Source organism: Aegilops tauschii, chromosome 5 (genome assembly GCF_002575655.3).
Source record: "Aegilops tauschii subsp. strangulata cultivar AL8/78 chromosome 5, Aet v6.0, whole genome shotgun sequence".
NCBI lineage: Eukaryota > Viridiplantae > Streptophyta > Magnoliopsida > Poales > Poaceae > Aegilops > Aegilops tauschii.
This window is the reverse complement of record NC_053039.3, coordinates 298,160,350-298,304,528: the sequence shown is the minus strand read 5'-3', so window position 1 is coordinate 298,304,528 and position 144,179 is coordinate 298,160,350.

Genomic DNA, 144,179 nt, shown 5'->3' with positions numbered 1-144,179 from the left:
GCTGTAACTTGGTGAGATGACCACTCAATGCACCCAGAGGCTGCCTGATTTTACTTGGAATTTTTGGAGAAGGTTTGGAATGAATTTCACCAAATTTGACAAATCTGGTCCAAACTTGCAGCAAGTGTAGTTTGAAAATTTTGAACTGAAGACCAGTGGATCTTCATGGTTCTAGGTTGAGGGTACAAAGGACCAGGGAGGAGAGTTGGTTTTGGGGCAAAAATCAAAACAGAAAATGGAGTTCCTTTGTAAATCTCCAAGTGGTAGAATAGAAGACAGAAATTTGTTTGAATATAATTTGAATGGAAATAATCACATGGGGAGGTTCAACTTGCTGGATTTGATGCAAATCATGATCCAGAGGTGAGGGAGTGGTTAGGAGAGAGGATTTGCACTAATGCCATGGCAAGAAGGAATTGTTGAAAGTGGCAAAGGATTTTCCAAAAGCCATAGTGCAAATTCAAAAAGGTTTTCAAAAGTTATTTTCCCCAAAAGAAAAAAAAACATTTTGTCTTGAGTCCAAATGAAAGGCAAGAACTTCCAAGACCAAAGGCAGATCTTGGGTGAATCCAAATAAAACTTTTGCCATAAGGAAATTTTTTTGAGAGTGAGAGTTCTCTTAAAGGAAAAAAATTTAAATTACTCCCCTCAAGTCAAGTAAAATCTTTTGAAAAAATCCAAATAAAAACTTGGGTGTCACAGAACTCGGGAGAAGCGAGTAGCCCGCCTCTCCATGGCGAAGGTGGCATCCAACACCAGAGCATAAGAACCGGGAGAAGGCATCACCTCCGGGTGGTCAGCTCTGCTCCAGCTGATGGGATTTTCAGATCAATGCATGAACTCGGGGGTCTCTGATGCTACTGCATTTACTTCTTGCTGCCGCTGCCGCCTGCTATGCTTATCGTCGGCCACGCTGGTGAACACGGCATAAGCTCCATGCTGTTTAGGATATTCTTCTTGTATCGCGCCGACTGGCCGAACCGCCGGCTGCTGGGGAGGAGGAGGAGGCGGCGGCCCGGCAGGCGGGGGAGGCAGGAGTCCATCGTCCTTGGCAATCCTAGTGAGCCAGTGGCATTTCCGAGTGGTGTGGTTGGACGGCTTCGCGCCGCTGTGGAACTTGCAGGGTGCATCTAGAGTCTGCTCATACGAGAAGGCGGGCAGCCAGTTGGGCTTGCTTCCCTACTGGCGTTTGGGAGGAGGGTGCCCTTTCGGCTGCTGGTCTTCAACTGTCGCCACGTGCCGGCTTGTGGAAGCCGGCTGCGTGGCCTTGCGCTTATGGTCATTTTGTTGCTTACGCCGAATGGTTTCACCAGCCGGGGTGCGAGGAGCTTGAGGGGCCACCTTGCCCGATGCGTCAACTTGGATCTCCGCCTTCATGGAGGAGTCGGCCGTGGCGTACTTGTCTGCTATGATCAGCAGTTCGTCGAGGGTCGTCGGCTCGTCGCAGAGTAGCTTGTGCTTGAGGAGGGTGCCTTCTCGGCACCCGGCTGTGAAGTACTCGATGGCTTGCACCTCGTGCACGCCCTCGCAAGAGTTGCACAGCTCGGCCCAGCGCGTGAGGTAGTCAAGAGTCGACTCGTTGGGGCCTTGGACGCACAAGGAGAGCTGGCGAGGCTTGGGTGGCCGCTTGTAGGTGCTGGTGAAGTTGCGGATGAAGGCTTTAGTGCAATCGACCCAGCTGTTGATGCTGCGGGGCCTCAGGCTGTTCAGCCATGTCCGGGCCGTGCCCTAGAGCATGAGCTGAACGTACTTCACAGCTACTCGCTTGTTGCCATTTGCTATGCTGACGGCCGTGGAGTAGTCGACCAGCCAGTCCTCCGGCTTCACGGTGCCGGTGTACTTGGGCGTATCTCTTGGGAGTGTGAACCCTTTGGGGAAGGGCTCATCTCGGATGCGGGGGCCAAAACAAGGCGGACCCAGCTCGTCTTCTTCCTCTAGTGCCAGGGATAGGTTGAGGCTGTCGATCCGGTGGCAGACGTCGTTCTCTCCGACTCCTTCTCAGCGACCAAGGCGGTCGCCAAGCATCGGGTGGTCAACAGGCGGCGGGGAAATGCGTCTCTCCCTGCGGGGAGGGGGAGGCGAACAGTCGTCTCGTTGTTGCACTGCTCTTGGGCGGCCGTCTTGGTCATGCTCGCTGGTGATGCGAGTCCCGCTATGGTTGGCAGCCGGCTCTTTGTCTCTTCTATCGTGGACACCACCAGTCGGCGTCCGAGATGTCGCGCCTTGCTCTCGGCGGGAAGGCGGGTCTTCGTTTCGCCGGTTGGGCGCCTCAGTGCGGCAGCCGGCTTCGTGCTGCTCGGCAACCGCATCGAGGAGCCCCTGGACGCGCTCCGTCATGTGGCGACGCTCGTCACCCTCGAGCTTGTCTAGCTCGTCTGCTGCCGCCTGGGCAGCTCGTATGTTTTCCGCGGGCGTGGCGTAGACGGGATGATCTGTCCCGAACATGCTGGCGATGGTCGCGCCACGCTGCCGGATCAGGCCAATGCGACTAGGCCCACCAGGAGCCGGCGTGTCGCCGACGACATGGTCCATCTCACGCTGGTAGGCCTCCGAAAGGCATCTCATGTTGGCCAGCCGGTTGGCGCTTTGGACGAGCTGGACACGGCGTGCCTCCAGCGTCTCGGCGTCGGCGTCTTCCGGGATGGACGCAGTCAGGTCTTGCAGCGCCGCCTGCAACGGATCCTGGCCACCTCCGCCAGAGTGCTCGCCATGGCTGATGATGAGCACCTGCATGACGGTGCTGCCGCCGCTGTCCGCGTGAGGAAGCGGTTCATCGTAGACCACCACATTGGTGGGGAACGCGTCAAGCGACGCTGTGTCGGAGTCGACAAGCATCGGGTCAGTGGAGCCAACCGACCCCAAGTCCGTAGCGGGCTCGCTGGCGACGTGGAGCTGATCAAGGAGGCTCACGAGGCGGCTCTCGGGGCCTTCTGTGCCCGCATCGGATGCGGGCTCGCCGAAGGGGCAGATCTCGCCAACAAGATCGGCGAGGCAGCTCGCCGCGTAAACGACCTCCGCGCCGCGCAGCGCATCGGTGCAGACGCCGTCTGGCGTGCCGGGCGGGCTGCACTCGCCAGGAAGGAACAAGGTTCCCGTCCCGAACAGGACTCCGGACGATGGTGCACCTCGCCCCACGATGGGCGCCAAATGTCGAGGGTTGGGTGCGACATATGCCAAAGGATGGCTTATCATGGTGGGAGCGAGTAGAACATCCCCGGTGCCCGGAAGCGGGATGAGGCATAGACACGAACGCCGGCATACTTTACCCAGGTTCGGGTCTCTCCTAGGAGATAACACCCCTAGTCCTGCTCTGCGGGGTCTCCGCATGATCACTAAGGCACTAGTGGATACAATGGTGCTCCTCGAGCTGTATGCTAGGGGTAGAAGAAGGCAGGCACGCTCTCTCCTTCCTCTAGGTATGAGTCTAGTTCTAATAGGTTGGGAACACTTTGCATGGGTTCCCTAGGGGGTTTATATAGGCCTACCCCCCAGGGGTACAATGGTAATATTGCCGGGTGTATGACCCGGCTGTCAGTGTCTCTGGTCGCCGGCTGCTGGGGCCCGCCGCCTGGTGGGCCCCGCCGACTGGTCTGGTATGGAGCCGACAGGCCGCTCCTGCCGCTCGCGGGTATTGCCGGCTGCAGATTACTGTAGCCCCGATGCTAATGATGCATGCTTGGTCAGGGGAGCGTGGCTACAGTCCCGCCGCCTGGTCGGAGATCACTATAGCCACACCGTGTCTGATCTGGTTAATGGCACACGGGCCCCGAGGAAGGAATGAGCAGCCTGCTGGAAGCCGGCCTCCCTCAGGTCCGACTAGTCAGGCTTCCGCCGTCTTCCAGGCTCTCGCTGCCTGGTAGCGCCCGCCGCCTGCAGGCCATACCGACAGGCCGTCGTGGGAGCAGGGCTCCGCCTGCCAGTAGTGACGTCAGGGGTGGAGTGGCAACACTGCCGCGCCGGGCGGAGATCTCCGCCTGTACGGAGCACTGTGGCCACGCCTGGCCCTGGATATGGGGGTGATGGGCTACATTGTAGCCTCACCATGTCTTATCTTCTTTAATGGGGGCACAGACTCTGAGGGCGCCATGGGCCGCCTGCTATGAGCCGGCCTCTCTGGAGGCCGCTTGCAAGGAGTCGGCCCGTCTTGGTGCCGCCTTCTGGAGCTTAGCCGCCTTCTGGCAGCCGGCCGCTTGGGCCAGCCGGCCATCAGAAGGCGGCACTTCATCTTGATATCCTAAGGGGCGCAGCCGGCACCGATGTCTTGAAAGGTTCAGGGACTCGGGTTAGGCTACCTGTGGCCCATTACTCCGACATCTTCCGCGATCCTGAGATCGGCAAGCAACCCCTCGTACTCAGCGGTGTTCTTTGTTGACATCTCCCTGGGAAAGTGCATCTGGACTACATACTTGAGGTGCTCTCCGGTGGGTGCGATGAGTAGCACACCAGCACTGGCGCCTTGCAGCGAGAAAGCCCTGTCAAAGTACATAATCCAGTCGTGACTTGCTTCCTTGCCGGGGAGGGCGGTCTCCTGAATCTCCTCGTCGGGCGTTGAGGTCCATTCCGCAATGAACTCCGCTAAGACTCTACTCTGAATTGTCGAAGTGCTTTCAAACTTCAACCCAAAGCTCGTCAGTTCCAAGGCCCATTCCACAATCCTCCCGGTGGGTTATGCAATATCCGTTGCAATGGGAGGCGGGTGACGGTGGTGATTTCGTGTGCTTGGAAGTAATGACGCAGCTTCCTCGAGGCCATAAGGAGGCCGAAGAGGAATTTCTCCACACCGGAGTACCTTGACCTAGCCCCCTGCAAGAGGGAGATGACAAAGTAAATCGGGTCCTGCATTATCTTCTTCTTCTGCACTGTCTCACTTGGTTGCGTCGCTTCTGCTTCGCCAGCGCCAGACTCTACCGGGGGCCTTGCCTTACCGGCATCAGGCCCTGCCGGGGGAGCTCTGGTTTGCCATCCGCCAGCCCTGCCGTTGCCACTGCCTCTTCGTCAACCTCCCTCTGCGCCACTAGCGCAGTGCTGACCACTTGGTTTGTTGCCGTTAGATATAGCAGCAATGGTTCTTGTGGTTTAGGCGCAACCAGTATTAGCGTAGAGGAGAGGTACTTCTTCAAATCCTGCAGGGCTGCCCCGGCCTCTGGGGTCAATTCCATTGGGCCCGCCTTCTTCAAGATTTTGAAAAAGGGAAGGGCACGCTCAGCTGACTTGGAGATGAACCTGCTCATGGTGGCAACGTAGCCAGTGAGCCGATGCACATCCTTGATCCGCCTAGGCGCCTCAATTTGCTCAATGGCCTTGATCTTGTCTGGATTCGCCTCGATCCCACGCTGTGACACAAAGAACCCGAGAAGTTTGCCGGACGGGACGCCGAAGACACACTTCTCAGGGTTCAGCTTGAGGTTGATCTTGCGCAAATTTGCAAACGTCTCTTCTAAATCTTGTACGAGTGTTGCCTTGTCCTTGGTTTTGACCACTATGTCATCCATATAAGCTTCCATATTTCTATGGAGCTGAGGCTCAAAACCAATTTGGACTGCTCTCGCAAACGTCGAGCCAGCGCTCTTCAACCCGAAAGGCATTCGCATGAAACAATACGTACCACATGGGGTGATGAACGCCGTCTTCTCTTCATCTTCTTTCGTCATGAAGATCTGGTGGTATCCCGAGTAAGCGTCAAGGAATGATAACAAGTTACACCCGGCCGTGGAGTCAACAATCTGGTCGATGCACGGTAACGAGAAAGGGTCCTTTGGACAAGCCTTATTGATGTCTGTGTAATCAATACACAGTCTCCACTTCCCATTTGCCTTGCGCACCACCACCGGATTGGCCAGCCACGTCGGATGGAGTACCCCTCTTACCAAGCCTGCCGCTTCCAACTTCCTGATTTCCTCTGGATGAACTCTTGCCGTTCGAGAGCCTACTTCCTGACCTTCTGCTTGACGGGTTGTGCATGGGGACAAACAACAAGATGGTGCTCAATCACCTCCCTGGGAACACCGGGGATGTCAGATGCTTGCCACGCAAACTCATCGACATTCGCCCGCAGGAAAGTGACGAGCGCGCCTTCCTATTTGCTGTCGAGGGTGGAGCTTATGGTAAAAGCCCCTCTCGTGCCATCCTCCTTGACGGACACCTTCTTGGTCTCTGGTGGTGCAGCTCTGGATTTCTTGCTCTTGACGGTGGAGCTCTCTGGCACGTCCTCGACGGGAGCACTACACTCCGAAGAGGTGCCCTTGCCGGAGTGGGTACGAGAGGTCCTGCCGGTCTTCTGCCCTCCCGGGGCTTCGGCAGCAGGAGCAAGTGCCTTGGCGGCAGTCGCTGCAACCGCCTCCCGGTAGAGTTGGTCAGCGCATCCTTCTTGTCGGAGAGGACGGTGATGATGGTCATCGGCCCAGGGATCTTCAGCGTGTTGTAGGCGTAATGTGAGGCCGCCATGAACTTGGCTAGTGCTGGGCGGCCGAGGATCCCGTTGTAGGGCAAGGGGATCTTGGCTACATCGAAAACAATCCTCTTCGTCCTATAGTTTAACTCGCCTCCAAACGTCATGGGCAGGGTGACCTTACCCTTCGGCTGACTCCTCCCTGGGTTGACCCCTGCCCGTCTCTTCGAGGTCTCCATCAGGGATCTGCAGCCTTTTGATCACAACAGGCGAGATCAAGTTCAGAACGGCCCTGCCATCAACTAGCATTTTTGTCACCTTGAGGTTGTGTATTGTTGGCGATACTAACAACGGCAAACACCCGACCGCAGTTGTGCGATCAGGGTGGTCCTCGGTGTAAAAAATGATAGGCGTGCTGGACCACTTCAGTGGCTTTTGAGCATCGAACGATGGTTCCGCTGCTGTGATCTCACGCGCCCACTGTTAAGCTGGCGGTGAGAGGTGTGCAGCGAGGCACCACCATCGACGCACATGGCCTCCATAGATTTTTGGAACTCATGCTCGCCGGACTCGTCGTCCTCGTCATGATCATCGTCTTCTTGCTTCTTGTCGGCCCCGAGCGGGCCTCTCTTGCTGGTTATCCTTGCCGCGGCGACCTCCTTGGCTGCCACGCTTCTTGCCAGATCCCTCGGCACCATCCTGACCCTTCTCCTTGTCCCGCCTCTCATACTCAACTTTTTGCTTCTCAGCAAGCAGCTCAACTTGCCGGCAGTTCTGGAGGTCGTGGCCCTTGGTGCGGTGGATCTTGCAGTATTGCTTGTTGGAGCCTCCTGGCTTGTCGGCAGCCGCCAAGGCCCGTCAAGTGGCGCACCGGCAATTTCCTTGCCGGGGTCGTCTGCCTTGGCCTTCTTGCGCTTGACGGCAAGCACGGTCTTGCCCTTGCGCTTCCTGTTGCGGCGCCGGCCCTTCTTCGTCGGGGCGACTGTGTCTTCGTCTGTGGAATCGGTTTCCACGCCAGCGTCCTCACCGGGGTACTTCCTCCCCTCTTCAGCTCGAGCGCACCTATCGGCCAAAACATAAAGTTCGGCCACATCTTTGACCTTGTTCATCGCCAGCTCTTCACGCATCTTGCGGTTGCGCACATTCTGATGGAATGCGCTAATCACGGCGGCGGGATGAACATCTGGTATGTTGTACTGCACCCGGCTGAACCTCTGTATGTACTTGCGCAGGGTTTCACCTTCCTTCTGGGGGATGATATGCAAATCGCTTGCCTGGCCATGAGCTTCATGGCCTCCGGTGAAGGCGCCAACGAACTCATGACACAAATCCGACCAAGAAAGAAATGGAATCCGCCGGCAAGTGCATCAACCATGACATGACATTGGGTTTAAGTGCCAACCGGGAAGTAATTGGCAAGCACCATGTCGTCGCGGGCTCCAGCAGCTTGCATCACAATGGTGTAGATGCTGAGGAACTCCGACGGGTGGGTCTTGCCATTGTACTTCTCGCCAACGTCGGGCTTTGTCGGTGTTCTGGGAACGGAGGTCCCCAGACATGCCTGCCTGCGGCCCACGGCGTGGCTAAGCTAGCGGGCCGTACGGCCCATCTTCATCAACAAGGCAATCAAGACCTTCGCGAGGGGCCAAGCCTCGCGAGGCGAACGACGCAAGACCTCCTCAGGAGCGGCCTAGCCAGGAAGGCTCACGAGGAGCGGAGATATCAAGGCGAGGCAAACCTCACGAGACTCTCGTGACATGAGCCATGACGATCGACACCAGGCGGGCGCCAGGCGGGTGCCAGGGCGCGTAGCGTCCTTGTTTCCTCTTTGGTGCTAAAGAAGCAGGCGCAGGCGCGGAGTACCGAAGTGTCAAGCAAAGGTTTCCATATCGGTGCAACGAGACCAAGACCAGCAGGACGGCAAGGCGGAGGTCACCATGGAGCCCAAGACGGCGTCATCATCAGAGCCTTTTGCAGGAGAAGACCGCTTTTGTCAGGATAGCTTGTACTAGCTGTCCCCTTTCAAATTTGACCACCGTTGTTGGCTCCCTTCCCGCTCAATATTTGGGGAGAGGACCAGGGCCTATATAAGTAGAGCTAGCCACCACAGTAGAGAGGAAAGGAAGTCGCGCTCTCACCGCACAAGTTCACTAAGCACAAGAACACCTCAACCTCAAGAGGCTGTTCTTCCCCTTGTACTACTCATCATCAGCCCAAGAGGCAATCCACCACCACACACTGGAGTAGGGTATTACACCACAACGGTGGCCCGAACCAGTATAAATCTCGTGTCTTTCTGTGTTGCGAGTTCGTCGAGTTCGTCCATGAGATCTTAGCAAGCTAGGGCGTGGAATGGTAGGAGGGAAAGAACTTCGCGCGCACCCCAGAGTTCGAACCTTAAGGGTTTTGCCGGATCCCAAGACCTGACATTTGGCGCGCCAGGTAGGGGTGTGCCGTAGCTTCCCTTTCATCGATCCGTCGTTTCCATGGCGGACGCTCGCCGCGCTCGAGCTGAGCGCCGGGTTGCCCTCACCGCCCGCGTTGCTCAGACGGCTCCCGTCGGCGGGCCACCTCGTCGTTCTCCGTCTCCCGCCGCCAACGCCGCCACCGGTCCGGCGGGGAACGAGCAGCAAGCGTCCTCGCTGCACCCATCGGTGCGGCAGGACAGCCGCACCGCCACTCCATCGCTGACACCGGCCGGTTCTTCGTCTCATGCACGCCGCACTCCCATGGATGCGCGGGCCGCGCTCCTTGCGGAAAATGAGCTCCTGCGCTACCGCCTGGTCGACGACCTCTACGAGGAGTGGCTCGACCACGTCGGCGAGCTTGTCCGCGCCGCAAGGGGCTCCCCGGTGCCGTCCCACTCTCTGCCTCACCCTCCGCCAGCCACGGGCGACGTGGCCCATGGCGTGCCTCCACCACCTCTGCCCCAAGACTACGCCTTGGCGCCAAGGCGCGCGGCCCCACAGCGCGATCCACCATGCCCAGTGCCCGCGCGCGAAGAGAGGAGCTGCCAAGAAATCCCTCGGCCGCGAGAAGCTGCACCTGCGCTCCCCGCGCCGCCTCGTCAAGACCGCGCGCTGCCTGCGGTGGCGGCGCGTGGACCTCATCAAGACCAGGGTCCACCTCTGAGGCGATCCCCGGCAACCACGGCCGGCTGTCACGCATTCACCCACGAGCTGCGTAGCGTCGCCTAGCCGGGCAAGTTCAAGCCGGATCTGCCCCCTCGTTACGACGGCACCGCCGACCCTGCGGAGTTCCTGCAGCTCTACGAGCTGAGCATCGAAGCAGCTAACGGCGACGAGAAAGTCATGGCAAACTGGTTCCCTATGGCTCTCAAGGATGGTGCCCGCTCCTGGCTCCTAAACCTACCGCACAGCTCGGTCTCCTCCTGGGACGAGATGCACGACCGCTTCGTCGCCAACTTCTAGGGCACCCGTGACCGCCCGCCGGCCGCAGGCGACCTGCGCCGCATCAAGCAACAACCACGAGAGACCCTCCAGAAGTACATCCAGTGCTTCAACAACACTCGCCTCAAGATCCCCAAGGTCATGGACAAGGCCATCATCTTTGCGTTCTCCGACGGCGTCTGTGACGTCAAGATGAAGGAAGAGCTCGCTATCCACGAGGAGCTGTGCACGTCTCAGGAGCTGTTCAACCTGGCAACCAAGTGCGCAAGAGCTGAGGAGGGGCGCCTTTCCCTCCTCGAGCTGCCAGCTGCGAGCGCAGAGGAAAAGAAGGCCAAGGCCAAGGACGTGAAGCGCAAGGAAGCGGCCGTGCTCGCAGCGGAGCCCGACACCAAGCGGGCAGAGATCAGCCCGAGTCATCCAAGAACAGCCGGCCGTTCTGCGCCTTCCACAACCTGAACACCCACAACACCAGTGACTGTCAAGAGCTCAGAGCGATCCGCGAGGGACGCTTCGGTCGACGCCTCGAACGCAGCGACCGTGGCTACGGCCGTGGAGGAGGACGTGGTGGTGGACGCTGGGACGACCGTGGCCCATGCCAGGAGTGGCGTGACCGTCCTCGTGAGGACCGCTGGCAGGATCATCCTCACGACGGCGCCTGGAGAGACCAGCCTCGCGAGGACCGCCCTCAGGGCAATGTCGGTCTTCCCCCGCTGCCACCACTGCCAAGGAGGAACGACGACCACCACCAAGACGAGGGGGTTGGGGGCTTCTAGGAGCCGCGTGCAATCGCATGTATCTTGGGCGGAGCTCAGGCCCCAGCCTCGCAGTGCATCTTCAAACAGTTTGCTCGTGAAGTGAACGCAGTCCTCCCCAAGCTCGAGGCCACGCGCCCACTCAAGTGGTCCCAGTGCGCCATCACCTTCAACTCGGCAGATCAGCTCAAGTGCGCAGCCACAGCTGGCGCCCTCCCGATGCTTTGTTCCCCAGTCATCAACAATGTGCAAGTTACCAAGACCCTCATCGACGGCGGCGCCGGACTCAACGTCCTGTCCGTCGACACGTTCGACAATCTTCAAGTACCCTATGACTAGCTTCAGCCTACCAAGCCTTTCTCAGGGGTGACCGACGGTTCCACCACACCAAATGGACATGTCCGCCTCCCTGTCACCTTCGGGGAACACAAGAACAACCGCACCGAGCTCATCGACTTCGACGTCGCCCACATCCGTCTGCCGTAAAATGCCATCCTCGGGTATCCAGCCCTGGCCAAGTTCATGGCCGTCACCCACCACGGCTACAACGTCCTCAAGATGCTAGGAAGCGGCGGAATCATCACGGTCCCATGTGAAGAAAGAGATGCGGTGTGCTCCCTCGAGCGCGCCTTCCAAGCTGCAGCAATCGGCGACCCCGACAGCAGAAGTGAGGGCCCTCCGGAGGCCATCCCCAAGAAGAAGCAGCAGCGCCATGCCGGGCCTCAGGAGGGTGGCATCACAGCTGGAACCTCGTCAGGATCAGCGCCCGCTCCAGGGGCGCCTCCCTCCGTCGCATAGGAAGGCGCGCCTGGCGCCCTCCTCGGGCAGGGCTCGGGGGCTTTCTTCTGGAAGGCCTCGGACCATGCCCACATCACGAGGGAGGCGCTTGGGCACCACTTGGAGGCGTGCTTCGCGGCACGTTTCCCTCAGGAGATCACAGGAAAGGGTGCGCCCACCGCTCAGGAGTTCGTCACCAAGACCACTCAGGAACTGCAAGACGCAAGGGTCATGCGCGGAGACCGCTGCCCACGAGGCACAGGCCCCCATCCAGGCGAGGATGCCGGGCTGCGTGTCTGCATCGACGTCCCAGGGCTCAACAGGGCCGCATCTCAGGAGCTCTTCTGGCCTTCGCGCATGGGGTGCTGCGAGGGTCCACCGCACAGCTACGTTCGCATGCCCTTTGGCCTGCCGAGCGTGTCGTCAGCCTATCAGCGCAACATGCGGCGCATCATGGCAGATCAGGAGGCCAGGCACCACGCCGTCCTGGCGGAGATGGAGAATGTCCTCAGGGAACCACCTGGGCCCCAGAGCCTCCCGAGGCTAAGGGCCCCGGTGGCTCGTAAGGAGCCATTCCTTCGACTCACGCCTTCAGTTGCACCAACTCTTCTTCGTCGACAGAACCAGGTGAAATTTTCCAAGTTCATTGAGCTAGGAGCGCCCCTCGGGCTGCATTATTCCTTGGCCGCGTGTGTCCGTGTCAGGACCGGGTTTTCGGGATATTAATTTCCCAGAAAACGGCCTTTGTGCTCACCAGCCCCAGGATTACTGTTAGCTGATGAGGCACCAACTTGATACAAGAATTCCAAGCAAAGTACAAAATATGAAGTACAAGACCATTGTGGCCTAGGAGTACAACACTTGGTTTCTAGTGGTTGATGGCGGAAGCGGTTTGTGGTACATCTGCGTTTATGGGACTCCATTTCCCACAAGAACAGCTGACCAGGATAACTCCTATCTTCGCGAGGCTGCTATCGTCATCGCATGGGTTCCGGGGCTGTCGTCGAAATGCTCTCTCCACGCAAGAAATCTGGCCAAGACAATAGCCAGGGACAAGCCAGTGAGTACGTTTGAATGTACTCACAAACATTATGAACACCGGTATAACATAACAGGGATAATCGTGCTCCGAAATATTTTATGATGATAACGTCTGTCACGAAATAAACAAAATCCGTGATGCACGCATGCGGGTAAAATATGAACATGCAATACGGGAGTAGAAATAGAATGCACTGATCGAGTGTCTGAAATGATTCCTCGGAAGGGTGCAAAAGAATTAACACTGCCGCAGTCGGGCGTCTGAGCGACACCACATAAAGGGCTTATGAATAATAAATAAATGACAAACATGCCGCAGTCGGGCGTCTGAGCGACGCCACATAAAGGGCTTATAAGAAATAATTAAATAATAAGTATGCCGCAGTCGGGCGTCTGAGCGACGCCACATAAAGGGCTTATAAGGGATAATAAAAAAAACAAGCATGCCGCAATCGGGCGTCTGAGCGACGCCACATAAAGGGCTTATATAAGAACAATCACAGTGAATATCCAGGAGGTAGAACCGTCCCAGGGATACTCAATAATTCAAGTAATGTAAATAGTTAGTCCATAATAATAATGAACATAATCCTCATACGTCACGGGTCAAAAACAATATCTAGTTTTAGCCGTTTCTCCATCCGAAGACCGTCACTAACATAATCATAATCCAATGATCTAGTCTAGCCGTTTTTCCATCCGAAGACCGTCACTATGCTCTAGTTTAGCCGTTTCTCCATCTGAAGACCGTCACTAGACCCATCTCAGACTGAAGTCCTTACCCATGAACATGGCTATCCGAATAGATATAACCTCTGCAGAGGGTGTACTTTTTTCCCAATAGTAACGGATTTATTTAGTCCATCGGGACTAATTCCGCCTACGGCCTTTTAATTGAAAACACGCCTGACCTGCACACACCAGCTTAACTTACCGGTGTCTGGAATCACCCACGACACCTGCCAAGCAAAACTCTAAGTGGGGAGGCTACAACCTCGACGTAGCATGGGATCAAATTTATATCGCGCGCTCTAAGGGGTGTCCCCCTCTCGGTCCCAACCGGAAACACCCATGCCCCCGGACCAGGTGGCATGCCTACCGGATGCATCCGGTATCTTCCACCGTGGCCTCTCTGTACGGTGTGTGCCTTGGTAAGGGGTTGACAACTTACTGAACCGTACCCCACCTGCGGCAGGGACAAGTGGTAGTACAAAACGAGTAGGGGGAAGTTACTATACAAGACTTGAGCTACGACCGACTCAGGAGGGGTCCAAGTATTCTCCGAAAGATTTGCATAACCAATATATTCCCGTGACAGACGGAATCACCGCTCATCAAACCTCATCATGCCATACCGGACACACTCGTCCCGACGAGGAACTAGGGACAAGCTCGTGTCTACCCAAGACCACGACTTTCCCGGCTTCCTGCCGGTATGCATGAAAAGCTCGCAAGAATGATCACTATCACCAGCATAGCCATTCTAATAGTAAAGCATCTCCAAGATGCACTCATGCGTGTGACTTTACCGTTACATAACGTATGCTCCAAGTTAAGGTGGTGTCGTAACCGTATCAAAACACCTCACGAAAATATAATGCCAGAGTTCAGAATGCTTGCCTTCAAGAGTATGCAAGGGGGTGCACTTTTTGAAAGTTTTCTTCCCTCTCCATTTCCTATTTTAAAAACATATACAAATAATAAATACTTCAAAAACAGTACAAAAAGTTGTCCCAAATATTTTTGAAATAAATCTTAAAATAAACTAGATGAAATTTGAGAGAGGTAGGAAAAAGAATCAACTCATTTGGAGTTTTATTTTAAAAGGTATAGCCAGTCAAAGTTTGGTCAAAGTTCTGTTTTTAATAAAACCAGAAAAGAAAACGTTTCGATACAGAATACGCTTTCGAAGCAGAGGAAACGTACTCAGGCGTTTACGTGACCACTTAAGTCAGCATGGGTAGCGCGGGGGTCACTGACAGTGGGTCCAGAGGGCCCACTGGTCAGGTTTGACCATTCCCCCCCTCTCCCTCCTCTTCTCTGCCCGAACGGGGCGGGACTCCGGCGATCGCCGTCGACGAACGGCGGCTCCTCGAGGGCACCTGAGGGCAGGGATGGACCCGCCAGACCGGGGCGGTCCTCCCGGTGGTCGTTGGGTCGACGGTGGTGGGAGGAGTCGCCGGCGGCGAGCTCCGCGGCGGAGGGGGCTACGGGAGTGAAGTGGGTTTTGGGCTCCGGTGGTTTCCGATCGAGGCTGAGGCACTGGGCAGCTCCGCAAGAACAAGGGGAAGCGAGTGGTGGCGCTGGATGGGCGGGGGAGTGTCTGGTTGCGACGAATGGCACCGGAAGGCAGCGGCGGCCGAATCGGCCGGAGGTGGGGGAGATGGCCTCTTCCGGTCAATCCACGGCTAGGGGAGCACTAGGGGGAAGGTCTGAGGTCGCCTGAGCGCTCGGAGGGGCTCGGGGTCTCCTTTTATAAGCGTTCGAGGCTGGTCCCGCGGCGGCCGTGGATAAGAACGCCGGCGACCGTCGCTCTGTAGCCGCAGGGCGACGTGGCGGCGACGAGCACGTGCCGACGGGCTCCAGGATAAGCTCGAGCTGTTCACAGGGGCAGCTGGCGCGCTGGGGTGGCTTGGGCGGCGCCGTCCATGGCAGGAGCTCACTGCCGACGCCGGCGAGCTGCCAAAGGCCCTGACGGAGGCGCTGCAGGGCGCCAGGGGCGGCTTGGCTGGTACTGGCGAGTGGGTGATGATAGTGCGTGGCTCTGCAGGCGAGCAAGGGCCAGGGGCGGGACGCGGCGAGGGCGGCAGTGCGACGCGGCGACTCGGTGCGCGCGCGTGCAAAACATGCACTCTGGGCGCGCCCAGAGCACGCACGGGACGTGCTCGACGAAATGCCAGGGCAGCCTAGAGTGCGAGAGGGAGGCTGGCAAATAACAGAACAAGGATAGGGATAGCTAGGAGCTTAGTGGACAAGGTTGCTGGGTTAGAGGATCAAATCCATAATGCAAACTAGAAAACATGCCAAAACTATCCATGAACACAAGGTGTTCGACATAATGCTAAGTGCATTTAGGCAACTCTTGGAGTGGCCAAAATCTCCAGATCAGGGTCTCTCTAGATGTAGGTGATGATGGCAAGATCATTTGGGCAAAACCAGAAACTTGCTAGTGCAAGTTTTGCAAAACTACAGTTTTGGGCAGAAAGAAAAACGTCTCATTGCATGCACTTAAAGTCCTCCAATGGGTCCACTCTCCTGGACTTAAGGGTTTTGTAGGGAGGGCTACAAGCAGGAAAAAGCTCATGGGCACTAGAGCAAAATAAAATAGGGTTGCAGTACAAATCACCAAACTGGACCAGAATGAAAAAGAGGTTGATTCACTCAAATTTTTCAAAGAACAACACTGGGTTTTTGCATGAAGTTGAATTATATGCATCTACTGACATCTCCAAACACTTGGAAGAATTTTTAAAGAAATATTTAAATAGGTTGCAGTGCAAAAATGCCTACTGGACCAGATTTGAAAAGTTGATGTAGAGCTCAAAATCTCCAATAACCAAAAGATATTTTTGCATAAAAGTGATGTGGAAACATCACATGACATCCCCAAATTTTGGTGGAAATTTTAAAAGCATTTGTCAAATGGTTGCAGTGCAAAACAGGCTCCAAATTTATGAAAGATCCTTTTAAAAGAGTAAAGCTCAAGAAAAGGCAAACCTTGCAATTAAATCCACTGACAAAGAATTGTTTCATGGATAGAGCATACAAATCCAATAATACTTTTGGAAAGTTTCCACTAGAGGTAAAAATCCACAATATCAAAAGGGTAAATCTAGACAAAATGGAAAAGTTTAATTTCCTGGCAAAAATTTTAATTAATAAAACAAGGTCAAAATTTTGGGGTGTCACAGTCAGCCCTGTGGCATGTATCCTTTGCTTATGTCTTTAGCTTACCTTGCTAGGGGCGCCCCTCGGGCTGCATCATCCCCAAGCCGCTCGGGCCTGACCCAGTGGCATGTATCTTTCTGCATTTACTTAAGCTGGTTTGCCTTCCATGCTTACTCTGCCTGATTACCACCTCCTCGATTGCCACCCACCACGGGTCCATTCATCCCGTGCAATTCGCTTGCGCGTTAAAAGGGGAGCTCCTGAGCATCGCGACTCAGGAGCTCTTAATGGCTCTCCAGTCCTCACCCCGTGGCCTTGACCACGGCATCGCGACCTGGCATACCAGCGGCGGCTGAGCTTGCTCGAGGGCCGGGACCTGAGGACGTAGACTGCTTGCACCTAACCGCATTGCAGGAACATACAGCCATCAAGACTCAAGACCAGGCACAACCCGCCTTGAGGTAGGGCCTCGCGAGTTCCGCGCTGGCTCACGAGTGCCCAGATACACCTCGCAGCTCTGCCGTGCAAGCCACGTGTCAGGGCGGGGTTGTACACGACCCGGGGGCTCCTCCCGGAGGGCCCCCCTCCCACGCACAAGTGGAAGCACCATGCTCCGTGCTGGCCGTCGACACTGCCGAGGAGCGGCTATGCCCATGCACAAGCGGAAGCACTATGCTCTGCGCTGGTGATAAACAACTGAGGGTGGCTCATGGTCGTACCAACCTCAGGGAGCCCTAGAGCTCAGCGTCCGGCCTCACCGCAACGCCTCCCCTCGGGAGAGCCGCGCGAGGGGGCTGGGCACGGGGGCTGCGCTCGCGTCACGCCCAAGCGCACGCCACCCAACCAGGTCTCCCGGACCTGGTCGTCGCACGCCCCTCCCGTGGCCTCAGCGAGGACAGGCATGGAAGCCGTTTGCACGTCAAGGGGGACTCCTGAGCATCGCGGCTCAGGAGCCTAACTGGTCACGTAGCCCCTCACTCCTTGGTCCGTCCTGGTCTCCGGTCGGCCCAATGGCGGTTGAGGTATGCGCGGGGCCGGGCTCTGCCGATGTAGAACATTAATCTATTCCCACGAACTCTCCTTATAAGCTGTTTGCGCGTTAAGGGGGACTCCTGAGCATTATGACTCAGGAGCCTAACTGGTCACGTAGCCCCTAACTCCTTGGTCCGTCCTGGTCTCCGGTCGGTCCAACGGCGGTTGAGGTATGCGCGGGGCCGGGCCCTGCCGACGCAGAACACAAAGCAAATAGGAAGGAAAGCACAAAATCTTGAAGCAAATATTACAAACATATTGTCCTCACAATATCAAATGAAAAGTCTAAACGCCTCCACGAGGCCTGATGCATGTTGCAGGAACGAAACAGGAAACTAGCCGCAGGTCACCCCTGAACACCGCCATCACCGGCGGAAGGTGCTCCTCCGTGGGTGATGTCGTCTTCACCTGCACCATCAGCCGCAGGATCGCCGAACAAGGGTGCGGAGACAAAGCCGCGGAACTTCTTCAGCAGGGCATCCACCTAACCTTGCACGGCTGCGGCTGCGCTGTGATCATCAGCCACGGGTTCCAGCAGCTCGTCAAGACAAGCGTTGGGGTCGCGGAGGTACAGATGGCTGAAGACGCGAGTCAATGTAGCTGAAGACAGGACGCGAGCTTCTGCCTCCGCCATGGGACCGACGCCATCAATGACTTCCTCGAGCGCCTTCACCAAGAGAGGAAGCAGCCGGGCGGGGCCGTCCTCATCGGTGGCCAGTGACTTCTCCAGGCCGTGCTCGTAGAGCGTCTTCAGTGCCTTGCGAGATCTCTTTTCGAGGTCGGCAAAGGCCACACGGTCCTCGGCCAGGACCCGCGCCTTGGCGTCAAGATCGGCCTCCCTCGCCTTCACCTTCCGCTCCAGCTCTTCCAACCGGATGCGCTCGGCGGCCTGTATCTTCCCCAGCTCCACCAGCTCAGCGTCACGGTTCTTGACGGCGTCTTCCCGGGCCTTCACCTCCTCCTCCTTTGCCAGGCGGCCGCGCGCTTCTTCAGCGTGGTTGTCGCGCAGGCTCTGCAACTCGTCCTCCAGCTCTTGGCAGCGGTCGCGGGCGGCCTTAGTGTCTTTCAGTGCCGCCTCACGATCGGCTGCAGCGTTGGTGGCACTCCGCTTCTCCTTCTCGGAAGATGCTGCGGCCTGGCTCAGGGCCGTGCGGACTGCCAAGTCAGAGTGAAGCCAGCCAGAGGCCAGCTCCAGACGCCCAGCCACCATGCGCGGGTCCGTGCTCAGGAGATCTGCCCGCAACTAGGTCATCTCCGAAAGAGCGCGTTCCAAAACAGCAGCAGGAGCAGAAGAACCTGGGAGTGGAGGTGTAACAGTGGGAGGAGGCGACGTCGTCACCAAGGCCTGGGAGGCTGCGGGATCCGGAGCAGCCAGGACCTCTCCAGCCAAGCCAGACACCAGCACCTCCGGAGCCAGTGGGGGCATGGGGGCTGATTCCACACGGCGATGCCCTTCTTGGCCTCGCGAGGTCGACCGGGTTGGGGAAGTGCGAGTGCTGCTGCTGCCTCGTTTCCCTGCGGAGGGAGGCGCGGCCGTCGCACCCTCCTTCCTTTTCTTTGCCGAGGGGACCGGCCTGATCAACCAAGGGTGAACGTCCGGAAATGACGAGTACAAGCAGGGACAAGACGAAGCTCAAGGGTCTTACCCATCCACCACGACGTATTCCACCTTCCTCTTGGGGAGCTTGAAGCCAGACAGTGTCGGGGCCTGAGAAGTGGGCGCGCGGGCCCCGGTGGCGGAAGGGCAGGAGCCAGCCTCAGGAGGCATCAAGACGGAGGCAGCATCCCGAGGAACCAATGACGACCTACCCCTTGTCGGGATGAGAGGTTGCTCCCTCTCCTCTTGGCGAGCGTCGGCCTCGGCGTCGTTAGGAAGGGCGCGGTGGATCTCGGCCTTGCTCCAAGGAGGAGTCTCCCGCACCTCCTCCAGAGTCTTCTCCGAGTCCACCTCTTCTTCCTCCTCCCCACGGGACTCGTCAGAGGACACCTCCACCGGATTCGGTGTTGCGGAAGCTCCGGCGAGCGCTGGCGGCACCAGCCCGCGCGCGTCAAAGGTCGGCCTGGAAACCACAAATGGTTCCCAGTCCTCGCGCAGGAACAAAGGAGTAAAGACGCTCGGCGGGTACATCTGGTTCTCCCCAACCAGAAGGCGCAGGACAGCGGCTAGGTCGACACCAGGAAGGGCCCCCTATCTCAGGCGGGTCTTGTCTTCATCATCTCCGAGCTCCCACAAGGGACGCGCACGCGCCTGAAGCGGGGCGATGCGCAGCACTAGGAACTCCCTCAGGAGCATGGCCCCTGTAACGTTCGCTGCCTTCGCGTTGCCAGGCTTCAGGTCCGCCTGCATCTACGCTAACACTGGCAATGCCCGCTCGTCGGCAAGATCTGCGCGGAGCCACCCCTTGTTGGACTGGGGCGCCTCCATCGGCAATACCAGGCGCGCTTAGCGTCCATCATGACCCATTTGGCCCGGATGTTGTCGGCCCTCTTCCCGGTGCTCGAGATTGAGTTGGCCTTGCCGGACGCGACGAAATTGGCACACCCGGAGACGTGTCCGTCACTGACGTGAAGGAGGAAGAAGTGGTGTAGGAGTGCCACGGACGACATCATGCCCAGATACGCCTCGCAGTAGTAGGCGAAGATGGACAGGAGGAGGACAGAGTTGGGATGGAGGTGCAGCGTCTGCAGCCTGCAATGGTCGAGGACCTCATAAAAGAAATCAGAGAAGGGAGGAACCAACCCGACGGCGACGCTGCTCGAGAAAAAGGGGAAGAAGGTGCTCCCCTTAGGCTCCGGCACGTCGGAGGCAAGCCGGAGCTCCGTCTTCCCCCAATCGTTGCTCTCCCCCGCCGTCAGCAGGCGCGTGGAAGCGAGGCTCTTTTCTGTGACGGTGGGCGCTTCGAGAGATGGCTCGTACCAAGCCGGCGCCGAGGAGGACTGGACCCTGCGCGGCGCCATCTGTCGCGGGTGCAGAACAAGATTGGAGCAGAGCTAGAGGTATCGATGGCGAGAAGCGAGAAAGGGGATCTGGAGCGAGGCGAGGAAGAAGCAATAAAGGCAAGCGCTGTCTGCGCCAGCCTTTTGTTAAGTTGGGCAGTTGCCGAGGCAGCGTGGGGAAGCGGAGACGCCCACGTCCAATCAACCGCCACGTGTCAACCGTGGTCGCGGGCTTTTGGGGCCCGCGGCGCTCCGTACTTGACCCTTGGCTTCGCCTCGAAGCCAAGCCCGAGCATGCCTTGGGCCCGGGGGCTACTGTCGGCGTTCTGGGAACGGGGGTCCCCAGACATGCCTGCCCGCGGCCCACGGCATGGCTAAGCAAGCGGGCCATACGGCCCATCTTCATCAACAAGGCAATCAAGACCTTCGTGAGGGGCCAAGCCTCGCGAGGCGGATGACGCAAGACCTCCTCAGGAGTGGCCTAGCCAGCTAGGCTCACGAGGAGCGGAGATATCAAGGCGAGGCAAACCTCACGAGGCTCTCGTGACGTGAGCCATGACGATCGACACCAGGCGGGCGCCAGGGCGTGCAGTGTCCTTGTTTCCTCTTTGGTGCTAAAGAAGCAGGCGCAAGCGCAGAGTACCGAGGCGTCAAGCAAAGGTTTCCATATCGATGCAACGAGACCAAGACCAGCAAGACGGCAAGGCGGAGGTCACCATGGAGCCCAAGACGGCGTCATCACCAGAGCCTTTTGCAGGCGAAGACCGCTTTTGTCAGGATAGCTTGTACTAGTTGTCCCCTTTCAAATTTGCCCGCCGTTGTTGGCTCCCTTCCCGCTCAATATTTGGGGAGAGGACCAGGGCCTATATAAGTAGAGCTAGCCACCACAGTAGAGAGGAAAGGAAGTCGCGCTGTCACCGCACAAGTTCGCCTAGCACAAGAACACCTCAACCTCAGGAGGTTGTTCTTCCCCTTGTACTGCTCATCATCAGCCCAAGAGGCAATCCACCACCACACACTGGAGTAGGGTATTACACCACAACGGTGGCCCGAACCAGTATAAATCTCGTGTCTTTCTGTGTTGTGAGTTCGTCGAGTTCGTCCGTGAGATCTTAGCAAGCTAGGGCGTGGATCGGTAGGAGAGAAAGAACTTCGCGCGCACCCCAGAGTTTGAACCTTAAGGGTTTTGCCGGAACCCGAGATCCGACATGCTTGAACGTGCGGTGGGAGGGCCACTAGAACTGCCGCAGCTCACAGGTAAAGGCTGGGCAACCCACCTCGTAGGGTAGGCCGCCAGAGCTTCTTGGTGTTGGGTGGTCCATAGTGGGCCCCGCCCGCCTATCTGACTGGTGGCGTGCTCCGCGCCGGCGCTCGATGGTGGTTCGAGCGTCTTCATGGGCTCGCTCCCGAAGAACTTGGCGCTGAACGCGGTCGGTCCGTGGGTCGGACGATGCTATGGTAATGTTATCACAAGCGTCATCACGATGGACCGACACCCGCGGTGGCTGGCATGGGGGAGGAGAGTGCACCGTGGCTGCAGCGCCTCCGGTCCTTCCACCACTGGCATGCGACAGCTTGACGGAGCGCCGGCCTGAGGGCCCCGCTGGTCGTGGCTCATCTTTGTTGGCAATGCTGACAATGCTCCGGGTGGTGGCTCTCCACTCGTCGAGCTTTTCCGCAGCAGGAGGAAAGTCGAGGAGCAACTGGGCGCGCGCCAAAGCTTCTGTCGGCATGGGTGGCAGTGAAAGCTGCGTGGACCATGACGCGCTCCGACGTCTAACCACGTTAGAAGGAGCTCTATCACGGCCTTGCGGCTGTGCGCCATTTTCGCCAGCACCTCGGCGTGCATGCTAGTCCTCTATGTCCCGCGAATGAGGCACAGAACTCTTCCCATGGCGGCGCCCGGGGTCACCAGCGTGGTGACGCTGCTCGTCGTGCACAACCTGGGAAGAACGCGTCGTGGGCACCGGCGTAGGCGTCTTGGAAGTCGCCGCGCCGCCCGTAGGTGGCACGATGCCGCCCTTGGAGGGCCCCGCGCCGCCTGCAGGGGGCCCGGCTCCGTCTTTGGATCTCGCGGCGTGCGGCCCGTCATCTCGTGCACGAACGACGCTGCTCACCAGGCTTTGACTGCCAGAGCGATGTGGGTGTTCGCGGGCCACGCCTCGGCTTCCGTCCGCGACCGCCCCACCACTCGCCCGCACTGGTATGGGCCATTCGGCTCCCGACGAACCGATCGCTGTGATCGTCTTCTTCTTGGGAGCCATGGCGATGAAGAACTGCTAAACTAACTGCTAGACCGGATTTTCACAACTGCGCCCCCTACCTGGCGTGCCAAAGATGTCGTTGGGAATGACACCTATGGGATCACTGGGATCCCTTCTACGGTTGGCGGGCGCGGGGTTGTGCAAAGAGCGGGTCTGGTAGTCAGCACAAGGATCGTTTACCCAGGCTCGGGCCGCGAAGATGCATAGTACCCTAGTCCTGCTTTGATGTATATTTGAATGTTCTTGAGCTCTTGAACTAGCTGCGGTGCGTGCGTAGTCCAAAAGATCCGAATCCCTCTCCAGTACGCCTCGGGCCTCCTTTTATAGACGAAAGGGGGTGCCACAGTGGCACCCAGGAGGTGGAAAGGTATACAGTGTACAAGCTTATCGCCTGTCATTACGGGACAAGGCGCATTAAATGTGCCCCTTAGGTGTCCCGTTGCTTTATTGGGGACGGCAACGAGGCCCGTCCCGTCCGTCGCCGCTCCGACACGCGTCCAGGCCAATGAGGCATGCAGCGCCACGTAGGCTGGCTGGCTGCTGAGATGGCGTGGTGGTAGGGTCTTCACGAAGATCTGCATGCCACCACATAGGTGCTTGTTGAGTTGGCCTGGAAGCCACATGTTGCCACGCAGGTGCCTTCCCAATTGGTTGGGCTGGCAGCTGTATGGGAACGGCTGTGTGTCTTGGCAGGCGTGGGTCTGGTTGTGGCCCCACAAGTGTCCTCGGCAAGGGTCTCGCCGGGGCCCCGGCAAGGGTCTTGTCGTGGAATCGCGGTCATCCCCGGCAAGATCTCTCGTGAATTTCCTCGGCAAGGATCTTGCCAAGGGTCGTCGTCTTCTGGTCTTCATCTGATCTCGTGTGCTTATGATCTTCACAAAGATCTGCATGCCACCACGGAGGTGCCCCTCGAGCCTTGGTTCCAATGTGGTTGACAGTGTTGGAACCCTTGGGCTCAGGGTGGCGCGCCCTGCTGGTGTTGGGCAACTTGCCCCGGCAAGGCTCTTGCCGGGGCCGCGGAGGCCGCCCCGACAAGGGTCTTGCCGGGAGAGTCCACTTCGCCCTCTTGCTCTTTGTGTCTCTGGTCTTAGCGTTGCTTTGCCTGTCTTGTGCTTTTGGCTGGAGCGCTGCTCTGGTATTCTTGTGCTTCTTCTCCCTCCCTTTGCCCTGCTAAGTGTGGCCGCAAGTGCGGCTCTTACTGCCCGTGCACAAGTAGAGGGGTAAAAAGGAGAGCCCCTACTTTTGTACACCGACAGTTTATGACTAATCCTTGATACTTCTCTAATGATGATGAACATATGTCTTGGATATACTTGTACCCTTGCATGCTATCTAACCCTTGTAGGTACTTGGATGAATCTAAATCTACGAGATTGCAACTCACTCACATCTTGAGCAATCTCTACATCACCAAGTCTCTACAAAATGGTGGTTGAAGTCAAGGAAGCATGAAACCTTTCAACATATCCTTTGACGATCTCTATATACCAAATTTTCATGTTTGTCATTTTGGATACACAAGTGCTCTTCCTTGCAAGACTAACCCATGTAGGTAGATGAACTCAAACTACAAGTGGTGCTCCCAACTCTTGATGTGCTACATCAACCTTGAGCATCCCACACAAGTTCAACTACATGATCAAGATCAACACCACCACCCAAGGTATGTTATTCCATCTTACAGAAGCTTTACCCCAAGACATGGGTCAAAGAAGCTCAACAAGATGTGAATACATCAAAATGATTAAACGAAAAATGACAACCCCATTTTGAGCTTAAATGATGAATATGACCTACGATCAAGTGTTCTCACTTGACTCCTCAGTCAATATACTCTAACATAGGTGACTTTGTCGCCGACCAATTCTAGATGAAGTTCTCTAGTGTTTTTCTGTGTTCTTGCATTTGTCTCCTGCATGTTTGTTTCAAAAAAAACTTCATCTAGATTTCTTTTCTTTTCTCTGTTATGTTCTGCATTCCCTGCGTCAAATTCCTTGCAAATCTTTCAGTTAATTCCTTGCAAATCCTTGTGAGATCCTATTTGCCTAGTGAGCTGAGATGACAATTGTTTTCTCTCTATGCTGAAATTGGCCTCACCGATTTGTTCTTCTCGGCCAAACTGAAACAACTCGATGCCACCGAAGCAAACAACATGGAGTAAGCAAATTCAATACTGAGAAAACACTTTGCCATTTGAATCCTGCATATTTGTTCCAGCTCCACTCGATGTTTCTTGTCCTCTACCAGCATCTTATATCACATGTTGTTTTGTACTGTGACTCAAGGACCAAACCTACTTGACTCATGCTCCAGAAGATCCCTTCTTGGATATTGATGTCAAAGGGGGAGAGAGAGCACATCAAATCTTATCACATAAGAGAGAATGCACACCTTAAGCTTCTCTATATGCTTATTATCCATAGAGGAGAGAAGTTACATGTCTTCAAGAGGGGAAAGACATGTTAGTATGTGTTATGTCTAAGTTTGATTGTTTTGCTCTGATTTTGTTCTGCTCTGATTTTCTTTTCCCTATCTTCTCCCATTATCCAATATAAGATTCAGGGGGAGAAAGACATCTAAGGAAGGGAAGGAAATCTTCGAATTCATTGCATATCTTTACTCTTTGGGGACATGCCTATACTCAAATAGAGTACCTACTACTCACTCTCTACATGTCATCCCAATCTTGGTACTCTTGTGGTTTCATGTTCTTGCATTGTTTAGTAGGTGTTCTTGTGTTATCTAACCCCATTTTCTCAAGTTCACCTTCTCCAAAGCCAGCTCAAGAACACAAGGTAAGTATATGCATCATACTCATGTGCATGATGATCTCTTGCTGATGTACATATTGTTTGCAAGAAGGACTCATGAACATGAAGGTATATTTCCAGTATTTACACCATTTGCTCTGATGCATATAACCAAGATACATGTAACTCATTGCTTGCTCTAACATGCCTATGCATTCACATGTTCTTACATTCGATATTCACATGATTGCATACATGTAGGGGGAACCTATGCATGTTGCATGTCCTTCAAAAGCTTTACTAGCTATTCACTATATCTTTATCTAAAGCTTTGATGTATGTTCTCATCAATTACCAAAAAGGGGGAGTTTCAAAGCACAAGTGCTCCCTGGGTGATTTTGGTAATTAATGTCAACATATCTCTTGTTGGACTAATACTTTTATCAAGTATATTTCAGAGAGTCCAACATAGGCGTGGCATGGACAAGAGGATGTGGATCCCCTTCAAGATGCTAAGGACAGAAGATTGGCAAAAGCTCAAAGCTCAAGACTCTACATTTTCATTTTAGTGATCCAAGATCACATAGAGTCCATAGGAAAGCCAATACTATTAAAAGGGGATGAGGTGTTGCTTAATGGCTTGCTTGCTCAAAGTGCTTAGTGATATGCTCCAAAGCCCTCAACCACTTTCTCATATCCACATATGTCCCAAACCAAAAGTCAAACTCGGCCCCATCGATTTGATCTATTCGGCGCCACCGAGTTCATTTGACATAGCCACTACCAGAAACCCTAATCAGTTCGGTCTCACCGATGGGATCTCGGTCTCGCTGAGATGGGCTTGCAAACTCTCTGTTACCTATTGCAATCATTTCGGTCTCACCGAGATATGCAATCGGTCCCACCGAGTTTGCTATACCAACTCTCTATTTTGCTTATTACCAAAATCGGTCTCACCGAGTTTGTGTAATCGGTCAAACCGAGTTGAGGTTTTACCGTAACCCTAACACAATCGGTCCCACCAAGTTGATCATATCGGTCCCACCGAAAAGCCTAACGTTCACATTTTGAACTAAATCGGTCTGACCGAGTTTCAGTATTCGGTCCCACCGAGTTTGGTAAATTGTGTGTAACGGTTAGATTTTGTGTGGAGGCTATATATACCCCTCCACCCATCCTCCATTCACGAAGAAAGCCATCAGAACGTGCCTACACTTCCAATATTCATTTTCCGAGAGAGAACCACCTACTCATGTGTTGAGACCAAGATATTCCAATCCAACCACAAGAATCTTGATCTCTAGCCTTCCCCAAGTTGCTTTCCACTCAAATCATCTTTCCACCAAATCCAAATCCGTGAGAGAGAGTTGAGTGTTGGGGAGACTATCATTTGAAGCACAAGAGCAAGGAGTTCATCATCGACACACCATCTCTTACCTTTTGGTGAGTGGTGTCTCCTAGATTGGTTAGGTGTCACTTGGGAGCCTCCGTCAAGATTGTGGAGTTGAACCAAGGAGTTTGTAAGGGCAAGGAGATCGCCTACTTCGTGAAGATCTACCCTAGTGAGGCAAGTCCTTCGTGGGCGACAACCATGGTGGGATAGACAAGGCTGCTTCTACGTGGACCCTTCGTGGGTGGAGCCCTCCGTGGACTCGCGCAGCCGTTACCCTTCGTGGGTTGAAGTCTCCATCAACGTGGATGTACGATAGCACCACCTATCGGAACCACGGAAAAAATCTTCGTGTCTCCAATTGCGTTTGCAGACTCCAATCTCATCCCTTTACGTTCTCGCAAGTTGCATGCTTTACTTTCCGCTGCTCATATACTCTTGCCATGCTTGCTTGATATGTATTGTGAATGTTTAAACTTGTGCTAAAAATCCACCTTAACTTGAAAAACTTAAAAACTGCTACTTTTCCTTGTTGAGGGTCTAATCACCCCCTAGACACCTCTACTCGATCCTTTCAACTAGGGTTTGAGAGGAGATGGTGCTGGTGTAGATGTTGATGGAGATTGACCCTCCCTTGATGAGAGGATCGATGGTGATGCTGATGGCTTCGATTTGCCCCTCCTGGAGGGATGTTTCCCCGGCAGAACAGCTCCGCCGGAGCCCTAGATTGGTTCTGGCCAGGTTCCACCTCGAGACGGCGACGCTTCATCCCAAAAGCTTCCTTCTGATTTTTTGCAGGGTAAAAGACACCATATAGCCAAAGATGGGCACCAGAGGCCTGCCAGGGGGCCCACAAGGTCGGGGGGCGCGCCTAGGGGGTAGGGCGCGCCTCCCACCCTTGTCGCTGGCTGGTGGCCCCCCTCTGGTACTTTCTTCACCCAATATTTTTTATATATTCCAAAAATATGCTCCGTGAAGTTTCGGGACTTTTGGAGTTGTGCAGAATAGGTCTGTAATATTTGCTCCTTTTCTGGTCCAGAATTCCAACTGTCGGCATTCTCCCTCTTCATGTGAACCTTTTAAAATAAGAGAGAATAGGCATAAGTATTGTGACATAATGTGTAATAACAGCCCATAATGCAATAAATATTGACATAAAAGCATGATGCAAAATGGGCGTATCGCATATGGTGTCTAGCTTGTATTCGAAAGGCCGAAGTCGGTCTTTGTTAAGACAAGGAAAGATATTTCTTACATGAACCACCATTCCAGGAGCACCAGAAGATAAATAGCTAGACAGGGCACTGGCCGAGCCAGTGACAAGCCCAGCACAGACAGACATCACTTGGAAGCCAACTAAAAAGCCACAATGGTGGCGAAGTAGCCCGCCTCCCACCAGGCTCTCAGGTCCCCGATGATCATGCTCACCACTCTAGCCGGATGTCTAGCTTGTATTGCTTCAAATTTGGTTAAATTGCATCTGTTTAGCTTACGCATTATACCTTTGAATATGACATGCCTTCCTGTTTTTGGTACATACTAGTACATCTGTCTAGTAACCATGTTCTTACATCAAACTAATGTTCTTGTGTATCCTCATCAATCACTTATGATGAGACAGTCATGCCAGGGGGTTACTGTGAGAAAATACGCTCTTTTAAATAATACAATGTCAGCCTCCCCATATGATTCTCAAGAAAAAGCAAGGCTAGATGAAGATAGTGAACGTAGCTTTGTAGTTGATGACCGCATTTCCCTACATCAGCATCGCAAGTGCTTGCTCTAACTTGGTAGCGTGATATGTGGTTGCATGTTGCATATGGTGTCTAGATTGTAATTCTTCCAATCTGGTTAAATTGCATGTGCTATTCTGCTTAGTTTACACATTATACCTGTTAATGTGAAATGCCTTCCTGTTTTTAGTACATAGTACGTATATTAAGCATGTCCTTACATAAAACTATTGTTTTTTCTGTATCCCGCATCAATCAATATGACGAGACATCTTTAGTATATGCAGTGTGATATTAGTTGCATCTTTCATATGATTTATAGCATGCTCTGCTTCTAATTTGTTGAAACGCTATTTATGATGGGACGCTTTTAACTTGGTAGAGTCATATTGGTTGCATATTTCATGTGGTGTCTAGCTTGCATTGCTTCTTATTTGTTGAAATGGCTTCTGCTTAGTTTACACAAATAGTTTTAATATGCCATGCCGTCCTATTTTTCGTACATATTCCATCCTGGTATCATGTGTTTGCCTTACATCAAAGTAGTGATTGTCAGTATCATGCACGAATGAGTTTTACTTGACAATTCAAAATCAATAAAGCGGAAGGAAATTAGCAAGGCAGTGGATAAAGGTGCTCCTTCCAAACGGAGGGCCTCTACATATTCTACTCCCCCCAAGAAGATTTATAAGACAACACATGCATAGACACTCAACGTAGCTGTGTTGATGATGAGCACGTCTCCCCTGTGCACCGTCACAGGTGCTCCCTCTAACTTGGCACTGTTATATGTGGTTGCATGTTATGTATGATATCTAGCTTGTATTGCTTCTAATTTTGTTGATTTCCATGTGCTTACTTTACACATTATACTTGTGATGAATAAGACACGTGTTCTTCTTTCTAGAACATACAATATCTATCTATCACACCATGTTCTTACATCAAAGTACTACTGTTGTGAACCTGCAACAATCATTTTTCACAAGACACGTTTAACTTGGGAGTCTGATATAGTTTACATCTCGCATTATTTTCTAGCTTGTACTACTAATTTGTTGAAATGGCACTAATGACGAGATAGTTATAACTTGGTAGAGTGATATTCTTTGTTGCGTCTTACATATGGCGTCTAGCTTTCATTGCCTTCTGCTTAGTTTACACATCATAAGTTGTGAATATGCAATGATGTGAATATGCAATCACACTAATGACAAGAGACATTTAACTTGGTAGTGTGATGTTGTTTGCATCTTGCATATGATTTATTTCCTGTACTGCTTCACATTTGTTTAAATGCCAATTATGACGAGACACTGTTAACTTGGCAGAGTGATATTTGTAACATCTTTCATATGGTGCCTACCTTCCATTGCATTGCTTCTAATTTATTGAAATGCCTTCTGCTTAGTTTACACATCATAGTTTTGATTATCCCACGATGTCCTATTTTTTGTACATATTACATCCTCCTATCGTGTGGTTGTCTAACATCAAAGTTCAGTTCATCTGTATCACACATCAAATTGTTCTGAAGAACTAAATTTTTATTCCTTTTTCTTGTCGGCTTGACTTAACATGGCACAAATAAAGAGGAAGGAACACAAAATGACATGGGATGGTGTTAGTACTAAGGACACATGGAAATGGAAGCGGAAGAATTATGCAGATTCTGTTGGTACTGATGGTGCAATAGAAGGTCAAAGTATAACGGAAAATTGTACAAACGCGGTATCTCGTGCTACACGAGCTGCAAAACAAGCCAAACAGAAACGAATAGCTGTCACCAAACAAGCAGCGATAGCCCTAGTTGTTGCAACACCTTCCACAGTACCACCAGCTGCAGGAGTTACTCGTTTGTTAACTCAGCTAACAGCACGTTCCCAAGCTCCTTGCCACCTGACACTACTTCCAAAGCACTCTTGACACAAGACGAGTTGGCAAGATCAGATGAACCTTGTGAGCTTCAACAGCAAGAAGGTAGTTGCTGGAGTCAAGTTACAGTTGCATGCTTCTTTATATGTAGTCTCACAGTTTGATGTACACTAATACTTCGTATGTTCGTTGTTGGACTAGCACCTAGGCGCAAGAGGAAACAAACATCAGGGATAATGCTCGATAGATTAATAAATCTAGAGGAGGAAGAATGGTGATCTGTTTTGTGGCAGGTTTAAAAAGGCCACGTGCTGCTATAGAGTCAGCCAAGTTAGTATCAGAGGTAGCGGTTGTCATTAGGTGTCATGCACATATCCTCCCAACATGGATTCAGTACAGGAATGACAAAGACGAAACCTAGTTCAACACCTTCATCCACCATTTATCTGTAAGTATGGTTATGTATGGAAACTAGTAATATCATCTTGCTCTGTCCCATACTTTCTAGATTGTTGATAATGAGACTCCCAAAATTTTCAACATATGAGGTTCAAGTTGGATAGCCAAGATGATGCAACCAGACAAGCTTGCACCCATGTTTTCAAGTCTGATCTGCGACAATATCGGTATAACTTGAGGAAAACTCACTTTGAAGGCAAGGCTAATAGTGAACTAGCCCAAACATCTCCAGTGGAAAATATATCAGATGAAGACTGGAGAGGCCTCGTTGAACACTGGTCTGATCCAAAGTATTAGGTACATTATATATATATGTGTGTGTGTGTGTGTGTGTGTGTGTGTGTGTGTGATCAGATCACATGTTCAAGTCCTATTTATGCACGGGCCTCACAAATCTGTCTTCTTGTAGGTGAACTGTTCAAAGAACAAGGCCAACCGTACGAAAGTGAAATTCCAACAGACGACAGGATCTCGTAGCTATATTGCACACTGCGAGGCTCTTGTAATTAGCTACTGTTTCACCCTTTTTGCTGTACCATATTATCAGATCTATATTGACTTGTTCCAAATGCAGAGGAAAGCCCACAAGGACCAAAAAGTACCTGAACCAAATGCTGTGGAAATCTTCAAGGACTGTCACACCAGCAAGACAAAGGGCATGACTACACCAGTCAAACACGCTGTAGTAAGTCCTTAATCCTCATGGCTTTTAACTACTACTTACTCTGAATCGTGCATTGAACTGCATGGTTTGCAGCCAATGTCTATTACTCTTTTCAATTTTATACACAACTGTCTTAGTGTATCATTGCACCTTACAAGGTTTAAAAGAGAGGAGTGATGTTCCTTTGATCTTGATCTGCTATCTAGATCCGTGCTGGACTTGCCCACATAATGTTACAATTGCCTATTTTTCTATTCTCAGTTGTTTTGTGATATGAATGATGTCATACTATGCTACCGTATTATAAACTTTGTCTCTTTATCCTTAGCTATCAATACAGTGTGAAGAAATAGACAATACATTAGCCATTGTACATGGTCATATGTTTGGAACCTGGTTTTATTATATACTTTGCAGTAAAATACAACTAATATTTTACACGGGTTCACCAGAATAAGTTCTGTATGTAGACCAAAGCTATTTTGTTTGGTTTTTCTGCCTCCTTAATATCTTCTGTTCTAGTACTACTAATGTAAAAACTCAACTTTTCAGCAAGCTATGTAAAAAATGGTGGAACCGCCACCTTCTGAAGGTGCGAGGCAACTATAACTGCAAGGTCACCTCTTGCTGCAGTGGGTCAGTACCTGTCCACTAACAGTGCCAAAAGCACATTCCTGCGTAATACTGGGTTGGTTGTTAAGGCAATCTCGTCCAAACTGTCTCAAAACAATGTTATATATGCGCTCCAAGCACAAGTCCATTCCCTAACAGAGACCCTTTGTGAAACAAGGACAACCATTGTTCGAGGTCATCAAGATATGCATTGTTTTGAAACCAGACTATCAGACATTTGCTATGTTGTTCATGAGCCTAGGAGAAATGAAGGCGAAGGTTATGGTGCTCCATCGGACAGTACAACATGAAAATGTATCAGTCAGGTCAAATGAACTGAGCTTCTGAACTTCTGGTGGTGCATTTATCTGCCAGACTGTTAACTTTTATGCCAACCTTCCTTTTGTTTAATGGTTGTAATTTGTTTTGTTGCAATACAAAATCTATTCTTAACGTGCAGCCACCGACTGAAGAAAACAGCAAGCCATTTTTGTATAGTGTAGGGTGTTCTCTATATTTGCACTGGTGGAGAACTTTGATGCCCAGTGGATGTAATCTGTGCAATCGCCTTAATAGCCTAGCGTTAGTTTCGGGCTTATTTATTTCCTAGTCTTCTTTTTCCCTGGTTTGCTAGTGGCCACAACAACCATGGGCCATATATGGACCGTGGTAACCTTGACCCTGCTACAGGCCGTAGGATCCATGGGCTTCCTACGGGCCGTCGAATAAATGGGCCTCCGACGGGCCGTAGAATCGGTGGGCCTCGGGCCGTCGGATAAATGGGTCAACATGGACCGTAAAATGGCGTAATTGGTATCGGTCCAGCAAGGTAACGGGCTGTTAACAGGCCGGAAGACAACAAAGGCTTAATTTTGTCACAGGCATAACGGGTCGTTAATGGGCCAGAATATAGGATGGGCTGGAAACGGCGCAACGAGTTAACAGGCCACAAACGGGTCGATTTTAACCACGGGCTGAATTTGGCCCACTACGGGAACAGGCCAGTAACGGGCCGGAAGTAATCGAGGGCCGGAAAGGAGCCCAAGAAAGTATTGGCCATCAGTAGGCCGAAAGCTAACACGGGCTGGAAACGGCTTATGTGAATCATGGGCCGTTAATGAGTACAAAGAAATTTACTGTTCATTATGGGCCAGGGTCACCATGGGCCACTAAAGGGCCTAAAGATACAAAAGGCCCCATATGGGCCGAAAGATGTCGTGGGCCATACATGGGCCGAAAGTGAAACGGGCTGGTGTTATATTCGACGGCCCACATGACGCTGTTGGGCCGATTTTGGGAAGGCCCTAACGGGCCGTGAGTTATCGGGCCGTAAAATGGGCTATATTCGAACAGACCGTTAACAGGCTTTTCATGGGTCGGCCCGCTAACTTTTGAACAAGTCAAAAGGGCTGGCCTTGTAAGCTAAATGGGCCAGTGTTGGGCCGTCGCACATGTCGACATATCATAGGCGCCTATCCGACCCAATGACGAGCTGACATGTGTTTCCTTCGGCCAATGAGAATTTTACAAGTGGAAAATCCCCATTGGTCCAGGCTGTTAACGGGTTATCGAATCCAAAACCGGACCCGATAGCTTAACGGCGACCCGTTACAGTGGATGCCACGTGTCGGTTACCCTTGACGAAAGCACTTCCATGATGCATCATTTATCGTCATGGAAGTGAACACTTCCGTGATGATAATTTTGGTATTGTCATGGAACACTTCTACGACAGCATTTGGTATGACTATCTTGATTCTGTCATAAAATCGTCTTAAATGTACATACATGACAAAAAACGTGACCTATTGTGACAAATACGTATCATCACGGAAGTGTATTTTTTTGTAGTGCACTCTGGTGCGATACGTGTTTTGCTCGACTTACGAGGCTTAGTAGAAACTTGATCTGAAATTTCATGATCATCATCATCATTAGCTTCCTCTCTAGTTGGTGTAGGCATCACGGGAACTATTTTCTATGATGTGCTACTTTCCAATTCAAGAGAAGGTACAACTACCTCATCAAGTTCTACTTTCCTCCCACTCACTTCTTTCGAGAGAAACTCCTTCTCTAGAAAGGACCCATTCTTAGCAACAAAGATCTTGCCTTCGTATCTGTGGTAGAAGGTGTACCCAATAGTTTCTTTAGGGTATCCTATGAAGACGCACTTCTCCGATTTGGGTTTGAGCTTATCAGGTTGTAGCCTTTTGACATAAGCGTCTGATGACCCACAAGAATAGGGGATCAATCGTAGTCCTTTTGATAAGTAAGAGTGTCGAACCCAACGAAGAGCAGAAGGAAATGACAAGTTGTTTTCAGCAGGGTATTTTCTCCAAGCATTGAAATAGTCGGTAACAGGTAGTTTCATAGCAAGATAATTTGTAACAGACAAGTAACGGTGACAGTAAATAAAGTGCAGCAAGGTAGCCCAATCCTTTTGTGGCAAAGGACATGCCAAAATGGTCTCTTATAATATGCAAAGCGTTCTTGAGGGTACGCGGGAATTTCATCTAGTCACTTTCATCATGTTCGTTTGATTCGTGTTCGCTACTTTGATAATTTGATATGTGGGTGGACCGGTGCTTAGGTGATGTTCTTACTTGAACAAACCTCCTACTTATGATTAACCCCCTCGCAAGCATCCGCAACTACGAGAAAAGTATTAAGATAAAATCTAACCATGGCATTAAACTTTTGGATCCAAATCGGTCCCTTACGAAGTAGCGCATAAACTAGGGTTTAAGCTTCTGTCACTCTAGCAACCCATCATCTAATAACTACTCCACAATTCATTCCCTTAGGCCCAAATATGGTGAAGTGCCATGTAGTCGATGTTCACATGACACCACTAAGGGAATCACAATGTACATATCATCAAAATATCGAACACATATCATGTTCACATGATTACTTGCAACAAGATTTCTCCCGTGACCTCAAGAACAAAAGTAACTACTCACAAATGATAATCATGCTCAAGATAAGAGGGGTATTAAATAGCAAAATGGGTCTGAACATATAATCTTCCACCAAATAAACCATATAGTAATCAACTACAAGATGTATCAACATTACTAGTCACCCACACGTACCAATCTGAGGTACCGGTACAAAGATTGAACACAAGAGACGAACTAGGGTTTGAGGGGAGATGGCACTATTGAAGATGTTGATGGAAATTGGCCTCCCAAAGATGAGAGGGTTGTTGGTGCTGACGATTGATGACCCACAAGTATAGAGGATCTATCTTAGTCCTTTCGATAAGTAAGAGTGCCGAACCAAACGAGGAGCAGAAGGAAATGACAAGCGGTTTTCAATAAGGTATTTTCTGCAAGCACTGAAATTATCGGTAATAGATAGTTGTGTGATAAGATAATTTGTAATGGGTAACAAGTAACAAGTGTAACTAAGGTGCAGCAAGTTGGCCCAATCCTTTTTGTAGCAATGGACAAGCCTGGACGAACTCTTATATAAAGCAAAGCACTCCCGAGGACACATGGGAATTACTGTCAAGTTAGTTTTCATCATGCTCATATGATTCACATTCGTTACTTTGATAATTTGATATGTGGGTGGACCGGTGCTTGGGTGTTGTCCTTACTTGGACAAGCCTCCCACTTATGATTAACCCCTCTCGCAAGCATCCGCAACTACAAAAAAGAATTAAGATAAATCTAACCATAGCATGAAACATGTGGATCCAAATCAGCCCCTTACGAAGCAACGCATAAACTAGGGTTTAAGCTTCTGTCACTCTAGCAACCCATCATCTACTTATTACTTCCCAATGACTTCCCCTAGGCCCAAATCATGGTGAAGTGTCATGTAGTTGACTGTCACATAACACCACTAGAGGAGAGACAACATACATCTTATCAAAATATCAAACGAATACCAAATTCACATGATTAGTTATAACAAGACTTCTCTCATGTCCTCAGGAACAAACGTAACTAGTTACAAAGCATATTCACATTGATAATCAAAGGGGTAATAAATATCATTAAGGATCTTAGCATACGATCTTCCACCGAATAAACCAACTAGCATCAACTACAAGGAGTAATCAACACTACTAGCAACCCACAGGTACCAATCTGAGGTTATGAGACAAACTCCGGATACAAGAGATGAACTAGGGTTTGAGAGGAGATGGTGTTGGTGAAGATGTTGATGGATATTGACCCCCTCTCAATGAGAGGATTATTGGTGATGACGATGGCTTCGATTTCCCCCTCCGGGAGATAAGTTTCCCCGACAGAACAGCTCCGCCGGAGCCCTAGATTGCTTCTACCCAGGTTCCGGCTCGAGACAGCGGCGCTTTGTCCTGAAAGCTTCCTTCTGATTTTTTTCCAGGTCAAAAGACATCATATAGCAGAAGATGGGCACCAGAGGCCTGCCAGGGGGCCCACAAGCCCTAGGGGCGCGCCCCCTAGGCTTGTGGCCACCTGGTGGGTCCCCTCTGGTATTTTCTTCACCCAATATTTTTTATATATTCCAAAATAATTCTCCGTAAATTTCCATGACTTTTGGTGTTGTGCAGAATAGGTCTCTCAAATTTGCGTGCTTTCTAGTCCAGAATTCCAACTGCCGGCATTCTCCCACTTCATGTAAACCTTGTAACATAAGAGAGAAAAGGCATAAGTATTGTACCATAACATGTAATAACAGCCCATAATGCAATAAATATCAATATAAAAGCATGATGCAAAATACATGTATCAACTCCCCCAAGCTTAGACCTTGCTTGTCCTCAAGCGAAAGCCGAAATCGATAATCATGTCCACATGTTTAGAGATAGAGGTGTCGATAAAATAAAATACGGACATGCGGGCCTCATGATTATCTTTAGTACAACAACGTATATTGACATATAATTTCTTATGCTAAAGTGACAATTCGTTCACAAGGTAAAGTATGAATCAAAAACTTTATTGAAAACTAACAAACTATGATATCGGTCATTGAAGCAATTGCAATTTATCATAATATCGGAAAGAGTCAATGTAAGAACTTTTGTATAGCAAGTCCACATACTCAACCATCTTTTAGTCTTTCACAATTGCTAACACTCACGCGATACTTATGGGTTCAAAGCCTCAGTCGGACACAAAGAAAGATAGGGGCTTATAGTTTCGCCTCCCAACCTTTTACCACAAGGGTAATGTCAACAATAATACTTGATGATAACCTACATCCGAGTGGATATATATATATATATATATTCGGGTCTTCCCCAACATATAGTGCTTGCCAAAAGGGAAAACTGTAAAAAGGAAAGGTGAAGATCACCATGACTCTTGTATAAGGGTAGAAAGTGAAAGATAGGCCCTTCGCAGAGGGAAGAATAGGTTGTCATGCGCTTTTATGGTTGGATACACAAAATCTTAATGCAAAAGAATGTCACTTTATATTGCCGCTCGTGATAAAGAACTTTATTATGCAGTCCGTCGCTTTTATTTCTTCCATATCACAAGTTCGTATAAAGCTTATTTTCTTCACACTAAAAGATCATACATATTTAGAGAGAATTTTTTATTGCTTGCACCGATGACAACTTACTTCAAGGATCTTACTCAACCCATAGGTAGGTATAGTGAACTCTCATGGCAAAACTGGTTTAAGGGATGTTTGGATGCACAAGTAGTATCTCTACTTGGTGCAGAAGATTTCGCTAGCATAGGAGGGAAAGCAAGCTCAACATGTTGGGGGATCCATGATAATATAACTTCTATTCGGATATAAGAAAACATAACCCATTATGTTGTCTTCCTTGTCCAAGATCAACCTTTTAGCATGTAATATTTTAATGAGTGCTTACAATCACATAACATGTACAAGATAGTATATTTATATGTGAAGCCTCTCTTTCTTTATTACTTCCTATTAATTGCAACAATGAGCAAAACTATGTTTGTCAACTCTCAACAAATTTTATTCGTCATACTCTTTATATTGTGGAGTCATCACTCTCCCTAAGATCATTATATAAGCTTTTTACTTCTTTTGTTATTTTCTTTTTTCCAAGATCATAGCAAGAAAGCAAAGCCCTCAACTCAAAACTACTCTTTATTATATAACTCACGGACTCTATTACATAGAGGTAACATAAAGCAAAACTCAAAGCTAGATCGTACTCAAAACTTTTATTCTACTAGATGAAGATATAACAAAAAGGATCGAACTAAAAACACGATAAAGATAAAGATGTGATGGTGATATGATACCAGGGCACCTCTCCCCCAAGCTTGGCAGTTGCCAAGGGGAGTGCCCATACCCATATATTTAGATCTCTTTCTTCGGAGGTGGTGATGATGGAGTTGATGATGTTATAGGCTTGTCCTCCATCTTCCAAGGAATAGGTTCACCATCGTAAAAAGATGAACGGGTCTCCGGGATCCACAAATCTGCAGCCAAACTCATCCTTTTAAATCTGTATTCATTCTCATGGTTTTGGTTTTGCAGGTCATAGATCTGGGCTTGGAGATGCTCCATTCTCTCATGAAGCTTGAATATGGCCTCCTCGATGTTCTTGGCATCCATCTTGTGGTCACAAGTAAATTTCGTGATCATGGAGTGATTGGCATCGAGTCCATGTTCCACCATCACTTGGCACTTGAAGACTTGTTGCTCCATTGCTTCGAGCCTTGTATCCACGCTTCTGGTCTTCTTTGGCCCTTGAACATCGCGGATGTGCAGCACTTCCTCATGCATACCAATGGTTTGGGAGTGTGGCAGCACCTCCGCAAGGTAGGGGTTGATGACCTTCTCGAAGGACATCTCCTTCGGAGCGCTTGGGGACGTCATAGTGATCTAGATCTATCAAAAAACAGATCGAAACAAGAACAGAGGATTTTGCTGTGGTACAGTGTTCAAAACCTTCGGGAGATTATATAATGAATTTTTACCGACCAAAAGAAGTATTCTGCAAGAAAACAGAGTCCGGAGGGCACACGAGGTGGCCACAAGCCTGGGAGGCGCGCCCAGGGGGTAGGGCGCGCCCACGAGGCTTGTCGCCTCCTCGTGCACTTTTCTGACTACTTTTAATTTTCCTATTTTTTTAATATTCCAAAACGGAGTAAAATTGCCATTGGAAGAGTTTTGGGGTCGGTTCACTTACCGTACCACATACCTATTCCTTTTCGGAGTCTGAAACGTTCTGGTAGGTCTCCCTTATGTACTCCTCCGGTGTTATATATCAATAATATGGGTTTCAACATTTATGGGAGTATCTGAGATACAATGTTTGATCTTTGACCGTTTACCACCTTCGGGTTGGTGCCTTCGGCATTGTTAATCTTTATGGCACCAGAACGGTAAACCCCCTATATAATGTAAGGACCTTCCCATTTAGAGAGAGGTTTTCCTTCAAAAAACCTTATACGAGAGTTGTATAGCAAGACATGGTCACCAACATTAAATTCACGCTTTTGTATCCTTTTGTCATGCCATCTTTTAACTTTTTCTTTAAACGGGTTGGCATTTTCATTGGCTTGGGTTCTTGAGGGAGTCCTGGACTAAGGGGTCCTCGGACGTCCGGCCTGTTAGCCATGGGCAGGACTGATGGGCTGCGAAGATGAGAAGACCAAAGACTGCACCCGTGTCCGGATGGGACTCTCCTTGGTGTGGAAGGCAAGCTTGGCGGCCGAATATGTAGATTCCTTTCCCTTGTAAGCGACCTTGTGTAACCCTATATCCTCCCGGTGCTTATATAAACCGGAGGACTTAGTCCGGAAAGGGGAGATACTCATTACCATAGTCATACAGGCTAGACTTCTAGGGTTTAGCCATTACGATCTCGTGGTAGATCAACTCTTGTAATACTCATATCCATCAAGATCAATCAAGCAGGAAGTAGGGTATTACCTCCACAGAGAGGGCCCGAACCTGGGTAAACATCGTGTCCCCTGTCTCCTGTTACCATCGACCTTAGACGCACAGTTCGGGACCCCCTACCCGAGATCCGCCAGTTTTGACACCGACATTGGTGCTTTCATTGAGAGTTCCACTGTGTCGTCCCCAAAAGGTTCGATGGCCCCTTAAATCATCGACAATGATGCTATCCAAGGAGAAACCTTCCTCCCCGGATAGATCTTCGTGTTCAGCGGCTTCGCACTGCGGGCCAACTCGTTTGGCCACCTGGAGCAGATAGATAGCTACACCCCTGGCCATCAGGTCAGATTTGGGAGTTTGAACTACGTCGCAGACATCCGTGGAGATTTGATCTTCGCCGGATTCGAGACCGCGGCGACCGCTCCCGGTCACCTTGACGAACATGACCTAAATCTATCGTCAGACCGCATCCAGGAGATAGCTCCTGTGACCACTCCGGCCTTAGATCCAGAGCACACTGCGGCATTCAAGGATTGGAGGTTCAACCCCACCACGGAGGCCACGGATTCTCCGGCGTTGGAGCCGTACATGGACTTAATCTCATGCAAGACTCGTGTCACCGGAACTCCGGACTCTTCTCTGGGTATAAGTTCCGAACCATGCGAGTCCGCAGATACCGAACTTGATCATTTATCGATCTTCGAGTTCAGCGTCGCAGACATCTTCCAGCACTCGCCCTTGGGCGATGTGCTGTACTCATTAAATAGCCTGTGCTTGGCGGGGGACTCGCAGCCGAACTATGTTCGGTTCGAACTAGGGGCTGATGAAGGAGAATCTTGCTTCCCACCCGCCACCCACTTCATAGCCACAGTCGAGGATTTAACCGACACGCTTGATTACGGCTCCGAAGACATCGACGGTATGGACGACGATGTTGAGGAAGAGCAAGACCAAAATCCGCCATATACTAGACGCTGGACGGCCACTTCTTCATACGATGTGTACATGGTGGATACACCCAAAACAACCAACGACGATGACAAAGAAAATCCAGTCGAGAATAAACCTCCTGAGACACAGCAAAAATGTCGGCGTCCTCGGCGCCGCTCTAAGTCACGTCGTTCCAAAGACAGCAAGGCTGGCACCGGTGAAAATAATATTCTGGACGATGCCGAAAACAATGAAGACCTTGCTGAGGTGACATCCGAACAGAAGGAGCAAGAAAATGGGCAAGCTAGCCCCGACGAACAGGCCTGGCCCAACTACTCGGAGGACGGTAGTTACCATCCGCTCTCCGACGATGAGGAATGGCTCGGCAACGAAGATTTCATCATGCCTGAAGAACCTCTCGAGCAGGAGCGCTTCAAGCGCCAGCTAATAGCAACGACACGGAGCCTGAAAAAGAAACAGAAGCAGCTTCAAGCTAACCAAGATCTGCTCGTCGACAGATGGACTGATGTCCTGGCAGCCGAAGAATACGGCCTCAGACGCCCAGCCAAGAGTTACCCAAAGTGAAGGCTGCTACCCCAGTTCGATGAAGAGGCGCCGGAGACCATACCTCCCTCGCATAATGCGGCCGATCGACCACTATGCGGTAGGGACAGTGCGGCGGACCGACCACCACATGGTCAGGATAGAGTGGCAACTCTGGCCGAGCAGCTGCCTGCCCCACCACCTCATATAAATAGAGAGGAAACAGCTCGGGGTCATACATACGACCTCCAGCAGACCCTGGACAGTAGAGCAGGACATACCCAATCGATTTATGGATCGCGAGGACATCCCTCGACACGTGATGATGACTACCTATTCGGGCATGACGAACCTAGTCACACCCGAGCTGATAACCGCAGACGAACTCCATCGGAGCTAGGGCGCAATGCGGCCAGATATAGAGGCGCCGCACACCCTCTCTGCTTCACTGATGAAGTAATGGACCATGAATTCCCCGAAGGGTTCAAACCCGTCAATATTGAATCATATGACGGAACAACCGATCCCACGGTATAGATCGAGGATTTTATTCTCCACATTCACATGGCCCGCGGAGATGACCTCCATGCTATCAAATACCTTCCACTAAAACTCAAAGGGCCAGCCCGGCACTGGTTAAACAGCCTGCCTGAAAATTCCATCGGCAGCTAGGAGGACTTGGAAGAAGCTTTTCTTGACAACTTTCAAGGTACATACATCCAGCCACCAGACGCCGATGACTTAAGTCACATAGTCCAACAGCCCGGAGAGTCAGCCAGGAAATTCTGGACCAGATTCCTAACTAAAAAGAACCAGATCGTTGACTGTCCGGATGCCGAAGCCCTAGCGGCCTTTAAACATAGCATCCGTGACGAATGGCTCGCCCGCCATCTCGGCTAAGAAAAGCCAAAATCTATGGCAGCCCTCACGGCACTCATGACCCTCTTTTGCATGGGTGAGGATAGTTGGCTGGCTCGTAGTAAAAACACAGCCAGCGAGGCGGGCCCCTCTGAGGTCAAAAACAGCAACGGCAAGCTCCGACATAACCAACACAAGCGCCAAAGCACTGGTGACAACACCAATGACACTACAGTTTATGTCGGATTCAGCGGAAAAAACCGTATAAAAGGAACGGTGAGGGACCATCCAGCTTGGACCGCATACTCGATCGTCTGTGCCAGATACATGGCACCCCAGACAAACCAGCCAATCATACCAACAGGGATTGCTGGGTGTTTAAACAGGCCGGCAAGTTAAACGCCGAGAACAACGAAAAAGGATCGCAAAGTGAGGACGATGACGAAGAGCCCCGGCAACCGAACTCAGCGGGGCAGAAGAAGTCCCCCCCTCAAGTCAAAATGGTGAACATGATATATGCTACACACATCCCCAAAAGGGAGCGCAAGCGCGCACTAAGGGACGTCTATGCGATAGAGCCAGTCGCCCCAAATTCAACCCATGGTCATCATGCCCGATCACTTTTGATCGTCGGGATCATTCGACCAGTATCCGGCATGGCGGATCAGCCGCACGAGTCCTGGACCCAATCATTGATGGATTCCACCTAACGTGAGTCCTCATGGACGGTGGTAGCGGCCTCGATCTACTCTATCAAGACACAGTGCGCAAAATGGGCATTAATTCATCAAGGATCAAGCCAACGAAGACTACCTTCAAAGGAGTCATACCAGGTGTAGAGGCCCGCTGTACGGGCTCAATCACACTAGAGGTTTTCTTCCGATCCCCCGACAACTTCCGAAGCGAAGAGTTAATCTTCGACATCGTCCCATTCCGCAGTGGTTATCACGCACTGCTCGGACGGACTGCATTTGCTCGGTTCAATGCAGTGCCGCACTATGCTTATCTTAAGCTCAAGATGCCCGGTCCACGCGGCGTCATAACGGTCAACGGAAACACGGAACGCTCCCTCCCTACAGAGGAGCACACCGCCACCCTAGCAGCAGAAGTACAGAGCGGCCTTCTCAAGCAGAACCGTAATCCGGCTGCCGAGCCCCTGGACATCGTAAAGAGGGTCCGGACTACGCTGCAATAGGACAGCTCAGCTCATCACGAGCTCGATTAGCAATTTGGCCTCCGTCCCAGCCCCGATCAGGTAGTGGCATTCATACCACGCATGCATAATTATGCACTAGAAATCCCATGGGCATCGACGGAGGCACAACTAGCTTGTGATCCACAATATGGCTTGACCGCTCCCGGACACATATACTTTCAATGTTTCTTTTCTGCTTTTCAGGATTCTTTTCCAGAGGCCTTCCCTGACGACTTGATCGCGGGTCCTTTCAAAGGACAAATACACCAAGCCGGCAGTCAGCTCGGACGTAGAGGGGAATTTCTCAGTGGTTTCTTAAACAACCACTCTACCTGTCTCCAGGGTCCCACGCGCAGCTCACCCTTGGTCGCGGCATGTCAAATAGCCCGGTGCCTATCACACTACTTGTACCAATGCGCTTTGACGTATTAATCAAATCATAATGGAAACAGTTTGTGGCCCAAATTTTAGGGCCCCTGCTTATTGCTTCTGCCCCTTTTCTATTTTCCTTTCTTATTATTAATAAGCTTATCAGATAGCACCTGTACACTGTGGTACGTTTCACTTTGTCAGGGGCTTCATAGCGCCCCGCACTATGGCAACAAAGTTCGAACACTTTTTACAGTATAGTTCGGCACCCCGAATTTAGCACTATATGCATTGGCTCCGAATCATGTCTTTGGTCAATAGTTGGGTTGCCCAGCTACTGTGCTTGCTACCTTACGTTCCGCTATATCGACTAAGGTAGTAAAGGGAATACTACTGCCATTGTGCCCTGGTTTATCCAAAGGAGCACCTCATTAGAGAAAGCCGAAAACTGACTGTCATGATGCGGCGAGAGCCGGTCAGCTGTTCGGAGGTTGCAAACCGTTGGAGATTTCTTCCGCGTTACGCGAAGGATCGGTACTTCCCAATCAGACGCTTATAGCACTCTAGTTCGGAAACTAGGGGCTGCGTCCATGTTTTTATTGTCGAACTCCTATGGCTAAGTGAGGGCGTTAAAGCCGAATAGTCTGGTTGTCTGGTTCGTTCCGCTAAACAACTCCTTCAAGGACCATATAATTGGATCAAGATTGTTTAGATTCCATCCCGAACACCTCCGTACTACCTACGTGGGGGTAGAAGCCGACGACTGGCCAACCCTCAGATTTCATACAACACGGCCGCACAGGAGGTAAAATTAAAAACATAACAATCATTATATTACAAACCCACTTTGTTTCATCCTACAAGGCAAAGACAACACGAATGTATTCATTCAAAAATAATGTCCTGCCCACACTGCGTTTCCACAATGCGAGACCCCTCCAGGACATCCGCAAAATAGCGCTCGGGTGTGCGGTGCTCCTTGCCCTCTGGCGGCCCCCTGGCCAGCTCGACGACGTTCATCTTCGCCCACCACATCTTGCAACGGGCGAAGGCCATACGCGCACCTTCAATACAGACCGATCGCTTGACGACGTCAAGTCGAGGACAGGCGTTCACCAGTTGCCTCACGAGTCCGAAGTAGCTGCCGGGCATAGCTTCGGCCGACCATAGCCGGATTATCAAATCCTTCATGGCTAGTTCGGCCACCCTATGCAGCTCCACCAGATGTTTCAGCTGATCGGTGAAGGGCACGGGATGCTCTGGCGCAAGATATTGCGACCAGAATAGCTTCTCCGTGGAGCTCCCTTCTTCGGCTCGGAAGAACTCAGCGGCGTCGGACACACTTCACGGCAGATCAACAAAAGCCCCTGGAGAACTTCGAATCAGGGTTAGTAAAAGATACTTCCTCTTCACATATTTGCTTTGCATACTAAATGCCTTACCCGCCGTAATCTTCCTCCCTTCCTGGACCTCTTGGAGGGCGCCCTGGGCCTCGTTCCGGGCCGTCTCCATGCTCTGATGAGCCTTGGAGAGTTCAGCCTCTTTAGTCGATGTGTCATGCTCCAAGGTCTCACACTTCTTCACCGTGTCGTGGAGCTCTTGTTGGACCTCGTTGACCCGGGCCTTGAGCTTCTTATGGGTAGCCAGCTCCATGACGACCTTCCCCTCGGCTTCGCCCAGGGCCTTTTTCAGGGCCTCGACCTCGGTCATTGCCCCTATAGACATCATGACACTTCGGTCAATATATATCATCCTACTCTTTTCGAATACTTCCTGGGTTATTACATACCTTGATTCTCCTGAAGCTGCCTCTTCACCTGGCCGAGCTCTTCCTCGGCCTGCTCCAGTCTCCGCTTAAGTTCGGAGACTTCGGCAGCATGTGAGGCCGCGGCCAGCAGCGACGCCTGCATATTCATTCCAGACAAATTTACTTAGTTTCATGTAGAAAGGATTGATCCTCTGTCCGATTTTTCTTTCCGAACACCAGACAGTGTCTCAGGGGCTACTGTCTATATTGGTATTTTCTCTTTTTTGTCGCTTACCTCAAAACCTATCAGCAGGCTGCTGTAGGCTTCGGTTAGTCCGCTCTTGGCGGATTGAACCCTTTCAATCGTGCCCATAAGAACACGGTGCTCATCCACAATGGAAGCACCCCGCAGCGCTTCCAATAGATTATCTGGTCCCCCTGGTTGGACAGGGGTCACCGGTGGAATTGGCGCACCCCCCTCTTTTGAAGGAGGTTGCTCGCCGGATTCCGGAGCGGTATTGGTCTCCGGAATCGTATCCGGCTGAGGGCCGAACTGAATATGGCCCTCCTCGCCCGTCTCCATGGGGATCTGTTCCTCCATGTGTCCGGCGGTAGAGGTCTCTCCCTCTAGCTCCTCCCTAACAGCGGCCGGAGCCTCTCCCCGGATTGGAGCGGCCCTTCGGGACAGCACCTCGGTGTCGTCCTTGGCCTTGGGAGAATCAGCAGCCGGCGGAGACTCGCTGGCCATCTTCTTTGAGTCCAACGAACCCTCTAATGAGGATTGCTGGAAGCTGTCATGAGCCGGACTGTAATAGCACAATTAACCATGTCAATGCATTGAAGTGGAGAGGCTGGACATATGGGTATGCGGGAGTCATAGCACTTACGATGCCGCTTGAGGCTTAGTGCGGGGGTGTCGCTCCAGACTGCTTTTGTAACATCCCAAATTTTATAAATTTGGAATGTTGATAGGATCATTCTTTTCATCATGATTTCTATGCTTATTTAAATTTTCTGATTATTTAAAGTGTTTTCCAACTCAAGGCAATATATTTGGAGTGGAGATAATATGACTTCTCCCCTATTAATTTTATTTGGAAATGCTAAGAATATACTCTGGAGTCTACATAAATTATTTTGGCTCTGTAGAAACTCAAAATTATTTTATAGTTGTTATATAATGCTCTTTATGTGCTTGTTTTGCATAAAATAATTTTCCAAAATTTAATTTGTGTTGTAAAAATGTTCACTGTTTTATATAATAGTAATAATGTTTTACTATGTGTTCTGGTATTTTTTTTATTAGGATTTTATTGAGCTATGTTTTACTTCCTGTAGTAATACTTGTTCAAAAAATAGAAATCGGGCACTGTGGAGCCCAACTTCTTTTTCCTCGCCCACGCGCGCGCTAAGCATCAGCGCAGCAGTAGCCCAGCAAGCAGGTCGGCCCATTTCCCTGCTCAACCGCAGCCCATCCCGCAGCTTCCCCCTCTATCATGTTTTTCCCCTCTTCCACTTCTCTCTGCCGCTGACGGACAGGGCCCATCTGCCATCACCTTGCTCCATACGTGTTCTTCCTGGAAACCAATCCCGACTCCAATCCTTGTCGATTCACATTTGCTGTTGATTTTTCTACCACACCCGACCCCTATAAATTCTGCTCGAATCCTCCTCTAACGTTTTTCGCAAAAATTGAGTCCTCCCATGCCCTAGAACTCGCCGGTGGATCTCGCCGGAGTTCCACCGCTGCTGACCTCCGCCGTCGTCGTTTCCGTCGGCTACAGAGGGTCCATGAACCTCCCTTCCACTCTGTTCTCTTTGACTTGGTTTCCTCCATCTCCCTGACTCCTAGTTCGCGCAGGAACACTCACGATTGAGAAGGCCAACCTTGGCCCGAAGCTCTCGCCGCCAGCGTGACTCCAGCCACTCGTCATCGCCACCCGAGGGTCTCCCAGTCACCACCGACGTCGCCAAGATCACCCCCGACGCAGTGTGCACCCGTAAGCCACCCCTTCTTCGCCGGAGAACCTTCGTAGCCGTCGCCAGCGTTGAACTCCGAGCCGCCGCACGTCTTCTGCTCCAAGTCCGGCGCCCACTTCCTCTGTTTTCTGGTTAGTTTCCCCGCGTCCGTTCGATCTAGGATGGACTGCGCAGATTAGATCCAGGCTGTGTTTTTATTTTTAAACCGGCAAGCACTAATTAGTGGCCGTCCACCGTTTAGACCTCGATGCGAACACATCCAAATCAATAGAAACGCGCCACGTGGCAACGTCCACAGCAGTCGCGGCAGTTCTTCCCAGAATGCTTTTATGGCATATTTTTCTTTGCAGATTCCATATCGAATTTTCGTTTAGATTTATCTTGAGATCCATAACTCCAAATTCACCGATTCTTTTTCCTGTGTACTCTTAGTGACCAGGAGAATATTGCAGGACCAAAATTTCACATTTTTTAACAGTTCAAATTTGAATTTGTTTAAATTTGAATTCAAACTTCCGGAGGCTATATATTTTAAACCGTCGATCCAAATTAGTTGATTCTTTTTTGCATTGTGATCCTATTAGCATGTACATAATCTATACCTACTGATAAGTTCTGTTATTTAAGTTTTTATTTGAATTAGTTGTTGTTTAATTTATTTGGTGTTATGGGAGTACGGCTTATTATCGGTGCCTTCATTAATCGTATAGATTGTCCGGAGTGTGAAGCGGATCAGAATTGAGCGTTAGAGTACTTCAACGGCGCTCAAGGCAAGTTTGCACTTTGATTTTTCTTATCCTATATTCTGCTATGTAAGTGTGGTTTTATGCTATGATATATGTTTGGCCTGGTCGTGTTGTCATGTTTTGGTATTGGTTGTATTATGTGATGTGTGATTAGCTTGTTGTGGTAGACGTGGGCATGTGTCAAGTGATGCATGGAAGAGGTGAGTCTTTATAGTTGTAGGCTCGGGACTTTTTCTCAGGTGAATGCGTCACTGGCTAAGCGCTCTATTGTCCCTAGAGAATGCGCCATGACTGAGCGCACTTGAGTTGTCGGGGCTTTTTCTCACGTGAATGCGTCATTGGCTGAGCGCTCTATTGTCCCTAGAGAATGCGCCAGGGCTGAGCGCACTTGAGACATCTTGAAGATTTTTATCATCTGTGTTGTTTGCACCTTGCCTATGTCGTGGTGGTAGGTGAAGGTAGTTTTACGCGAAACCAAACTTGAGTGTTCTGTTATCATACCTTGCATGTGGATGTAGGTTTGCTTTATCATTATGCGTAATTTGCCAATACATTGAATGTATTGACCCTTTGTGGCTGCAACTTATCATGTTGCAGGATTTTCAGATGATCAGTGAGATACAGTAGGGTTGCGAGTCTTCACTCAGCATTTTCGCCAGTGGGCATTGATGGGATTCATCGTCTATTATGCTACATTTCCGCTGTTATTATTGAATAAAGTTAGCTATGTGCTACTCAGTTTTGTAATACTTTATGAATTCTGGATCATACGTTATCGTAAATGATGCACTTGTTATTTGATATTCATATGTACTGTGTGTGCTAGCGAGTCGATCCAGGGACTAGCACAGAGACATCAAATCTTATCAGGTTCGGGTCGTTACAGTTGGTATCAGAGCCATGTGTTGACTGTAGGTCGTGACCCTAGAAAATGGATTAGAAAAGCCATAGGAGTGAAAACTTACTTTACAACTTGTTGTCTACTTGTTAGTTCATACTCTCTTACTCATATCTTTTCTTTTCAAATATAGATGACCCCTGAAATTATATTACTGTTACTTAAGGAGTTTAGTTGGCAGACCACCATTCCTAAGTTGTGTTCGATAAACCATTTGCGGTAGTATGATGAGATCATATCTCTTGTGGATATGACCTTACCTGTAGGTTTTGCTTGTGTTGTGTGGTATGTTATATGTTTGCTTGGTCATTGCTTTCCGTTTGTCATATTTCTTGGATTGATTGTATTATGCAATTGGGTGCTTTGATTGATCATATGTGCTCTTTTGATGTGATTACTTTAGGATAGTTTGGATGACTTGTGTGAATTGTGTGAATATAGTGTTTGGTTTTTGTTGCTGGAGTTTTTGTTGCTAGCATGAGCATATGGGTAGTGTTTTCCCCTTAGATCTTTATTCTATCTATATCCTAATCTATGCTGCAACCTAGTGATGAGTTCAAGTTTAACCACATAAGCCAGGATCCACGAAAAAGCAAGCACAATCTTGCTGAAGGAAGAACCCTGGAGGAAGCTACAATTCATCAGCATATGTTTTATAGTAGTTGACGCAAACCTGGGAGTTGAAGGGAATGCTAGATGTTTTGTTTGGCATGCAGAACCAATGGATCTATCCGAACCCAGTTCATGAACAAGAGAAATTTCTGCAATGCTTGTGAGGCTGCCCGAGTGTTAGAATGCGAGATTTTCTAGACCATATACAAGGTAATGATTTGGGTGCGGAATGGATTGATCACCATGCCGACTTACTCTTATTATTTGCTCTTGCTATGTGGGATGGTAATCTAGAGTGACTTACCTACAGTAGAGTGATGACGTTGTCAAGCCTGAACCTTAGAATGGTATGATGTTTGACCCTTGTAGAAGGCAGTCATTGCTAATAGTAGGTTATACGGTGAGAATAAGCCAAGACCCGTTTCTGCAGGAACCATTCTCGATGACCACCATGAGAGCATCAATATTTGTTATGCTCTACAAGACCTGTGAGCTATGAAGGTCCAGTAAATGGAAGGCCACTCTTTTGATAAGGGATTCAAAATTTCAAAGGAGTGTAAGACATATGCGTGAAGGATTTCATCGAAGGAGTAAGATTCTTGAAGACCCAATGACTTTGGTTCTAAGGGTGGTAGCATCCCACACTCTTGGGTGATTAATGGATATTCAAGTAAACCATGAACCAGACCTTTTTCTTTCTAGCCTCTTCGAATCTCGAGGACGAGATTCATTTTAAGGGTGGTAGATTTGTAACATCCCAAATTTTATAAATTTGGAATGTTAATAGGATCATTCTTTTCATCATGATTTCTATGCTTATTTAAATTTTCTGATTATTTAAAGTGTTTTCCAACTCAAGGCAATATATTTGGAGTGGAGATAATATGACTTCTCCCCTATTAATTTTATTTGGAAATGCTAAGAATATACTCTGGAGTCTACATAAATTATTTTGGCTATGTAGAAACTCAAAATTATTTTATAGTTGTTATTATAATGCTCTTTATGTGCTTGTTTTGCATAAAATAATTTTCCAAAATTTAATTTGTGTTGTAAAAATGTTCACAGTTTTATATAATAGTAATATGTTTTACTATGTGTTCTGGTATTTTTTTATTAGGATTTTATTGAGCTATGTTTTACTTCCTATAGTAATAGTTGTTTAAAAAAATAGAAATCGGGCACTGTGGAGCCCAACTTCTTTTTCCTCGCCCGCGCGTGCTAAGCATCAGCGCAGCAGCAGCCCAGCAAGCAGGCCGGCCCATTTCCCCGCTCAACCGCAGCCCATCCCGCAGCTTCCCCCTCTATCATGTTTTCCCCTCTTCCACTTCTCTCTGCCGCTGACGGACAGGGCCCATCTACCATCACCTTGCTCCATACGTGTTCTTCCTGGAGACCAATCCTGACTCCAATCCTCGTCGATTCACATCTGCTGTTGATTTTTCTACCACACCCGACCCCTATAAATTCTGCTCGAATCCTCCTCTAACGTTTTTCGCAAAAACGGAGTCCTCCCGTGCCCTAGAACTCGCCGCTGGATCTCATCGGAGTTCCACCGCTGCTGACCTCCGCCGTCGTCGTTTCCGTCGGCTACAGAGGGTCCATGAACCTCCCTTCCACTCTGTTCTCTTTGACTTGGTTTCCTCCATCTCCCTGACTCCTAGTTCGTGCAGGAACGCTCACGATTGAGCAAGCCAACCTTGGCCCGAAGCTCTCGCCGCCAGCGTGACTCCAGCCACTCGTCATCGCCACCCGAGGGTCTCCCAGTCACCACGGACGTCGCCAAGATGACCCCCGACGCAGTGTGCACCCGTAAGCCACCCCTTCTTCGCCGGAGAACCTTCGTAGCCGTCGCCGGCGTTGAACTCCGAGCCGCCACACGTCTTTTGCTCCAAGTCCGGCGCCCACTTCCTCTGTTTTCGGTGAGTTTCCCCGTGTCCGTTCGATCTAGGATGGACCGCGCAGATTAGATCCAGGCTGTGTTTTTATTTGTTAAACCGGCAAGAACTAATTAGTGGCCGTCCACCGTTTATGTCACATCCCTAGTTCTGGTATGACCAAGACTAGCTAGTCATGTGTGCATCATGTTTAAATTCCTTTTAAATTTGAAGTGGGGATCTGTGAAACCCTCAGAATCATTTCTGGAAATGACCCAGATAAAAATTGCTCCAAAACGGGCCAAGAAAATGTTCATGTTGCTCTCTGAAAATATTGGACAGAGATAAAAATCAAACCAATATTTTCAGGAGCTCATAAGTATTATTTTGGCCATTTGGAATTAATGCAATAATTATTTGCATTGGATATATATATGTTATATATTTTATATATGTCCAAAAATTCTGAATTTTGGTGAGGGGCTTTGGATTAATCCCTTAGGTCCCTGCAAAAATTGACAGAAGTAAATAAAATGATTTAGTATTAATATTAAATCAAAACAAATGTCAGAAGAATAGAAAAGAAAAAGAAATGGAAAGCTTACTTGGCGCCCTGTAGCCATCTGGCGCCTCAGCCGGCCCAGCGGTGCGGCCTACTGGCCCAACCGCCAACCGTCGTCCTCCTGGCGACGACAGAAGGACAGGGGCACTCGCCGGCACGCGCGGCCACGCGTCCGGCCACGTCTCCCCGCCACCTCCTGCTTCTCCCCCTCGTCGCCTGGAACGCCCGGACGTCGCCACGCGCCGCCCCGCACCTCTCTCGCTCTCTCCCGTGCCCATTCTCTCTTCCCCCTCGCTCTCTCTCTCTCTCATGGTCGAGCGCTGCCGTCTCCACCGGTCACCGTTGCCGTAGCCACCGCCTCCCCCTCGCCTCTACGACACGCGCAGGAGCACCGCCTCCTCGCTCTGAAGCTCTCCGCCGAGCCACGCAAGCCGGAGCGCCCCGTGGAGCCGTCGCCGTCGCCGTCTTCGCCTTCGGCCACCGTGGATCTCCATCGCCGCCCCGCCGACTCCAGCCCTTCCCCGAGCTCTCCAACGACGCCCGCCGATCCGCTGTGAGCCCCCGCGTCGGTTTCCCCTCCTCTCCTACCTCCCCGTGCTCTATAGCCCGCAGCCGCTCGAGCCCGAGCTCCGGTCGCTGCCGCGAGCTCTGCTCCGGCGAGCCCCGGCACACCCACGGTCTCCCGCGTGTCCCACGGGATGCGCGCGAGCCAGGGCTCCTCGGAGATGGTCTCCGCCGCCCAACTGGTCGCCGGAGCGACGACCCCGAACCCCTCCGCCGCGTTCGCCCTCGCCGGCGACTAATCGCCGGTCAAACCGGGTCAACCCCGCTAACTAACCCCCCTGTGACACTGACCAGTGGGCCCCAGCGCCCACTAACCTTAATTAGGTTAGATTAACCCCCCCCCCTGTTTAACCCTGTGACACTGACGTGTGGACCCCACACGTCAGGTTTGACCTGGTCATCCACGTTTGACTCGCTGACGTCATGCCACTGTCATGCTGACGCAGTTATTCATTTTCTGGTTTAAAATAAATCAGGAAATTCTAGAAAATGATATAAACTTCAAAAATTCATAGAAATTCAACCGTAGCTCAGATTTAAATAATTTATATATGAAAAATGATCAGAAAAATTCAATCTATCCATCTGTGCCGTTTTCATGCATGTCAAACCAACCTATACATGCTGTATATATGAAAACACACTTATGGCATTTAAAGGGACTTATATTAGAGTTGCATTTGAACCTTTGGTTCAAATGGATCTCTTCCAAGTTGAATGCTAAATGCATTGGCTCAAAACACATCACATATTCATGCCATATTCATGCATCATATTGTTGCATATGATTGTGTTTTGATTGTCGACACCGTTCCTTCTCGATAGGTCCTGCTCCGGAGAGTGTTCCAGAGTACCTGTCTGAGGAGCAGTGCCACCCTGTTGATCTACCAGGCAAGCAAACCCCCTTTGTTCATTCTGATACAATCCTACTCTCTCGCTCCTGCTCTCTTTTATGCATTAGGACAACAACGATTCAACTGCTACTTTATGCTGCGGTAGTTGAACCCATTCCTCTGCATGACCTGTCATTGCCACAGTAAATAGTTGAAACCCACTAGCATGTGTAGGAGTTGATTGAGCCATGTTGTGTTCCTACCATGCCTTGCCTGCTATTGCTTAGAGTTGTGTCAGGTCTGGTTCATTGGGAATGAATTGGAGTGTTACGATATGTTCTGGTGCCGAGAGTTAAGCGTGTGAACACGATTTGGTAAAGGTAGCGGTGAGAGGCCATGTAGGAGTACATGGTGGGTTGTCTCATTGGGACCGTCCTTAAGAACCGAGTTCTGTGTAAGTTGTCCAATGACTAGCTACTACCACACATTGGGCTCCGGGCGCTCCAAGCTCTCTCGACTTGTTAACCGCCTTGATCTCTGTCCAGGAGTTGCAATTAGTTTCTGGTGTTTGTAGGTAGTGTTAGTAGTCTACCAAGTGGCACCCGGCCAGGTGGGCTTGGGACAGACTAGGCACATGTGGCATGGTGTACCAAGCGTAGATCCATCCGGCGAGGTGGGCTTGGGAATCCTGCGCACATCGTTCGGGGCCGTGAGCGCACCCCGGCCGGATCTCCTTGCGGATGGAACCCGAATAGGCGATAAACCTGGACTAGAATCTTGTCTGGTTAGTCAGGTCGTGGCCGACACCCTCGCCAGGCTTCCGCTTGAAGGTTGCCGAGGTACATGACGTGTACATGGCGGTAAGTGGCGAGAGCATGTGTGAAGCAGTACACCCCTGCAGGGTTATCATGATCTATTCGAATAGCCGTGTCCTCGGTTATGGACTTCTTGGATGCTTATGTGGTACATAGACAACTTGAAGTGGATACTCTAAAATGCTCAAGATAAGTGTGAGTGATATGGATGGCTTCTCGTAGTGAGACAGGAATGAATCCATAGTGGTGTATTGAGGTGGTGATTAGTGGACTCGTGTGCGCCTTCTTACCTCAAAGAAGTTCCTCGTAGTCGTAGAACAGGATAGCCACTGAGTCAAAGCTGGCTTGCTGCAACTAAACCCCACACTACCTTCTTGATCCAAATGCATGTATGATAGGATCTGATGTAAGTCTTGCTGAGTACCTTTGTACTCATGTTGCTTTATTTACATTTTTGCAGCGGAGACTTCGGTCTTACTAGTAGTTCCGCTTGGACTTCGACGAGTAGCTTGTACCTCAGCTACGATCTTGTACCCTTGGGAGGGTCTTGTGGATAGTCAGGCTTCTCAGCCTTTTCTTTTGTAGTTGTCTGTATTCAGACATGTAATGCTTCCGTTGCTTGTATGCTCTGAATGATGGGTCATGTGACCCCTGTTTGTACTTAATGCTATGTGGCTCTTCTGGGCCTTTTATCTATATGAGTTTGCGTTATGTTGCGATGCCATGTTGTACAGCACATACTTGCATGTTATGCGTACGTGTAACGTGTATTGCTATGTGTGGGATCCGACAACCTAGTTGTCTATCCTTGGTAGCCTCTCTTATGGGGAAATGTAGTCTAGTGTTTCCACCGAGCCATGGTAGTCCGCTACAGCCCGGTTTACCGGAGTCCTGCTAGCCCAGCACTACTGCTCCGGAACACTTAGACTGGCCGGCATGTGATTCACTTCGTTCCTGTGTCTGTCCCTTCGGGGAAATGTCACGCGGTGACATCCGGAGTCCTGCCTAGCCTGCTACAGCCCGGGTTCCCGGAGTCCTGTTAGCCCAGTTGCTACAGCCCGAATTCGCACGCTGCTGACCGACATGCTCGATGTTGTTTCATGTATGCCTGTCCCCGTAAGTTAGTGCCACTTTGGGTTCACGACTAGTCATGTCGGCCCGGGTTCTTTGTCATATGGATGCTAGCGACACTATCATATACGTGAGCCAAAAGGCACAAACGGTCCCGGCCATGGTAAGACGACACCCGTGGGAATACCGTGCGTGAGGCCGCAAAGTGATATGAGGTGTTACATGCTAGATCGGTGTGACTTAGAATCGGGGTCCCGACAGCTTTGGTATCAAAGACTGACTGCCTGTAGGATTTCCAAGCCAACCTGGTCGAAGTTGAGTCTAGAAATTCTTTAGTTATATCAGGGAATTGATCGTGGAAGGGAACGTAAGGCTCTTTTACTCCTTTTACCTCATACCTTCTTATCTGGGTCATCCTATCTTTCCTACGGGGTTAAGGAACTAGGCTTTCTCTTCCGTCTATCAGGATCACGTGTTACTACTCCGTAGTCTCTTAGGATTGGTTGATGAGAGTCATATCCCAGTTTGAGTACCTCCAGTGTAGCCTGTTTAGTAATATCTCAGAACCTTGAGTGACGATGTTGAGTATGGTGCTACCCCGCCTTTTGCAGAATGTCTCATTTTGAGCATTTTACTGCCGTTATGCTGCCAGATTTGTCCTAGAAGTTTGAGAGATACTAAATTTTCTTATGCTACATGTTGCATCCTATAGTTGTTTTTGACCTCGTCCTTGGTTCCGCTTCTCAGGATGTCGTCAGTTAACCGAAGTTCTGTTGCTCGTTGCCTGAACCACGGAGGTGGTAGGGATGAGGAGGATCCTCCCGACCAGCCTCCGTTGGCAGAGTTTATGTTAGAGATGGAGAGGAACAAGCATGAGTCTAACCGCTTGTTAGCACGTATCGAGGAGAACACTGCACCTCAGTGCAAAGAGTCAGCGACCATCTATGATTTCATTGGTTTGAAACCACCTACCTTCCATCATTCCATTGAACCACTCGATGCAGATGACTGGCTCCGTAGCTGAAGGTGACAAGGTCACTTATGCCGCATATCACCTGGAAGGTCCTGCTAGTCTTTGGTGGCAGAACTATGAGGCTATGCTTCCAGCTGGCCAGATACCGACCTGGAGGGATTTCACTGAGGCTTTTCGCGAGCATCACATTCCTCAGGCTCTCATTGACCGCAAGAGAGAAGAGCTCTGTAGTTTTACCCAGGGTAAGATGGCTGTTGATGCTTACAGTAGAGAGTTTGAGAACCTCGCCCGCTATGCTACAGAAGAAGTGTCCACGGACGCTAAGAAGCAGGCTAGGTTCCGAAAGGGTCTCAACCCCAAGTTGCGTCGAGATCTCCACCTGCACCATTGCAATACATTCCAGGCTCTTGTGAACAAGGACATTAATGCGGAGACAGCTCAGTTCACCTACGAGGAGTCTCGTAAGCACACCCGTGATTTGGGTTCTTCCTCCGGTTCTAGTTCTCAGAAGCGCCGGATTTGGATTCCGAACTCTGCTCTTCCACCCGGTTATACACCGAGGCCATCTTATGTGGCGCCTCACCCAGTTCAGCCGTATGCTCCACCCAGGCCTATTGGTGGACCGCCTGCCAACGCGGGTCCACGTCCTACCTCCAAGATTTGTTACAAGTGCGGAGAGCCAGGCCACACCGCCCGTATTTGCACTCAGACCCGTGTTACTCCACCCCAGCCCGAGAAGTCTGTTGGCCGTGGTAAGCCATCACGCAAGATGATCAGTACCAAGTCAGCTCCCACTGAATGTGGACGTGTGCATCACGTCTCAGCTAAAGACGCTCAGGATGATCCACATGTCGTTCTTGGTACACTCCTTGTAAACTGTCATCCAGCTTCGGTTCTATTTGATACTGGGGCGTCTCATTCCTTCATTTCCGAAAGTTATGCCCGCTTGCACGACATGTCATTTAATGATATGCCCTCCCCACTACTCATTCAAACTCCTGGATCCAAATGGCAAACTTCTAGTGTAAGCCATGGTAACAAAATCCTTGTTGACAGACTTGTATTCCTTGCATCACTCATAGCCCTCAAGTCTTCCGATATTAACATCATCTTGGGTATGGACTGGATGATAGCTCATCATGCCAAGATTGATTGTTACACCAGGTCTGTTCAACTCCCACACCCATCTGGTAAGTTAGTCACTATCTCCACCAGAGTTGCAAAGCGTCAACTCTATTCTCTTAATGCCAATCCTCTTCCAGACCTTGAAGATATCCCAGTAGTCCATGACTTTCCGGATGTCTTTCCAGAAGAACTGCCAGGTATTCCACCTGACAGGGATGTAGAGTTTGTCATAGATCTTATCCCAGGAACCGCCCCAATCTCTAGGAGACCTTACAAGATGGCACCCTTAGAGCTAGCCGAGCTTAAGAAACAACTCGATGAATCCTTGCAAAAGGGTTTCATCCGTCCTAGTTCTTCTCCCTGGGCTTGCCCCGTCCTCTTCGTCAAGAAGAAGGATGGTATGGACTGGATGGTTGTAGATTATCGTCCCGTTAATTTGGTCACGATAAAGAACAAGTATCCGCTCCCCAGGATCAACGACCTGTATGATCAGCTCGCTGGATCCTCAGTCTTTTCCAAGATGGATTTGAGGTTAGGCTACCATCAAATCAAGATTAGAAATGGGGACATTCCTAAGACGGCTTTTGTCACTCGTTATGGCCAGTACGAGTACACCGTCATGTCCTTTGGTCTAACCAATGCTCCAGCTACCTTCTCCCGCTTGATGAACTCGATCTTCATGGAGTACTTAGACAAGTTCATCGTGGTTTACCTCGATGATATCCTTATCTACTCGAAGAACGAGGAAGAGCATGCCGAACATCTTAGACTTGTGTTAGAAAAACTCAGAGAGCACCGCCTTTATGCCAAGTTCTCCAAGTGCGAATTTTGGTTGCCAGAAGTGACCTACCTAGGCCACGTGATCTCTGGTAAGGGCATTGTTGTCAATCCTGAGAGAGTTCAGGCCGTTCTTGATTGGACTCCACCTGAAACAGTTAAACAAGTTAGGAGTTTCCTTGGTCTAGCCAGTTATTATCGCCGCTTCGTTGAAAACTTCTCCAAAGTAGCCAAACCCCTCACGGAACTTCTCAAGAAAGATAAAAAGTTTGAGTGGTCCCCACAGTGTGAGTACAGTTTTCAGGAACTGAAAAGACGCCTGACTTCTGCTCCCATACTGGTGCCACCGGATTTCACGAAGGACTTTGTTATATACTGCGACGCCTCACGACAGGGACTAGGCTGCATTCTTATCCAGGATCGTCATGTGATTGCCTATGCATCTCGACAGTTGCATCCACATGAGGAGAATTATCCTACACATGATCTAGAGCTCGCAGCCGTAGTCTATGCACTTAAGACATGGCGACATTACCTTCTCGGTAAACGTTGCGAGATTTACACCGATCACCGGAGTCTCAAGTATATTTTCACCCAACCAGATTTGAACCTTAGGCAAAGACATTGGTTGGAGTTGATCTCAGATTACGACTTAGGGATTACCTACACCCCAGGCAAGGGCAATGTCATGGCTGATGCGCTAAGTCGTAAGTCCTATTGCAACAATCTTATGTTGCAGCAGGGCCAACCACTTCTCCATGAGGAATTCTGTAAGCTTAACCTTCACATTGCTCCTCACGGATTCCTTTATACCTTGGTGGCGAAGCCTACTCTTGTGGATCAGATCATCTCTGCTCAGAAGCAGGATACGGGAATTTCCCGGATCAAGAGAAACATTAATAAGGGAGTTGGTGGAAGTTTCTCTATAGATGATCGAGGTGATGTTTTCTTTGAGAATCGCTTGGTGGTTCCCAAGAATCAACATCTGCGACAATTGATCCTTAAGGAGGCACATGAATCCCCTCTCATGATTCATCCCGGTAGTACTAAGATGTATCAGGACCTACGCCAGAGGTTCTGGTGGACTAGGATGAAGAGAGAAATTGCTGAGTTCATAGCTAACTGTGACGTTTGTCGTCGCGTTAAGGCAGAGCATCAAAGGCCTGCTGGCACCCTTCAACCTTTAGCCATTCCTGAGTGGAAATGGGATAAAGTTGGTATGGATTTCATCACCGGCTTTCCCAGGACCAAGAAAGGGAATAACGCTATCTTCGTAGTCATTGATCGTCTTTCCAAAGTGGCTCACTTCCTACCTGTTCGAGAGAGTATCACTGCTAGTCAGCTCGCTGACTTATATATTTCTCGAATAGTGTCACTTCATGGTGTTCCACTAGAGATCAATTCAGACCGTGGTAGTCTCTTCACTTCTCATTTCTGGGAGAGTTTCCAAACTGCCATGGGCACCCATCTTTCCTTCAGTACCGCTTTCCACCCTCAATCAAGTGGTCAGGTGGAAAGGGTCAACCAAATTCTCGAAGACATGCTTAGGGCTTGCGTTATCTCATTCGGTATGGATTGGGAGAAATGCCTACCTTTCGCCGAGTTTGCTTATAACAATAGCTACCAATCCAGTCTTAAGAAAGCTCCTTTCGAGATTCTGTATGGACGAAGATGTCGAACACCTTTGAACTGGTCAGAAACCGGTGAAAGACAATTCTTTGGACCGGACATGATCCAGGAAGCAGAAGAGCAAGTTCGCATCATTCGTGAGAATTTGAAAACAGCCCAGTCTCGTCAAAAGAGCCAGTATGACCGCCGTCATAAGGAAGTGGCTTATGAAGTTGGCGACAAGGCTTACCTTCGGGTTACTCCTCTAAAGGGTACCCATCGATTCGGTATCAAGGGCAAGTTGGCTCCTCGTTATATTGGTCCGTTCCTCATTCTCGCTAAACGAGGAGAGGTTGCCTACCAGTTGGAACTACCCCCACATCTTTCTCGAGTCCATGATGTCTTCCACGTCTCTCAACTCAGGCGTTGCTTCTCGGATCCCATCCGCGGAGTGGACCACGAAACGCTTGATCTCCAAGATAACCTCACATATCGAGAGTACCCTATTCGCATTCTTGATCAAGCAGAGCGTGTCACCCGACGTCAGAACATCAAGTTTCTCAAGGTTCAGTGGTCTCATCATTCCGAGAGAGAAGCTACTTGGGAGCGAGAAGATCGTCTTCGACTGGAGTACCCCACCTACCTTCCATCGACCCCTGAATCTCGGGACGAGATTCTTTCAAGTGGGGGCGAGTTGTCACATCCCTAGTTCTGGTATGACCAAGACTAGCTAGTCATGTGTGCATCATGTTTAAATTCCTTTTAAATTTGAAGTGGGGATCTGTGAAACCCTCAGAATCATTTCTGGAAATGACCCAGATAAAAATTGCTCCAAAAGGGGCCAAGAAAATGTTCATGTTGCTCTCTGAAAATATTGGACAGAGGTAAAAATCAAACCAATATTTTCAGGAGCTCATAAGTATTATTTTGGCCATTTGGAATTGCAATAATTATTTGCATTGGATATATATATGTTATATATTTTATATATGTCCAAAAATTCTGAATTTTGGTGAGGGGCTTTGGATTAATCCCTTAGGTCCCTGCAAAAATTGACAGAAGTAAATAAAATGATTTAGTATTAATATTAAATCAAAACAAATGTCAGAAGAATAGAAAAGAAAAAGAAATGGAAAGCTTACTTGGCGCCCTGTAGCCATCTGGCGCCTCAGCCGGCCCAGCGGTGCGGCCTACTGGCCCAACCGCCAACCGTCGTCCTCCTGGCGACGACAGAAGGACAGGGGCACTCGCCGGCGCGCGCGGCCACGCGTCCGGCCACGTCTCCCCGCCACCTCCTGCTTCTCCCCCTCGTCGCCTGGAACGCCCGGACGTCGCCACGCGCCGCCCCGCACCTCTCTCGCTCTCTCCCGTGCCCATTCTCTCTTCCCCCTCGCTCTCTCTCTCTCTCATGGTCGAGCGCTGCCGTCTCCACCGGTCACCGTTGCCGTAGCCACCGCCTCCCCCTCGCCTCTACGACACGCGCAGGAGCACCGCCTCCTCGCTCTGAAGCTCTCCGCCGAGCCACGCAAGCCGGAGCGCCCCGTGGAGCCGTCGCCATCGCCGTCTTCGCCTTCGGCCACCGTGGATCTCCATCGCCGCCCCGCCGACTCCAGCCCTTCCCCGAGCTCTCCAACGACGCCCGCCGATCCGCTGTGAGCCCCCGCGTCGGTTTCCCCTCCTCTCCTACCTCCCCGTGCTCTATAGCCCGCAGCCGCTCGAGCCCGAGCTCCGGCCGCTGCCGCGAGCTCTGCTCCGGCGAGCCCCGGCACACCCACGGTCTCCCGCGTGTCCCACGGGATGCGCGCGAGCCAGGGCTCCTCGGAGATGGTCTCCGCCGCCCAACTGGTCGCTGGAGCGACGACCCCGAACCCCTCCGCCGCGTTCGCCCTCGCCGGCGACTAATCGCCGGTCAAACCGGGTCAACCCCGCTAACTAACCCCCCTGTGACACTGACCAGTGGGCCCCAGCGCCCACTAACCTTAATTAGGTTAGATTAACCCCCCCTGTTTAACCCTGTGACACTGACGTGTGGACCCCACACGTCAGGTTTGACCTGGTCATCCACGTTTGACTCGCTGACGTCATGCCACTGTCATGCTGACGCAGTTATTCATTTTCTGGTTTAAAATAAATCAGGAAATTCTAGAAAATGATATAAACTTCAAAAATTCATAGAAATTCAACCGTAGCTCAGATTTAAATAATTTATATATGAAAAATGATCAGAAAAATTCAATCTATCCATCTGTGCCGTTTTCATGCATGTCAAACCAACCTATACATGCTGTATATATGAAAACACACTTATGGCATTTAAAGGGACTTATATTAGAGTTGCATTTGAACCTTTGGTTCAAATGGATCTCTTCCAAGTTGAATGCTAAATGCATTGGCTCAAAACACATCACATATTCATGCCATATTCATGCATCATATTGTTGCATATGATTGTGTTTTGATTGTCGACACCGTTCCTTCTCGATAGGTCCTGCTCCGGAGAGTGTTCCAGAGTACCTGTCTGAGGAGCAGTGCCACCCTGTTGATCTACCAGGCAAGCAAACCCCCTTTGTTCATTCTGATACAATCCTACTCTCTCGCTCCTGCTCTCTTTTATGCATTAGGACAACAACGATTCAACTGCTACTTTATGCTGCGGTAGTTGAACCCATTCCTCTGCATGACCTGTCATTGCCACAGTAAATAGTTGAAACCCACTAGCATGTGTAGGAGTTGATTGAGCCATGTTGTGTTCCTACCATGCCTTGCCTGCTATTGCTTAGAGTTGTGTCAGGTCTGGTTCATTGGGAATGAATTGGAGTGTTACGATATGTTCTGGTGCCGAGAGTTAAGCGTGTGAACACGATTTGGTAAAGGTAGCGGTGAGAGGCCATGTAGGAGTACATGGTGGGTTGTCTCATTGGGACCGTCCTTAAGAACCGAGTTCTGTGTAAGTTGTCCAATGACTAGCTACTACCACACATTGGGCTCCGGGCGCTCCAAGCTCTCTCGACTTGTTAACCGCCTTGATCTCTGTCCAGGAGTTGCAATTAGTTTCTGGTGTTTGTAGGTAGTGTTAGTAGTCTACCAAGTGGCACCCGGCCAGGTGGGCTTGGGACAGACTAGGCACATGTGGCATGGTGTACCAAGCGTAGATCCATCCGGCGAGGTGGGCTTGGGAATCCTGCGCACATCGTTCGGGGCCGTGAGCGCACCCCGGCCGGATCTCCTTGCGGATGGAACCCGAATAGGCGATAAACCTGGACTAGAATCTTGTCTGGTTAGTCAGGTCGTGGCCGACACCCTCGCCAGGCTTCCGCTTGAAGGTTGCCGAGGTACATGACGTGTACATGGCGGTAAGTGGCGAGAGCATGTGTGAAGCAGTACACCCCTGCAGGGTTATCATGATCTATTCGAATAGCCGTGTCCTCGGTTATGGACTTCTTGGATGCTTATGTGGTACATAGACAACTTGAAGTGGATACTCTAAAATGCTCAAGATAAGTGTGAGTGATATGGATGGCTTCTCGTAGTGAGACAGGAATGAATCCATAGTGGTGTATTGAGGTGGTGATTAGTGGACTCGTGTGCGCCTTCTTACCTCAAAGAAGTTCCTCGTAGTCGTAGAACAGGATAGCCACTGAGTCAAAGCTGGCTTGCTGCAACTAAACCCCACACTACCTTCTTGATCCAAATGCATGTATGATAGGATCTGATGTAAGTCTTGCTGAGTACCTTTGTACTCATGTTGCTTTATTTACGTTTTTGCAGCGGAGACTTCGGTCTTACTAGTAGTTCCGCTTGGACTTCGACGAGTAGCTTGTACCTCAGCTACGATCTTGTACCCTTGGGAGGGTCTTGTGGATAGTCAGGCTTCTCAGCCTTTTCTTTTGTAGTTGTCTGTACTCAGACATGTAATGCTTCCGTTGCTTGTATGCTCTGAATGATGGGTCATGTGACCCCTGTTTGTACTTAATGCTATGTGGCTCTTCTGGGCCTTTTATCTATATGAGTTTGCGTTATGTTGCGATGCCATGTTGTACAGCACATACTTGCATGTTATGCGTACGTGTAACGTGTATTGCTATGTGTGGGATCCGACAACCTAGTTGTCTATCCTTGGTAGCCTCTCTTATGGGGAAATGTAGTCTAGTGTTTCCACCGAGCCATGGTAGTCCGCTACAGCCCGGTTTACCGGAGTCCTGCTAGCCCAGCACTACTGCTCCGGAACACTTAGACTGGCCGGCATGTGATTCACTTCGTTCCTGTGTCTGTCCCTTCGGGGAAATGTCACGCGGTGACATCCGGAGTCCTGCCTAGCCTGCTACAGCCCGGGTTCCCGGAGTCCTGTTAGCCCAGTTGCTACAGCCCGAATTCGCACGCTGCTGACCGACATGCTCGATGTTGTTTCATGTATTCCTGTCCCCGTAAGTTAGTGCCACTTTGGGTTCACGACTAGTCATGTCGGCCCGGGTTCTTTGTCATATGGATGCTAGCGACACTATCATATACGTGAGCCAAAAGGCGCAAACGGTCCCGGCCATGGTAAGACGACACCCGTGGGAATACCGTGCGTGAGGCCGCAAAGTGATATGAGGTGTTACATGCTAGATCGGTGTGACTTAGAATCGGGGTCCCGACAGCTTTGGTATCAAAGCCTGACTGCCTGTAGGATTTCCAAGCCAACCTGGTCGAAGTTGAGTCTAGAAATTCTTTAGTTATATCAGGGAATTGATCGTGGAAGGGAACGTAAGGCTCTTTTACTCCTTTTACCTCATACCTTCTTATCTGGGTCATCCTATCTTTCCTACGGGGTTAAGGAACTAGGCTTTCTCTTCCGTCTATCAGGATCACGTGTTACTACTCCGTAGTCTCTTAGGATTGGTTGATGAGAGTCATATCCCAGTTTGAGTACCTCCAGTGTAGCCTGTTTAGTAATATCTCAGAACCTTGAGTGACGATGTTGAGTATGGTGCTACCCCGCCTTTTGCAGAATGTCTCATTTTGAGCATTTTACTGCCGTTATGCTGCCAGATTTGTCCTAGAAGTTTGAGAGATACTAAATTTTCTTATGCTACATGTTGCATCCTATAGTTGTTTTTGACCTCGTCCTTGGTTCCGCTTCTCAGGATGTCGTCAGTTAACCGAAGTTCTGTTGCTCGTTGCCTGAACCACGGAGGTGGTAGGGATGAGGAGGATCCTCCCGACCAGCCTTCGTTGGCAGAGTTTATGTTAGAGATGGAGAGGAACAAGCATGAGTCTAACCGCTTGTTAGCACGTATCGAGGAGAACACCGCACCTCAGTGCAAAGAGTCATCGACCATCTATGATTTCATTGGTTTGAAACCACCTACCTTCCATCATTCCATTGAACCACTCGATGCAGATGACTGGCTCCGTAGCTGAAGGTGACAAGGTCACTTATGCCGCATATCACCTGGAAGGTCCTGCTAGTCTTTGGTGGCAGAACTATGAGGCTATGCTTCCAGCTGGCCAGATACCGACCTGGAGGGATTTCACTGAGGCTTTTCGCGAGCATCACATTCCTCAGGCTCTCATTGACCGCAAGAGAGAAGAGCTCTGTAGTTTTACCCAGGGTAAGATGGCTGTTGATGCTTACAGTAGAGAGTTTGAGAACCTCGCCCGCTATGCTACAGAAGAAGTGTCCACGGACGCTAAGAAGCAGGCTAGGTTCCGAAAGGGTCTCAACCCCAAGTTGCGTCGAGATCTCCACCTGCACCATTGCAATACATTCCAGGCTCTTGTGAACAAGGACATTAATGCGGAGACAGCTCAGTTCACCTACGAGGAGTCTCGTAAGCACACCCGTGATTTGGGTTCTTCCTCCGGTTCTAGTTCTCAGAAGCGCCGGATTTGGATTCCGAACTCTGCTCTTCCACCCGGTTATACACCGAGGCCATCTTATGTGGCGCCTCACCCAGTTCAGCCGTATGCTCCACCCAGGCCTATTGGTGGACCGCCTGCCAACGCGGGTCCACGTCCTACCTCCAAGATTTGTTACAAGTGCGGAGAGCCAGGCCACACCGCCCGTATTTGCACTCAGACCCGTGTTGCTCCACCCCAGCCCGAGAAGTCTGTTGGCCGTGGTAAGCCATCACGCAAGATGATCAGTACCAAGTCAGCTCCCACTGAATGTGGACGTGTGCATCACGTCTCAGCTAAAGACGCTCAGGATGATCCACATGTCGTTCTTGGTACACTCCTTGTAAACTGTCATCCAGCTTCGGTTCTATTTGATACTGGGGCGTCTCATTCCTTCATTTCCGAAAGTTATGCCCGCTTGCACGACATGTCATTTAATGATATGCCCTCCCCACTACTCATTCAAACTCCTGGATCCAAATGGCAAACTTCTAGTGTAAGCCATGGTAACGAAATCCTTGTTGACAGACTTGTATTCCTTGCATCACTCATAGCCCTCAAGTCTTCCGATATTAACATCATCTTGGGTATGGACTGGATGATAGCTCATCATGCCAAGATTGATTGTTACACCAGGTCTGTTCAACTCCCACACCCATCTGGTAAGTTAGTCACTATCTCCACCAGAGTTGCAAAGCGTCAACTCTATTCTCTTAATGCCAGTCCTCTTCCAGACCTTGAAGATATCCCAGTAGTCCATGACTTTCCGGATGTCTTTCCAGAAGAACTGCCAGGTATTCCACCTGACAGGGATGTAGAGTTTGTCATAGATCTTATCCCAGGAACCGCCCCAATCTCTAGGAGACCTTACAAGATGGCACCCTTAGAGCTAGCCGAGCTTAAGAAACAACTCGATGAATCCTTGCAAAAGGGTTTCATCCGTTCTAGTTCTTCTCCCTGGGCTTGCGCCGTCCTCTTCGTCAAGAAGAAGGATGGTATGGACTGGATGGTTGTAGATTATCGTCCCGTTAATTTGGTCACGATAAAGAACAAGTATCCGCTCCCCAGGATCAACGACCTGTATGATCAGCTCACTGGATCCTCAGTCTTTTCCAAGATGGATTTGAGGTTAGGCTACCATCAAATCAAGATTAGAAATGGGGACATTCCTAAGACGGCTTTTGTCACTCGTTATGGCCAGTACGAGTACACCGTCATGTCCTTTGGTCTAACCAATGCTCCAGCTACCTTCTCCCGCTTGATGAACTCGATCTTCATGGAGTACTTAGACAAGTTCATCGTGGTTTACCTCGATGATATCCTTATCTACTCGAAGAACGAGGAAGAGCATGCCGAACATCTTAGACTTGTGTTAGAAAAACTCAGAGAGCACCGCCTTTATGCCAAGTTCTCCAAGTGCGAATTTTGGTTGCCAGAAGTGACCTACCTAGGCCACGTGATCTCTGGTAAGGGCATTGTTGTCAATCCTGAGAGAGTTCAGGCCGTTCTTGATTGGACTCCACCTGAAACAGTTAAACAAGTTAGGAGTTTCCTTGGTCTAGCCAGTTATTATCGCCGCTTCGTTGAAAACTTCTCCAAAGTAGCCAAACCCCTCACGGAACTTCTCAAGAAAGATAAAAAGTTTGAGTGGTCCCCACAGTGTGAGTACAGTTTTCAGGAACTGAAAAGACGCCTGACTTCTGCTCCCATACTGGTGCCACCGGATTTCACGAAGGACTTTGTTATATACTGCGACGCCTCACGACAGGGACTAGGCTGCATTCTTATCCAGGATCGTCATGTGATTGCCTATGCATCTCGACAGTTGCATCCACATGAGGAGAATTATCCTACACATGATCTAGAGCTCGCAGCCGTAGTCTATGCACTTAAGACATGGCGACATTACCTTCTCGGTAAACGTTGCGAGATTTACACCGATCACCGGAGTCTCAAGTATATTTTCACCCAACCAGATTTGAACCTTAGGCAAAGACATTGGTTGGAGTTGATCTCAGATTACGACTTAGGGATTACCTACACCCCAGGCAAGGGCAATGTCATGGCTGATGCGCTAAGTCGTAAGTCCTATTGCAACAATCTTATGTTGCAGCAGGGCCAACCACTTCTCCATGAGGAATTCTGTAAGCTTAACCTTCACATTGCTCCTCACGGATTCCTTTATACCTTGGTGGCGAAGCCTACTCTTGTGGATCAGATCATCTCTGCTCAGAAGCAGGATACGGGAATTTCCCGGATCAAGAGAAACATTAATAAGGGAGTTGGTGGAAGTTTCTCTATAGATGATCGAGGTGATGTTTTCTTTGAGAATCGCTTGGTGGTTCCCAAGAATCAACATCTGCGACAATTGATCCTTAAGGAGGCACATGAATCCCCTCTCATGATTCATCCCGGTAGTACTAAGATGTATCAGGACCTACGCCAGAGGTTCTGGTGGACTAGGATGAAGAGAGAAATTGCTGAGTTCATAGCTAACTGTGATGTTTGTCGTCGCGTTAAGGCAGAGCATCAAAGGCCTGCTGGCACCCTTCAACCTTTAGCCATTCCTGAGTGGAAATGGGATAAAGTTGGTATGGATTTCATCACCGGCTTTCCCAGGACCAAGAAAGGGAATAACGCTATCTTCGTAGTCATTGATCGTCTTTCCAAAGTGGCTCACTTCCTACCTGTTCGAGAGAGTATCACTGCTAGTCAGCTCGCTGACTTATATATTTCTCGAATAGTGTCACTTCATGGTGTTCCACTAGAGATCAATTCAGACCGTGGTAGTCTCTTCACTTCTCATTTCTGGGAGAGTTTCCAAACTGCCATGGGCACCCATCTTTCCTTCAGTACCGCTTTCCACCCTCAATCAAGTGGTCAGGTGGAAAGGGTCAACCAAATTCTCGAAGACATGCTTAGGGCTTGCGTTATCTCATTCGGTATGGATTGGGAGAAATGCCTACCTTTCGCCGAGTTTGCTTATAACAATAGCTACCAATCCAGTCTTAAGAAAGCTCCTTTCGAGATTCTGTATGGACGAAGATGTCGAACACCTTTGAACTGGTCAGAAACCGGTGAAAGACAATTCTTTGGACCGGACATGATCCAGGAAGCAGAAGAGCAAGTTCGCATCATTCGTGAGAATTTGAAAACAGCCCAGTCTCGTCAAAAGAGCCAGTATGACCGCCGTCATAAGGAAGTGGCTTATGAAGTTGGCGACAAGGCTTACCTTCGGGTTACTCCTCTAAAGGGTACCCATCGATTCGGTATCAAGGGCAAGTTGGCTCCTTGTTATATTGGTCCGTTCCTCATTCTCGCTAAACGAGGAGAGGTTGCCTACCAGTTGGAACTACCCCCACATCTTTCTCGAGTCCATGATGTCTTCCACGTCTCTCAACTCAGGCGTTGCTTCTCGGATCCCATCCGCGGAGTGGACCACGAAACGCTTGATCTCCAAGATAACCTCACATATCGAGAGTACCCTATTCGCATTCTTGATCAAGCAGAGCGTGTCACCCGACGTCAGAACATCAAGTTTCTCAAGGTTCAGTGGTCTCATCATTCCGAGAGAGAAGCTACTTGGGAGCGAGAAGATCGTCTTCGACTGGAGTACCCCACCTACCTTCCATCGACCCCTGAATCTCGGGACGAGATTCTTTCAAGTGGGGGCGAGTTGTCACATCCCTAGTTCTGGTATGACCAAGACTAGCTAGTCATGTGTGCATCATGTTTAAATTCCTTTTAAATTTGAAGTGGGGATCTGTGAAACCCTCAGAATCATTTCTGGAAATGACCCAGATAAAAATTGCTCCAAAAGGGGCCAAGAAAATGTTCATGTTGCTCTCTGAAAATATTGGACAGAGGTAAAAATCAAACCAATATTTTCAGGAGCTCATAAGTATTATTTTGGCCATTTGGAATTGCAATAATTATTTGCATTGGATATATATATGTTATATATTTTATATATGTCCAAAAATTCTGAATTTTGGTGAGGGGCTTTGGATTAATCCCTTAGGTCCCTGCAAAAATTGACAGAAGTAAATAAAATGATTTAGTATTAATATTAAATCAAAACAAATGTCAGAAGAATAGAAAAGAAAAAGAAATGGAAAGCTTACTTGGCGCCCTGTAGCCATCTGGCGCCTCAGCCGGCCCAGCGGTGCGGCCTACTGGCCCAACCGCCAACCGTCGTCCTCCTGGCGACGACAGAAGGACAGGGGCACTCGCCGGCGCGCGCGGCCACGCGTCCGGCCACGTCTCCCCGCCACCTCCTGCTTCTCCCCCTCGTCGCCTGGAACGCCCGGACGTCGCCACGCGCCGCCCCGCACCTCTCTCGCTCTCTCCCGTGCCCATTCTCTCTTCCCCCTCGCTCTCTCTCTCTCTCATGGTCGAGCGCTGCCGTCTCCACCGGTCACCGTTGCCGTAGCCACCGCCTCCCCCTCGCCTCTACGACACGCGCAGGAGCACCACCTTCTCGCTCTGAAGCTCTCCGCCGAGCCACGCAAGCCGGAGCGCCCCGTGGAGCCGTCGCCGTCGCCGTCTTCGCCTTCGGCCACCGTGGATCTCCATCGCCGCCCCGCCGACTCCAGCCCTTCCCCGAGCTCTCCAACGACGCCCGCCGATCCGCTGTGAGCCCCCGCGTCGGTTTCCCCTCCTCTCCTACCTCCCCGTGCTCTATAGCCCGCAGCCGCTCGAGCCCGAGCTCCGGCCGCTGCCGCGAGCTCTGCTCCGGCGAGCCCCGGCACACCCACGGTCTCCCGCGTGTCCCACGGGATGCGCGCGAGCCAGGGCTCCTCGGAGATGGTCTCCGCCGCCCAACTGGTCGCCGGAGCGACGACCCCGAACCCCTCCGCCGCGTTCGCCCTCACCGGCGACTAATCGCCGGTCAAACCGGGTCAACCCCGCTAACTAACCCCCCTGTGACACTGACCAGTGGGCCCCAGCGCCCACTAACCTTAATTAGATTAGATTAACCCCCCCTGTTTAACCCTGTGACACTGACGTGTGGACCCCACACGTCAGGTTTGACCTGGTCAGCCACGTTTGACTCGCTGACGTCATGCCACTGTCATGCTGACGCAGTTATTCATTTTCTGGTTTAAAATAAATCAGGAAATTCCAGAAAATGATATAAACTTCAAAAATTCATAGAAATTCAACCGTAGCTCAGATTTAAATAATTTATATATGAAAAATGATCAGAAAAATTCAATCTATCCATCTGTGCCGTTTTCATGCATGTCAAACCAACCTATACATGCTGTATATATGAAAACACACTTATGGCATTTAAAGGGACTTATATTAGAGTTGCATTTGAACCTTTGGTTCAAATGGATCTCTTCCAAGTTGAATGCTAAATGCATTGGCTCAAAACACATCACATATTCATGCCATATTCATGCATCATATTGTTGCATATGATTGTGTTTTGATTGTCGACACCGTTCCTTCTCGATAGGTCCTGCTCCGGAGAGTGTTCCAGAGTACCTGTCTGAGGAGCAGTGCCACCCTGTTGATCTACCAGGCAAGCAAACCCCCTTTGTTCATTCTGATACAATCCTACTCTCTCGCTCCTGCTCTCTTTTATGCATTAGGACAACAACGATTCAACTGCTACTTTATGCTGCGGTAGTTGAACCCATTCCTCTGCATGACCTGTCATTGCCACAGTAAATAGTTGAAACCCACTAGCATGTGTAGGAGTTGATTGAGCCATGTTGTGTTCCTACCATGCCTTGCCTGCTATTGCTTAGAGTTGTGTCAGGTCTGGTTCATTGGGAATGAATTGGAGTGTTACGATATGTTCTGGTGCCGAGAGTTAAGCGTGTGAACACGATTTGGTAAAGGTAGCGGTGAGAGGCCATGTAGGAGTACATGGTGGGTTGTCTCATTGGGACCGTCCTTAAGAACCGAGTTCTGTGTAAGTTGTCCAATGACTAGCTACTACCACACATTGGGCTCCGGGCGCTCCAAGCTCTCTCGACTTGTTAACCGCCTTGATCTCTGTCCAGGAGTTGCAATTAGTTTCTGGTGTTTGTAGGTAGTGTTAGTAGTCTACCAAGTGGCACCCGGCCAGGTGGGCTTGGGACAGACTAGGCACATGTGGCATGGTGTACCAAGCGTAGATCCATCCGGCGAGGTGGGCTTGGGAATCCTGCGCACATCGTTCGGGGCCGTGAGCGCACCCCGGCCGGATCTCCTTGCGGATGGAACCCGAATAGGCGATAAACCTGGACTAGAATCTTGTCTGGTTAGTCAGGTCGTGGCCGACACCCTCGCCAGGCTTCCGCTTGAAGGTTGCCGAGGTACATGACGTGTACATGGCGGTAAGTGGCGAGAGCATGTGTGAAGCAGTACACCCCTGCAGGGTTATCATGATCTATTCGAATAGCCGTGTCCTCGGTTATGGACTTCTTGGATGCTTATGTGGTACATAGACAACTTGAAGTGGATACTCTAAAATGCTCAAGATAAGTGTGAGTGATATGGATGGCTTCTCGTAGTGAGACAGGAATGAATCCATAGTGGTGTATTGAGGTGGTGATTAGTGGACTCGTGTGCGCCTTCTTACCTCAAAGAAGTTCCTCGTAGTCGTAGAACAGGATAGCCACTGAGTCAAAGCTGGCTTGCTGCAACTAAACCCCACACTACCTTCTTGATCCAAATGCATGTATGATAGGATCTGATGTAAGTCTTGCTGAGTACCTTTGTACTCATGTTGCTTTATTTACGTTTTTGCAGCGGAGACTTCGGTCTTACTAGTAGTTCCGCTTGGACTTCGACGAGTAGCTTGTACCTCAGCTACGATCTTGTACCCTTGGGAGGGTCTTGTGGATAGTCAGGCTTCTCAGCCTTTTCTTTTGTAGTTGTCTGTACTCAGACATGTAATGCTTCCGTTGCTTGTATGCTCTGAATGATGGGTCATGTGACCCCTGTTTGTACTTAATGCTATGTGGCTCTTCTGGGCCTTTTATCTATATGAGTTTGCGTTATGTTGCGATGCCATGTTGTACAGCACATACTTGCATGTTATGCGTACGTGTAACGTGTATTGCTATGTGTGGGATCCGACAACCTAGTTGTCTATCCTTGGTAGCCTCTCTTATGGGGAAATGTAGTCTAGTGTTTCCACCGAGCCATGGTAGTCCGCTACAGCCCGGTTTACCGGAGTCCTGCTAGCCCAGCACTACTGCTCCGGAACACTTAGACTGGCCGGCATGTGATTCACTTCGTTCTTGTGTCTGTCCCTTCGGGGAAATGTCACGCGGTGACATCCGGAGTCCTGCCTAGCCTGCTACAGCCCGGGTTCCCGGAGTCCTGTTAGCCCAGTTGCTACAGCCCGAATTCGCACGCTGCTGACCGACATGCTCGATGTTGTTTCATGTATGCCTGTCCCCGTAAGTTAGTGCCACTTTGGGTTCACGACTAGTCATGTCGGCCCGGGTTCTTTGTCATATGGATGCTAGCGACACTATCATATACGTGAGCCAAAAGGCGCAAACGGTCCCGGCCATGGTAAGACGACACCCGTGGGAATACCGTGCGTGAGGCCGCAAAGTGATATGAGGTGTTACATGCTAGATCGGTGTGACTTAGAATCGGGGTCCCGACAGCTTTGGTATCAAAGCCTGACTGCCTGTAGGATTTCCAAGCCAACCTGGTCGAAGTTGAGTCTAGAAATTCTTTAGTTATATCAGGGAATTGATCATGGAAGGGAACGTAAGGCTCTTTTACTCCTTTTACCTCATACCTTCTTATCTGGGTCATCCTATCTTTCCTACGGGGTTAAGGAACTAGGCTTTCTCTTCCGTCTATCAGGATCACGTGTTACTACTCCGTAGTCTCTTAGGATTGGTTGATGAGAGTCATATCCCAGTTTGAGTACCTCCAGTGTAGCCTGTTTAGTAATATCTCAGAACCTTGAGTGACGATGTTGAGTATGGTGCTACCCCGCCTTTTGCAGAATGTCTCATTTTGAGCATTTTACTGCCGTTATGCTGCCAGATTTGTCCTAGAAGTTTGAGAGATACTAAATTTTCTTATGCTACATGTTGCATCCTATAGTTGTTTTTGACCTCGTCCTTGGTTCCGCTTCTCAGGATGTCGTCAGTTAACCGAAGTTCTGTTGCTCGTTGCCTGAACCACGGAGGTGGTAGGGATGAGGAGGATCCTCCCGACCAGCCTTCGTTGGCAGAGTTTATGTTAGAGATGGAGAGGAACAAGCATGAGTCTAACCGCTTGTTAGCACGTATCGAGGAGAACACCGCACCTCAGTGCAAAGAGTCAGCGACCATCTATGATTTCATTGGTTTGAAACCACCTACCTTCCATCATTCCATTGAACCACTCGATGCAGATGACTGGCTCCGTAGCTGAAGGTGACAAGGTCACTTATGCCGCATATCACCTGGAAGGTCCTGCTAGTCTTTGGTGGCAGAACTATGAGGCTATGCTTCCAGCTGGCCAGATACCGACCTGGAGGGATTTCACTGAGGCTTTTCGCGAGCATCACATTCCTCAGGCTCTCATTGACCGCAAGAGAGAAGAGCTCTGTAGTTTTACCCAGGGTAAGATGGCTGTTGATGCTTATAGTAGAGAGTTTGAGAACCTCGCCCGCTATGCTACAAAGAAGTGTCCACGGACGCTAAGAAGCAGGCTAGGTTCCGAAAGGGTCTCAACCCCAAGTTGCGTCGAGATCTCCACCTGCACCATTGCAATACATTCCAGGCTCTTGTGAACAAGGACATTAATGCGGAGACAGCTCAGTTCACCTACGAGGAGTCTCGTAAGCACACCCGTGATTTGGGTTCTTCCTCCGGTTCTAGTTCTCAGAAGCGCCGGATTTGGATTCCGAACTCTGCTCTTCCACCCGGTTATACACCGAGGCCATCTTATGTGGCGCCTCACCCAGTTCAGCCGTATGCTCCACCCAGGCCTATTGGTGGACCGCCTGCCAACGCGGGTCCACGTCCTACCTCCAAGATTTGTTACAAGTGCGGAGAGCCAGGCCACACCGCCCGTATTTGCACTCAGACCCGTGTTGCTCCACCCCAGCCCGAGAAGTCTGTTGGCCGTGGTAAGCCATCACGCAAGATGATCAGTACCAAGTCAGCTCCCACTGAATGTGGACGTGTGCATCACGTCTCAGCTAAAGACGCTCAGGATGATCCACATGTCGTTCTTGGTACACTCCTTGTAAACTGTCATCCAGCTTCGGTTCTATTTGATACTGGGGCGTCTCATTCCTTCATTTCCGAAAGTTATGCCCGCTTGCACGACATGTCATTTAATGATATGCCCTCCCCACTACTCATTCAAACTCCTGGATCCAAATGGCAAACTTCTAGTGTAAGCCATGGTAACGAAATCCTTGTTGACAGACTTGTATTCCTTGCATCACTCATAGCCCTCAAGTCTTCCGATATTAACATCATCTTGGGTATGGACTGGATGATAGCTCATCATGCCAAGATTGATTGTTACACCAGGTCTGTTCAACTCCCACACCCATCTGGTAAGTTAGTCACTATCTCCACCAGAGTTGCAAAGCGTCAACTCTATTCTCTTAATGCCAGTCCTCTTCCAGACCTTGAAGATATCCCAGTAGTCCATGACTTTCCGGATGTCTTTCCAGAAGAACTGCCAGGTATTCCACCTGACAGGGATGTAGAGTTTGTCATAGATCTTATCCCAGGAACCGCCCCAATCTCTAGGAGACCTTACAAGATGGCACCCTTAGAGCTAGCCGAGCTTAAGAAACAACTCGATGAATCCTTGCAAAAGGGTTTCATCCGTCCTAGTTCTTCTCCCTGGGCTTGCCCCGTCCTCTTCGTCAAGAAGAAGGATGGTATGGACTGGATGGTTGTAGATTATCGTCCCGTTAATTTGGTCACGATAAAGAACAAGTATCCGCTCCCCAGGATCAACGACCTGTATGATCAGCTCGCTGGATCCTCAGTCTTTTCCAAGATGGATTTGAGGTTAGGCTACCATCAAATCAAGATTAGAAATGGGGACATTCCTAAGACGGCTTTTGTCACTCGTTATGGCCAGTACGAGTACACCGTCATGTCCTTTGGTCTAACCAATGCTCCAGCTACCTTCTCCCGCTTGATGAACTCGATCTTCATGGAGTACTTAGACAAGTTCATCGTGGTTTACCTCGATGATATCCTTATCTACTCGAAGAACGAGGAAGAGCATGCCGAACATCTTAGACTTGTGTTAGAAAAACTCAGAGAGCACCGCCTTTATGCCAAGTTCTCCAAGTGCGAATTTTGGTTGCCAGAAGTGACCTACCTAGGCCACGTGATCTCTGGTAAGGGCATTGTTGTCAATCCTGAGAGAGTTCAGGCCGTTCTTGATTGGACTCCACCTGAAACAGTTAAACAAGTTAGGAGTTTCCTTGGTCTAGCCAGTTATTATCGCCGCTTCGTTGAAAACTTCTCCAAAGTAGCCAAACCCCTCACGGAACTTCTCAAGAAAGATAAAAAGTTTGAGTGGTCCCCACAGTGTGAGTACAGTTTTCAGGAACTGAAAAGACGCCTGACTTCTACTCCCATACTGGTGCCACCGGATTTCACGAAGGACTTTGTTATATACTGCGACGCCTCACGACAGGGACTAGGCTGCATTCTTATCCAGGATCGTCATGTGATTGCCTATGCATCTCGACAGTTGCATCCACATGAGGAGAATTATCCTACACATGATCTAGAGCTCGCAGCCGTAGTCTATGCACTTAAGACATGGCGACATTACCTTCTCGGTAAACGTTGCGAGATTTACACCGATCACCGGAGTCTCAAGTATATTTTCACCCAACCAGATTTGAACCTTAGGCAAAGACATTGGTTGGAGTTGATCTCAGATTACGACTTAGGGATTACCTACACCCCAGGCAAGGGCAATGTATGGCTGATACGCTAAGTCGTAAGTCCTATTGCAACAATCTTATGTTGCAGCAGGGCCAACCACTTCTCCATGAGGAATTCTGTAAGCTTAACCTTCACATTGCTCCTCACGGATTCCTTTATACCTTGGTGGCGAAGCCTACTCTTGTGGATCAGATCATCTCTGCTCAGAAGCAGGATACGGGAATTTCCCGGATCAAGAGAAACATTAATAAGGGAGTTGGTGGAAGTTTCTCTATAGATGATCGAGGTGATGTTTTCTTTGAGAATCGCTTGGTGGTTCCCAAGAATCAACATCTGCGACAATTGATCCTTAAGGAGGCACATGAATCCCCTCTCATGATTCATCCCGGTAGTACTAAGATGTATCAGGACCTACGCCAGAGGTTCTGGTGGACTAGGATGAAGAGAGAAATTGCTGAGTTCATAGCTAACTGTGACGTTTGTCGTCGCGTTAAGGCAGAGCATCAAAGGCCTGCTGGCACCCTTCAACCTTTAGCCATTCCTGAGTGGAAATGGGATAAAGTTGGTATGGATTTCATCACCGGCTTTCCCAGGACCAAGAAAGGGAATAACGCTATCTTCGTAGTCATTGATCGTCTTTCCAAAGTGGCTCACTTCCTACCTGTTCGAGAGAGTATCACTGCTAGTCAGCTCGCTGACTTATATATTTCTCAAATAGTGTCACTTCATGGTGTTCCACTAGAGATCAATTCAGACCGTGGTAGTCTCTTCACTTCTCATTTCTGGGAGAGTTTCCAAACTGCCATGGGCACCCATCTTTCCTTCAGTACCGCTTTCCACCCTCAATCAAGTGGTCAGGTGGAAAGGGTCAACCAAATTCTCGAAGACATGCTTAGGGCTTGCGTTATCTCATTCGGTATGGATTGGGAGAAATGCCTACCTTTCGCCGAGTTTGCTTATAACAATAGCTACCAATCCAGTCTTAAGAAAGCTCCTTTCGAGATTCTGTATGGACGAAGATGTCGAACACCTTTGAACTGGTCAGAAACCGGTGAAAGACAATTCTTTGGACCGGACATGATCCAGGAAGCAGAAGAGCAAGTTCGCATCATTCGTGAGAATTTGAAAACAGCCCAGTCTCGTCAAAAGAGCCAGTATGACCGCCGTCATAAGGAAGTGGCTTATGAAGTTGGCGACAAGGCTTACCTTCGGGTTACTCCTCTAAAGGGTACCCATCGATTCGGTATCAAGGGCAAGTTGGCTCCTCGTTATATTGGTCCGTTCCTCATTCTCGCTAAACGAGGAGAGGTTGCCTACCAGTTGGAACTACCCCCACATCTTTCTCGAGTCCATGATGTCTTCCACGTCTCTCAACTCAGGCGTTGCTTCTCGGATCCCATCCGCGGAGTGGACCACGAAACGCTTGATCTCCAAGATAACCTCACATATCGAGAGTACCCTATTCGCATTCTTGATCAAGCAGAGCGTGTCACCCGACGTCAGAACATCAAGTTTCTCAAGGTTCAGTGGTCTCATCATTCCGAGAGAGAAGCTACTTGGGAGCGAGAAGATCGTCTTCGACTGGAGTACCCCACCTACCTTCCATCGACCCCTGAATCTCGGGACGAGATTCTTTCAAGTGGGGGCGAGTTGTCACATCCCTAGTTCTGGTATGACCTAGACTAGCTAGTCATGTGTGCATCATGTTTAAATTCCTTTTAAATTTGAAGTGGGGATCTGTGAAACCCTCAGAATCATTTCTGGAAATGACCCAGATAAAAATTGCTCCAAAAGGGGCCAAGAAAATGTTCATGTTGCTCTCTGAAAATATTGGACAGAGGTAAAAATCAAACCAATATTTTCAGGAGCTCATAAGTATTATTTTGGCCATTTGGAATTGCAATAATTATTTGCATTGGATATATATATGTTATATATTTTATATATGTCCAAAAATTCTGAATTTTGGTGAGGGGCTTTGGATTAATCCCTTAGGTCCCTGCAAAAATTGACAGAAGTAAATAAAATGATTTAGTATTAATATTAAATCAAAACAAATGTCAGAAGAATAGAAAAGAAAAAGAAATGGAAAGCTTACTTGGCGCCCTGTAGCCTTCTGGCGCCTCAGCCGGCCCAGCGGTGCGGCCCACTGGCCCAACCGCCAACCGTCGTCCTCCTGACGATGACAGAAGGACAGGGGCACTCGCCGGCGCGCGCGGCCACGCGTCCGCCCACGTCTCCACGCCACCTCCTGCTTCTCCCCCTCATCGCCTGGAACGCCCGAACGTCGCCACGCGCCGCCCTGCACCTCTCTCGCTCTCTCCCGTGCCCATTCTCTCTTCCCCCTCGCTCTCTCTCTCACGGTCGAGCGCTGCTGTCTCCACCAGCCACCGTTGCCGTAGCCACCGCCTCCCCCTCGCCTCTCCGACATGCGCAGGAGCTCCGCCTCCTCGCTCTGAAGCTCTCCGCCGAGCCACGCAAGCCGGAGCGCCCCATGGAGCCGTCGCCGTTGCCGTCTTCGCCTCCGGCCGCCGTGGATCTCCATCGCCGTCCCGCCGACTCTAGCCCTTCCCCGAGTTCTCCAACGACGCCCGCCGATCCGCTGTGAGCCCCCGCGTCGGTTTCCCCTCCTCTCCTGCCTCCCCGTGCTCTGTAGCCCGCAGCCGCTCGAGCCCGAGCTTCGGCCGCCGCCGCGAGCTCTGCTCCGGCGAGCCCCAGCACACCCACGGTCTCCCGCGTGTCCCACGGGATGCGCGCGAGCCAGGGCTCCTCGGAGATGGTCTCCGCCGCCTAGCTGGTCGCCGGAGCGACGACCCCGAGCCCCTCCGCCGCGTTCGCCATCGCCGGCGACTAATCGCTGGTCAAACCGGGTCAACCTTGCTAACTAACCCCCCCTGTGACACTGACCAGTGGGCCCCAGCGCCCACTAACCTTAATTAGATTAGATTAACCCCCCTGTTTAACCCTGTGACACTGACGTGTGGACCCCACACGTCAGGTTTGACCTGGTCAGCCACGTTTGACTCGCTGACGTCATGCCACTGTCATGCTGACGCAGTTATTCATTTTCTGGTTTAAAATAAATCAGGAAATTCCAGAAAATGATATAAACTTCAAAAATTCATAGAAATTCAACCGTAGCTCAGATTTGAATAATTTATATATGAAAAATGATCAGAAAAATTCAATCTATCCATCTGTGCCATTTTCATGCATGTCAAACCAACCTATACATGCTGTATATATGAAAACGCACTTATGGCATTTAAAGGGACTTATATTAGAGTTGCATTTGAACCTTTGGTTCAAATGGATCTCTTCCAAGTTGAATGCTAAATGCATTGGCTCAAAACACATCACATATTCATGCCATATTCATGCATCATATTGTTGCATATGATTGTGTTTTGATTGTCGACACCGTCCCTTCTCGATAGGTCCTGCTCCGGAGAGTGTTCCAGAGTACCTGTCTGAGGAGCAGTGCCACCCTGTTGATCTACCAGGCAAGCAAACCCCCTTTGTGCATTCCGATACAATCCTACTCTCTTGCTCCTGCTCTCTTTTATGCATTAGGGCAACAATGATTCAACTGCTACTTTATGCTGCGGTAGTTGAACCCATTCCTCTGCATGACCTGTCATTGCCACAGTAAATAGTTGAAACCCACTAGCATGTGTAGGAGTTGATTGAGCCATGTTGTGTTCCTACCATGCCTTGCCTACTATTGCTTCCGTTGTACAGCACATACTTGCATGTTATGCATACGTGTAACGTGTATTGCTATGTGTGGGATCCGACAACCTAGTTGTCTATCCTTGGTAGCCTCTCTTATGGGGAAATTTTGTCTAGTGTTTCCATCGAGCCATGGTAGTCCGCTACAGCCCGGTTTACCGGAGTCCTGCTAGCCCAGCACTACTGCTCCGGAACACTTAGACTGGCCGGCATGTGATTCACTTCGTTCCTGTGTCTGTCCCTTCGGGGAAATGTCACGCGGTGACATCCGGAGTCCTGCCTAGCCTGCTACAGCCCGGGTTCCCGGAGTCCTGTTAGCCCAGTTGCTACAGCCCGGATTCGCACGCTGCTGACCGACATGCTCGATGTTGTTTCATGTATGCCTGTCCCCGTAAGTTAGTGCCACTTTGGGTTCACGACTAGTCATGTCGGCCCGGGTTCTTTGTCATATGGATGCTAGCGACACTATCATATACGTGAGCCAAAAGGCGCAAACGGTCCCGGCCATGGTAAGACGACACCCGTGGGAATACCATGCGTGAGGCCGCAAAGTGATATGAGGTGTTACATGCTAGATCGGTGTGACTTAGAATCGGGGTCCCGACAGTTTAGACCTCGCTGTGAACACATCCAAGCCAATAGAATTGCGCCACATGGCGACGTCCACAGCAGTCGCGACAGTTCTTCCCAGAATGCTTTTATGGCATATTTTTCTTTGCAGATTCCATATCAATTTTTCATTTAGATTTATCTTGAGATCCATAACTCCAAATTCACCGATTCTTTTTCCTGTGTACTCTTAGTGACCAGGAGAATATTGCAGGACCAAAATTCCACATTTTTTAACAGTTCAAATTTGAATTTGTTTAAATTTTAATTCAAACTTCCGGAGGCCATATATTTTAAACCGTCGATCCAAATTAGTTAATTCTTTTTGCATTGTGATCCTATTAGCATGTACATAATCTATACCTACTGATAAGTTCTGTTATTTAAGTTTTTATTTGAATTCGTTGCTGTTTACTTTACTGTGGTGTTATGGGAGTACGGCTTATTTATCGGTGCCTTCGTTAATCGTATAGATTGTCCGGAGTGTGAAGCGGATCAGAATTGAGCGTTAGAGTACTTCAACAGCGCTCAAAGCAAGTTTGCACTTTGATTTTGCTTATCCTATATTCTGCTATGTAAGTGTGGTTTTATGCTATGATATATGTTTGGCCTGGTCGTGTTGTCATGTTTTGGTATTGATTGTATTATGCGATGTGTGATTAGCTTGTTGTGGTAGACGTGGGCATGTGTCAAGTGATGCATGGAAGAGGTGAGTCTTTATAGCTGTAGGCTCGGGACTTTTTCTCAGGTGAATGCGTCACTGGCTAAGCGCTCTATTGTCCCTAGAGAATGCGCCATGACTGAGCGCACTTGAGTTGTCGGGGCTTTTTCTCACGTGAATGCGTCACTGGCTGAGCGCTCTATTGTCCCTAGATGCGCCAGGGCTGAGCGCACTTGAGACATCTTGAAGATCTTTATCATCTATGTTGTTTGCACCTTGCCTATGTCATGGTGGTAGGTGAAGGTAGTTTTACGCGAAACCAAACTTGAGTGTTCTGTTATCATACCTTGCATGTGGATGTAGGTTTGCTTTATCATTATGCGTAATTTGCCAATACATTCAATGTATTGACCCTTTGTGGCTGCAACTTATCATGTTGCAGGATTTTCAGATGATCAGTGAGATACAGTAGGGTCGCGAGTCTTCACTCAGCATTTTCGCCAGTGGGCATTGATGGGATTCATCGTCTATTATGCTACATTTCCGCTGTTATTATTGAATAAAGTTAGCTATGTGCTACTCGGTTTTGTAATACTTTATGAATTCTGGATCATACGTTATAGTAAATGATGCACTTGTTATTTGATATTCATATGTACTGTGTGTGCTAGCGAGTCGATCCAGGGACTAGCACAGTGAGCACAGAGACATCAAATCTTATCAGGTTCGGGTCATCACAGCTGTCGACGTCCCACGCGGGGTTATCCGCGAAGGGGCCCTTCCCTTTCTTGGACGTCCCCGCCTCCAGGTTCGTGGGGGCCGCCCTCTTCTTCCTTCCCTCACCAGGGGGAGGGTTGTCCTCCTCCTCCTCCTCCTCATTGTCGTCATCTTCGGCAGCGAAGGAGCGGGTCTTGTCTTCGGACGTTGCGTCCAAAGCGCCCTTGCGGCGGGGGCCCATCCGGACCCCCTTGGCCTTTCCCTTGGCCTTCTTCGCTGGCGCTGTATATGACGCCGACACCAGCATCTTTGCTAAATGTGGAACGACTGGTTCTTTAGGTAGCGAAGCCGGACACTGGATCCGCTTTGCACTCTCCATCCATTCCTGAAGAGGCAATGACAGTAAAAGTTCAGATATCCTCCTTGAAGCAAACAAGTAGAGGACGCATTAGAAACTTACCTCGCTGGCAGGATGCTTAATATCATACCCACGATCCGAATCCGTGGCTGGCGGTATCTCGCCGCCCTTGAAGAGCAACTTCCAGGCATCTTCGTGAGTTGTTCCGAAGAGCCTCTCCAGGGTTTGGTGTCTCCTCGGATTAAATCCCAAAGGGGGCGCTTTTGGCTTTGGCAAGGGAGGATCTAGCGAACCAGCATCACTTGGACTACATCGACAAGTTTGACGTTCTTGTCCACCATGCTTTGAACGCACGTCTGCAGCGTGATCAGCTCATCTGGCGAACACCAGTTCGGGCTCTTCTCGACCCAGGAGGTGAGTCGCATGGGTGCGCTGGAGTTAAATTCGGCAGCTGTGGCCCAATTGGTGCTGCGGGGTTCTGTAATGTAGAACCATTGCTTCTGCCATTCCTTGACAGTCTCCACGAAAGTGCCTTTTGGCCAGGAGACATTGGACAGCTTACTCACCATGGCTCCGCCGCACTCCGCGTGATGGCCGTCCACTACCTTCGGCTTCACGTTGAAGACTTTGAGCCACAACCTGAAGTGGGGTTGGATGCGGAGGAAGGCCTCACACACGACGATGAACGCCGAGATGTTGAGGAAGGAGTTCGGGGATAGATCAGGAGCCACAACCTGAAGTTATTATTTATTTCCTTATATCATGATAAATGTTTATTTTTATGCTAGAATTGTACTAACCGGAAACATAATACATGTGTGAATACATAAACAAACAGAGTGTCACTAGTATGCCTCTACTTGACTAGCTCGTTGATCAAAGATGGTTATGTTTCCTAGCCATAGACATGAGTTGTCATTTGATTAACGGGATCACATCATTAGGAGAATGATGTGATTGACTTGACCCATTCCGTTAGCTTAGCACTCGATCGTTTAGTATGTTGCTATTGCTTTCTTCATGACTTATACATGTTCCTATGACTATGAGATTATGCAACTCCCGTTTACCGGAGGAACACTTTATGAGCTACCAAACGTCACAACGTAACTGGGTGATTATAAAGGTGCTCTACAGGTGTCTCCAAAGGTACTTGTTGGGTTGGCGTATTTCGAGATTAGGATTTGTCACTCCGATTGTCGGAGAGGTATCTCTAGGCCCACTCAGTAATACACATCACTATAAGCCTTGCAAGCATTGTGACTAATGAGTTAGTTGCGGGATGATGTATTACGGAACGAGTAAAGAGAATTGCCGGTAACGAGATTGAACTAGGTATCGAGATACCGACGATCGAATCTCGGGCAAGTAACATACCGATGACAAAGGGAACAACGTATGTTGTTATGCGGTCTGACCGATAAAGATCTTCGTAGAATATGTGGGAACCAATATGAGCATCCAGGTTCCGCTATTGGTTATTGACCAGAGAGGTGTCTCGGTCATGTCTACATAGTTCTCGAACCCGTAGGGTCCGCACGCTTAACGTTACGATGACAGTTATATTGTGAGTTTATATGTTTTGATGTACTGAAGGTTGTTCGGAGTCCCGGATGTGATCACGGACATGACGAGGAGTCTCGAAATGGTCGAGACATAAAGATTGATATATTGGAAGCCTATGTTTGGACATCGGAAGTGTTCCGGGTGAAATCGGGATTTTTCCGGAGTACCGGGAGGTTACCGGAACCCCCCAGTAACTTAATGGGCCTTATTGGGCCTAGGTGGAAGAGAGGAGAGGAGGCCAGGGCAGGGCCGCGCGCCCCTCCCCCCCCAGTCCGAATAGGACAAGGAGAGGGGGGCGGCGCTCTCCCTTCCTTCCTCCCCTCCACCTTTTCCCCTTCCTCTCCTAGTCCAACATGGAAAGGGGGGGGTCCTACTCCCGGTAGGAGTAGGACTCCTCCTGGCGCGCCTCTCCTCCCTTGGCCAGCGGCCTCCCCCTTGCTCCTTTATATACGGGGGCAGGGCGGCACCTCTCTACACACAATTGATCAACGATCTTTTAGCCGTGTGCGGTGCCGCCCTCCACCATATTACACCTCGATAATATCGTAGCGGAGCTTAGGCAAAGCCCTGCGTCGGTAGAACATCATCATCGTCACCACGCCGTCGTGCTGACGAAACTCTCCCTCAACACCTGGCTGGATCGGAGTTCGAGGGACGTCATCGAGCTGAACGTGTGCTGAACTCAGAGGTGCCGTGCGTTCGGTACTTGATCGGTCGGATCGTAAAGACGTACGACTACATCAACCGTGTTGTGTTAACGCTTCCGCTTCCGGTCTACGAGGGTACGTAGACAACACTCTCCCCTCTCGTTGCTATGCATCACCATGATCTTGCGTGTGCGTAGGAATTTTTTTTTAAATTACTACGTTCCCCAACAGTGGCATCCGAGCCTGGTTTTATGCGTTGATGTTATGCACGAGTAGAACACAAGTGAGTTGTGGGCGATATAAGTCATACTGCTTACCAGCATGTCATACTTTGGTTTGGCGGTATTGTGAGATGAAGCGGCCCGGACCGACATTACGCGTACGCTTACGCGAGACTGGTTCCACCGTTGCGAGCACTCGATGCTTAAAGGTGACTGGCGGGTGTCTGTCTCTCTCACTTTAGTTGAACCGAGTGTGGCTACGCCCGGTCCTTGCGAAGGTTAAAACAGCACCAACTTGACAAACTATCGTTGTGGTTTTGATGCGTAGGTAAGAACGGTTCTTGCTAAGCCCGTAGCAGCCACGTAAAACTTGCAATAACAAAGTAGAGGACGTCTAACTTGTTTTTGCAGGGCATGTTGTGATGTGATATGGTCAAGACATGATGCTATATTTCATTGTATGAGATGATCATGTTTTGTAACCGAGTTATCGGCAACTGGCAGGAGCCATATGGTTGTCGCTTTATTGTATGAAATGCAATCGCCATGTAATTGTTTTACTTTATCACTAAGCGGTAGCGATAGTCGTAAAAGCAATAGTTGGCGAGACGACAACGATGCTACGATGGAGATCAAGGTGTCGCGCCGGTGACGATGGTGATCATGACGGTGCTTCAGAGATGGAAATCACAAGCACAAGATGATGATGGCCATATCATATCACTTATATTGATTGCATGTGATGTTTATGTTTTATGCATCTTATCTTGCTTTGATTGACGGTAGCATTATAAGACGATCTCTCACTAAAATTTCAAGATAAAAGTGTTCTCCCTAAGTATGCACCGTTGCGAAAGTTCTTCGTGCTGAGACACCACGTGATGATCGGGTGTGATAGGCTCTACGTTCAAATACAACGGGTGCAAAACAGTTGCACACGCGGAATACTCAGGTTAAACTTGACGAGCCTAGCATATGCAGATATGGCCTCGGAACACGGAGACCGAAAGGTCGAGCGTGAATCATATAGTAGATATGATCAACATAGTGATGTTCACCATTGAAACTACTCCATCTCACGTGATGATCGGACATGGTTTAGTTGATTTGGATCACGTGATCACTTAGAGGATTAGAGGGATGTCTATCTAAGTGGGAGTTCTTAAGTAATATGATTAATTGAACTTAAATTTATCATGAACTTAGTCCTGATAGTATTTTGCAAATTATGTTGTAGATCAATAGCTCGCGTTGTTGCTTCCCTATGTTTATTTTGATATGTTCCTAGAGAAAAATTATGTTGAAAGATGTTAGTAGCAATGATGTGGATTGGATCCGTGATCTGAGGATTATCCTCATTGCTGCATAGAAGAATTATGTCCTTGATGCACCGCTAGGTAACAGACCTATTGCAGGAGCAGATTCAGACGTTATGAACGTTTGGCTAGCTCAATATGATGACTACTTGATAGTTTAGTGCACCATGCTTAACGGCTTAGAATCGGGACTTCAAAGACGTTTTGAACGTCATGGACCATATGAGATGTTCCAGGAGTTGAAGTTAATATTTCAAGCAAATACCCGAGTTGAGAGATATGAAGTCTCCAACAAGTTCTATAGCTAAAAAATGGAGGAGAATAGCTCAAGCAGTGAGCATGTGCTCAGATTGTCTGGGTACTACAATCGCTTGAATCAAGTGGGAGTTAATCTTCCAGATAAAATAGTGATTGACAGAATTCTCTAGTCACCATCACCAAGTTAGTAGAACTTTGTGATGAACTATAGTATGTAAGGGATGACGAAAGTAATTCCCGAGCTCTTTGCGATGCTAAAATCGACGAAGGTAGAAATCAAGAAAGAGCATCAAGTGTTGATGGTTAACAAGACCACTAGTTTCAAGAAAAGGGCAAAGGGATAGAAGGGGAACTTCAAAAAGAACGGCAAGCAAGTTGCTACTCAAGTGAAGAAGCCCAAGTCTGTACCTAAGCCTGAGACTAAGTGCTTCTACTTCAAAGGGACTGGTCACTGGAAGCGGAACTGCCCCAAGTATTTGGTGGATAAGAAGGATGGCAAAGTGAACAAAGGTATATTGGATATACATGTTATTGATGTGTACTTACTTGTGTTTATAGCAACCCCTCGGTATTTGATACTGGTTAAGTTGCTAAGAGTAGTAACTCGAAACGGGAGTTGCAGAATAAACAGAGACTAGTAAAAGGCGAGGTGACGATGTGTGTTGGAAGTAGTTCCAAGATTGATATGATCATCATCGCACACTCCCTATACTTTCGGGATTAGTGTTGAAACTAAATAAGTGTTATTTGGTGTTTGCGTTGAGCATGAATATGATTTGATCATGTTTATTGCAATACGGTTATTCATTTAAGTTAGAGAACAATTGTTGTTCTGTTTACATGAATAAAAACCTTCTATGATCATACACACCAACAAAAATGGTTTGTTGGATCTCGATCGTAGTGATACACATATTCATAATATTGAAGCCAAAAGATGCAAAGTTAATAATGATAGTGCAACTTATATGTGGCACTGCCATTTAGGTCATATTGGTGTAAAGCGCATGAAGAAACTCCATACTGATGGGATTTTGGAATCACTTGATTATGAATCACTTGATGCTTGCGAACCGTGCCTCATGGGCAAGATGACTAAAACGCCGTTCTCCGGAACTATGGAGAGAGCAACAAGTTTGTTGGAAATCGTACATACAGATGTATGTTGTCTGATGAATATTGAGGCTCATAGCAGGTATCATTATTTTCTAACCTTCACAGATGATTTGAGCAGATATGGGTATATCACTTGATGAAACATAAAGTCTGAAACATTTGAAAAGTTCATATAATTTCAGAGTGAAGTAGAAAATCATCGTAACAAGAAAATAAAGTTTCTACGATCTGATCGTGGAGGAGAATATTTGAGTTACGAGTTTGGTCTTCATTTGAAACAATGCGGAATAGTTTCGCAACTCACGCCACCTGGAACACCACAGCGTAATGGTGTGTCCGGACGTCATAACCGTACTTTTTTAGATATGGTGCGATCTATGATGTTTCTTACCGATTTACCACTATAGTTTTGAGGTTATGCATTAGAGACAACTGCATTCACGTAAAAAAGGGCACCATCTAAATCCGTTTGAGACGACACCGTATGAACTGTGGTTTGACAAGAAACCAAAGTTGTCGTTTCTTAAAGTTTGGGGTTGCGATGCTTATGTGAAAAGTTTCATCCTGATAAGCTCAAACCCAAATCGGAGAAATGTGTCTTCATAGGATACCCAAAGGAGACAGTTGGGTACACCTTCTATCACAGATCCGAAGGCAAGACATTCGTTACTAAGAATGGATCCTTTCTAGAGAAGGAGTTTCTCTCGAAAGAAGTGAGTGGGAGCAAAGTAGAACTTGATGAGGTAATTGTACCTGCTCCCTTATTGGAAAGTAGTTCATCGCAGAAACCAGTTTCTGTGACACCTATACCAATTAGTGAGGAAGTTAATGATGATGATCATGGAACTTCAGATCAAGTTATTACAGAGTAAGATCCGCACCATAGTGGTACGGTAATCCTGTTCTGGAGGTTATGTTACTAGACCATGACGAACCTACGAACTATGAAGAAGCGATGGTGAGCCCAGATTCTGCAAAATGGCTTGAGGCCATGAAATCCGAGATGGGATCCATGTATGAGAACAAAGTATGGACTTTGGTTGACTTGCCCGATGATCGGCAAGCCATTGAGATTAAATGGATCTTCAAGAGGAATACGGACGCTAATAGTAGTGTTACTATCTACAAAGCTAGACTTGTCGAAAAAGGTTTTTGACAAAGTTTAAAGTGTTGACTACGATGAGAGTTTCTCACTCGTATCTATGCTTAAGTCTGTCTGAATCATGTTAGCAATTGCCGCATTTTATGAAATCTCGCAACTGGATAAACAAAACTGCATTCCTTAATGGATTTATTAAAGAAGAGTTGTATATGATGCAACCAGAAGGTTTTGTCAATCCTAAAGGTGCTAACAAAATATGCAAGCTCCAGCGATCCATCTGTGGACTGGTGCAAGCATCTCGGAGTTGGAATATACGCTTTGATAAGTTGATCAAAGGGTATAGTTTTACACAGACTTGCGGTGAAGCATGTATTTACAAGAAAGTGAGTGGGAGCACTACAACATTTCTGATAAGTATATGTGAATGACATATTGTTGATCGGAAATAATGTAGAATTATTCTGCAAAGCATAAAGGAGTGTTTGAAAGGAGTTTTTCAAAGAAAGACCTCGGTGAAGCTGCTTACATATTGAGCATCAAGATCTATAGAGATAGATCAAGACGCTTGATAAGTTTTTTTCAATGAGTACATACCTTAACAAGATTTTGAAGTGGTTCAAAATGGAACAGTCAAAGAAAGAGTTTCTTACCTGTGTTACAAGGTGTGAAATTGAGTAAGACTCAAAGCCTGAGCACGGCAGAAGATAGAAAGAGAATGAAAGTCATTCCCTATGCCTCGGCCATAGCTTCTATAAAGTATGACATGCTGTGTACCAGGTCTATTGTATACCCTACACTGTTTTTGGCAAGGGATTACAATAGTGATCTAGGAGTAGAGCACTGGACAGCGGTCAAAATTATCCTTAGTGGAATAAGGATATGTTTCTCGATTATGGAATTGACAAAAGGTTCGTCGTAAAGGGTTACGTCGATGCAAGTTTTGACACTAATCTAGATGACTCTAAGTCTCGGTCTAGATACATATTGAAAGTGGGAGCAATTAGCTAGAGTAGCTCCGTGCAGAGCATTGTAGACATAGAAATTTGCAAAATACTTACGGATCTGAATGTGACAGACCCGTTGACTAAGCCTCTTCCACGAGCAAAACATGATCAGCACCAAGACTCCATGGGTGTAAGAATCATTACTGTGTAATCTAGATTATTGACTCTAGTGCAAGTGGGAGACTGAAGGAAATATGCCCTAGAGGGAATAATAAAGTTATTATTTATTTCCTTATATCATGATAAATGTTTATTGTTCATGCTAGAATTGTACTAACCGGAAACATAATACATGTGTGAATACATAAACAAACAGAGTGTCACTGGTATGCCTCTACTTGACTAGCTCGTTGATCAAAGATGGTTATGTTTCCTAGCCATAGACATGAGTTGTCATTTGATTAACGGGATCACATCATTAGGAGAATGATGTGATTGACTTGACCCATTCCGTTAGCTTAGCACTCGATCGTTTAGTATGTTGCTATTGCTTTCTTCATGACTTATACATGTTCCTATGACTATGAGATTATGCAACTCCCGTTTACCGGAGGAACATTTTGTGTGCTACCAAACGTCACAACGTAACTGGGTGATTATAAAGGTGCTCTACAGGTGTCTCCAAAGGTACTTGTTGGGTTGGCGTATTTCGAGATTAGGGTTTGTCACTCCGATTGTCGGAGAGGTATCTCTGGGCCCACTCAGTAATACACATCACTATAAGCCTTGCAAGCATTGGGACTAATGAGTTAGTTACGGGATGATGTATTACGGAACGAGTAAAGAGACTTGCCGGTAACGAGATTGAACTAGGTATCGAGATACCGACGATCGAATCTCGGGCAAGTAACATACCGATGACAAAGGGAACAACGTATGTTGTTATGCGGTCTGACCGATAAAGATCTTCATAGAATATGTGGGAACCAATATGAGCATCCAGGTTCCACTATTGGTTATTGACCGGAGAGGTGTCTCGGTCATGTCTACATAGTTCTCGAACCCGTAGGGTCCGCACATTTAACGTTACGATGACAGTTATATTGTGAGTTTATATGTGTTGATGTACCGAAGGTTGTTCGGAGTCCCAGATGTGATCACGGACATGACGAGGAGTCTCGAAATGGTCGAGACATAAAGATTGATATATTGGAAGCCTATGTTTGGACATCGGAAGTGTTCCAGGTGAAATCGGGATTTTTCCGGAGTACCGGGAGGTTACCGGAACCCCCCGGTAACTTAATGGGCCTTACTGGGCCTAGGTGGAAGAGAGGAGAGGAGGCCAGGGCAGGGCCGCGCGCCCCTCCCCCCAGTCCGAATAGGACAAGGAGAGGGGGCGGCGCCCCCCTTCCTTCCTCCCCTCCACCTTTTCCCCCTTCCTCTCCTAGTCCAACATGGAAAGGGGGGAGTCCTACTCCCAGTAGGAGTAGGACTCCTCCTGGCGCGCCTCTCCTCCCTTGGCCGGCGGCCTCCCCCTTGCTCCTTTATATACGGGGGCAGGGCGGCACCTCTCTACACACAATTGATCAACGATCTTTTAGCCGTGTGCGGTGCCCCCTCCACCATATTACACCTCGATAATATCGTAGCGGAGCTTAGGCGAAGCCCTGCGTCGGTAGAACATCATCATCGTCACCACGCCATCGTGCTGACGAAACTCTCCCTCAACACTCGGCTGGATCAGAGTTCGAGGGACGTCATCGAGCTGAACGTGTGCTGAACTCAGAGGTGCCGTGCGTTCGGTACTTGATCGGTCGGATCGTAAAGACGTACGACTACATCAACCGCGTTGTGTTAACGCTTCCGCTTCCGGTCTACGAGGGTACGTAGACAACACTCTCCCCTCTCGTTGCTATGCATCACCATGATCTTGCGTGTGCGTGGGAGATTTTTTGAAATTACTATGTTCCCCAACATGGAAACCCAAGCCCGCGGAGGAAATGAGGGATGAACACCACCCTTTCGTTGGGCTTCGGTGTGGGGACGACTTGCCCCTGGGCTAGAAGATGGTGGCTGATTTTCTTCGCCAAGTACGCAGCCGCCCGATGCTCGGTAATGTCCTTCTCCTTGACGGAGGAGACCATCCACTTGCCTTGACCTCTGGATCCGGACTTGGTTGAGTGCTAGCTTGATTAGGAAGAAGATGAGAGCTTGGGCGCTGGAGCTCAAGGATAGATGGGCAGAGGAAGGAAAAGGCGTGGGAGAAGAAGGGACAATCCTTATCCCCTTATAAAGGCAGTGAATATTGAACGCCTCCCCACTCGCCTCAAAACTCGCCTATTCCCAAGGACTGTGTAAATGGCACAGTTGGGTTACCCATACCCATATTGATGAGAATCCCGCAATAAGGGGACACGATCTCTGCTTTGACAAGACGTGCCAATGGCAGCCGCGTCTCGAAACGTGGAACGACACACACAAAACGGTCTGAAATTGTGACCGAGCGGACATGATGTCACGTTGTAAAAAGTTGTCTGCGGATTGGACTTGTGGAGTATTATATTATCTCTGCGGTTGTGTGGTGTGTGTGACAAGTCCGGATACAATCATCACATCTGGAGACTATCTTGGAGTTCGGAAAGAAGGGAACCCGCCTTGCAATGCCGAAGACAAATCTGTGCGCCGGACTCCTTGTCATTGAAGCCAGGTTCAGGGGCTACTGAGGGAGTCCTGGACTAAGGGGTCCTCGGACGTCCGGCCTGTTAGCCATGGGCCGAACTGATGGGCTGCGAAGATGCGAAGACCGAAGACTGCACCCGTGTCCGGATGGGACTCTCCTTGGCGTGGAAGGCAAGCTTGGTGGCCGAATATGTAGATTCCTTTCCCTTGTAACCGACCTTGTGTAACCCTAGATCCTCCTGGTGCTTATATAGACCGGAGGACTTAGTCCGGAAAGGGGAGATACTCATTACCATAGTCATACAAGCTAGACTTCTAGGGTTTAGCCATTACGATCTCGTGGTAGATCAACTCTTGTAATACCCATATCCATCAAGATCAATCAAGAAGGAAGTAGGGTATTACCTCCATAGAGAGGGCCCGAACCTGGGTAAACATCGTGTCCCCTGTGTCCTGTTACCATCGACCTTAGATGCACAGTTAGGGACCCCTACCCGAGATCCGCCGGTTTGACACCGACAGTTCTCCATTCATCAAGTGAGCTAATGTCAAATAACCTCTTCTCACCGGCAAGTTTGAAATCATAGTTGAGCTCTTTAATTGCCCAATAAGCTTTATGTTCTAGTTCGAGAGGTAAGTTACATGCTTTTCCATAAACCATTTTATATGGAGACATACCCATAGGTTTCTTATAAGTAGTTCTATAAGCCCATAATGCATCATCAAGTTTCTTAGACCAATTCTTTCCAGATCTATTAACAGTCTTTTGCAAAATTAATTTTATTTCTAGGTTACTCAATTCTACTTGACCACTAGACTGCGGATGATAAGGAGATGCAATTCTATGATTAACATCATACTTAGCAAGCAATTTACGGAAAGCACCATGAATAAAGTGTGAACCACCATCAGTAATTAAATATCTAGGGACTCCAAACCTCGGAAAAATAACTTCTTTAAGCATTTTAATAGAGGTGTTATGATCAGCACTACTAGTTGGAATAGCTTCTACCCACTTAGTAACGTAATCAGCAGCAACTAAAATATGTGTATACCCATTAGAGGAAGGAAAAGGTCCCATATAATCACAGCCCCAAACATCGAATGGTTCAATAACAAGTGAATAATTCATAGGCATTTCCTGATGTCTACTAATATTACCAATTCTTTGAGATTCATCACAAGACAAGGCATACTTATGAGCATCCTCGAAAAGAGTAGGCCAATAAAAACCAGATTGTAATACCTTGTGCGCAGTACTATCTCCAGCATGATGTCCTCCGTAGGCCTTGGAGTGACACTTGCATAGGATCTGTTCCTATTCATGCTCAGGTACACAACGTCTAATAACACCATCTACTCCTTTTTATAAAGGTGTGGATCATCCCAAAAGTAATGTCTTAAATCATAGAAAAACCTTTTCTTTTGCGGGTATGTGAAACTAGGTGGTATAAATTTAGCAACAATGTAATTAGCATAATCATCATACCATGGAGCACTACGTGAAGCATTTATGATAGCTAATTGTTCATCTAGAAAGCTATCATCAATAGGTAGTGGGTCATCAATGACATTTTCTAACCTAGACAAGTTGTCTGCTATGGGGTTCTCAGCTCCCTTTCTATCAATAATATGCAAATGAAATTCTTGTAGCAAGAGAACCCATCTAATAAGTCTAGGTTTATCATCTTTCTTTTCCATAAGATATTTAATAGCAGCATGATCGGTGTGAATAGTTACTTTGGAATCAACAATATAAGATCTGAACTTATCACAAGCAAATACAACCGCTAAAAATTCCTTTTCATTAGTAGCATAGTTTCTTTGAGCATTGTCTAGAGTTTTACTAGCATAATGGATAACATTTAATTTCTTATCAACTCTTTGTCCTAGAACATCACCTACAACATAATCACTAGCATCACACATAATTTCAAAGGGTAGGTTCCAATAAGGTGGTTGAACAATAGGTACAGAAATTATTGCTTTCTTAAGTATTTCAAAGGCTTCTAAACAATCATCATCGAAAACAAATGGAACATCTTTTTGCAAAATATTAGTGAGAGGCCTAGAAATTTTAGAGAAGTCTTTAATAAATCTCCTATAGAAACCAGCATGAACAAGGAAACTTCTAATACCTTTGATATCTTTAGGACAAGGCATTTTTTCAATAGCATCAACTTTAGCTTTATCAACTTCAATACCTCTTTCGGAGATTTTATGCCCCAAGACAATACCTTCATTAACCATAAAGTGGCACTTCTCCCAATTCAAGACAAGATTAGTTTCTTCACATCTCTGCAAAACTCGATCAAGGTTGCTCAAGCAATCATCAAAAGAAGTTCTGTAAACGGAAAAATCATCCATGAAAACCTCAACAATCTTTTCACAAAAGTCAGAGAATATAGCAGTCGTACATCTTTGAAAGGTAGCGGGTGCATTGCATAAACCAAAAGGCATACATCTATAAGCAAAAGCACCAAAAGGGCAAGTAAAAGTAGTTTTTTCTTGATCCTCTTGTGACACGGGTATTTGACAAAAACCAGAATAACCATCTAGAAAGCAAAAGTGTGTATGTTTGGATAGTCTTTCTAACATTTGATCAATAAAAGTTAAGAGGGTAATGATCTTTTCTAGTAGCTTTGTTTAATTTTTTTAAATCAATTACCATTCAATAACCTGTAATAATTCTTTGCGGAGTCAATTCATTCTTATCACTGGGAACAACAGTAATACCTCCCTTCTTAGGGACACAATAAACAGGACTTACCCATCTACTATCAGCAATAGGATAAATTATACTTGGTTCCAGAAGCTTTAATATTTCATTTCTTACCACTTCCTTCATCTTAGGATTTAATTGTCGTTGATGATCAACAACTGGTTTAGCATCAGGTTCCATATTAATTTTATGCTGACATAGAGTGGGACTAATGCCCTTAAGATCATCCAGAGTATATCCAATAGCGTCATGGTGCTTCTTCAGAGTTTTCAATAATTTCTTTTCTTCATGCTCTGAAAGGTTAGCACTAATAATAACAGGATATATCTTCATCAAGATAAGCATATTTCAAAGTATCAGGCAATTGTTTAAGATCAAACACGGGATCGCCCTTGGGTGGTAGATGATCTCCAAGAGTTTCAAATGCAAATTGTGTTTCAAAACAAACATTTGTTTAAAGAATATCTCATCTAATTCCCTTCTTTCATTCATAAACATATCATTTTCATGGTCTAGTAAATATTGTTCTAAAGGATCAGTAGCAGGCACAACAATAGAAGCAAGACCAATAATCTCATCTTTACTAGGCAATTCCTTATCATGGGGTTGTCTACGAAATTTGGAGAAGTTAAACTCCTGAGACACATCCCCAAAACTTACAGTAACAGTTTCTTTCTCACAATCTATCTTAGCATTAACAGTGTTCACGAAAGGTCTACCAAATATAATGGGACACAAATCATCTTGTGGGGAACCAAGAGCAAGAAAATTGGTAGGGTATTTTATTTTACCACACAAAACTTCAACATCTCTAACAATCCCAATTGGTGATACAGTATCTCTATTAGCAAGCTTAATAGTAACATCAATATCTTCTATCTCAGCGGGTCCAATATCATTCATAATTTCTTGATATAAGGTAAAGGGAATTGCACTCACACTAGCACCCAAATCACATAAGCCATGATAACAATGATCTCCTATTTTAACAGAAACAACATGCATGCGAACAACAGGTCTATGTTTACCTTTATCATTGGGTTTAGCGATTCTAGCAGCTTCATCACAGAAATAAATAACATGCCCATCAATATTATCAACCAAGAGATCTTTAACCATAGCAATACTAGGTTCAACTTTAATTTGTTCATGGGGTGTTGGTGTTCTAGTATAACTCTTACGAACCACAGTTGAAGCTTTAGCACATTCCTTTATCCTAACAGGGAAAGGTGGGTTTTTCAATATAAGCAGCAGGAATAACAGGATCAACATATAAGTAATAATTTCTTCTTCAACTTTAATAGGTTCTACTAATTTCACTTCAATGGGAGGATGACATTTAAAACACTTCTCCTTAGGGAGATCAACATGAGTAGCAAATGATTCACAGAAAGAAGCTACTATCTCATAGTCAAGTCCATATTTAGTGCTAAATTCACGAAAAGCATCGGTATCCATAAAAGGTTTAACACAATCAAACTTAAGGTTTATACCTAACTCCTTACTTTCGTCAAGTTCCCAATCTTTAGAGTTGCATTCAATTCTTTCCAATAAATCCCATTTGAATTCAATAGTATTCTTCATAAAAGAACCAGTACAAGAAAGTATCGAGCATGGATTGATCATTACGAGAAAGCCGAGCATAAAAATTCTAAATAATAAAATTTCTCTTGAGAGCTCATTATTGGGGCATGAATATAACATTGACTTAAGCCTCCCCCAAGCTTGATCGATACTTTCTCCTTCACGAGGCCAAAAATTATAAATACAATTCCGATCACGATAAACCAGATGCATACGATAAAACTTCTGATGAAATTCCAATTTAAAATCGGTTGTAGTTCCAAGTCCCAATATCATCGCATAGCCTATACCATGTCAATGCCTTCTCCTTCAAAGATAAAGGGAAGAACTTCTTCTTGACTTCATCCTCGAGCAAACCTGCAAGCTTAAATAATCCAAAAACTTCATCCACATAGATTAGAAGCATATCAGGACGTAATGTTCCATCTCCTGCATAATAAAATGCAACTCTAAAGATATTTCATAATAAATATTTTCAGTAGGTTCAGTAGGATGAGGAGAAAATTCTTGATCTACTGATTGAGGTGAAGATACCCTGAACAAGCCCCTCAAAGGATTATTTTCCATGGTGACAAGTGACAGTAAATTTCAGCATGTAATATAAATGTTTCCTTACCAAATTCCACTTACCAATAGCACTTCACTCCCCGGCAACGGTGCCAAAAAAGAGTCTTGATGACCCACAAGTATAGGTGATCTATCGTAGTACTTTCAATAAGTAAGAGCGTCGAACCCAATGAGGAGCAAAAGGAAATGGAAGCGGTTTTCAGCAAGGTATTTTCTGCAAAGCACTGAAATTATCGGTAACAGATAGTTGTGTGATAAGATAATTCGTAACGGGTAACAAGTAACAAGTGTAACTAAGGTGCAGAAAGGTGGCCCAATCCTTTTTGTAGCAAAGTACAAGCCTGGACGGACTCTTATATAAAGCAAAGTGCTCCCGAGGACACATGGGAATTACTGTCAAGTTAGTTTTCATCATGCTCATATGATTCGCGTTCGTTACTTTGATTATTTGATATGTGGGTGGACCGGTGCTTGGGTGCTGTCCTTACTTGGACAAGCCTCCCACTTATGATTAACCCCTCTCGCAAGCATCTACAACTACGAAAAAGAATTAAGATAAATCTAACCATAGCATGAAACATGTGGATCCAAATCAGCCCCTTACGAAGCAACGCATAAACTAGGGTTTAAACTTCTGTCACTGTAGCAACCCATCATCTACTTATTACTTCCCAATGCCTTCCCCTAGGCCCAAATCACAGTGAAGTTTCATGTAGTCGATGTTCACATAACACCACTAGAGGAAAGACAACATACATCTCATCAAAATATCAAACGAATACAAAATTCACATGATTACTTATAACAAGACTTCTCCCATGTGCTCAGGAACAAATGTAACTACTCACAAAGCATATTCATGTTCATAATCAGAGGGGTGATAAATATCATTAAGGATCTGAACATATGATCTTCCACCGAATAAACCAACTAGCATCAACTACAAGGAGTAATCAACACTACTAGCAACCCACAGGTACCAATCTGAGGTTTTGAGACAAAGATCGGATACAAGAGATGAACTAGGGTTCGAGAGGAGATGGTGCTGGTGAAGATGTGATGGAGATTGACCCCCTCTCAATGAGAGGATCATTGGTGATGACGATGGCTTTGATTTCCCCCTCCGGGAGGGAAGTTTCCCCGGCAGAACAGCTCCGCTGAAGCCCTAGATTGCGTCTGCCCAGGTTTTGCCTCGAGACGGTGGCGCTTCATCCCGAAAGCTTCCTTCTGATTTTTTCCAGGTCAAAAGACATCATACAATACAAAAGAAGACACATCCGTGACATTTTGGGCCGAACGAAATTTTTTTCTATCGTGCTTATGACACTTCTATGACGATAATTGTGACAAAACCCGGTATCATCATAGATGTGGTGGGCTCCTACTTCTATGACAAAAAATCATGATAGAAAATGGGCTTTTTGTCTTGGGCGGGCCAGAGATGGAGCTGCATGACATTCTTTGGGCCGTCCATGACGGAAAAAACCATGGTAGAAGCGAGGGCGAGGAAAATATCACGGTGTTCCCGGTTACGGTGGGTGGTCGGGGCCGAGCGATGCACGGAGGTTTGCGCGTTTCTCTCGTACACGTACGTGTGTGTGTGAGGCGTTGCGCTCTAACTGAACCCAAGCGAGGCGTTGGGCTCTAACTGAAGCCGAGTGATTGCACTAGCTATGTTATTGAACCCCGATCGATCCCTTGCTGTTAACTGAACCCGAGTGATTCCCTTGCTATTGCTGCTAACTAAAGCCGATCGATGCTGCCTCTTGATGAACAGTGAGCGTTGTTGGGAGGTTGGAAGAACAGTTCTCGGTGGGGGGGTTGGATGAACATGACCCCGTGGTGTTGCCGCTGGATGAACATGACCCCGATCGATCGAGCCGGTTGGGGGTGGATGAACAGGACCCCGTGGAGGGCTGGATGAACAGGACGGCCCCGTGGAGGGCTGGTTGAATAGTAGCCGGTGGAAGGCGGGATGAACAGTAGCCCGTGGAGGGGTGGTTGAACAGGACCCCGTGGAGAGGGCTGGTTGAACAGTAGCCGGTGGAGGAGCAGTGGAGGCTGGATGAACAGGAGCCCGTGGATGAACAATCGCAGGTGGAGGCTAGAGGAGGTCGACGGTGGATGAACAATAGCCCGTGGAGGTAGTCGACGGTGGAGATGAACAGTCTCCCGTGGAGTCCCGTTTTGCGGTACGCCACACCCCTCCCGATGAACAGGACCGTTTCGACCGTAGCGCCCCAACACAAGTCTGTTTTCCTCCGTTTTGTGGTACGCCACACCCCTCTCGTTCAACAGGACCCTGTTTCGACCGTAGGAGGTCCAAGAGAAGTCCGTTTCCTTCGTTTTGCGGTACGCCAGACCCCTCCCGATGAACAGGATCCCGTTTCGACCGTAGCCAATTGAACACAAGGCCGTTTCCTCCTTTCTGCGATACGCCAGGCCTCGTTTCGATTGGTTGTTCCGTCCAAACTGGTTGGCTCCCAATGAACATGACGTATTCCGTTGCCTCCCGACGAACACGACGCATTCCGTTGCCTCTCGATGAACACAACGACGCAGTTTCTCCGTTTCGACCCAGCCATGTACATGAGCCCTGGCCATACGTATGCGCGAGTAGGCGTTCGAGACCCCGCCCGTATGTATGTACGTGGCCGTATTTACTTTCTTGCACCATGGTTGGCCGTACGTGTACACGATATTAACGGGACTGCATGACATGCCACGTGCGTGCCTATACTACGACACGTGCCCTTCCTTACACAACCATGGTTCATCGCTGCAGCCTGCAGACCGACCGATCGTATGTACCTACACGTTCGCGACCAGAATGACAACGCTACGTATGCTTCGACCAGCTCGGTCCCGACTGTTGGGCACTTCCTTGCGTGCGAAGATGTAGCTGGTGGGTCCCAGCAGTCAAGGGGCGAATCATTTTTTTGCCCGTAATATGGACGCACTTCCTTGCGTGCGAGGATGTAGCTAGTGGATCCCAGCACTCAGGGGGAAACGTTTTTTTTGCGAAATACGGTGGCCCGTCCGGTGGGTCCCTGCTGTCAGGTGGAGGAACCATTATTTTCCGCGTAATAAGGAGGCACTTCCTTGCTGCGATCGTGGACCCAGCTGTCAACCTCTCCATGTATAGAACTCTTCCGATGGAAGTCGTTCGTTGACCACATTGACCACGCCGCGTCGAAAGCACCAAGGCGGTGGACGACGGCGAGGCCTAGGAAGGGGACGACGCGGAGCTGGGGAAGACGTGGCAGTGGATGCCCACGCGAAGAGGAGTACGAGGGTTCACTAGTTCGGCTTCGGTGTGAGGTTGTCGTCGCCGCAGAATAACAGGGGGTGTGGGTGAGTGGAGGGATGGCCTGGCCAGCGGTGGGAGTAGTAGGGGGCGGTGAGGCCTCCGCGGCAGCACAGCCGGCCATGGGAGGCAGGAGCAGGTGGCACGACCGGTGGTGCTTTGGGCAGCTGGAGCAAGAAGCCAGAGGTTGAAGAAGCACTACGGCCGTTGGATGGACATCGTACGGTCATTGGAGCTAGAATCGTTCATATTGACTAAGTTGACAAAGCCCTCCCTCCCCGTCAACTTAGTAGGCCCACAAGTCAGCCTCCCACTATGCTGGGTCCCAGCTAGCAGGGGGAGTATTTTTGGTGTGCGTAATAAGGAGGCACTTCCTTGCATGCGAAGATATAGCTGGTGGGTCCGACCTGTCAGCAGGGGGAATGTTTTTTCGCGAAATACAGAGGCCATTCCGGTGGGTCCCAGATGTCAGGTGAGGAATCATTATTTTGTGCGTAATAAGGAAGCATTTCCTTGTGTGCGGCCGTGGACCCCGCTGTCAGCCTCTCCAAGTACAGTCCACTTCCGATGGATGTCGTTTGTTGACCACGTTGACCACGTCGCGCCGAGAGCACCAGGGCGGTGGACGACGGCGAGGCCTACGAAGGGAACGACATGGAGCCGGGGAAGATTCGGCAGTGGTTGCCCGCGCAGTGGGGAGTACAAGGGTTTACTGGTTCGGCTGCCGCCGCCGGAAAATAACAGAAGGTGTGGGTGACTAAAGGAATGGCCTGGCCAGCAATGGAGTAGGGTGGGGCGGTGCGGCCTGTGCGGCAGCACAGCCGGCCACGGGAGGCAGGAGCAGGTACTCCCACCGGCGCTGGTTTGGGCGGCTGGAGCAAGAAGATCAGATATTGAAGAAACAGCATGGCCGTTCGATTAACATCCAACGGTCACTGCTGCTAGAATTGTTTGTGGACTAAGTTGAAAAAGCCTTTCGTACACGTCAACCTAGTAGACCCACAAGTCAGCCTCCAAATATGTCCCAAACAGCATACAACCCAAAATTTCTAGCCAGGTTCAAATTAATTTAAAAACTAAACATACCTTAATTTAAATCCAATGAAATTTTACCCGCACAAAAATAATGAAATTTAAAATATCAAAATCCGAAAGAAAAAAGTATTTTGGAACTAATTGCCTGTTTGTTGTATTTTTTTCTTTTTACAACCCATTTATTATTACTTATAGCCCATTTCTTATTACTTATAGCCCATTTTATGGGCAAAATGCATCCCTCCTCATCTTGAAAGATTTCCGGCCCAGCAGGGCGTAGAAAAGCAAGTAGGCCTACGTTGGTTATTCTGCAAAAAACAAAATAGCTGGGCTAGCCATTTTCAGAAAGGAAAAAAACAAACTAGGCTGGTCATGTGCTAAACATATGAAATATAATCCTGGGCTAGACGGGCCACACCTCCCGCACTACCCAGTTGATACCCTTCTCCGTCCCGAAAAAACAAAATTACTGCGCGCTGCTGGGTCCCTACTGTCATCCTCACCATGTACAATCATCTCCTTATTCCTATCAGTTGTTAACCATGTTGACAACACCGGAGGGCGGCACCGCGGTGAGCGAACCAAGGCGGAGGACGATGGTGAGGCCTCGGAAGGGAACGGACAGGAGCCGGGGAAGATGCACAGAGTTTTAGGGTGCGATGTGGCCACGATGCGTGCGTGGCAGCACAGCCAGCCATGGGAGGCGGGAGCAGGCTGTAGCGACCCGACCTCAGACGGTCAAGTCTCTGTGCTTTAGTGTCATCCCTGGATCGGTATTGCTGACACACACAGTACTCGAGGATCTATAACAGAGTTCAATCACACACTTATTACATCGAGTGTCTCAAATAGAGTACTTATTACAATAATATGGCTGAAGGCCATCTAAATAAGATAACTGTGGAAGCATCAAAGATAAATGAGTCCATCCAACTCCACGGCAATACTGAGTGCATGACAACGACCTAGCGCACCTTACTCTTCATCTGAAAATTCTGCAACATGATACGTTGCAGCCGTGTAGGTCAGCACATGGAATATGCTGGCAAGATAACACCATAGAGCATTGAACAAATAACAGTTATCACTACATGCATATTTGGCTGGTCGAGGCTCTACGGTTATCATTTGCATAAAGCTATTTGTTTCCTGCAGCAAAGGAATATATTTTATTTAACTACAAAGTTTGTTCAAAATATTGAGAAGGTACCCCCAACTCAATCCCAAATTAACATTTATTACCCAAACAAATTAATTAAGTAAAGTGATGAGATCAACATAATAATTCAAGTACCAGATACTCAAGATGTCCATAACCGGGGACACGGCTAACCATGATTAGTTTGTACACTCTGTAGAGGTTTGCGCACTTTTCCCCACAAGACTCGATCTCCTCCGTTGAATTTCTCGCACTGCATGATGTTTGAGAAACGGATGACCGAGACACAGTCTTTTCGAAGAGGTCCCCTTAACCGATAGATAGGCCGGTACACCTACAATCCCCTACATCTGCTAGGCCATCATGGAAAGGATTCCCACAACTTACTCAACTATGCCAGAGCCCATAATGGCTTGTGGCTGCACACGGAAGTTTCTAGCATGAATAATCTTATGATCCCTTTGAGCCTGGGTGGCATTCCATAGGAGGATCACACGGGTACCCCGGGATCTCCTTGGATAACACTGGATTCCCCGGGTGCCCACAACCAATCCACCCAAATGTGTATTAAAGTAGCCACCTTAAGTTTCCCTTAGTTATAAATAACTCTCACATCTTTCATGAATCTCACAAACCCAATCCACGTCTACGAGCATAGCAAAGTAATGCAATCATAACGCAATAACTCCCAGGGTTTGAATATAAGACAACAGGTTCCTACCTGATCAACTACTTCCCAAATACCCACATGTTATCGAAGTCCTACTCATGCAATGTTTGAGGGTTGAAACTAATGCATAAAAACAAGGTAATAAAGGGATATGACCAAAGTGTTACTTGCCTTGCTGACGATCGGAAAATCCTAGTGATTCGTAGTAGCAAGCCTCGCACTCCGGAAACTCTATCGTGAACAAACAATAGCATACATAAGCACTCAAGCATAAGATTCAAAGGTAAAACCAAAAGAAAAGATCTAAACAGAAAACTCAAGTGAAGAGCTTCGATTTGCAAAAAGAATCAGTCGAATTGGAGTTAAAAACACAAACTATGATCAAAGAAGTTCGAATTCAAATCTGCTTGAAACCAAATTTTAAATTTCCAAAATCATGTTCAAGTTGATTATCTGGATAGAGGGGAACAAGACGAAGATTTTGGCGTTGGTTTCACTAGATTTGGATAAACGAGCAAAAAGCAGTGAAGGTTTGAAGATCAGGGACTAATTTGTAAGAAAACTATTCGCGGTTAGGTCCCTGGCCAAAAATTAAACTAAAGGGAAAAATCTATCGGACGAACGTCCGCTAACAGAAACTAACGGACGAATTTGTTCGTTAACCGAACGAATTGGGTGAACGTTCACTAATTAACGGAACCTAAAAATAAAACCGATCTAAACGAAACAAACCGAACTTTTATAAAAAAGCGGTCGGGTTTTCATCGATTTTTACCGGTTCGGTGAAGGAAACCAGCGGCGGCGTTCTCCGGCGGCAGCGGCACGGCTTGGCATGGCAGCGGGCGGCGGGGCGCAGTAGCGGAGGGAGGCGGCGGGTTGCAGCGCGGGTGGTGCGGCAGCGGGCGGCGCGAGGCAGCGGCACGCAAGCGGCAGCGGCAGCTGCGGGTGACGGGGTGGCTGCGGGCGGGGTGGTGGCTCGGGTGGCGGAGGAGGTCGGGCCTCGGCCCTATTTAAAGGGGCCCGGTGGTTGCTTGGGGGAGGGGCTAGGCGCCGGAGGAGGAGGAGTCCGCCCGGGACTCGGCGGTGGGGGCGTCGGGCGCGAGCCGGACTCGGGGATGAGGCGGCGGCGAGATGGGCCAAAGCATGGCACTAGCTGGGCCACAACCTGGCGCTAGCGGGGCCGGCCCAGTTAGGATTTTTTTTAAATAATTTTGCCGAAAAAGAAAAATACAAAAATAAATAAAAATCCTAAAATCCCAAAAATAATTTTCACGGTCCTCTCCTAATATTTAGGACAACGTGAACATTTTTCTGGGCTAAAATGCATTTCCCCCTAATTTAATCAAATAAAATCTCAATAAAAATTCAAATAAAATACATATTTTTATTTAAAACTAAATTTCCATTATTTCCTCTGTTTTGAAGAAGTCATATTATCTTCTCTCATTATTTTATTTATTTTGAAATAATTGGAAAAATAATTTCAAATAAAAATCACCTTGATCCAACTTACCAATTTTGATAATTTCAAAATTGGAATTTGATGAAAACCTCCAACTCTCTCACATGGCCTTGAGTTGCTTAAGGTCTCTAGGATCAAAATTTCCAAATAAACTAAATTAAAAATGCAAAGAGCATGGATGCACATGATGACCTAATGATTAACATCCAAATTGAAAATTGGGATGATACAAACCTATCCCCCTTAAGATGAATCTCGCCCTCGAGATTCGGGTTGGCTAGCAAATAGGTGTGGGTGGTCTTTCCGTAGATCTTCTTATCGCTCCCAGGTGGCTTCTTCCTCGGTATGGTGGCTCCACTGAACTTTGCAAAACTTGATGACCTTACTGCGTGTAACTTGGTTGGCAAACTCGAGAATCTTGGTAGGTTTCTCCTCGTAGGTTAAGTCACTCTCCAACTGAATTGCTTCCAAGGGCACTGTATCTCTCAGAGGAATATCGGCCATCTTTGCATGGCACTTCTTCAACTAGGAAACGTGAAACACATCATAAACTCCTGACAATCCTTCGGGTAACTCCAACTTGTAGGCCACTTCTCCCATACGTTCCAAAACTCGGTATGGTCCTACAAATCTTGGGGCTAACTTTCCTTTGACTCCAAATTGTTTCACTCCTCGAAGTGGTGACACACGGAGATATCCTCTGTCTCCTACTTCATAGGCTACTGATACGTCTCGAACGTATCTATAATTTTTTTATTGTCCATGCTTTTATATATTCTGTTTTGGATGTTTAATGGGCTTATTTATACACTTTTATATTATTTTTGGGACTAACCTATTAACCGGAGGCCCAGCCCAAATTGCTGTTTTTTTGCCTATTTCAGTGTTTCACAAAAAAAGAATATCAAACGGAGTCCAAACGGAATGAAACCTTCGGGAACGTGATTTTCGGAACAAACGTGATCCAGAGGACTTGGAGTGGACGTCAAGCAACAGACGAGGAGGCCACGATGTAGGGGGCGCGCCTACCCCCCAGGCACGCCCTCCACCCTCGTGGGCCCCTCGTGGCTCCACCGACCTACTTCTTCCTCCTATATATACCTACGTACCCCCAAACCATCAGAAGCGCCAACGAAACCTAATTCCACCGCCGCACCCTTCTATACCCGTGAGATCCCATCTTGGGGCCTTTTCCGGCGTCCTGCCGGAGGGGGCATTGATCACGGAGGGCTTCTACATCAACACCATAGCCTCTCCGATGATGTGTGAGTAGTTTACCTCAGACCTTCGGGTCCATAGTTATTAGCTAGATGGCTTCTTCTCTCTCTTTGGATCTCAATACAAAGTTCTCCTTGATTCTCTTGGAGATCTATTCGATGTAATCTTCTTTTGCGGTGTGTTTGTCAAGATCCGATGAATTGTGGGTTTATGATCAAGATTATCTATGAACAATATTTGAATCTTCTTTGAATTCTTTTATGTATGATTGGTTATTTTTGCAAGTCTCTTCGAATTATTAGTTTGGTTTGGCCTACTAGATTGATCTTTCTTGCCATGGGAGAAGTGTTTAGCTTTGGGTTCAATCTTGTGGTGCTCGATCCCAGTGACAGTAGGGGAAACGACACGTATTGTTGTCGGCGTTCTGGGAACGGGGGTCCCCAGACTTGCCTGCCTGCGGCCCATAGCGTGGCTGCGTTAGCAGGCCTGTATGGCCTATCTTCATCAACAGGGCTTTCAAGACCCTCGCGTGGGGCCAAGCCTCACGAGGCGGACGACCCAAGACCTCCTCAGGAGCGGCCTCGCTAGGCAGGCTCGCGAGGGGCGGAGAGATCAAGGTGAGGCAAACCTCGCGAGGTCCTCGTGATGTGAGCCATGACGATCAAGACCAGGCGGGCGCTAGCGTGCGCAGCGTCCTCGTTTCCTCTTTGGTGCTAAAGGAGGCAAGCGCAGGCGCGGAGTACCTAGGCATCAAGCAAAGGTTTCCATATCGGTGCAACGAGACCAAGACCGGCGGGACAGCAAGTCGGAGGTCACCATGGAGCCCAAGGCGGCGTCACCACCAGAGCCTTTTGCAGGCGAAGACTACTTTTGTCAGGATAAGCTGTACTAGCTGTCCCCTTTCAAATTGGCCGTTGTTGGCTCCCTTCCCGCTCAATGTTTGGGGAGAGGACCAGGGCCTCTATAATTAGGACTAGCCACCACAGTAGGAGGCACGGGATCTGATCTTGAGCCAATCCTTAGCCACACACCGAACACAAGAACACCTCAACCTCAGGAGGCTGTTCTTCCCCTTGTACTGTTCGTCAGCCCAAGTGGCAATCCACCACCACCATACTGCAGTAGGGTATTACACCACAACGGTGGCCCGAACCAGTATAAATCTTGTGTCCTTGTGTTGCGAGTTCGTCCGCGAGATCTTAGCGAGCCTAGGGCGTTGATCGGTAGGAGGGAGAGAACTTCGCGCGCACCTCAGAGTTTGAACCTTAAGGGTTTTGCCGGAACCCGTGATCCGACATTTGGCGCGCCAGGTAGGGGTGCGCAGGAGCCTCTTCCCCGCAAATCGACCCGCCGACGCTCCGCGGTCCCGATGTCCGGCGACCCGAGGGCCGACTCCGACCAATGGGCAGCCTGGCCCGCCCGGGCGGCGCCACCTGCCCATGAAGACCTCAACCCCGCGCTCCAGGCGGCACGAGCGCCACCTAACGCTGCTGGGCGCGGGAGGCGCGGCCAGGCGCCATCCGCCCTCACTCCACGACAAGCGCGAGCCGCTGCAAGGGCTGCAAGCCACGCCACAGGAACGGCGCCACACACCCGGCGGGAGCAGGCGAACATGCGGGCCGCGCTCACAGTGGCACAAGAGTTGCTACGGTGCCGACTGATGGAGAGCGGCCGGGATGCACTGCTGGAGCGTGTCGCTGAGCTATTGGATGCGGCGGCGTCAGGGGCGCCGTCTTTCTGCTATCTGCTCCCTTCTCGGGCCGCTACTGGATCTCATGGCAGGCCTCGCCGCAACCACGCGCCCTCAGGTGTGCCTGGGGGCTTCGTCAACACCAGCACGGCCGGCGGCGCCGGGGCCCCCCTGTCCCCACGCCGCCTCCGATGAGCATGGGCGCGAGCGTTGCCTCCCATGGTCCCAACGAGACGTCGCGCTATCATCCTCTGGACGCTGTGCTGGGCCGGGCAACGTGGAGTGTGGGGCACTACGGCGAGGTGTTCGGGGTAACATCCCCGGAAGCCTATGTGCCCCGCATTATGGACCAAGAGTACACGCTGAAAGACGACCCTGGCTCGAGCCTCGGAGCATGCTGGGAAGAAGAGGCGCTAGAAGTTGAGGCCTTCTAGGAGTCGACAGGGAACCACAACGACCGCGCTTGCAATGACAACTACAGGGTACCGTTAATCTCTCAGGAGCAGGCTTACGCTAACCATGGGCTGCAAGTGAATCAGGTCACAATGTCGGCCGACGACCCCGGCGCAGCAGCCGCCCTTCCGCCAGGGGAAACACGCTGGGGGCTGCATGTAGGGAGCCAGGAGCAAGGACCCTCCCCACGTCGCGTGAAGCCAGGCGTCACCCGGAGGTAGGCCCTCTGCCGGGGAGCCGCCGGCGAGCCTTCCCCCGGCAGAGGACCCGTGGTCGCCGAGGGCGCCGCTGGCATCCCCTTTCCCCTTTGTGTCGTCTAGGTTGCCAGTCAGCTCAAAGGTGGTCGAGGGTGGCACAAGGCGGGGGCCTCGCCTGACGATATGAAGCAAGGTCGGTACCTGTGAAGAAGGCCCAGTGCCTGTGAAGATCGCCGCCCGTGACACTCTCACATAATAATGAGTGGGGCTGTACACGCCCCGGAGTCTCCAGAGAGCCGCCCTAGGGCCTCGGGGGCTCCCGCCCACGCCTAGTGGCAGCACTTAGCTCCGCGCTGGTGAGAAGACTTGAAGACTAGACTAGGCGCCGGACGCGGCCATTTGCTTTGGATCTCTTTTCTGTAACCCTTGCCTTCTGGATTTGGAGTTAAGTTGAAGTTGAGTTTTTATTGATGCACGCGGGGGGTGCCTTTTCTCATTCAAGCGATTTCTTGCCATCTGGTTCTTGCCTTGTTCTGAACCTCGCGTTCGCTGCCTCCCCCTCGCGGGCCCTTCGCGAGCGGGGCTGGGCGCCACACACGCACCTCGCGTGCCGGTTGGCGCTAGATCCTCGTGAGGCCCTCTCGGGCGGATCAGCAGACCCTTCAGGAGCTCCACGGCGACTCTCGACCTTGCAATCTGATTCAGGGCCCGCCCTAGCTAAGGTAGGCCGCAGCAGCAAAACTTGCTGCCAGACTCATGGATCCACGAAGGCACACACTCGACTTGTCATAGAAGAGTAAAAATTGCGATTTGTTTACATGAGGGGCACCCCCTCTCAAAATGCTCTCACCATCTTTAGGGGCCACGCCCAAGTTTGTGCATACAGGGTAAAGCGGTAGGGGAACTAAGGATCAGCCAAATATGTCGCTCGCCGCGTCCTCCACGTCGTCTTTAGACGCACCGCTGGCATCGCTGTCACCATCGTTGGCATCGCCTCCACCTACACCAACGCCGGCATCACCATCGTCAACCACGTCGCCCTCGTCTGCAGTGACCACCACCGCATCGTCTTCAGAAGCGAAGGCTCTGACCAGCGCATCCACGTTGTCCTCCACCCACCGCGCCAGGTCGCCACGGATGGCCTACGGAACGGGGGTAATGGTGGCGTCGAAGTCGAAGTCGGGGAAGGTGTTCTGAAGATGGCTGAAGACGCGTGAGAATGCGCGCCCGAGCAGGCCTCGGCTCCTCTCTTCCACGAGCTGGCGAGCTCTATCAGACCGGGCTTCCAGGCGCGTCACCACGTCGGCAAAGAAGCGCAAGTGAATGGCATAGTCGTTCGAGTGTGGGTGCGGAGCATTCTCATCGCAGACGTGGCCCAGCACCTCGTTGGCCCTGATCCTGAGGTCCTGGAGCATGGGGGCGTGCTCACACTCCAGCGTCTGCCGCTGAAGCACTTCCTCCCTACTCTGCCGCGCAACGGACTCGGCGTCATCAACCCACCTCTGAGGAGAGAGCAGCTCGGCGTGGGCAGAAGCCAACTCCGCCTGCGCTGTGACCAGGGCGGCTGTCGTAGCCTCCTCACGCCTCTGCACTTCGGCCAGCTTGGGCCTGAGGGCAGCGGCCCTACCCGCATCCTCCGTCCCCGCAAGCTTCAACCTCAAGTCATACCTACCCTCAAGATCCGTGCGAGCCTTGGCCACCAGGCGATCAACCTCCTCCTGAGCCTTGGCCTCGCGTGCGCCAATGGCATCTTCTACTTGGGTAACTTGACGCTCCCTCGTCTCCAGCTGCTCAAGCTCGACGCTATGCTCCATGGCCTCCAGAGCCAGCGCCTCCTCGTGCCTCCGGATCACTTCTTCCTCGGTGGGCGTCCCCCTCAGCGACGCAAGGGCGGCTTTGCGCGCCTCCACCTGCTGCTCCAGGGATGCAGTCCAGGCCTCGAGCTCCCACGCGTGCTTCTCCGCAGCCTCACGACGGCGGTCAATCTCGCAAGCCTCCTCCAGAGCTCGGGAGCAGGCTTCACGAGAAACCTTGAGGGATGCCTCGGCCTTCGCGTTATCAAGATCACGCTGGTAGCGGCCAAGGTTGATGGCCACCTTCAGCTTACGCCATTCCTCCACTAGCCGAAGACCCTCAGCCTTGAGGCGTGCGTCGACGCCCGTAAGTTCACCGCCGAGTCGGCTCATAGCGCTCATCGCCTCTTGAAAGAGCTCGTGGCGAACGATGCTCCGCTCGCGCTCGAGCTCAAGCACGCGGCCCGCCTTGTCCTCCGCCTCGGGGGCTGTAGGCGGGGCGTGAAGCGGGGCGCCCCCTCTCAGCAGGGGGCTGGGGGCTGGTGCCACCCCAGGCACCAGCCCGGCCTCACGAGGGGCCCCGGCCAGTCGGGGCCCGCTACTTGAAGAGGAACCGAAGACCGAAGCCAACCAGCTATTGTCCATGACCATAGGAGGGGTCCGGGGCACGCCCACCAAGCTCCAAGCCAGGCCGTGGAGGAAGGACGACGGGGCAGCAGACTCGAAGTGCCATGAAGGCAAGCGCACCTCCTCGGCCGGCCCTGCTCCAGGCGCAACATGCAGGCTCAGGGCGCTCAAGGCCAGCGGGGGAGTCGAGGAAGGCGGAGGTTGCTTCTTGGGGGACACAGCGGCCCTGACGGAATAAGTCCTGAAGAGCCAATGTCAGGGAGGAAAGCAGCAATCAAGAAATCACAAGGTGCAGTACTTACTCGTCGACGGCAATGTACTTTCGTCGCTTCAACGGCCCGAAGATACCGCTGCTGTTCGGAGATCCTTTCCTCTTGCGGAGCTCCTCGGAGTCCACGCAAAGCCGACCGAAGCGCTAGACGTGGCGGCTGGCACGGGGTGCAGCCGGAGAAGTGCTCGAGGGAACAACTTCAGGGGTGCCGGGCTGCGGAGGGCAGTCGGGCGCCGTCTCACTGCGACCTCCCGAGGCCTCTGGAGCTTTGGCCTCGGGAGCCGCGTGCTGCATCGTCTCAGCAACCGACATCCCAGAGGAAGGATCATGGGTTCCTGAGGACGACGCCCCAAGAGCCCCAGGCGGCATCTGCACCTCAGCACTCGTGTCGCCAGCCTCCGACGGTGCTCGCCCCCCTGCATCCATGTTCGGGACGAGCTCGCCGCCAGCGACGAAGAAGGGAACAACGTTCATGGGGTTCTCGCGGGACCCCACCAGGCCGTCCGGGCGCAGCCCCCACTCATCAAAGGGGCATGCTCTTTACAAAATCAGCCTTGTTCGTGTAGCGGTACAGCAGACAGCTCTTCCCAGGCATGTCGTCCGGCGAAGGGACACCTGCCAGGACCTCGAGCACTGTTTGCCGCGTCTTGAGAGGGAGCCCGGACTCCTGAAACCTCATATGGTCCTCACTGCTGAGCAAGGTCCACATCGGGCGAGAATGGCGCTGAAGCGGAGCGACTCGGCGTCTAACGAACTCCTTCACCACCATAGGCGCAGTCACGCCGCAGTCCTTCAGCCTCCTCAGCCTGAGCTAGACGGGGACAAGACAGGGGCTCGCGAGCCTCTCGTGGCCCCAACCGGAGTTGCGAACGGCAGGAGTTGACGAAGAATGGAGCAGAGGGCTGAGCACCCCAGCGTCGACGAATACCCACCGTGTCCGAAACTCACTCGTGGATGGAGGAAGCTCGAAGTTGATCCCCGCACCCGCCGTTGCGGCCACAGCGTGGAAGCTCACGCACCCCGAGCTTTGCCGAGGATCCATCGGATGCAATGAGAAGAAATGACGGAGAAGGGCCACCGAAGGAGCGACGCCCACCATAGCCTCGCACACAAAGGCGAAGACGACAAGGAGAGTCACGGATTGGGGGTCGAAATGCAGCATGTGAATCTGGTAATGCTCAAGCACCGCGTTGAAGAAGGCGGAGAAAGGGGGAATCAGGCCAGCCCAAAGGGCATTGATGAAGACGCAGGCCAAGCCGCCGTCTCCCCCCACTCATTGAAACTGGTGGCGAGCATGGGACACACCTTGTCCATGGCCTCATCGTTGAGCACCAAGGATGGGCCGACTGCAGGCTCGACGGCTGGAGGCGCACTTGGCGAAGACAGAGGCTTCTTCCCCTTGTCTTCTTGTTTCGGCGCCATGGCGATGAAGTGGGCAAAGCACAGGTCAGACTGGCGAGGAGCAGCAGAGTCTCGAGGAAGCAGAGAGATTGGGGAAGTAGGGCATGGGCGATGGAAGAATAACTGTGTAAGAAGCGGGGGCCACATAGCCAGGCGGACTCCAAGGCAGCGTGGGGAAGCGGAGACGCCCACGTCCAATCAACCGCCAAGCGTCGACCGAGGCCGCGGGCTTTTGGGGCCCGCGGCGCTCCGTACTTGACCTTTGGCTTTGCCTCGAAGCCAAGCCTGAGCGCGCCTTGGGCCCGGGGGCTACTGTCGGTGTTCTGGGAACGGGGGTCCCCAGACTTGCCTACCTGCGGCCCACTGGTGTGACTGAATGGTTCTAATCGGTTGCACCGAGATTGAAAACCCTAGATCAACTTAGTGATCTCGGTAGGACCAAAAAGGATGAATCGATCAGACCGAGATGCACAAAGAGGTTTTGGAGGTTTAAGTCTATGACGAATCGGGAACTCCGAGTGCTCCGCACACAGAGTGGTTCGAATCTGACTTGATCAAACTTTGTGATGTAGCATGAATAGAGTTTGAGACGAGGAAAGCATAGATAGCTAGAGGCAGTTCTTAGGCATTCTTGTCCATCCATTTGGCAAAAGAGAAAAAGCCAAACAATCAAAGCAACAAATGGATGTCCTCGAATGAGTAAAATATGCAACCAACATGCTCACACAATAAAATGGCAAATGAAATATGTGACAAAGCATGCACGAAAACTGTAGCATCTATCATGCAATTTGGCGATGACTAGGTCATCTATATATGACTATATTGACTTAGGAGTCAAATGAGAACATTTGATCATAGGTCATACTCATTGTTTAAGCACAAGTGGGGTGACCACTTTTACATAAAGCATTGTTGTGTTCACACCATTAGAGTTGCTTTAGCTCAATTGATTAGAGTAAAGCTCCCACTAGATGTGATATCCCCCATAAGAGTGATGAACTAACCTTGGGTTTTGTCGATAATGACTTCATGTAGGTGTTCAAGATGTAGATGCTCAATGTTGATGTAGATCATTCGGAGCAATCCTTTGGAGTGAGTTGCACTTTCAATACCTACACGGGTTAGTACCACAAGGAACAAACAAGGACATCCATAGACATAGAGTGATGCATACACAAGATGATGTCCATGAAAGCATTAGGTTACCTTGTCCCTTGTCTTACCAACAAGAGGGTTTGTGACTCCTTGAACTAGTGCAAGATATGGAAGTTGTTTGCACTTGTCCTCGCCAAAATGATAAGAGTGAAGTATGTTGGCGGAGTCACCCTCAAGAACTTTCTAGTTCTTCTTCTTCGGGATCCACACCATCTTGATGGGAATCCTTGGATTTGTAGTCGTACTTGATGAAGTAGAACTAGATGTAGTCTTGGGAACCCACTTGACCCAGGCCTTAGGTGCTTCTTCAAATGCATCAATTTCCTCTTGAAGCTTGTCCTTGCCTTTTTGCTTGTGGTCTTGTGGTGGAAGATCATCTTGAGCTTGTGTCCCTTTGAAAGAAGTAGGATCATACTTCTCTTGTTGAGGAACAAACTTCATCTTGGGGTATTGATCTTCTTCCCACTCAACTCCATTGGCATTGAACTTTCGTTCAAAACGAACACCTTGATTCTTCCGGTGTCTTCCTATCTTGCGTACAATTTCCTCAAATTGCTTACTTCTGGCAAGGCTCTTGTAAACACCTTTCTCTATAATTCCCTTCAATAAGCCATTTTCTTGCTCAAGTGTAACTTGGCTAAGAGAATCATTAGTGGAATCAAGAGAACTACTACAAGCAACAACATTGGATTTAGCATGATTGTTGTTACTACTAGATGAAGAATCTTTCTTATTCTTGTTGCTAGATTTAACTTGTGGCATGTAAGTAGACAAGAGTAAACGCTTGGCAATGTAAGAAGAACTTTTCTTGCGAAGATCATCATTGATTGCCTTTAAAAACTCATGCTCTTGCTCGAGGTTGAGCTTTTTAAAGCGTAGCTTATCATGAGTCCTTAAAAGTTCTCGATGATCTTCCAAGGTAGTTTCATGAGCTAACTTCAGAGTGTTTAGTTCTTTAGTTAGACGCTCAATCTCCTTCTTATCATCGTCATTCGTTTTATCTTGATTAGCATGATTAATTGACGTTTCGTCATAGTTTTCATCACTAGAGTTGTCAACAAGTAAATCATCATCACCTAGCAAATCATCTTCATCCCTATTGAAATCAACACACTCGGGAAGTGTTACCTTTGGACCTTTGGCCATGAAGCATCTTCCAATTCCTTCATTTGGTGAGTCAAATATGTCGTAGGAGTTGGTTGACACAAGTGCTAGACCGGCAACACCTTCATCTTGAGTATATTCGGAGTCGGAGTGATAACTTCTTTCAGAGTGATTGTCGGAGTCGGAGCCGGATACCCATTCACCAACATGAGCTTGATGTCTTCTTTTCGTGTAGCTCCTTGATGACTTTTCCTTCCTTTCCGAGTCCTTGTTTCTCCGAGAGGGTTTTCGTTCATAACGATCATCTCTACTCCTCCTTTCTCTTGGTGGTGATTCCTCTCTTCTACTTCTTCTTTTGGGAGAATCTTCTCTTCTTTTGTAGGGGGCCGTACATTCATTGGAGTAGTGTCCGGGTCTTGCACAATTGTAACAATTACGCTCACGACTAGAAGATCTTTTGTCATTGTAGGACCTTGACTTGGAACTTCTTTCTTTGCTTCTACTCTTGTAGAACTTGTTGAAGTTCTTCACCATTAGGCTCAACTCTTCATTGAAGGTTTGTTTCTCACTTGATGATGTGGGAGCATCACACGAGGCTTTGTAAGCACCACTTGACTTGTTGTGAAGCTCTTGCTTATCCTTGAGTGACATCTCATGAGCAACAATTCTTCCAATGACTTCCGTTGGCTTGAAATCTTTGTAATTGGGCATCATTTGGATCAATGTGCACACGGTATCATATTTTCCATCCAAGGCTCTTAGGATCTTCTTGATGATGAATTTGTCGGTCATCTCTTCACTTCCTAAGCCGGCAATCTCATTTGTGATGAGAGCAAGCCTAGAGTACATTTCAGCGACACCTTCACCATCCTTCATTTTGAACTTGTCAAGTTGACTTTGAAGCACGTCCAATTTGGATTCCTTGACGAAGTCGGTACCTTCGTGCATATCAATCAAAGTGTCCCAAATTTCCTTTGCATTCTCAAGACGGCTGATTTTGTTGAATTCTTCGGGGCACAATCTGTTGAAGAGAATATCACAAGCTTGAGCATTGTATTGTAGCATCTTCAATTCTTCCGCGGTAGCTTCACGGTTTGGTTCCCTCCCATCAAATAATTCACCTTGCAAGCCAATACACACAATAGCCCAAACGGCGGGATTATGTCCAAGAATATGCATTTTCGTCTTATGCTTCCAACTAGCAAAATTTGTACCATCAAAGTAAGGACCTCTACGGTGAGATCGGGTTAGGGCATAAGGTAATCTCGGTGAGACCGATTACACAAACTCGGTGAGATCGATTTTGGTAATAGACTAACAGAGAGTTGGTCAGGCAAACTCGGTGAGACCGATTCGCTCATCTCGGTTGGACCGAAACGTTACGAAAAGGAAACAGAGTGTTTGCATTGCAATCTTGGTGGGACCGATCGCTCATCTCGGTTTGACCGAAACATTACGAAGGGAAACAGAGAGATTACAATCCCATCTCGGTGAGACCGAGATCCCTATCGGTGAGACCGAAAAGACTAGGGTTTCTGGCAGTGGCTATGTCAACTGAACTCGGTGGCTCCGGATATGAAATTTCCGTGGGGCCGAGTTGGACTTTTTGGTTTGGGACATATGTGGATATGAGAAAGTAGTGGAGGATTTTGGAGCATATCACTAAGCATTTTGAGCAAGAACCTCATTAAGCAACACCTCATCCCTTCTTAATAGTATTGGCTTTTCCTATAGACTCAATGTCATCTTGGATCACTAAAATAGAAAATGGAGAGTCTTGTGCTTTGAGCTTGATCCAATATTTTGTCCTTAACATTTTGAAGGGTCCACTTTCAAATCCATGACATGCCAATCATTGAGCTTTCCTGAAATATTCATGTTGGAATAGCATTAGCTCAATGAGCTATATGTTGTTAGGAATTACCAAAACCACCCAGGGATAGTTGCACTTTCAATGTCCCTCGTTTTGGTAATTGATGACAACATATAGATCAATGCTTCGACAAATGATAAATAAGATTGAAAAACATCGTCGCTTTGAGAAGTATGTGATAAGCAAGAGCTCCCCCTAAATTTGTGCATTATTTGAAATTTTCTTTTGAATGCAAATGCACAATCGATTAGGATCATGGGTTACTCTTCCATGTCACATACATCTTGGTGGAGCGCTCAAAATGATAGAAATTAAAACACATGCACTCATCACCAAGCAAAGTGAATGATCATAAGAGGATATAAAGATAATATCATACAACAAGCATTAAGGGTAGCATATGATCAAACACATGATCAAACAAGTATCTCACATGGATACAAAGTAGTATCTCACACAAGCACACAATAAAGTTTCAACCAAATAGCAAGAGAGATAAAAAGGCAACACTCTCTCTCGAAGCCTATGATCTATACAATTTTCTCCCCCTTTGGCAACAAGTTACCAAAAAGTTCAAAAATGCATAGTGCTAACGACTCTCAGGCTTGAACCTCGGGAGGTGGCGTTGAGAGGACTCCATGGACGAAGGCTTCAGATGAAGTAGCTGGAGCTAGTGGAGTGGCTGCTGGAGGTGGAACTGGAGCTGTTGCTGCTGGTGCTGATGCTGTAGCTCCAGTGTCTGTCACTGGCACTGCAGCAGATCTCTGTCCTCTGGGCACTCTGGCAAAAGCATCTGTGCTAGACTTGCCCTTCTTCTCCTCAGCTTCCTCCTGGAGCTGCTCAACTGCAGTTTGGATCTCTGTCACCTTGACATCAAGGTCATAGAATTTTGTCTCAATAATCCTCTCCAGACTCTCCTGGTTCTTGGTCAGGGTGGCCAAGCCCTTCTCAATCCTCAGGGTGGATTGGATCAGATATCCAAGCTGGTCTTGCTTGCTCTTCAAGAATACCTGAGATACCTCCTCTACTGTTGGCATCTTTGCATCCTTCTCTGCCTTAGCCTTCTCTCTCTTCTCATGTGCTTGAGGTTGATGGTTCATTCTCATTCATCACCACTGTGTTATCTTCAAATTCAGGGTAGATGGGCAGGTGCTCCTTATCCAAAATGTATTTGCCTTTGCCCATCTTTGAGTTGATGAGCTCCCGAATTTGTGGGGCATACCCACAACTTCTCTTTTGGTCAGCAGCAGTCCTCTTGATTGTCTCAACAATCAGGCTCATGACCTTGAACTTCTGTGGGACATCAAATATATGCAGTAAGTTGATGGCATGTCCTCTGATCATCTTGTGATCACCTGACTTGGGTAGCAGTGTATGCCTTAAGATCTAGTTGATTGTTGGCAGAACAGACAACAAGTAGTGAACAGATCCAAACTTATGTGTATCCAAGGCAGCATCTGGGATCTCTTTGTACAGCTTGGCCATAGTGTTGTGGTCTTTCTTCTTCTCTGCATAGACATCCAAGTCATCCTCATGTTCCTCAGGAGCATTGATAAGCTCGGCCCATTCCTCAACTGTAGACTAGTACCTAGTACCCTCAGACATCCATATTATCCTTCCATCTGGATAGAAGTGGGCAGTGGAGTAAAACTGCATGATGAGCTCAACATTCCACTTGGTGAGCTTCTGGGCAACAAAAGTGTCAACTCCACATGCATTGAAGCTATCAAGCACACCAAGGAACTAATCCTCATTCTCCTTGATGAACTCCCAGTCAACCCATCTCATGTCACATACAATGGGCTTCTTATCAAGCAGAATTGTCTCATAGAAGTCCTGCTATTCCTTAGTGTGAAATCTATAGTCCACAGCAGTCCTTCTCCTGATAGCATATGGATCAGACTGTCTCCATAGTCTCAATCCTACATCCTTCCTGATTTTCATGTTCTCTGCAACTGGGTGTGCATCAGTGTGGTCAGGGATCTTGGGCTTCAGCTTCCTCAATACAACAGAATCATCATCTTCTTCTTCTTCAGCAGCTTCAGGCACTGGGGCCTTGTTCTTCTCTTCAGCAGGGATGTTCCTAGTGCTTCTCTTGGGTTTAGGCTTTGGAGCTGGAGCAGCAGCCTTGGGAGCAGATTTGGGCTTAGATGGAGCAGCCCCTAATTTGATTGCATCCCCCATAAGCTTTTGTGCTTTGGGTGCTAGTGCAGCATCCTCCTGTTCTTCTTCTTCTTCAGACTCTCTCATCATTGATGGCTTCCCAATAACTCTGGCAATGGTCTTCTTGACCCTTTCTTTTCTTTTCTTGCCATCTCCAGTTTCCTTGGGTTCAAGAGTGAACTCCATTGTTTCTTGAGTGGAGGCTCTGGCCTTTCACATTGGAACTCTTCTTGCTGGAGCCTTTGTTTTCAGACCAGGCTTTGTTGCAGTAGTTGTGCCATACTCTTTCTTCAGCACCTTTTTCTTTGAAGTGTCTTCATCTTCAACTGCCACATAGTCTTCATCCTCAGAGTCAGAATTCCTGTTCTTCCTTGTCCTGGTGGCAGCCTTTGGCAAATTGCTGGGAGTGCTCCTGCTGCCATCATCATAACTGCTGGAGGGATCGGAGCCCTCACTCATCTCCACCTGCTGTTCAGACTTGTTCTGGCTGTCACTCTGGTCAGACATCTTTGCAAACTCTCTGACAGCAGACCCTGTGAATAGATTATAGATGAGGTAGAGAAGATGAGCATCACAAAGTACAGAAGTTTTGCAAAACGGATGACTTAAAAACTTAGTTTTAGTTCTTCACAGAAAGCATTTCGGATCTACCGATTTGTAAACTCGGTAATACAGAAGCAGCTTTTGGAACCTAAACTAGTGAACTCGGTCAGACCAAGTCACAGTTCGGTTGCACCGAGACTGCTAGGGTTTCACAGAGAATCGAACCCGGTCACACCGATTTGCAATTTTCGGTCAGACCGAAAATGCATGTGCTCTGGCCTAAGCCCAATCGGTGAGACCGATTTCTACAACTCGGTCGGTCCAAGATGAATTCGGCGGAGACCTAACCCTAAATTTTCAAATCAAAACTAATCTACTGGATGTTTTTGCTGGACAGGATGATTTCAATCGTGGCAAGAATCATGGCAAAGCAATGTACTAAGAATCAGAGTTAAGGATTAGCACAAAGTTCAAATTCGTACCCTAGTTCGGTGGCGAACTTGCTACGGCGGCAACGGCGGTGCAGATTGCCGTTGACGGCGGCGGAGACCAGCGGCGCGAGGTCGCTGGCGACGAGAGGATGATCCGGAGACCCGAAGAGGCAGAGCAGTTTATTCGCGGGCGAGGAGGTTCGGAAAATTTTCCAAAATTTGGCCCGTCGGTATATATAACCTGACCCTGTCGGTGTGACCGAGTGGAATGACACGGTGGCACCGAGATGCAAAACTGCAAGCAGTTACTGCAACTCGGTGTGACTGAATGGTTCTAATCAGTTGCACCGAGATTGAAAACCCTAGATCAACTTAGTGATCTCGGTAGGACCGAAAAGGATGAATCGATCAGACCGAGATGCACAAAGAGTTTTTGTAGGTTTAAGTCTATGACGAATCGGGAACTCCAAGTGCTCCTCACACAGAATGGTTCGAATCTGACTTGATCAAACTTTGTGATGTAGCATGAATAGAGTTTGAGACGAGGAAAGCATAGATAGCTAGAAGGAGTTCTTGGGCATTCTTGTCCATCCATTTGGCAAAAGAGAAAAAGCCAAACAATCAAAGCAACAAATGGATGTCCTCGAATGAGTAAAATATGCAACCAACATGCTCACACAATAAAATGGCAAATGAAATATGTGACAAAGCATGCACGAAAACTCTAGCATCTATCAAGCAATTTGGCGATGACTAGGTCATCTATATATGAGTATATTGACTTAGGAGTCAAATGAGAACATTTGATCATAGGTCATACTCAATGTTTAAGCACAAGTGGGATTACCACTTTTACATAAAGCATTATTGTGTTCACACCATTAGAGTTGCTTTAGCTCAATTGATTAGAGTAAAGCTCCCCCTAGATGTGATATCCCCCCTAAGAGTGATGAACTAACCTTGGGTTTTGTCGATGATGACTTCATGTAGGTGTTCAAGATGTAGATGCTCAATGTTGATGTAGATCATTCGGAGCAATCCTTTGGAGTGAGTTGCACTTTCAATACCTACACGGGTTAGTCCCACAAGGAACAAACAAGGACATCCATAGACATAGAGTGATGCATACACAAGATGATGTCCATGAAAGCATTAGGTTACCTTTGTCCCTTGTCTCACCAACAAGAGGGTTTGTGACTCCTTGAACTAGTGCAAGATATGGAAGTTGTTTGCACTTGTCCTCGCCAAAATGATAAGAGTGAAGTATGTTGGCGGAGTCACCCTCAAGAACTTTCTAGTTCTTCTTCTTCAGGATCCACACCATCTTGATGGGAATCCTTGGAGTTGTAGTCAAACTTGATGAAGTAGAACTTGATGTAGTCTTGGGAACCCACTTGACCCAGGCCTTAGGTGCTTCTTCAAATGCATCAATTTCCTCTTGAAGCTTGTCCTTGCCTTTTTGCTTGTGGTCTTGTGGTGGAAGATCATCTTGAGCTTGTGTCCCTTTGAAAGAAGTAGGATCATACTTCTCTTGTTGAGGAACAAACTTCATCTTGGGGTATTGATCTTCTTCCCACTCAACTCCATTGGCATTGAACTTTCGTTCAAAACGAACACCTTGATTCTTCCGGTGTCTTCCTATCTTGCGTACAATTTCCTCAAATTGCTTACTCCTGGCAAGGCTCTTGTAAACACCTTTCTCTATAATTCCCTTCAATAAGCTATTTTCTTGCTCAAGTGTAACTTGGCTAAGAGAATCATTAGTGGAATCAAGAGAACTACTAGAAGCAACAACATTGGATTTAGCATGATTCTTGTTACTACTAGATGAAGAAACTTTCGTGTTCTTGTTACTAGATTTAACTTGTGGCATGTAAGTAGACAAGAGTAAATGCTTGGCAATGTAAGAAGAACTTTTCTTGCGAAGATCATCATTGAACGCCTTTAAAAACTCATGCTCTTGCTCGAGGTTGAGCTTTTCAAAGCGTAGCTTATTGTGAGTCTTTAAAAGTTCTCGATGATCTTCCAAGGTAGTTTCATGAGCTAACTTAAGAGTGTTTAGTTCTTTATTTAGACGCTCAATCTCCTTCTTATCATCGTCATTCGTTTTATCTTGATTAGCATGATTAATTGGCTTTCCATCATAGTTTTCATCACTAGAGTTGTCAACAAGTAAATCATCATCACCTAGCAAATATGTCGTAGGAGTGATAACTTCTTTCGGAGTGATTGTCGGAGTCGGAGCCGGATACCCATTCACCAACATGAGCTTGATGTCTTCTTTTTGTGTAATGATGACTTTTCCTTCCTTTCCAAGTCCTTGTTTCTCCGAGAGGGTTTTCGTTCATAACGATCATCTCTACTCCTCCTTTCTCTTGGTGGTGATTCCTCTCTTCTACTTATTCCTTTGGGAGAATATTCTCTTCTTTTGTAGGGGGCGTACATTCATTGGAGTAGTGTCCGGGTCTTGCACAATTGTAGCAATTACGCTCACGACTAGAAGATCTTTTGTCATTGTAGGACCTTGACTTGGAACTTCTTTCTTTGTTTCTACTCTTGTAGAACTTGTTGAAGTTCTTCACCATTAGGCTCAATTCTTCATTGAAGGTTTGTTTCTCACTTGATGATGTGGGAGCATCACACGACGCTTTGTAAGCACCACTTGACTTGTTGTGAAGCTCTTCCTTATCCTTGAGTGACATCTCATGAGAAACAATTCTTCCAATGACTTCCATTGGCTTGAGATCTTTGTAATTGGGCATCATTTGGATCAATGTGCACACGATATCATATTTTCCATCCAAGGCTCTTAGGATCTTCTTGATGATGAATTTGTCGGTCATCTCTTCACTTCCTAAGCCGGCAATCTCATTTGTGATGAGAGCAAGCCTAGAGTACATTTCAGCGACACCTTCACCATCCTTCATTTTGAACTTGTCAAGTTGACTTTGAAGAACATCCAATTTGGATTCCTTGACGGAGTCGGTACCTTTGTGCATATCAATCAAAGTGTCCCAAATTTCCTATGCATTCCCAAGACGACTGATTTTGTTGAATTCTTTGGCTCACAATCCGTTGAAGAGAATATCACAAGCTTGAGCATTGTATTGTAGCATCTTCAATTCTTCCGCGGTAGCTTCACGGTTTGGTTATCTCCCATCAAAGAATTCACCTTGCAAGCCAATACACACAATAGCCCAAACGACGGGGTTATGTCCAAGAATATGCATTTTCATCTTATGCTTCCAACTAGCAAAATTTGTACCATCAAAGTAAGGAACTCTACGGTGGTAAGTTCTCTCGCTAGACGCCATACTCTCCTAGGTTGTGAAACCAAGGCTATGACCATGAAAAGCTATGGAAATCAAAACAAATGGAGACCAAAGCTCCGATACCACTTGTAGGATCGAAAGTATGTCTAGAGGGGGGTGATTAGACTACTTGACCAAATAAAAATCTAGCCTTTTCCCAATTTTAGTTCTTGGAAGATTTTAGCAACTCCGCACAAGTCAAGCAATCAACCTACACATGCAATTCTAAGATTATAGCAGCGGAATGTAAGACAATTGCATATGAAGGTAAAGGGGTGAGTTTAAGGGAGCAAACGCAATGTTGACACGGAGATTTTTTTATCCGTGGTTCCGATAAGTGGTGCTATCGTACATCCACGTTGATGGAGACTTCAACCCATGAAGGGTAACGGTTGCGCGAGTCCATGGAGGGCTCCACCCACGAAGGGTCCACGAAGAAGCAACCTTGTCTATCCCACCATGGTCGTCGCCCACGAAGAAGCAACCTTGTCTATCCCACCATGGCCGTCGCCCACGAAGGACTTGCCTCACTAGGGTAGATCTTCACGAAGTAGGCGATCTCCTTGCCCTTACAAACTCCTTGGTTCAACTCCACAATCTTGACGGAGGCTCCCAAGTGACACCTAGCCAATCTAGGAGACACCACTCTCCAAGAAGTAACAAATGGTGTGTTGATGATGAACTCCTTGCTCTTGTGCTTCAAATGATAGTCTCCCCAACAATCAACTCTCTCTCACATGATTTGGATTTGGTGGAAAGAAGATTTGAGTGGAAAGCAACTTGACGAAGGCTAGAGATCAAGATTTATGTGGTTGGAATGGAATATCTTGACCTCAACACAAGTGTAGGTGGTTCTCTCTCAGAAAATATGTGTTGGAAGTGTAGGCATGTTCTGATGGCTCTCTCCACGAATGGAGAGTGGTGGAGGGGTATATATAGCCTCCACACAAAATCTAACCGTTACACACAAATCACAAAACTCAGTGGGACCGATTCAAAGAACTCGGTTAGACCGATTTGGTTCATAATGTGACCGTTAGGTGTTTCGGTGGGACCGACACGTCAACTCGGTGGGACCGATATCATTAGGGTTAGGGCATAACGTAATCTCGGTGAGACCGATTACACAAACTCAGTGAGACCGATTTTGGTAATAGACTAACAGAGAGTTGGTCAGGCAAACTCGGTGGGACCGATTCGCTCATCTCGGTTGGACCAAAACATTACGAAAAGGAAACAGAGTGTTTGCATTGCAATCTCGGTGGGACCGATCGCTCATCTCAGTTTGACCGAAACGTTACGAAGGGAAACAGAGAGATTACAATCCCATCTCGGTGAGACCGAGATCCCTATCGGTGAGACCGAAAAGACTAGGGTTTCTGGCAGTGGCTATGTCAACTGAACTCGGTGGCTCCGGATATGAAATTTCCGTGGGGCCGAGTTGGACTTTTTGGTTTGGGACATATGTGGATATGAGAAAGTAGTGGAGGATTTTGGAGCATATCACTAAGCATTTTGAGCAAGAACCTCATTAAGCAACACCTCATCCCTTCTTAATAGTATTGGCTTTTCCTATAGACTCAATGTGATCTTGGATCACTAAAATAGAAAATGTAGAGTCTTGTGCTTTGAGCTTGAGCCAATCTTTTGTCCTTAGCATTTTGAAGGGTCCACTTTCAAATCCATGCCATGCCAATCATTGAGCTTTCGTGAAATATTCATCTTGGAATAGCATTAGCTCAATGAGCTATATGTTGTTAGGAATTACCAAAACCACCCAGGGATAGTTGCACTTTCAATCTCCCCCTTTTTGGTAATTGATGACAACATATAGATCAAAGCTTCGACAGATGATAAATAAGATTGAAAAACATCGTCGCTTTGAGAAGTATGTGATAAGCAAGAGCTCCCCCTAAATTTGTGCATTATTTGAAATTTGCTTTTGAATGCGAATGCACAATCGATTAGGATCATGGGTTACTCTTCCATCTCACATACATCTTGGTGGAGCGCTCAAAATGATAGAAATTAAAACACATGCACTCATCACCAAGCAAAGTGAATGATCATAAGAGGATATAAAGATAATATCATCCAACAAGCATTAAGGGTAGCATATGATGAAACACATGATCAAACAAGTATCTCACAAGGACACAAAGTAGTATCTCACACAAGCACACAATAAAGTTTCAACCAAAATAGCAAGAGAGATAAAAAAAGCAACACTCTCTCTCGAAGCCTATGATCTATACATTTTTCTCCCCCTTTGGCAACAAGTTACCAAAAAGTTCAAAAATGCATAGTGCTAACGACTCTCAGGCTTGATCTTCGAACTACTAGGAAAAGGGCTATAGATGATATGGACACTAATGGCGCACCAGACATGTGGTGCGCCACTACTATATACTAATGGCGCACCATGTGTTGGTGCGCCAATAGTGTCCAAATACTAATGGCGCACCACATCCACGGTGCGCCACTAGTAACAATTTTTTTTTAATTTTTTTTTCAAAACTAGTAATGGCGCACCACATCCACGGTGCGCCACTAGTAAGTTTTTTTCAATTTCCAAAAATTCCACCGAATGCACCCCCCCCCCGGTGGACCGCCTTTTAAGTTTTAAAAAAATAAAAGAAAATGATGGAAATGTCAAAAAAATAAAAGAAAATAAGTTTCCCATGTGATATGTGGTCTAGTTGTTGGGAAAATTTACAAATATGAATTTCGACTTTATTTGCAAAATCTCTCTGGAATTTGTAAAATGGGCATAACTTTTGCATACGAACTCGGATTAAAAAGTTTTTTATATGAAAAATCATCTACTCGAAAAGTTACATCCGAATTTAACCGGGGGGAACCCCGTTAAACATCTTCAAAATCCTCAAAAACCTAACAGAAAAAAAGTTACGGGGCTTTCAAGATCTAGAGGCAAAAAAATTCAAAAAATTTGAAACTTACTAGTGGCGCACCGTTTGCTAGGTGCGCCACTAGTAATAGAAAAGAAATTTGTTTTGAATTTGTTTTGGATTTTTTTTCAAAAAATGATACGTAATATGACCGGGAAGTTTGAAATATTTTTCAAAATTTCATCATACTCATGAACATGAACAAAGTCCTAGACATCAACAAGGTTTAATAGGATTGATATGGTAGATATATCAACAAGTGCCGGTTAAGTGAGGTGGTGCTGGGCTTGGATAGAACTATGAAGTTAAGCGTGCTCAGGCTGGAGTAGTGTGAGAATGGGTGACCTTCCGGGAAGTTTGGCCACTTAGTGCGATTTGACTTGAGATTAAGCATATTGACCCGAGATTAAGAAAAAAACGAAAAAAAATTGAAAAAAAATTCTGAAAAAATATTTGAAAAAAATTGTTACTAATGGCGCACTTCTATGTGGTGCGCCATTACTAAGTCAGATAGTAATGGCGCACCGTGGGCTATACTAATGGCACACTGCCTGGTGCGCCATTAGTATCTAGTATACTAATGGCGCACCTGTGGTGCGCCATTAGTAAAAAATTCTAATGGCGTGGTGGTAGTGGCGCACCTGTAGTGGGCCATTAGTAGGCAAAACAGGTGCGCCACTAGCAGGCCTTTTTCTAGTAGTGTCGGGAGGTGGTGTTGAGAGGACTCCATGGACGAAGGCTTCAGATGAAGTAGCTGGAGCTGGTGGAGTGGCTGCTGGAGGTGGAACTGGAGTTGTTGCTGCTGGTGTTGATGTTGTAGCTCTAGTGTCTGTCACTGGCACTGCAGCAGATCTCTGTCCTCTGGGCACTCTGGCAAAAACATCTGTGGTAGACTTGCCCTTCTTCTCCTCAGCTTCCTCCTGGAGCTGCTCAACTGCAGTTTGGATCTCTGTCACCTTGACATCAAGGTCATAGAATTTTTTTCTCAATAATCCTCTCCAGACTCTCCTGGTTCTTGGTCAGGGTGGCCAAGCCCTTCTCAATCCTCAGGGTGGATTGGATCAGATATCCAAGCTGGTCTTGCTTGCTCTTCAAGAATACCTGAGATGCCTCCTCTACTCTTGGCATCTTTGCAGCCTTCTCTGCCTTAACCTTCTCTCTCTTCTCATGTGCTTGAGCTGAAGATGGTTCATTCTCATTCATCACCACTGTGTTATCTTCAAATTCAGGGTAGATGGGCAGGTGCTCCTTATCCAAAATGTATTTGCCTTTGCCTATCTTTGAGTTGACGAGCTCCTGAATTTGTGGGGCATACCCACAGCTTCTCTTTTGGTCAGCAGCAGTCCTCTTGATTGTCTCAACAATCAGGCTCATGACCTTGAACTTCTATGGGACATCAAATATATGCAGCATGTTGATGGCATGTCCTCTGATCATCTTGTGATCACCTGACTTGGGTAGCAGTGTATAACTTCAGATCTAGTTGATTGTTGTTAGACCGGACAACAAGTAGTGAACAGATCCAAACTTATGTGTATCCAAGGCAGCATCTGGGATCTCTTTGTACATGTTGGCCATAGTGTTGTGGTCTTTCTTCTTCTCTGCATAGACATCCAAGTCATCCTCATGTTCCCCAGGAGCATTGATAAGCTTGGCCCATTCCTCAACTTTAGACTGGTACCTAGTACCCTCAGACATCCATACTATCCTTCCATCTGGATAGAAGTGGGCAGTGGAGTAAAACTGCATGATGAGCTCATCATTCCACTTGGTGAGCTTCTAGGCAACAAAAGTGTCAACTCCACATGCCTTGAAGCTATCAAGCACACCAGGGAAGTCATCCTTATTCTCCTTGATGAACTCCCAGTCAACCCATCTCATGTCACATACAATGGGCTTCTTATCAAGCAGAACTGTCTCATAGAAGTCCTGTTGTTCCTTAGTGTGAAATCTATAGTCCACAGCAGTCCTTCTCCTGATAGCATATGGATCAGACTATCTCCATGGTCTCAATCCTGCATCCTTCCTAACTTTCATGTTCTCTACAACCGGGTGTGCATCAGTGTGGTCTGGGATCTTGGGCTTCAGCTTCCTCAATACAACAGAATCATCATCATCATCTTCTTCTTCTTCTTCTTCTTCAGCAGCTTCAGGCACTGGGGCCTTGTTCTTCTCTTCAGCAGGGATGTTCCTAGTGCTTCTCTTGTGTTTAGGCTTTGGAGCTAGAGCAGCAGCCTTGGGAGCAGATTTGGGCTTAGATGGAGCAGTCCCTGATTTGATTGCATCCCCCATAAGCTTTTGTGCTTTGGGTGCTGGTGCAGCATCCTCATGTGCTTCTTATTCTTCAGACTCTCTCATCATTGATGGCTTCCCAATAACTCTGGCAATGGTCTTCTGACCCTTTCTTTTCTCTTCTTGCCATCTCCAATTTCCTTGGGTTCAAGAGTGAACTCCATTGTTTCTTGAGTGGAGGCTCTAGCTTTTGACATTGGAACTCTTCTTACTGGAGCCTTTGTTTTCAGACCAGGCTTTGTTGAAGTAGCTATGCCATACTCTTTCTTCAGCACCTTTTTCTTTGAAGTGGCTTCATCTTCAACTGCCACATAGTCTTCATCCTCAGAGTCAGAATTCCTCTTCTTCCTTGTCCTGGTGGCAGCCTTTGGTAAATTGCTGGGAGTGCTCCTGCTGCCATCATCATAACTGCTGGAGGGATCTGAGCCCTCACTCATCTCCACCTGCTGTTCAGACTTGTTCTGGCTATCACTCTGGTCAGACATCTTTGCAAACTCTTTGACAGCAGACCCTGTGAATAGATTATAGATGAGGTAGAGAAGATCATGAATGTTATGCTTTGTGTGATTTGGGTGCTAGTGTTTCGACGATCCCAAAAACTTTATGAGATTTGTTAGGTTTCCGTGAATTTGATTATTGCTCTTTAAACTTGCATCTTGCGGATTCCACTATCAAGAAACCTACGGGAAGAATTAATGATGTTCTTATTGTTGCAAATAGGAATTATGTGCCCGTAGATTTCATTGTTCTTGATATAGATTGCAATCCTTCATGTCTTATTATTCTTGGTAGACCTTTCCTTAGAATGATCGGTGCAATTATTGATATGAAGGAAGGGAATATTAGATTCCAATTTTTGTTAAGGAAAGGCATGGAACACTTCCCTAGAAAGAAAATTAAATTACCATATGAATCTATTATGAGAGCCACTTATGGATTGCCTACCAAAGATGGCAATACCTAGATCTATCCTTGCTTTTATGCCTAGTTAGGGGCGTCAAACGATAGCGCTTGTTGGGAGGCAACCCAATTTTATTTTTAGTTTTTTTGCTTTTTGGTTCTGTTTAGGAATAAATATTTGATCTAGCCTCTACTTAGATTTGTTTTTATGTTTTAATTAGTGTTTGTGCCAAGTTAAACCTATAGGATCTTCTTGGATGATAGTTATTTGATCTTGCTGAAAATTCCAGAAATGTTCTGTTCACAAAAACAATTGTTAAAAAAACACCAGAACGTGATAAAATACTGATTCTAATTGCAGCAGATCAATAAACAAATTATCTAGGTCTTCCTATTTTGGTAGATTTTTCTGAGTTCCAGAAGTTTGCATTAGTTACAGATTACTACAGACTGTTCTGTTTTTGACAGATTCTGTTTTTCGTGTGTTGTTTGCTTATTTTGATGAATCTATGGCTATTAAAATAGTTTATAAACCATAGAGAAGTTGTAATACAGTAGGTTTAACACCAATATAAATAAACAATGAGTTCAATACAGTACCTTGAAGTGGTGTTTTGTTTTCTTTCGCTAATGGAGCTCACGAGATTTTCTGTTAAGTTTTGTGTTGTGAAGTTTTCAAGTTTTGGGTAAAAGATTTGATGGATTATGGAACAAGGAGTGGCAAGAGCCTAAGCTTGTGGATGCCCAAGGAACCCCAAGGTAAATCCAAGGACACCAAAAAGTCAAAGCTTGGGGATGCCCCGGACGGCATCCCCTCTTTCGTCCTCACCCATCGGTAATTTACTTGGAGCTATATTTTTATTCACCACATGATATGTGTTTTGCTTGGAGCGTCTTGTGTGATTTGAGTCTTTGTTTGTTAGTTTTCCACAATCATCCTTGCTGTACAAACCTTTTGAGAGAGACACACATGATTCGGAATTTGTTAGAATACTCTATGTGCTTCACTTATTTCTTTTGAGCTATATAGTTTTTGCTCTAGTGCTTCACTTATAACTCTTAGAGCACGGCGGTGGTTGTATTTTATAGAAATTATTGATCTCTCATGCTTCACTTATATTATTTTGAGAGTCTTAAACAGCATGGGAATTTGCTTTAATTGTGAAATTAATCTTCCATATTGAGTTCATTGAATGTTATGAGAAGTTAGATACTTGATTAGTGTTTTGAGATATAAAGGTGGTAATATTAGAGTGTGCTAGTTGAGTAATTGTGAAATTGAAAAATACTTGTGTTAAAGTTGGCAAGTCCCGTAGCATGCACGTATGGTAAAAGTTGTGTGACAATTTTGACACATAGGTGTTCTTTTATTGCTTTCCTTATGAGTGGCGGTCGGGGACGAGCGATGGTCTTTTCCTACCAATCTATCCCTCTAGGGGCATGCGTAGTAGTACTTTGCTTCGAGGGCTAATAAACTTTTTTAATAAGTATATGAGTTCTTTATGACTAATGTGAGTCCATGGATTATACGCACTCTCAACCTTCCACAATTTTCTAGCCTCTACGATACCGCGCATTGCCCTTTCTCTCCTTGAGAGTTGGTGCAAACGTCGTCGGTGCATCCAAACCCCGTGATATGATACACTCTATCACACATAAGCCTCCTTATATCTTACTCAAAACAGCCACCATACCTACCTATCATGGCATTTCCATAGCCATTCCGAGATATATTGCCATGCAACTTTCCACCGTTCCGTTTATTATGACATGCTTCATCATTGTCATATTGCTTTGCATGATCATGTAGTTGACATCGTATTTTGTGGCAAAGCCACTATTCATAATTTTTTCATACATGTCACTCTTGATTCATCGCATATCCCAGTACACCGCTGGAGGCATTAACATAGAGTCATATTTTGTTCTAAGTATTGAGTTGTAATTCTTGAGTTGTAAATAATAAAAGTGTGATGATCATCATTATTAGAGCATTGTCCCATGTGAGGAAAGGATGATGGAGACTATGATTCCCCCACAAGTCGGGATGAGATTCCGGACTAAAAAAAAGAGGCCAAAGAAAAAAGGGAAGGCCCAAAAAAGAAAAAAAAAGAAAGAAAAAAAAGAAAAAAAAATGAGAGAAAAAGAGAGAAGGGACAATGTTACTATCCTTTTTCCACACTTGTGCTTCAAAGTAGCACCGTGATCTTCATGATAGAGAGTCTCCTATGTTGTCACTTTCATATACTAGTGGGAATTTTTCATTATAGAACTTGGCTTGTATATTCCAATGATGGGCTTCCTCAAAATGCCCTAGGTTTTCCTGAGCAAGCAAGTTGGATGCACACCCACTTAGTTTCTTTTGTTGAGCTTTCATATATTTATAGCTCTAGTGCATTCGTTGCATGGCAATCCCTACTCCTCTCATTGACATCAATTGATGGGCATCTCCATAGCCTATTGATTAGTCGCGTCAATGTGAGAATTTCTACCTTTTTTGTCTTCTCTCATAACCCCCATTATTATACTTTACTCCACCCATAGTGCTATATCCATGGCTTGCGCTCATGTATTGCGTAAGAGTTGAAAAGGCTGAAGCGCGTTAAAGAAGTATGAACCAATTGCTCGGCTTGTCATCGGGGTTATGCATGATGAGAACGTCTGTGTGACAATATTGAAACATAGCCTAACTATATGATTTTGTAGGGATAAGCTTTCTTTGGCTATGTTATTTTGATAAGACATAATTGCTTGGTTAGCATGTTTGAAGTATTATTGTTTTTATGTCAACATTAAACTTTTATCTTGAATCTCTCGGATCTAAATATTCATGCCACAATAAAAAGATTTACATTGAGAATTATGCTAAGAAGCATTCCACATCAAAAATTCTATTTTTATCATTTACCTACTCGAGGACGAGCACGTATTAAGCTTGGGGATGCTTGATACGTCTCCGATGTATCTATAATTTTTTATTGTTCCATGCTTTTATATATTCTGTTTGGATGTTTAATGGGCTTATTTATACACTTTTATATTATTTTTGGGACTAACCTATTAACCGGAGGCCCAACCCAAATTGCTGATTTTTTTGCCTATTTCAGTGTTTCACAGAAAAAGAATATCAAACGGAGTCCAAACGGGATGAAACCTTCGGGAACGTGATTTTCGGAACAAACGTGATCCAGAGGACTTGGAGTGGACGTCAAGCAACAGACGAGGAGGCCACGAGGTAGGGGGCGCGCCTACCCCCCCCCCCCCCCCAGGCGCGCCCTCCACCCTCGTGGGCCCCTCGTGGCTCCACCGACCTACTTCTTCCTCCTATATATACCTGCGTACCCCCAAACCATCAGAAGCGCCCACAAAAACCTAATTCCACCACCGCAACCTTCTGTACCCGTGAGATCCCATCTTGGGGCCTTTTCCGGCGTCCTGCCGGAGGGGGCATTGATCACGGAGGGCTTCTACATCAACACCATAGCCTCTCCGATGATGTGTGAGTAGTTTACCTCAGACCTTCGGGTTGATAGTTATTAGCTAGATGGCTTCTGCTCTCTCTTTGGATCTCAATACAAAGTTCTCCTTGATTCTCTTGGAGATCTATTCGATGTAATCTTCTTTTGCGGTGTGTTTGTCGAGATCCGATGAATTGTGGGTTTATGGTCAAGATTATCTATGAACACTATTTGAATCTTCTCTGCATTCTTTTATGTATGATTGGTTATCTTTGCAAGTCTCTTCGAATTATCAGTTTGGTTTGGCCTACTAGATTGATCTTTCTTGCCATGGGAGAAGTGTTTAGCTTTGGGTTCAATCTTGCGGTGCACGATCCCAGTGACAGTAGGGGAAACGACACGTATTGTATTGTTGCCATCGAGGATAAAAAGATGGGGTTTATATCATATTGCATGAGTTTATCCCTCTACATCATGTCATCTTGCTTAAAGCGTTACTCCGTTCTTATGAACTTAATACTCTATATGCATGCTGGATAGCGGTCGATGTGTGGATTAATAGTAGTAGATGCCGAATCGTTTCGGTCTACTTGTCACGGACGTGATGCCTATATACATGATCATACCTAGATATTCTCATAACTATGCTCAATTCTATCAATTGCTCGACAGTAATTTGTTCACCCACCGTAATACTTATGCTATCTTGAGAGAAGCCACTAGTGAAACCTATGGCCCCCGGGTCTATTTTCCATCATATTAATCTCCCGTTATTTTCATTACTGTTTACTTGCTTTTCTTTACTTTTACTCTTTATCATAAAAATACCAAAAATATTATCTTATCATCTCTATCAGATCTCACTCTCGTAAGTGACCGTGAAGGGATTGACAACCCCTTTATCGCGTTGGTTGCGAGGTTCTTATTTGTTTGTGTAGGTGCGTGGGACTCGAGCGTAGTCTCCTACTGGATTGATACCTTGGTTCTCAAAAACTAAGGGAAATACTTACGCTACTTTACTGCATCACTCTTTCCTCTTCAAGGGAAAACCAACGCAGTGCTCAATAGGTAGCAGCTACCTCCTTGCGTTTAGTGTCAGCATAACTCTTCTGTCTGGACTGAGCTACCTTCAGTCTATCACGAATCAACTTAACCTTCTCTTCAGACTCCTTGATTAAATCTGGTCCAAACAACTGACGGTCTCCAACTTCATCCCACATCAATGGTGTCCTACACCTTCTTCCATACAAAGCTTCAAAAGGGGCCATCTTCAAACTAGCCTGGTAACTGTTGTTATATGAGAACTCTGCGTAAGGTAAATTATCATCCCAACTAGATCCATAATCCAGCGCACAAGCTCTCAACATGTCCTCCAGAATCTGATTGACTCTCTCAGTCTGTCCATCTGTCTGCGGATGAAAGGTTGTACTAAACTCTAGCCTAGTACCCAAAGTCTGGTGTAATTGATTCCTAAACTTCGAGGTAAATAGTGTTCCTCTATCTGATACGATGGTCCTCGGAACTCCATGCAGACATACGATCCTGGTCATATATATCTTGGCCAACTGCACGCTTGTATAAGTGGTTTTCACGGGGATAAAGTGAGCCACTTTGGTCAAGCGATCTACTACTACCCAGATGGAATCATAACCTGATCGTGTCATGCGTAATCCAGTGATGAAATCCATGCCAAGCCTATCCCACTTCCATTCGGGTATTGACATAGGCTAAAGTAATCCTGCTGGCTTCTGGTGCTCTGCCTTAACTCTCTAACATATGTCACATATGGTTACATACTCGGCAATATCCTTCTTCATGCCTGTCCACCAGAAACGTTCCTTCAAATCCAAATACATCTTGGTGTTTCCTGGGTGAATCGAGTATGGCGAGTCATGAGCCTCCTGAAGTATTAACTTCCTGATCTCTGGGTCATTGGGCACATAAATACGATCCTCAAACCATAAAGTTTCGTGTTCATCCTCACAAAAACCTTTGGCTTTCCCTTTACTCATCTAATCCTTTATCTCCGCAATCTGCTTATCAGTCTTCTGGGCTTCTCGAATTTTTCCCAACAACATGGACTGAACTTCCAATGCTCCAACAAAAACCTCTCGGAATTATCTCCAAACGAAGTTCCTTGAGATTGTCGGCTAACTCTTGCCGTAATCCTCTGGTCACGAGAGTATTAACATAACTCTTGCGGCTGAGCACGTCTGCTACAACATTGGCTTTTCCTGGATGATAATGCAACTTCTAATCATAATCCTTTATGAGCTCCAACCATCTCCTTTGCCTGAGGTTCAACTCCTTCTGCGTGAAAATGTACTTCAAACTCTTATGATCCGTGTATACATCACAACGGTTTCTAATAAGGAAATGTCTCCAGGTCTTGAGCGCATGCACTACGGCTGCTAACTCCAAATCATGAGTGGCATAATTCAACTCATGAGGTCAAAGCTGACGCGAGGCATATGAAACAACTCTTCTGTCTTGCATAAGTACACCTCCAAGTCCCTGGCGAGAAGCGTCACAATATACTTGGGAGTCCATGCGTATATCCGGAAGAATTAGCACTGGGGCTGTAACTAAACGTTTCTTAAACTCCTGAAAACTGGCCTCACATTCTTCGGTCCATTTGAACTTGGTGTCCTTCTTCAATAACTCCGTCATGGGCTTGGCAATCTTGGAAAAATTCTCAATGAATCTCCGATAATATCCACCGAGTCCAAGAAAACTGCGTATCTCTCCAATTGAGGTGGGTGCCAACCACTCAGTGACAGACCGAACCTTGGTAGGGTCTACTGCTATACCTTCTCCAGATATAACATGTCCGAGAAATCCAACTTCCTTCAACCAAAACTCACATTTGCTGAACTTGGCATATAGCTGATGTTCCTTGAGCTTCTCAAGAACCAAACGCAAATGTTCCTTGTGTTCTTCTTCATTCTTAGAGCACACCAATATATCATCAATTAACACCACAACAAACTTATCCAAGAACTCCATGAACACCTTATTCATTATACTCATAAAGTAGGCAGGGGCATTAGTCAAACCAAAAGACATGACAGTGTACTCATATAGCCCGTACCTTCTGGTAAAAGCTATCTTAGGTATATCTTGTTCTCGGATCTTCAGGTGGTGGTATCCAGATCGAATATCGATCTTGGAGAATACTTTAGCTCCCTGCAGCTGGTCAAACAAATCATTGATCATCAGTAGTGGGTATTTGTTCTTGATCGTCACCTCATTCAGTGCACGATAATCCACAACCATCCTCAAAGATCCATACTTCTTATCAACTAAGAGCACTGGGGCTCCCCAAGGTGATGAACTTTGTCGAACGTAACCTTTCTCCAATAACTCCTTAATCTGCTTCTTAATTTCCTCCAGATCATTTGCGGGCATCCGATACGGTCTCTTCGATATTGGTCTGGTGCCTGGCAGTAGCTCTATAAAAAATTATATGTCTCGATCTGGTGACATGCCTGGTAATTCCTCTGGAAAAACATCGGGATAATCCCTCACAACTGGCACTTCCTCCTGAACAACTCCCGAAAGTGAATTTACTTGAGTCCTCCTTGGCGCATGCCTAGACACATACTTGATCCTTTCTCTCCTCTGGGGTGGTGAGGAGAATTGACTTACTCGCACAATCGATATTTCCCCCGTACATCGATAGCCAATCCATGCCTAGTATCACATCCAATCCTTGTGACTCCAGAATTATTAGGTCTGTGGGGAAAACATGCCTACCTATGGTTAATGGCAGCTGAAAACATCCTGTGCTAGCCATATACTCCGCTCCTTGTGAGCTTACTACATAGGTGTCTTAAGGGCTACGGTGGGCAACTTAAATTTATCCACAAATCCCCTTGATATGTATGAATGCGATGCACCAGTGTCAAAAAGGACAATAGTTGTAAATGACTTAATCAAAAACTTACCAATAACTGCATCAGGCTGCTCTTCAACTTCCTCCATGTTGACGTGGTTCACCTGCCCTCTGGTAAAAGGGTTGGGCTTCTTTCCAGAACTTCCATTTCCGTTACCATTCTTTAACTCAGAACAATCATTGGCGTAATGTCCAGTCTTCCCGCACTTGAAACAGGTAACATGTCTCAGGTCCTTCTTGGCGGGTGTTGCCGGGTTGGAACGGCTCTGACTGTTGTTTCCTCCATTCCCATTCCCATTCCCATTCCCATTCTTGGGGCCCCTGTGGTTATGTGGAATTCCTCCATTGTGAGAATGGCCTCCATGGTTATGATGGGTATTTCCTCCCGAGTTCGGGGTAAAACGAGGCTTCTGCTGAGCCCCAGAGTTATACTTCCCCTGTCCATACTTCCATTTGTGGTTCTCTATCTGTTGCTGCTTGCCTTCAATCATAAGAGCCCTGTCTACCAACTCCTGGTAGTTAGTGAATGTTGCCACCATCAACTGCATACTCAGCTTGTCATTCAGCCCCTCCATAATGTTCTCCTGCTTCGCGGCATCTGTGGCCACGTCATCTGGGGCGTAGTGAGCTAACTTGCTAAAATCATCCACGTACTGCGGCACAGCACGATTTCCCTGGCGTAAGTTGCAAAACTCACGCTTCTTCATGCTCATAGCTCCAGCTGAGACATGTGCACTGTGGAATGCTTGCTGAAACTGATCCCAAGTGACGTTGGCCACGGGGAAAGTGGTAGTGTAGTTCTCCCACCATGAGGCTGCGGGTCCATCCAGTTGATGTGCGGCAAAGCGCACCTTCTCAGCATCTATGCAACCTGCGCTGGTCAGCTCCCTTCCAATCTTGCGGAGCCATTCATCCGCAACAATCGGCTCGGTGCTACTAGAGAACACCGGTGGATTCAACCTTAGAAAGCGGGCTAAGTTGTCCACTGAAGGTGGTGGTGGTGGGTTGTTGTTGTTGTTGTTGTTGTTGTTGTTGCCTTGGTTCTGGACTAGCAACTGCATCAAGGCATTCTGTTGTTGGATCAACTGAGTGAGCTCCGTTGGGAAGACAAATCCGGGGTCACGTCTCGGAGGCTTCTTAAATGTTTAGAGGGGTGAGAACACAATAGAGTGAGCTCTAAAGAGAAATCACTACCCATATGCACATGAGACAAACACATTCATTTCACACCACTCAGTTCAAACAAGATCATACAATCGAACTAAACTACCGTTACAAAAAGCTTGTGGACTACTATTATATACATGGGAGAATACTAATGGTAATATGGTGGTCGACTAAAAATATTGATCGGTGGAAGACTCCATGATATTTGCTCCAGCTTCGTCTTCATAATCATCTTCACTGTCGGGGTCGGAGTCTGTGTCATCTATTATAATGTAGTCCTCTGAATTAATGTCCACTCCAGGTTCAGGATCCCCCATGAATATCCCTAGCTTCTTCTTCGTATCTTCATTCTTCTCCAGTAGTACAGCAATTTCTTCTTCATATCCATCACGTGTAGACTTGAGTTCTTCCTCTAGCTCCATGTTCCGGGTCATCACCTTCTTCGTGTCTATCATGTTGGCGCACATCTGGTTCTCCTGATGACGAATGTGCTGATTCAACTCCTGTATGTAGGCTGCAATGGACTTGTCATTCCTGGTGTGAATCATCTCCCATTGCTCATCTCGGTGTCCACATATCTGGTAGATGGTGTCCTTAAGGTCCTTGTTGTACACTTCACCTATGCGTCCAATGGCGATGTGGGCGGTCATGCTCTTTCCTAAACTCCAGTTTGGTGCATCAAAGGAAAATTCAATGGGCTCGGTAACTAGCGCGAATGTCCTTCCTGGAATATGAACTCGAATCATCTAGCGCTCCTCTTCTAGTAAAGTGGCGGTGTAGGTTCCGGTGAAACTTGGTATGCCGATGCTTAGGTACCTAGTGACTTCCTTCAAGTGTCATCCGAAAGGGGTGTCATCATCTGGTTGAGTGAACTTGTTCCTTGGGTCTACCATCTATAGAGTAGAAATGTAGAAGAGTTAGAAATGAGTAGAGAAGAGTATCATGTGGCTTTTCCTAGTGGTCGCGTCCTACAGTCAGCGTGTGCTCTGATACCATCTTTTAGCGACCCGACCTCATACGGTCAAGTCTCTGTGCTTTAGTGTCATCCCTGGATCGGTGTTGCTAACACACACAGTACTCAAGGATTTATAACAGAGTTCAATCACACACTTATTACATCGAGTGTCTCAAATAGATTACTTACTACAATAATATGGTTGAAGGCCATCTAAATAAGATAACCGCGGAAGCATCAAAGATAAATGAGTCCATCCAACTCCACGGCAATACTGAGTGCATGACAACGACCTAGCGCACCTTACTCTTTGTCTGAAAATTCTGCAACATATCGTGTAGGTCAGCACATGGAATATGCTGGCAAGATAACACCATAGAGCATTGAACAAATAACAGCTATCACTACATGCATTTTTGGCTGGTGGAGGCTCTACGGTTATCATTTCCATAAAGCTAATTTTTCCCTACAGCAAAGGAATATATTTTATTTAACTACAAAGTTTGTTGAAAATATTGAGAAGGTACCCCCAACTCAATCCCAAATTAACATTTATTACCCACACAAATTCATTAAGTAAAGTGGTGAGATCAACATAATAATTCAAGTACCAGATACTCAAGATGTCCATAACCAGAGACACGGCTAACCATGATTAGTTTGTACACTCTGCAGAGGTTTGCGCACTTTTCCCCACAAGACTCGATCTCCTCCGTTGAATTTCTCGCACCACATGATGTTTGAGAAACGGATGACCGAGACACAGTCTTTCCGAAGAGGTCCCCTTAACCGATAGATAGGCCAGTACACCTACAATCCCCTACATCTGCTAGCCCATCATGGAAAGGATTCCCACAACTTGCTCAACTATGCCAGAGCCCATAATGGCTTGTGGCTGCACACGGAAGTTTCTAGCATGAATAATCTTATGATCCCTTTGAGCCTGGGTGGCATTCCATAGGAGGATCACGCGGGTACCCCGGGATCTCCTTGGACAACACTGGATTCCCTAGGTGCCCACAACCAATCCACCCAGATGTGTATTAAAGTAGCCACCTTAAGTTTCCCGTATTTATAAATAACTCTCACATCTTTCATGAATCTCACAAACTCAATCCACGTCTACGAGCATAGCAAAGTAATGCAATCATAACGCAATAACTCCCAGGGTTTGAATATAAGACAATAGGTTCCTACCTCATCAACTACTTCCCAAATACCCACATGTTATCAAAGTCCTACTCATGCAATGTTTGAGGGTTGAAACTAATGCATAAAAACTCGGTACTAAAGGGATATGATCAAAGTGTTACTTGCCTTGCTGACGATCGGAAAATCCTAGTGTTTCGTAGTAGCAAGCCTCGCACTCCAGAAACTCTATCGTGAACAAACAATAGCATACATAAGCATTCAAGCATAAGATGCAAAGGTAAAACCAAAAGAAAATCTCTAAACAGAAAGTTCAAGTGAAGAGCTTCGATTTGCAAAAAGAATCAGTCGAATCGGAGTTACGAAACACAAACTACGATCAAAAGAAGTTCGAATTCAAATCTGCTTGAAACCAAATTTTAAATTTCCAAAATCATGTAAAAGTTGATTATCTAGATAGAGGGGAACAAGACGAAGATTTTGGCATTGGTTTCACTAGATTTGGATAAACGAGCAAAAAGTAGTGAAGGTTTGAAGATCAGGGACTAATATGTAAGAAAACTATTGGCTGTTAGGTCCCTGGCCGAAAATTAAAATAAAAAGAAAAATCTATCGGACGAACGTCCGCTAACAGAAACTAACAAACGAATTCGTTCGTTAACCGAACGAATCGGGTGAACGTTCACTAATTAACGCAACCTAAAAATAAAACCGATCTAAACGAAACAATCCGAACATTTATAAAAAAGTGGTCGGGTTTTCTTCGGTTTTTACCGGTTCGGTGAAGGAAACCCACGGCAGTGGAGTTCTACAGCGGCGGCGGCGCAGCGTCGCACGTCAGCGGGCGGCAGGGCGCGGCACGGCAGCGGAGGGAGGCGGCGGGGTGTGGCGCGTGTGGTGCGCCAGCGGGCGGCGCGAGGTGGCGGCGGTTGCGGGCGGTGGGGTGGCTACGGGTGGCGGGGTGGCTCAGGTGGTGGAGGAGGTTGGGCCTCTGCCCTATTTAAAGGGGCCGGGGGTTGCTTGGGGGAGGGGCTAGGAGGCGGCGGAGGAGGAATCCGCCCGGGACTCGGCGACGGCGGCGTTGGTTGAGGGAGTCCTGGATTAGGGGGTCCTCGGACAGCCGGACTATACCCTTTGGCCGCACTGTTGGACTATGAAGATACAAGATTGAAGACTTCGTCCCGTGTCCGGGTGGGATTCTCCTTGGCGTGGAAGGCAAGCTTGGCAATATGGATATGTAGATCTCCTCCCTTGTAACTGACTCTGTGTAACCCTAGCCCCCTCCGGTGTCTATATAAACCGGAGGGTTTAGTCCGTAGGACAACAACAAGCATACCATAGGCTAGCTTCTAGGGTTTAGCCTCTACGATCTCGTGGTAGATCAACTCTTGTAATATTCATATCATCAAGATCAATCAAGAAGGAATTAGGGTATTACCTCCATCGATAGGGCCCGAACCTGGGTAAACATCGTGTCCCCCGCCTCCTGTTACCATCCGCCTTAGACGCACAGTTTGGGACCCCCTACCCGAGATCCACCGGTTTTGACACCGACATTGGTGCTTTCATTGAGAGTTCCACTGTGCCGTCACCACAAGGTTTGATGGCCCCTTCGATCATCGGCAATGACGCGATCCAGGGTTTTCCTCCCCGGACAGATCTTCGTGTTCGGCGGCTTCGTACTGCGGGCCAACTCGCTTGGCCATCTGGAGCAGATTGAAAGCTACGCCCCTGGCCGTCAGGTCAGGTTTGGAAGCTTAAACTATACTGCCGATATCCGCGGAGACTTGATCTTCGACGGATTCAAACCCATGTCAGGTGCGCCGCGCAGTCACGACGGGCATGACTTAGCTCTACCGACGGACAGTGTTCGGGAGATCCCACCTGCAGCTACCCCGGCTTTCAATCCGGAGCAGATTGCGCCGTCCGAGGATGGGTGGATTGACCCCACCACGGAGGCCGCACACTCAGCGGCGATAGAGCCGAATACTGACTTCACCTCTTATAAGACCCGCGTTGCTGGACACTTGGATTCGTCCCCGGCCACGGGCTCCGAACCGCCTGTGTCCGTGCCTATCGAATCTGATTGGGCACCGATCATGGAGTTTTCCTCCGCGGATATCTTTCAGCACTCACCACTGGGCGACGTGCTAAACTCATTGAGGTCTCTCTCCTTGTCAGGAGACCCTTGGCCAAACTATGTCCGGCTAGAATGGGATGCGGACGACGAAGAAATTTGCTGCCCACCCACCACCCACTTAGTAGCTACTGTCGACGATTTAACCGACATGCTCGATTTCGGCTCCAAAGACATTGACGGTATAGACGACGATGCAGGAGACGAACAGGAACCACCGCCCACAGGGCGCTGGACTGCCACCTCATCATATGATATATACATGGTGGACACCCCCAAAGAAGGCGATGGCGATAAGACAGTGGAGGATAATCCCTCTATGAAGCAATCCAAGCACCGACGTCAGCGGCGCCGCTCTAAGTCACGCCATAGCAAAAGCAGCGATACCGGCACAAGAGACAATAACGCTCCAAATAGTGCCGAAGACGACGACAATCCCCTCCAGCCAGACCTCGAGCGGGAGGATGAACAAGCTAGCCCTCCGGAATAGGCAGCAGACGGAGAATCAGAGGATGACAATTACATGCCTCTCTCCGAAGACGAGGTGAGCCTCGGCGACAAATAATTTATCGTGCCTGAGGATCCCGTCGAGCAGGAGCGCTTCAAGCGCCGGCTTATAGCCACAGCAAACAGCCTGAAGAAAATGCAACAATAGCTTCGAGCTGATCAAGATCTGCTAGCGGATAGATGGACTGAAGTCCTGGCGGCCGAGGAATACGAACTCGAGCCCCCAACCAAAAGTTACCCAAAGCGCAGGTTGCTACCCCAACTCGAGGAGGAAGCATTAAAACCTACATCACCAGCGTATGATGCAGCTGATCGGCCACCTCGTGGCCGAGACAGAGAGGCATATCAGCCCGAAGTCCAGCCCGCACCCTGCCGCCATTCAAAAAAAATACCAAGGCCCGGGGCAACATGCAGGACCTGTGAGACATATTGGAAAACAAAGCAGGACATACAAGATCGATCTACAGATCACGGGGTCGCGCCCCAACGCGTGACGATGATCGTCACGCCGGATACACTAAAAGCAAATCCGGTCGGGCCGAATACAGCAGACAAGACTCGTATGAACTGCGTCGTGACATAGCCCAACACAGAGGCACCGCACACCCCCTATGCTTCACCGATGAAGTAATGGATCACGAATTCCCAGAAGGGTTTAAAGTCATAAACATTGAATCATATGATGGTACTACAGACCTCGCGGTATGGATAGAAGACTTCTTCCTCCACATTCACATGGCCCGCGGGGATGATTTACATGCCATCAAGTATCTCCCGCTAAAACTCAAAGGGCCGGCTTGGCATTGGCTCAATAGCTTGCCGGCAAACTCCATCGGAAGTTGGGAGAGCCTGGCAGATGCATTCCTGGACAATTTCCAGGGCACTTATGTGCGACCGCCGGATGCTGACGATTTAAGTCATATAACTCAGCAGCCAGGGGAATCGGCCAGGAAATTCTGGACCCGGTTCCTAACTAAGAAGAACCAAATTGTCGACTGTCCGGATGCAGAGGCCTTAGCGGCATTTAAGCATAACATCTATGATGAATGGCTCACCCGGCACCTCGGCCAAGAGAAGCCAAAATCCATGGCAGCCCTCACGACACTTATGACCCGCTTTTGCGCGGGCGAAGATAGCTGGTTGGCCCATAGTAACAATATAGCAAGCAAACCTGGCACATCAGAGGCCAGGGATAGCAACGGCAAACCACGACGCAACAAACACAAGCGCCGCAAATATGGTGAAAACGCCGAAGATACGACAGTTAATGCCGGGTTTAGGGGCTCAAAGTCCGGTCAGCGGAAAGGGCCACTCAAAAATAACAATTCGGGTCCATCCAGTTTGGACCGCATACTCGATCGCCAATGCCAAATTCATGGCACCCCAGGAACGCCAGCCACCCAAACCAACAGAGAATGTTGTGTCTTCAAACAAGCCGGCAGGGCAGGCGCCAAAAACGGAGAAGGGGGGTCTCAAAGCGATGATGGC